This window comes from Grampus griseus, assembly GCF_964374135.1.
Source record: "Grampus griseus genome assembly, chromosome: 20".
NCBI lineage: Eukaryota > Metazoa > Chordata > Mammalia > Artiodactyla > Delphinidae > Grampus > Grampus griseus.
In genome coordinates this window covers 30497870-30631743 of record NC_139014.1, presented here as the reverse complement: position 1 = coordinate 30631743, position 133874 = coordinate 30497870, and the positions used below count along the sequence as shown (strand labels likewise).

General features: G+C 51.1%; 2 protein-coding genes across 4 annotated transcripts; both read right to left on the bottom strand.

Annotated features, from left to right (window-relative positions):
• Positions 1-32658: 32658 nt before the first annotated feature.
• On the bottom strand, positions 32659-38125 carry MRPS23 (mitochondrial ribosomal protein S23). Of its 2 annotated transcripts, none has more exons than XM_082678494.1 (5): positions 37975-38125; positions 36965-37135; positions 34787-34864; positions 34319-34445; positions 32659-33955 (listed from the first exon to the last, which is right to left on the bottom strand). In XM_082678494.1, exons 1-5 carry the CDS (start codon positions 38016-38018, stop codon positions 33809-33811), a joined length of 567 nt encoding a protein of 188 aa, XP_082534620.1. In that variant the 5' UTR covers positions 38019-38125; the 3' UTR covers positions 32659-33808. The 2 variants fall into 2 exon arrangements, with proteins under 2 accessions (XP_082534620.1, XP_082534619.1); XM_082678493.1 differs by having other exon boundaries at positions 32664-33961.
• Positions 38126-46978: 8853 nt separating this feature from the next.
• On the bottom strand, positions 46979-123652 carry CUEDC1 (CUE domain containing 1). Of its 2 annotated transcripts, XM_082678315.1 has the most exons (12): positions 123533-123593; positions 98935-99008; positions 67354-67917; positions 62898-63025; positions 57905-58031; positions 57061-57253; positions 55897-55980; positions 54199-54270; positions 53264-53357; positions 51889-51947; positions 50977-51047; positions 46979-48569 (listed from the first exon to the last, which is right to left on the bottom strand). In XM_082678315.1, the coding sequence occupies exons 3-11, from the start codon at positions 67684-67686 to the stop codon at positions 50980-50982; spliced, it is 1158 nt and encodes a 385-aa protein (XP_082534441.1). In that variant the 5' UTR covers positions 67687-67917; positions 98935-99008; positions 123533-123593; the 3' UTR covers positions 46979-48569; positions 50977-50979. The 2 variants fall into 2 exon arrangements, with proteins under 2 accessions (XP_082534441.1, XP_082534440.1); XM_082678314.1 differs by lacking the exon at positions 98935-99008 and having other exon boundaries at positions 123533-123652.
• Positions 123653-133874: the final 10222 nt, after the last annotated feature.

The following is a 133874-nucleotide window of genomic DNA, read 5'->3' as shown; positions in this document are numbered from 1 at the left end:
ACTCGACACTTTTACTGCCGTGGCCCTAGGTGCAATCCCTGGCTGGGGAACTAAAATCCTGCAAGTTGCACACCGCAGACAAAAAAACCCATACAGTTTATAATATTTTTTTATATAATAGACCTTGTATCCTGAAACCTTCCTAAACTCACTTATTAGTTCTCAGAGCTTTTCTTAGGATTTTCTATATAAAAAATCAGGTCATCTGTGAGCAAAGATGGCTTTATTTCGACCTTTCCATCTGTATGCATGTTTTTCTTTTTGTTTGTTTGGTTCCCCTTATTGCACATGCTAGAACCTCCAGTACAATGTTGAACAGATGTGGTGAGAGAATTCATCCTTGCCTTTTTCCCTATATTAGGGAGAAAGTATTCAATATTTTACCATTAAGTATGATGTTAGCTATAGGTTTTTCTTAGGTTCCCTTTACCAGGTTGAGGAAGTTTCCTTCTGTTCATAGTTTCTTTTTTTTTCTTTCTTTTCTTTTAACGGTATCAATTGTTTATTGCTACAATAATGCTGTGTAACAAGGAACCACAGAACCTCAGTGATATACAACAATGCTCATTGCTCACCTGTGTGGGGTCAGATGGAGGCCAGCTAGGCAACCCTGCTGGTCTTAGTGAAGCTTATTCACACACTTGGGAGTAGTTGCCTGTTGGCTAATCTAGACAGGCCTTGGCTTGTTCTAGACTTTTTTTTTTAATTGAAGTATAGATGATTTACAATGTTGTGTTAGTTTCAGGTGTGCAGCAAAGTGATTCACTTTTATATATATATATATAAACTGTGTATGTGTGTATTCTTTTTCAGTTTCTTTTCCATTATAAGTTATTATAAGATATTGAATATAGTTCCCTGTGCTATACAGTAGGTCCTTTTTATTTTATATACAGCAGCGTGTATTTTTTAATCCCAAACTCTAATTTATCCCTCCTGCCTATTCATAGCTTCTTAAGAATATCTATCATAAATGGGGAATTTTTGTCAAATGCATTTTTCTATTGAGATGATTGTATAGTTTTTCTCCTTTACTCTGTTAATAAGGTTAATTACATTAATTGATTTTAAAATGTTAAACCAACCATGAGTCCCTGGGATAAACCCCAGTAGGTCGTGATGTATTATCCTTTTTATCCTTTTTATATGTTTCTGGGTTTGATTTCTTAACGTTTTTGTTTTGTTAAGAATTTTTGCGTCAATATTCATGAGGGATACTGTTCTATAGTTTTCTTTCCTTGTAATGTCTTTGGTCTGGGTATCAGGTGCTATCTTTATGAGTTATGAAGTCTTCTCTATTTTGGGGGAAAATTGTATAACATTGGTATTATTTCTTCCCTACTGTTTGATATAATTCACCAATTAAGCCATGTGGGCCTTGAGTTTTCTTTATAGAAAGGTTTCTCAAATTATAACTTAAATTTCTTTAATAGAAATAAGGTTATTTGGATTTTCTACTTCTTTTTGAGTCAGTTTTGGTAATTTGCGTCTTTAAAGAAGCTTGTAAATCTTTCTTTTGTTGTTGAATTTCTTGGTGTAAATCTGTTTATATTATTTCCTTTTTATCCTTTACTGTCTCTAGGCTGTATAGTGATGTCCCCTCTTTCATTCTTGGTATCAGTAACTTGTGTCTTCTCAGTTTTTTTCTTGATCATTCTAGCTAGAGGTTTACCACTTTTATTCATTATTTTTTGAAATAGCTTTTATTTCCATTCATTTTCTCTACCATTTATTTTCTATTGCATATTTCTGCACTCATCTTTATAATTTCTTCCTTCCACTTATTTTGAGTTTATTTTGCTTTTCTTTTTCTTCTTCTTAAAGTGGAGACTTAAATCATTCATTTTAAACCTTTCTTCTTTTCAAATATAAGCCTTTAAAGCTCTAAGTTTTTCTCTAAGCTTTGTTACAATTGCATTCCAGATATTCTACATTGCTTTCATTATCATTCACTTCAAAATATATGTGATTTCTTCTTTGACCTAAAAATTATCTAGTTGTTGTTTAATTATCAAATATTGGGGTGATATTTTAGATATCTCTGTATTATTGAAATCTATTTTAATTCCACTGTGGTCAGAGAACACATTCTACATCATGTCAATCCCTTTAAGGTGATTGATTCTTATTTATGGCCCAGTATATGGTCTATCTTGGTGAAGATCCCTGTGCACCTGAAAAGATGATGCATTCTGCCATTGTTCAGGACAGTGTTCTATAAATATGAATTGACAGTGGTTGGCAGTGTTGCTCAAGTTTCTAGAGCGTTACTGATTTCCTATTTTTTCTATCAACTACTTATCATTACTAATTATTAGTTCTGTAAGTCTTTGGTTCGTATATTTTGAAACTGTTATTAGATGCCTTCAGATTTAGAATTGTTAATGTCTTCTGTTTTTAAACTATGTTTTCCCCATACAGCTAAAGCAAAAAACAAAAAACAATAACCAAAAATAGTTGTCACATTTTCATAAATTCCAATTTTTAAATAAATAGTCATAGAACTGAGTAAAAACAGAGAAGAATCAAAATCAAGCATAACCCCACGTCTAGAGAGATAAAGCAACATGATCATTTTAGAACATTTTTCAATACATTTTCCATGAATATGGTAATATCTTTTTATAACCAAATAATCATGAACATTTTTCTATATCATTATTATTCTTCAATGTTATTTTTAGCAGCTGTATAATATTCCATATGGATGACCATAATGAAATTTACTTCACATTACATTTACATTAATCTCTTTGATTTTAATCTTATAGCTATCCATTCATTGGAATGTCCTTTCCAACTCTTTTCCCTTTGTTCTATTGCCTTTCCTCTCAGTTTAGGGTAACCCACAGATTTACTTGGATAAGCTCACCATTTGCCTCTAAAATGTAGATATGTTTCACAGCACAGGCTCCAGGTGGAGCCCTGCGGTCTGCCCCTAGAGCTAGTCCTCCAACTAACAGCCATTCATTCCATACTCTTCTGAAATGTTTCTTCAACCAACACTGCGCCCACCCAAGTATACTATCACCTTGTTTCTCCAACACCATTCTAAATACCTTGTTGTGGGAAGCTAATTCATTTCACTGATTTTTTGTTAAGGTTGTGCCCTGAGAGAGCCATTTGCGAACCATACTTGTTGGCATCTGTTACGGACTCCATTGAAACCAATACCTTTCACCAGGTCTGCATGCCCACAGCCCCCTCTGTGTACTTTGCTGCAAACGGCTTGCACTGATGAATTTCAGAAGATTGACCTTGGGCACTAAAGCAACTTCATTCTGGGAATTTTACATTTTCCCCTGGGCAGCCTCTAGCCAATAGCTAACTGATCAGAGAACATAAAAGTCCAGCTCTTGGGCTTCCCTGGTGGCGCAGTGGTTAAGAATCTGCCTGCCAATGGAGGGGACAACGGGTTCAAGCCCTGCTCCAGGAAGATCCCATACGCCACGGAGCAACTAAGCCCGTGCACCACAACTACTGAGCCTGTGCTCTACAGCCCACAAGCCACAACTACTGAACCCACGTGCCACAGCTACTGAAGCCTGTGCGCCTAGAGCCTGTGCTCCACAACAAGAGAAGCCACTGCAATGAGAAGCCTGTGCACCTCTACAAAGAGTAGCCCCTGCTCGCCGCAACTAGAGAAAAGCCCACGCACAGCCACGAAGACCCAATGCAGCCAAAAATAAATAAATTAAATACATAATTTTTTTTTTTTTTTTTTTGCGGTACGCGGGCCTCTCACTGTTGTGGCCTCTCCCGTTGCGGAGCACAGGCTCCGGACGTGCAGGCTCAGTGGTCATGGCTCACAGGCCTAGCCGCTCCGCGGCATGTGGGATCCTCCCGGACCAGGGCACGAACCCGTGTCCCCTGCATCGGCAGGCGGACTCTCAACCACTGCGCCACCAGGGAAGCCCAATTAAATACATAAATTTTAAAAAAAAATTAAAAAATAAATAAAAGCTCGCTCTTTTGATTCAAGGTGGTAAGCTCTGAGTTCCCCATGGGATCAGGCTGAGTTTGGGACCCGAAATCTGACTTTCACTTGGTTTCCTCCCCTTTCCTATTCTGCTTCTCCTGTTCCCCTACAGATTTCTCCTGAGAGCAGTCCCTTTATAAATCACTTGCACCCGAATCTGTGGCTCAGGGTCTTCTTTTAGTAGAACCCAACCGAAGACAGCATGCAAATGCCACCCAAAGCATTACTCGAAGTAAGTTCCCCCCAACCAGCTCTCACCCACACTACTAACCCCCACCTTACAAAACCCAAAAAACTGGTGTGCTGAACTTCAAAACAACTTGACATCTGACAGCTATGCTTGTACTAAAAGAATCGTAGGGGGTTTTATTCCCTTTATAGAAGAATTCACAGTGGAGTTCTAAATATAGGGAATTCCACTTGTGTGTTTAAAATAAATTACAAAATTTTACCAAAAAATTGACCTAGAGCAACTTTTAGGAAAAAAATGTATCCTATATAAAGCAGTGCCCGGTGTAGCAACCCAATAATTGAGACTCAAATCCCTCTCAGTGAAAGTGGCTTTCTCCTGGGGCCCCCTGGTAAGTTTCTGACTCTTTTCCTTAACCCTCTCAGTGGTACACTGAAGGGAGTTGCCATGGTGACTGTAGGCCAGTGACCTCCGGAGTAGCTCAGATTCACAAGAAAGGGCTTCTGCCGGCTTTACTAAGAAGCAGGGAGCTGAGATGCAAATGGCATTCTCCTTGATCAATTGGGACAGAGATTTAACGAGTTTAGCCTTGGAGACCTGAGGAAAGTGCTCAAACAACTACAGAGGTACCTGAGCTGACGCTGGGCTCTCCCTGCTACCCAGGGGTAGACGAGTTAGCAATACACATTGTCCAGAGCCTACTTCAGACGGATGTGTGCACTCAAAGGAAGGCATCCTCAGGGAAGCGGGGCTGGGACCGAATGGTTCTAATTAATTTATCATTGGAGTTCACTGGTACAAAGAGAGGGTCACTACATATGTAAATGATGCTGTTTTTAATCCCAGGATCTAAACGCACTTAACCAAGGAAATGAAAGCTATCTCACTTCTGTTAAATTAGCTCATTTGAATAGAAGAGAAGCCAAGGAGGAACAAATAGCCCCGCACTCAGGAACCTGCCTGCATGAATCATTCCTCACCCCCTTAACAGAGACCCTGCTGAACTCTCTCCTCAGTACTTAAAAAAAAAATGTTATTAATATTTGCAATTACGAAGAGTATGGGCTCATTGTAAGGAGGCTTCCGTACCTTTCCTGGCGATGATTTAAACAGACACAGCCATTCCCCATTGTCTCCCCAACTCCCCCACAGGCTGTAACACTCACTGTTCCTGCCGCTTAACCTTATATCACGGTATCATGGGGATTCCTCCAGGTCAAATATATGGATCTAATTCATTCTTCACTACCTCCATAATATTCTATACTAGTCTGTCCTATAATTTTCTATAATACTATAATTTATTCAACATTCACCTATTGATGGACAATTCTGATTTTACCCAGGTTTTGTTACTATAAATATAGTAACAATCTTGTACATTTCCCCAACTACAAGTGGAGCATATTTTCAAATGTTTATCAGCCATTGGTGTTCTCTCATCTGTAAAATGCTTGCTCCTGTCCTTTGTCCATTTTTTTTAAGTTTTGTCTTTACCTTATCAGGTATGTATTAAGGATATTATTTATTGTCTGTCATAGGTATTATTATTAGCCTTTTGACTTAGTGAGATGATTATTTTTGTCCCTTCCTTGTCACTTTCACTTGTGAATGTCAGCTTTTTCCATTTTTTCCAAGCTCACGGGCAAAGGTGTGGGACTAGGAAAAAGCATGTCATGACTACAGACCAGATAGGAGACTCAAGTGACCAGAGCAGTGAGCCTGTGCTGGGAGGCTGGGGAAACCAAGCTGGACAACATTTAGCATCTATAATACTCACATCTGGTAGAGACAGAGAGATGAGTAGTTTTTCCAGAATTCAATAAATTTCTGTTCTGCTTTAAATATTCCTCCTTCTCTTAGAATAGGACCCTTTTCCAGATCCCTTTATCTAGCTCACTCCTACTCATCCTTCAAAACTCCACCCAGACATCACCTCCTCTGAAAAGCCTTCCTTGATCCACCCACAAGCTGACCCAGAAGCCCCTCCTATGTGTTCCATTCTGTTCCAGCTCTTGTCGGACCACATCATAACCCGTCAATCTCCCCCGCTAGACTGAGGGCCCCTTTAGAGCAGGACTCCCTTTGGAGCTCATGTCCATCCCCAGGGTCTGGTACCTTTGTGAGTGCTCCATTTGTTCAAAGAATGGCTTGAACAAATTTAGCAAATTTTCTTCGCTACCACCATTCCAGGTGCTATGCGAGTGACAGAAGAATTATAACACATGATCCCTGATCTCAGAGTGACTGAAATCTAGCTGAGACATAAGAACGCACTAAAATTGAGATAATAGCACATGAAAGTGATCACACTTAGGTGGAACATTGTGTCATTGAGACTATAAGTGTTTTAGAAGCCCTGGGCTGGGATGAGAGGGTGCAGGGAAGAGTCAGGGAGGACCTGGCACTTTTCTGGATTTTGACGGTTTGGGGTGATTGGGGTAGGGAGTAAGAAGAAACAAGGGCCACCGGGTAGGGGCAGCCATGGGCAAAGGTGTAAACTGGGAAAGTGCACTTGGTGATTATGAGACAGTGCAGACACTAAAGTGACCAGGGCAGAGAGTTTGTGCTGGGAGGTGGTTTGCAGAATAATGGCCCCCCACCAAAAGATGTCCCTGTCCTAGACCCCAAACCTATGAATATGGTGCATCACCTGGCAAAGGCAAATCGAGGCGGCAGGTGGAATTAAGGCTGCTCATCCGCTGACCTTGAAACAGGGAGAACAGCCTGGATTATCACAGGAGTCCTTAGAAGAGGTCCAGGGAGGCAGGAGAGGAGGGTCAGAAGGAGCTGGGACCACGGAAGAAGGTCAGAGAGACACCAGGTGAGAAGGATTCAGCCCACTGTTGCCGGCTTTGAGGGTGGAGGAAGGAGGGCAGGCTCCCTAAGGTGGAAAAGGAAAGGAAACCAACACTCCCTAGCGCTCCCAGAAAAAAACGCAGCCCTACCGACATCTTGATTCTACTCAGTGAGACCCATCCCAGACTTCCCGCTCCAGAACTGTAAGATAAAAAATACGTATTGCTTAAGCCACTAAGTTGGAGATAATTTGTTGCAGCAGCAATAGGAAACCAACTCGAGAGGGACCATGTCTTATCTGTATTTGCATACACACATAACCTGGCTCTGTTTTCTGTGGTGCCCCAAAAATACTTACTTAATGCAACTGCATAAAGAATTCCTCCTGACGCCTGACTTCTGTCCCTCCCAGAAAACACAAAGCAAACTCTATCAACAACACCCCTGGGCTCACAGCCACTTGCTCTAAGTCCATTTGTTCCTCAGCACAGATTTTGTTTTTGCTATTATAAATAACACCAGAGCAAACATCTCTCTTCTGTTTTGAAATAATTTGCTTATCCTAAGCAGAATTCCTGAGTCAGATGATGGACATTTTTTATGGCTCCTGACCCATTTTTAACCAACTTAATTTCCAGAGAGTTCGAGCTAATTTACACGTCCAATTGTAATTAAACACCACCCTCTACCACAACTGGACCCAGCGGGGCCCTCATGCACAGCCTCCTCCTACCTGCATGTTAAACTTGTTCCTGCTCTGATATCAACTGTATAAGTTCTTGCCCCAGAGACTCAGGGGGGCCTCCCACACTGAGCAGAGATCTTGGCCATTTTGCAACGGTGGCAAGAGTGACTTCTCAGCAGCCATGAGAAACACTCCTTAGGGATAATGCTGGTCCAGGAGGGAGGAACTGGACACATCCTTAGCTTATTTTTAGTCAGCAATGACAACAAAAGATTTTTTTAAGAGTTACAAGAATGATCTGCCTGTGTTTGGAAAGCTGGTAATTTTCCAATGTCCCCAAATAGGTAGCCTGGGAATTACAGCTGACTGACCCAGAGGGAGAAGCTAGTTGATTTAAAGGTCTGGTTCTTTTTTCCCCTTTGCAACCTACTGGGTGTTGTGTTTGGGGTTTGATTTTGTTTTTAACAAGTCTTTTGTTGACCATGCTAATAAAAGCATCGCGGAAGCAAGAACAAGCTTAGTCATTTTTCCACCCACTTCCATCCACATGACAGGGACAGACCTGCAGGCTGCATCTTCCTTTAGGAATGACTATCTCCCAGCTTTAGGGAAAAAAAAACATCCCGTAGACCAAACTTTACTTGCCTCTGCTTCCTCACCCACAAAAGTCTTCCTGGGCTTGGGTGTGGGGATAGCATTCAAGCCTGGGGAGGCCACCAGGGAGGGGTGGGGCCACCAAGGTCTCCTAGAGAGTCTAGAATCAGAGGCTCCCGGGAAGGGGGCCATTCCTGTCTCAGGCTCTGGTGGCTCTCCCCTCCCTTTTCTGTTCGCCCTCTGCTCTTTACACCCCACTCGGCTGCTATCTCTGGTGTGTCCATGTGAAATAGGGCCCTTGAAGCCTGGAGGGCAGATGACTGTCCAACTGCACCAGAGCCACAGGCTGGGACTGTGTCAGGCCCAAAAGTACCTTGGTTTTGCCTGCATGTGCTTGATCCAGAGAATGGGAAAAACCTTTGGAGTCTGGAGATCTCCTTTGTAGTCTCGGCCCCTCCCCAGACTCCCCTCGTGACTTTGGGCCTCAGGTTGCCTCTCTGTGAAATGGCCAGATGATCCTGCTTCCCAGGGAGCAAGCACACGCCCTGGGAGGAAAGAGCAACAAATGTTTATAAATCCATCACTGAAGTGGCTGCTGAAACAGCGGACAGAGCAAAGCCCGGGGTCCCAGACCCTCCCCGGGGCCGCTTCCTCCCACTGCCCCCAACCGGCACCCCAACAGAGCGGCCCATCTCCAGCCTCAGGTGGGCCCCAGGCCACTTCCCAGGCTATGAATTTCCTCTGGCACTTTGAGGCTTCCCCAGGAGGATTCATGAGACCGCAGCAGGAAATGAGGAACATATTTTTAAATCAGAAGGGGAAGCAATGCCTTTGTGTCAGATAAGTGGCCTGGATCCAGGGCTGAGAGACGGTGGCGCATTTCCCCTCGCAGACAGCAGGTGCTCTTCTAGATGTGGTTATGGCAACAAAATAAACGATGGATAATTGCTTTTGTGACAACTTGCCAATTAAATTAGACTCAGCAGAATAACATAATGACAATTTGTTATGCTCCGGTGGGCACTAACATACCAATCATAATTAAATGCTATGACTGAAATAGAATATCGCTCGACGCAGGAATATATAACCCCAATTCCCTCTCCACGAAACATTATAGGTTGAGGCTTGATTTTAATTTCGGGAAGATAATGGCATTAGCGCATATCCGAGTGGGTGTGCGGAGAGGCCTGCGGTGAGGAGAGATGGGCCTTGGTGGGAAGACTGGGCCTGTGAGGAGATGCCCTGGGGGCTGCACTCCAAGGTCAAGGGGAAGAGGGGAGGGGCCCCTGGTTGTGAAAACAGTGCTTCGTGGGCTGGAGCTGTGCCTGGCTCTGTCGGCCCAGCTGGGGAGGCCCCTGCGATGACTCTGCAGTGACAGGGGCTGTGCTGCAGCATCTCCAAGCCCCACTCCAGAATGTTCCAGGGGAGGGTTCTTGAATGAGAAGCCCAAGCTCACAATGCTTCATGATAAAGGGGCGTGGAAGGCGTGCCAGGTATGGACCTGGTCCTCTTCATCCATAAGGCATTTTCTCCTTCACAGCCCTTAACTAAAGTGAGGAGCCAGCCTCAGAGAAGAGGGTTTTACTCAGAATCACAGTTTGTCCATCCAAACCCAGACTGTCTGCCTTCAAAGCCCCTTATTCTATGTCTCCACCATGCTCCCCTCTCCACACACTTGTGGGCTGCACAAGGCAGTTAGGTCAAGAAACGCAAGGGAAAGAAACTTGGAGGAGAAATAGAAAAGCTGGCTGAGTGGAGATGAGATGTCTGCTCAGCCCACCCACCCTGGCATGTATAGCTCCACCCTCCTAGTTACAGCTGATTGGGCCACGAGGGGACAGCTGACCCAACGTGGGCCAATCACAGTCTCCCGCTGGAAATTTTGCAATTGGACCTCTTCAGTTCCATAAAATGGTCATACATGTATACATCTGTCTCACTCCCTTTGAGCACTATAACAGAACACCATAGACCGGTGGCATATAAACAACAGAAATTTATTTCTCACAGTTCTAGAGGCTGGGAAGTCCAAGATCAAGGTGTTGGTAGATTTGGTGTCTGGTGAGACCCGCTTCCTGGTTCACTGCCATCTTCTGCCTCACATGGCAGAAGGGGCAAGGGTGCTCTCTGGGGTCTCTTTTATGAGGGTACTAATCCCATCCAGGAGGTCTCTACCCTCATGACCTAGTCACCTCCCAAACTTCCTGCCTCCAAATAGCACCATTTTGGGGATTAGGATTTCACCGCATGAATCTGGGGGGACACAAACTTTTTTCAGTCTATAGCAACCTTGATTTTTTTTTTTTTTTTTTTGGCTGCCTTGGGTCTTCGTTGATGCATGCAGGATTTCTCTAGTTGTGGTAAGCGGGGGCTACTCTTTGTTGCGGTGCGTGGCCTTCTCATTGCAGTGGCTTCTCTTTGTTGTGGAGTATGGGCTCTAGGCACATGTGCTTCAGTAGTTGTGGCACACGGGTTCTAGAGCACAGGCTCAGTAGTTTCAGCGCACGGGCTAGGTTGCTCTGCGGCATGTGGGATCTTCCCCGGCCAGGGCTTGAACCCATGTCCCCTGCATTGGCAGGCGGATTCTTAACCACTGCGCCACCAGGAAAGTCCCAGCAACCTTGATTTTTATAAGAGCTTCGCTATATTATAATATACATACAGTTCATGCAGCACTTAAAGGCTATAACTCAGCTATCAAAAATTTGACCTAAACTGGATATTCTGATGGTAATAAGTATTAATTATGTATTCCAATTTTAATATCTTTATTGATGTATTAATCCCAAACCATTCCATCAAAGATTGGAGGTGGCTCTTTTAAATCAAGTAACAATGATTTCAGTTGCTTTTTTAACTTTTATAAGGGGGTTTTGTAGAGATAAAAAGGATGGTTGAGGTTTCTCTCTTACTCTCTTAAAAATCTTTACTGAGGTTTCTTTTACCATAATAATGTAAAAACAAATTATACACTACTGAAATGTTAAAAATAAAAATCCACCCCCATGAAGCCTACTCCTCAAGGATGACCACTGACATCAAGTCAGTGTGTCTCCTTTCTTCCCTGCCTGCACCATCCTTTGAATGTGAATGTGGACGTGATGTACTGGGTGGACCAAAAATTTCGTTCGGGTTTAAACCCGAACGAACTTTTTGGCCCACCCAATACTTATGGATACAGTGATAGGATATTTGGGATTTGCTTCAAATAACCCACGGGTTGGGGAGGCAAGTGAATGGGATGGAAAAAGAATAACCAAGAGTTGAAAATTTTTGCAACAATGCTTTGGGACTAGAGGCGTTCATTACACTCTACTTTTTATGTGCTTGAAAATTTCTACAGTAATAGCTTAAATTTTAAACTATTCTTTTACTTTTTAACTATTTTAAAAATGGATTCATACTTTATGTAATAATTTTCAATTTGTTTTTTCCTTTAACTAATAACTTGTTGTGGACATTACTCCAAATCTGTACAACATAGATCAGCCTTATTCTTCTTAGTAGTTTTCCATTGTATGGATATTCCACAATTTATCTAACCTCTCTTACCCTGAAGGGTTATTTGCAGTGTTTTTCTATAACAATTAATGCTAAGTGAACCTACTTAGCCATATATCTTGTCTCTCTTGAAGGAGGGTTTCCTTATGATAAATTTCTAGAAGTGTAGTTTCTGGGTCAAAGGGCAAATGTATTTTATATTTGACTGATATTGCCAAATGCTTCTTTAAAAATGTTACATCAGCAAAAATCGACAAGTAAGACTATATCAAATGTAAACACTCTGCACAGCAAAAGAAATGATCAGCAAAGGGAAAAAGTAACCTACAGAATGTGGGCAAAATTTTGCAAACCAAGTATCAGATAAGGTGTTAATATCCAAAAATCTATAAAGAACTCATACTACTCAATAACACAAAAACAAACAGTCTGGGACTTCCTTGGTGGTCCAGTGGTTAAGAATCTGCCTTCCAATGCAGGAGACGTGGGTTCGATCCCTGGTTGGGGAACTCAGATCCCACATGCCATGGGGCAACTAAGCCCACGTGCTGCAACTACTGTGCCCGCCCACTCTACAGCCTGAGCGCCACAACTAGAGAGAAGCCCACACGTGGCAACAAAGAGCCCATGCGTCACAACAAAAGATTCCACATTCCTAAACTAAGACCTGACACAGCCAAGTAAATAAATACATTAAAAAAAAATCTGGTTTTAAAATGAGCAGAGGAACTAAATAGACATTCTTCTAGAGGAGACATCAAATGGTACAAGAAAAGGTGCTCAACATCACTAATCTTCAGGGAAATACAAATCAAAACTACAATGAGATATCACCTCACATCTGTGAGAATGGTTATCTTCAAGAAGACAAAAAAAATAACAATTGTTGGCAAGGATGTGGAGAAAAGGGAACCTTTGTACACTGTTGGTAGGAATGTAAATTTGTTCAGTCATTATGGAAAACAATAGGGATGTTCCTCAAAAAAATTAAAAATAGAACTAATGTAAGATCTAGGAATCCCACCTCTGGTTATTTATCCAAAGGAAATGAAAATAGGTCATTGAAGAGACATAAGCACTTCCATGTTTATTGTGGGGGGTGGGGGGAAGTTTTAGCAAGTTTCAGTTTCAACTGCCTTTTTATCTGTATCCTGTCTTGCTAGCACAGAGTGTTAGCAATCTCGTTAACTTTTGCCAATTCTGACAGGGAAAATAGACCTTATTTTGCTTTGATTTGTGTTGTTTTCATTGTTTCTTAGGTGGGGCATTTTTTCTTTATGTGCCTCATGTATTCCTTCAGTGAATTGGCAGTTCACAGTGCTAGCTCATTTGTCCATGGTATTTCTCTCTGTTACTGATTTGTAGCAGCTCTTTGTATATGATAGATGTTAACCTTCTGTCTAGCGTATATGTTTAAAATATTTTCTTCCATCCTTTAATGTTTTTTCTTGTTTGTTTGTTTGTTTTGCGGTACGCGGGCCTCTCACTGCTGTGGCTTCTCCCGTTGCGGAGCACAGGCTCCGGACGCGCAGGCTCAGCGGCCATGGCTCACGGGCCCAGCTGCTCCGCGGCATGTGGGATCTTCCCGGACCGGGGCACGAACCCGCGTCCCTGCATCGGCAGGTGGACTCTCAACCACTGCGCCACCAGGGAAGCCCCATCCTTTAACTTTTGTTTGTGGTATTTTTCACCTTATAGAAGTTGTTGTCACTGTTTATTTTATGTAGTCAGAACTGTCACTCTTTCCCTTTTGTCTGCTGAATTTCATGTCATGTTCAAAAAGTCCCTATATTTTCTTCTAGTACTTTTATAGTTTTAATTTTTATTTTTAGATTTTTAATTCGTGTGGGATCATTTTTGGGTATGGTGCCAGATAGACAACTAAATTAAAATTTCCCCTGAAATTCACAACCTATTCCCAACACTGCCTATCTAATAATTCACGCTTTTCTCATTGATGTGAAATGCTTTGTCATATACTTAATACCCATACACAGGGTTTTTTTCTGAACTCTGTTGTACTCCCTTGGTCTAATTGCTTATTTACACCTGTATCATGCTGTTTTAATTATTGTTGCCCTATAATACATTTGATAGTTAGTAGGTTTATCACATTCTTATATTTCAAATTTCATTGGCTATTCTCATGCATTTATCCTTCCTGATGAACTTTATTTTCAAGTTGTTAAGTTAATAATAAAAACTGCAATGGGATCTGATTAGAGTTGCCTTAACTATATGATTGGGAAGGATGCTCTAAGATGCTTTGGGTAAAAAAGAAAAACAAAAACTACCCATCGAGGCCCACACATTCCCAGGATGCCATGGCTGGAATCCAGCAGCTTCCGTATCAGTCCCAGAATGATCCTGCCCCATACCCATGTCCTCTTCCACTCAGCCTGCTCTTGCTTTTTTTCCTGTTGGGCTCCAACTCTGATTTCTACTTGTATATGAGTTATGTGTTTCTCTGGGCTTCCAACCACCTCTTGTTCTCCTAGCATGTTATGGTCGTTCTATAATCTGCATTCTCTTGCAGGTGAGTGGTCCCACCCACTGAAGCTGGCCTGTAGGGTCAGGATTAGACAATGCCATCAATGTCATAATAACAGAGGGAAACTGAAATGTTCAGTTCTTCCTTCCTTTGACTTCGTTTCCATAACGCAGAGATAATGGGGTAATGACCGTGGGCTTAGACAAATAAAGTCATAGAATAATTGGCACGTTGGAAAGGTTCTCTGAATTTTTTAACAGTAATTACAGGTAACACCTTTACCTAGTGTCCACCCTTCCCTGTCCCCTGCCGAGAAGTAGAAAGGAAATATTCTAGAATTATGTTGTCCAGCGTTCCACCAGTTCCAGAAAGAGGCTGACTCCATGGTGACTGGGAATTTTATTCTGATCAACCTGAAATTTTTACCATTTCCTGATATTAGATTTCCATGGGCATTTGACAGGCCAGAACTAGGGTAAGGCAAGCACCAGATCTGCGCTTGTATAATTTTGAGAGTGAGTGACTCAAGTTTGGGCTCCATGTGCCCCACTTGCCTCACCCTAGTGCCAGTCCTGGAATTTGATTCCTGTGGTGGATACTGTGGTCCTCTGCCCAGAACCCCCGTGCTCACATCCCAGCAGTTGGAGCTATCAGGTGATGAGGGCTCACAGCTGTATCCCTCACTGGGAATTCTTCTGGCCACACAGAGCGGCCTTGCTCAAAATTACATCCCAGGGCCTCCCTGGTGGGGCAGTGGTTGACAGTCCGCCTGCCGGTGCAGGGGACACGGGTTTGTGCCCCGGTCCGGGAGGATCCCACATGCCGCGGAGCGGCTGGGCCCGTGGGCCATGGCTGCTAAGCCTGCGCGTCTGGAGCCTGTGCTCCTCAACGGGAGAGGCCACAACAGTGAGAGGCCCGCATACCGCAAAAAAAAAAAAAAAAAAAAAAAAAAAAAAAAAAAATTACATCCCAGGGGATAAATGTATAGCTGATATATATACACATAGCTGATTCACTTTGCTGTACAGTAGAAACTAAGACAATATTGTAAAGCAACTATAGTCCAATAAAAATTAAAAAAAAAAAATTACATCCCTTCCAGGGGGCAGCCTGTGGCCAAGGACCGGCTGAGGCAGGGATGTGAGCACTGCCTCCTTGTTCCTGAAGAACTATCCCAGCTGCGGAGCCTCAGTTCCCACCGCCTAGCAGGGAGCATAAGGCCTGGTAGGCCTCATCAGGTTCTGGAGATACCATAGCCCATGCTTCACCAGGTAACACAGAAGTCTGCCAGCTTAGAGTGGGAACTAGGGCAGGAAATGGCTCTGATCAAGTTCAGGCAACCCTGCCTCTTGCGCTGTACAACCCGGCAGGCTCCATGGAACCAGAGGATCTGCGGTAGGAAAAGATGCCACGTGGAGTTTCTGGCAAGCCCCAGGAAGAGAATAATAGTATATGGGCTTCCCTGGTGGTGCAGTGGTTGAGAGTCCACCTGCCGATGCAGGGGACACGGCTTCGTGCCCCGGTCCGGGAAGATCCCACATGCCGCGGAGCGGCTGGGCCCGTGAGCCATGGCCGCGGAGCCTGCGCGTCCGGAGCCTGTGCCCCGCAACGGGAGAGGCCACAACAGTGAGAGGCCCGCGTACTGAAAAAAAAAAAAAAAGTATAGACGCCTACGGTTCTGAAGCAAGACAGGACATCTGCAGGAAGAACAACACACCAGATGCTACAGAACCTGGGAGAGATGACGTTCCGACCAAGTGACACCAAGTGATCACACGGGCAACCAAAGATGCCCATCGTGGACTCGGTTTTGTCAGATCCACCCAGTCACAGGCAGGCCCAGCAGCAATCCATCATAAGATGGAAGTGGTACGCTCAGGATCAGCGTGAGTGAGCTCCAGGAACAGGTGGCCCAGACCCCATGTCGTGCACCAGTGTTGCCCCAGCTCCAGGCCTAAGGCTGCACGGGGGCCCTGTATGGCCAGCTGACAGAGGAGGAAAAAAGCCGAGCCAAGTGCATACGTGGGTCAGCTCAGTCTATGTCAGTGTGAACCACGGCTGCTGGTCCTCAGTGGAGGCAGAGAAGGGTACGTTTGACACCCAGATCATCCACCAGGGCATTTCTTGGTGTTATACCCAATTGTAATGATAAATGGCAGCCGGCGTGAAATGAGAGCAGTAACCAAAGCCCCTCAGAGTCCTCAGGAACGAGAGTCTGGGTCACCCCACCAAGCAAGCCGCTTAGACCAGCAGAGATGCTGGCCAAGAGTAAGAAGAATCTAGTACAGGTGGTGGAGAAGGGGGCATCTGAGTATCAGTTAGAGTCTTGAGATCAAATGCAGTGTCAGGGGCTGCAGTCTGCCCCCTTAAGCCTTCTCTTGTCAGTTTCCCTATGAAACAACGCACAGTCCTAGAGAAACCATCAGAGATGGGGCAAACTTCCTATGAAAAGCAAGTGGGTCTGAGCAGCTCAATGTATGATCTGTCACGAATACTGTCTGCCTAGATGCCCCTCTTCAGGGCCATCCACCCATCTCCCAGCTGCTGAGAATATGGGCTGCTTATGGCTCGGAGCTTCCTCCATCATTGGAAATGGCTTTACCCAAGGTACATCCTCTCCCTGGGATGGCCCTGGCCAATGACTGGCTGATGGGGGGAAGCAAAGGCCCAGCCCCCTTCCCTAGGGACAACTCTGAAGGACCATCTCATTTGCAGCGCTCCCCATACAATTAGCCGAGGTCTCTAAGGCAACCACAATGGGGGCCTGGTCCTGCCTGCCTTGCCCCCTTATAAGTATATCTCCTGAGAACACGCCTAACTAAAATTTTGCATGCAGCTCTCCATCTCAGAGTCTGCTTACAGGGGACCCAACCTAAGACATCCCGCAAGTGCATGCTGAGATATTGGAAAACTCAAATGATGCTGACTTAGCTCTTTGAAACAAGGAACCCCAACAGTTTCACAGCGGCCTACTGATCAATAGTGAAGCCTTGGATCAATCTTTAGGTTGATTGTTTGCAATCTGTCCCCTCTCGCTGGGATTTAAGGAAATTATCAAAATTAGGGGAATGCAGCCTGAACCCCACTTTATTGGTAACTTCCACTGCTGTGCCCTTCTTCCTCACTTGAAATCATATGACTCGGGAAAAATTTAACTAATAATAGTAAAGCCTTCAACAAGACAAGGACAAACCCAGGGACCTCTGTCAAGGAACACAACCAAGCTTGTCCTTCCAAAGGCAAGGGAAGGGAGATTAGCATTTAGGATGTCTACAGGGGGTTCAGTGCCATACAGGAATATTTTTGGTAAATGACAGAGAAAAAGGTAGAAAACAGGATGATTGATTGACAAACAACTCAATTTTTAATCCGGACATCTTTAATAAATTTCTGCAATGCAGGATTATCAATCTTATCTCACCTGGATTTCTACCCTTCACAAGGAGATGGCCTTGATTTTAGAGGCCAGAATAAGTGTCTTCTTTATCAAAAGGTTCCCTGTAAAGGGCCAAGCCTGAGCAGCCCTGAGCTGGTCCCCAGGAGCCAAGTCTCATCAGCTTTTCATCGTAAGAGAGGTTTTTGTTTGTTTGTTTGTTTCTGCGGTACGCGGGCCCCTCACTGTTGTGGCCTCTCCCGTTGCGGAGCACAGGCTCCAGACGCGCAGGCTCCGTGGCCATGGCTCACGGGCCCAGCTGCTCCGCGGCATGTGGGATCTTCCCGGACCGGGGCACGAACCCATGTCCCCTGCATTGGCAGGCGGACTCTCAACCACTGCGCCACCAGGGAAGCCCCATGGTAAGAGAGTTTTTCTGAGTAGTTACACATATGGAATCAGTCTCTTTATGTAAAGCCTTCCTAGATTTAAATGCAAGCAAAATGCAAATGCCAGCTTCCCCTGGTGTGGTAGTGCTATTCCAGGAAGTTAAAGTCACAATGGCAAGTTTCCTGGGTCAGCAGAGTGCAAAGCTCTTTCCATCCTGGATCTCTTTTGACTCTTTCAACACCTTGAAGCAGATGCAGTGCTATTATTATCCCCATCTTGCAGATGAGCAAACTGAGGCTCTGGGAAATTAACTAATTTGCCCAAGATTACAAAATGCTGTTAATTGTCAGAACTGGAGTTTCAACCCAGTCTGTCTGAGGTGGAGCCCATGTTTTTAACTCTGATTCCTAAGGATTTTTAGCAATGTCATCTATACATCATAGCATCATAGCCACTTACATTTCAGATTTTAACACTTACACATCAAATTTAATAATATATTTTCTATGATGATTTGAAAAGGTGAGGTTGTGTACCCCCCTTTATTGTGGGAGAGGGCTGTGGTATATTGTTGGTTGTCTATTTTCAAGATTTTTCAATCAATTTGTCTGTAAGTATTTCTTACTTCCAAACAAATAAAAATTCAAATTATATTTTTTTAAGTCACAAATAAGAGCCAAATAAGGAAGTTCTATATTTGACATTCTTTATTGAAAATAAACATACTGAGAATAAGACAATGTCCTTCCTAGCTTTCCTGGTACCAAGCTAAGTGAGATTTCCATACTGAATCGTGCTGCCCAGAATTTCTTCCTTCTTTGAGGGACGAGGGTTGAGGGTGGAATGGGAGGGGAGAGCGGTGGATAGACAGCTTCATATTTGTCCTATAACAACCTCTCATTCATTGTCTTCTGTTCTCTAAGAGATCTTCTAGCTCATGTTTTATTTATTTAAACATAATAAGGAAGAAAAGTCATTTATCGTCTGTAGTCTGTTGGTTTCAATAACTAAAGTCTTTATAGACCGGTTTCTATTGCCTGTTTTTGCTGGTTCTCACGGGGTCGAGTTTCCTTGTGTACCTGGTTCTCATCGACCATAGTCCAGTATTTTTAAAATTATTTATAGGAGTGACATGAGGCCAGATGTCCAGAGATCTGCTTCTGTAATGTGCTGGAGCCATGCCAGTCTGGACCCACCTTTTTTTTTTTTTTGATGTGGACCTTTTATTTTTTTTTTGTCTTTATTGAATCTGTTACAATATTACTTCTGTTTTTTATGTTTTTGGTATTTTTTCTTTTGGCCACGAGGCATGTGGGATCTTAGCTCCCCGACCAGGGATTGAACCTGCACCTCCTGCATTGGAAGGTGAAGTCTTAACCCCTGGACATCCAGGGAAGTCCCAAGGGCTCACCTTAAATCACATCCAAGGCTGAGATTTCCTGGACCTGGACAATCTGGGTAATTGGAACCTGGGTTGTAATTCTGCATGAAAGTTGCTCCACTTCCAGGTCGCCTCTCCCAGGGGTATAGCCCTGGGGCTCCCCACATACTGTGGAGAGGGCTGCCTTCCGGCCTCCATCGCCCTCTCTCTTCCGGTAGCTGTAGGGCCATCAGGATCAGTAACCCTCAGGGTGAAGGCAGCCTCTGTGCTCATTCACCTCTCTGGTTCCTATTCTTCCATCCCTGTCAACCTAGTCATTCTTACTTTCCTATCAGCAATTTAATACTATTTAAGAATATTTCAAAAAATATTTTATGCATCTATTGTAGTTGTCTCCCGGGAGAGCTGGGCCAAATAGTTTCACCTACTATTGCTAGAAGTCTCATCCTACAAGCTTTTCAAGAAATAACCAACTCAAACCAAATTTGAGGCCCTACTAATACCGAATGTTTGATTTATGTGTCTTAAAATAAAATAATTACTTTTCCAGGGCTTCCCTGGTGGTGCAGTGGTTGAGAATCTGCCTGCTAATGCAGCGGACACGGGTTCGAGCCCTGGTCTGGGAGGATCCCACATGCCACGGAGCAACTAGGCCCGTGAGCCACAACTACTGAGCCTGCACGTCTGGAGCCTATGCTCCGCAACAAGAGAGGCCGCAACAGTGAGAGACCCGCGCACCGCGATGAAGAGTGGCCCCCGCTTGCCACAACTAGAGAAAGCCCTCGCACAGAAACAAAGACCCAACACAGCAAAATAAATTAATTAACAAACTCCTACCCCAAACATCTAAAAAAAAAAAAATTAATTTTCCAACAAACGCATCCTGAATTGTGCTCACTGAGGTCTGTGGTCCACGGAGCGCTGGTTTAGGGTTCTCAAAGGAAGGGGGGGGATCTAGAGGTGGGAGGGAGATGGTAAGAGTCACCTGCAGCACCAGGCCCACCGGCTCTGCCCCCGAGCAGCTGTGCAACCTTGGCTGGTAACGCCAGCTCTTGGCTGGTTTCCTCATCTGGAAAATGAGAAGAAGAAGAATGCCTGTCTCACAATGTTGTCATATGGATTAAATGAGATCAAATAACACATGCAAAGCCTTTAGCACAATGTTAAGTGTCCGATAAAGATGATTATTATTATTATCCCTGAGGTGCTAATGTTCTCAGACACATGCACGCACATACTCGCCAGACTGCCGTCTTCCCCACACGTGCACACAGACTGAGTCGAGAACCACTGCCTTAGTTAATGATGATTTGAATACATCACTCAGTTCCAACGGTCTGCTTGCTAAGAACGTCATTCTGAAGGCCTTAAAGGCAGGCCTCCTGGATTTTATCTCCCCTTAACTCATTCTGTGGTCTACAAATTGAAAGGACCACAGTAACTCAGATGTGGAAAGGGCCTGGAGATTCCCCCCAATAAAAGGTACCCCTGCAGCCACGTGGTAAGTTGTGCTGTTGTGATAAAGCAGAGGGCTGTTGGAAAATAATCAGAAATTCTCTCAGGAAGCCCAATTATATTTTTACGTCAAGAATCAAAATGCTGGTGCTGTAGACTTCAACCCATCATTCACAAACCTTTTATCCTGTAATTAAGCCAGATCTGCTGCTGGGCTAATTCTTCCCTGAATGACACCACCCTTTGAGCCAGGCCGTATGTCGGCAGAAGACTTCACTCTGATGATCTATTACACCAATACATCACCGCGGTGAGCTGCCTCCTTAATGATTTATCTATAACACATCATCAAAGTGAGGCACGCTCATAATATATTGCTCAATAAGTCTGCAGTGGCCAAGGGGGGAAGCCACAAACAGCGGCCGAGTCCATGCCCTTACATGGTTGGTGTCAGTGCACGGGGCCCACGCTGGGCACTCCCTTCCTAAACAAATGTTTATGTAGGTGGGAGGGCTTCCACACCAATAGGCTTTTAAAACATGAAGAACCATGACCTTAAGAAAGTCCTATAAATCCAAAACAGAAAAGCCCCTCAGTGGGTAGTGAGATCGACCCTCCTAAGCCTGTCAAATAGGTAGAAAGTATTTTCCTTAAGCTCTTACTTAGTAGAAGGCCAGGGCCACTGCACTGCACAACTCCAGGGGGCGCCGTTCACAAGGCAGTCTGTGCAAATGGTGTCCCCTGGGGTTGTGCAACGTGCAGCCTGAGCCACCCCGCGCAGCAGCCCTGTTGGAGGCCTTGGTTAAGAGCAGAGACTCTGGCATCACTGCCTCCTTTGAATCAAGGTTCTGGGAATAATGGTTGTATTTCATGGGGTTGCTATGTGATTGAACAAGATAATGTAACCAGGGCACCTATTATGTCCTGAGCACTGAACATATATTAGCCACGACTGATAGCAACCTTAACAAATCCCGAGAGCCAGGACACCTGCAGGACCAGGGCTGGGGTAGCGGGCAGCCCCTGTGTACTGTGATCTCCATTCTGTGGGGCCCTGTCTAATTCTTATGTATTTAGATCCTGCTTCATTCCAAAGAAAAAAGGAAGGCGGGGGCTTCCCTGGTGGCGCAGTGGTTGAGAGTCCGCCTGCCGATGCAAGGGACACGAGTTCGTGCCCCGGTCCAGGAGGATCCCATATGCCGCGGAGCGGCTGGGCCCCTGAGCCATGGCCGCTGAGCCTGTGCGTCCGGAGCCTGTGCTCCGCAACAGGAGAGGCCACAACAGTGAGAGGCATGCGTACTGCAAAAAAAAAAAAAAAGAAAAAAAGGAGGGCGAATGGACAAAAGAATGCTTACAGAAAGTATACGAGGATAAAAATGAGTAGATGGGGACATCTGGACAAAGGGAAAGAAAGATCAAGCAAAGTTTAAGCAAAAGTAGTACACAAAACACCTCCAAGAATGGGCCAGAGTGGGAGAAATGGGCACACTCGCCTACTCAGCACAGCTGTTCTAGAAGAGCGATTTGGCAAGATGGTTAATGACATTCCTACAGAAAAAAGGGGCGGAGCATCGTACAATTTTGCTAGCATCCCCCAGTGCGTGCCAGTGCTTCATGTCAAAACAGGACTCAGAGGAAGTTGCTCTGTGAGGACCCATCTTCATAGCCGGCGTCTGGAACCTTTCCAGAGGAACAGGTCTGTGATAAGCAAGAGGGAAGCAGACAGACTCTGGGGGCTGGTGCCTGGAGGCACAAGAGATAACATCAACCCTGAGCAGGGCCCTCCCTCACGCTCAGGCTGCCGGCTGGGACCCTCTACAGCCTTCGAGCCGGAGCAGCTATGGCCCTGGATCAGAAGCATCCGCCCTTCGCCTGGCTCAGCTCACGGTCCCTCTGACTTCTCGGACCCTGGGTCCATTCAGCGGTCTGTTGAAACCTTTGGTTCTTATCCGCATTTCACAAAGTAGAGAATCGAGGTAGTTGACGGAACAAGAAATACAGCCATGAGCATTTTATGTAATTGTGATTGTGATTTGTAACAAGAAATATGTATTGGTCTCTGCCCCCGGCTCCTGACACAGGGCTCTTGAAACCCCTGTAATTTCCAGGGTGATAGGAGTGTTTTTTGTTCCAATGAGGTGACTCTAGGTGGGCTCTTAGATAGCTGCTGGATGAGGGCTGGTCAGCAGAAAGCCCAAGCCACGATTAGAAGCTTGGAATTTTTAGCCCCGCCCCCCATTCTCTTGAGGAGGGAGAAGAGCTGAAAATGGAGGCAATGATTGATAATGCCTATATGACGAAGCTTCCGTAAAATCCCAAAAGTATGGTGTTCGGAATGCTTCCAGGTTGGTGAACACGTGGGGGTGCTGGGAGTGTGGCGCCTTGGAAGCTCCACGTCCCTTCCCCATACCTTGTCCTAGGCGTCTCCTGCATCTGGCCGTTCATCTGATCCTTGGTCACGTATAAACTGGTAAACGTTAAGTAAGTGTTGCCCTGAGTTCTGTGAGTCTCCCTAGCAAATGAATGAAACCCAAGGAGGGGGGTCGTTGGAAGCTCTGATCTACATCTGTTTGGTCCGAAGCACAGATGACGACCTGGGCTTGTGACCTGCCGGCATCTGAAGTATGTGTGTGTGTGTATGCGGGGTGAGGGTGGGCAGTCTTATAAGACTGGGAGGCTGGGCTCTTAACCTGTGGGATCTGATGCTATCTCTGGGTTGATAATATCAGAACCGAATTAAATTGTAGGATACTCAGCTGGTGTCTCAGAGAATTGCTTGTTGTAGGGGGAAACCTCCACCTATTTGGTGACCAGAAGTGAAGTGTTTGATGTGAGTAGTGAAGGTAACTGACAAGAAGAAACACCCAGGAGGGAAGAACTGGGTTTTCCCCTACAGAGGAATGTGGAAGACTGAGTTTTTCCCCTACAGTAACGCTCCAAAGATAGAGGAACCATATTAGTTTCCTAGGGCTGCCGTAACTGCCACAAACTGAGTGGCCTAGAACACCAGGAATTGATTCTTTCACAGTTCTGGAGGCCGGAGTCTGAGATCAAGTTGCCTGCAGGCCATGCTCCCTCTGGGGGCTGGAAGGGAGAATCCCTCCTTGCCTCTTCCAGCGCCTGGTGGTTGCCAGCAAAACTCAGCACTCTTTGGCTTGTGGTTGCATCTCTCCAATCTCTGCCTCCATCCTCACATGACTGTCTTCCCTCTTTGTGTGTGTCTGTTTCCAAATATCCCTCTCCTTACAAGGGTGCCAGCCATTGGATTTAGGGCTCCCGCTAACGCAGTATAACCGCATGTGAATTTGATTACATCTGCAAAGACCTTATTGCCAAATAAGGTCACATTCACAGGCACCGGAAATTAGGACTTCAACGTACCTTTTGGGGGGGAACACAATTCAACCCAAAGCAGAACCTTAGTAGGTGTTACTATACAGAAGAACTAGGTGGAAATACACCCCAATGGAAGGAAGAGAGAATCTAAGTTAGCTCAACCCTCATCTATCGTAGCAGGAAGCCCAGACACTGTGACTGCGGTGGGTAAACAAGAAGTGGTGCTATAAACTATGATTTCTGGGAAAGTAATCACCAGAGGCGCTAAAACCAGAAGTATTTAACAGTGGTTGACCCCAGAGACAGACCTGGGGTAGGAGGAGTCTGAGAACCTGTTCAGGGAACTCTGGGGACATCTGAATATGGACTGGGTATTAGGTGATATTAAATTAATTTTTTTGGCTGCACTGCACGGCATGTGGGATCTTAGTTCCCCGACCGGGGATCGAACCCGCACCACCTCCAGTGGAAGCGCAGAGTCTTAACCACTGGACCACCAGGGAAGTCCCTAAATTACTTTTAATTACCATCTTATTAGGTTTAATGATGGTATTGTGTTGATGTAAGAAAAGGTCTTTTTTTTTTCAGAGAAGCAGGCTGAAGCCTTGGGTGAGGGAGGTCATGTCTGGACTTGCTTTAAAATACTTCAGAAAAAATACAGGCGAGCAAATATGGCAAAATATTAATAAGGGTTAAGTCTACACGATGAACGTATGGAGGATCATTACACTATTTTCTCTTCCTTTACGAGGGCTTCCATAATCAAAATTGAAAAAGTGAAAAGATTTTAAATAAGTATTTAGTAAGTCTTGGAACGTGCTCGCTCGCCCCATCTTTGTGGCTCTTCTGGGACCCACAGACCCAAAGAATAGGCCTTCTGAGGTCTTGTAGTTCAACCCCTTATTTTACAAATGGCTGAAAAGGTTTAATGACTTTCCAAAGTCACAGCCAATTCGTGGATGAGCTGGGGCCGGGCCGGGGTCTCCAGGAGCCTCAGCTGGTGCTCCATCTACTGTCTCAAGTCTTCTTCTCCTGCGTCGGTTTTGGGCTTAAGGGAGCTATTTTTAAATGTCAGTAAGAAGGGGCTTCCCTGGTGGCGCAGTGGTTGAGAGTCCGCCTGCCCATGCAGGGGACACGGGTTCGTGCCCTGCTCCGGGAAGATCCCGCATGCCGCGGAGCGGCTGGGCGCGTGAGCCATGGCCGCTGAGCCTGTGCGTCCCGAGCCTGTGCTCCGCAACGGGAGGGGCCACAGCAGTGAGAGGCCCGCGCACCGCAAAAAAAAAAAAAAAAAAGAAGCGGCAGCACACTCAGTTGTTTTTTTGTTTCTTCGTGTGTTGTGTTGTTAAGGCAGATATCACCTATGAGTTCTCATACGTACGAAATTTTGACTATACCCTGAAAGTTTTATTCTCTTCAACGTGACAGTAAAGTACATTCAAGTCCTTTAGATCTTAAAGTAACCCCTTTGGGGGTTGGCAACGCATGCCAGTTGAGCAGTAAGCATCTGTCATCTATCCTTCATTAATATTAATTATAGGTGGCCAGCAGCTCAGGGGAACAAAGTCCTGTGGGTGAGAGTTTCCTAAATTCGACCTTCCTGACTTTACAGGTATTCAAGGTGGTTCTTTTTAGAAGCCAGTCTGAATTTGATTTTGATTACTTCAGCAATCAAAAGGGAAGGAATAAACAGGTCCAACCTTAAGAACATGCTGGATTGGAGGTTAGGTTGCCCAGGCCAGGAGAGACCCGGCTGGAATGCTGTAGGACTGTGGAATGTTCTGGTGCCCTTTATCTGCCTGGAGCTCAGGTTACCAGACCGTTCCTACTCACCTGGCCTGTCTCCCAGGGCCCCTTCCTCTTCTCACACATCCAAAATTGGGAAAGTGAGGGGATGGGGCAATGTTGCCAAAGCAAGTTTGCCTTCTTAGGATTTAATGTGGAATTTTTCTGACATTAAGCCTCTTGTTCTAACCTCAGGGGCCCCATGAGTGTGGCTGGACAGCGAAACCGGGAGCCAGGGCTCAGGCACAGTCACTGAGGTAAGCCAGGCCCTGGGCTTGCACCCTTCCTCTGCCCGGTCTGAACTGGAGACCCTGCCTCGCTGTGAGAGGTGACAGCCCAAGGCTGGCAGCAGTGACAGCACAAGCCCATTGTTCCTTGAATTATACCCTCAGGGGGCTGGAAGGGAGCCAAAGTGACACATAGGCCACGGCAGGGGGATGGATCCCAGCAGGAAGCCAGGCCTTGGGAAGAGGATGCGCTCCAGGAGAGCGAGGAGGCCATGACCCTGCCATGAGCTGGAGCGGGGCCATTTCACCTCACTTGGCAGGAGCCAGGGGAAGCTGGTGCTAAAGCTCAGGGTCCTCCTCTCTCCCCGTGTTTAATATTCTAGAGATAATCCTGAGCATGTCTAGAGTTTCAACTGAGCACGCCGGGAGGGGGTTTGAGGAACAGTGGGCATTTCCTGCAGAATTCTTTAGCAGGAGAGACGGGACCATCATCCTCTCCTGCTGTTCTGCACCCCTCCTGAGGCCACAGTCTCCGGCTCTGCTCTCCTGGAAGAAGCCCAGCCCTGCAGCTCCACACCCATTTCCATCTTCCCACACCTTTATTTCACGTAACTGTAGAAGGCTTGAGAGTTTACGAAGTTCTGCCACACCAGCATCTTGGTGGCATTCTGCCCCCCAAAGCATCCTTGGTGCCAATACGATTATCCCCATGACATAGATGGGGGAGCATTCCTTTGTTCATTCACTGTGTATCAACAAATACACTTTCAAGGACCTATTAGGCTCCAGACCCTGTGCTGGGACTGAGTGTGGCTTAGAAGGGTTAAGTGACCTGCCCAAAGCCACAGTCACACAGGGAGCATCAGGATTTGAACACAATTCTTTTGACTGAGGCCTCGAGAGGAAAGAAGGCAGAGAGCTCTTCCTCCCAACGCACCCGGGTGGCACCCTAAGCCTTGTGCTCCTCTGACCTAGCATCCCGGGTGACCAGAGGCAGAGGGGTCCCACGACCCACCTGCAGACCAGCCAGGGACAAATGGAGGGAGACGGGCACTGGACAGGGGGAAGGACAATGAATAGATCTTTCTGGCTCTCCGGACCGCACTCCCATCCGACCCACCATTTCAGCCCTGGTACCCACGACCTCCTGCCCTTCATTGGGAGGAGGACCAGAGAGAGTTCCAGAAACTCCTGCCCCAACTGCTGAGCAGCCCCGGGTCCCAGAAACAATGTCTCTGAGGTCTTCTTCTGCTGGGCCTCTAGGTTGTGACCCTCTAGTTTCCCTCCACAATCTGGGGTGCAGGGGGGAGAAAGAAAGGAGAAAAGTTTAACATAAGGAGGGCAGGGGAGCAACAATGAGGAAGGAAAGAAGGGACAGAAGGAATGCCATTAAGAAACTGGTTTCTACACACACACACAAACACACACACACGTACACACACACTATCTGCCTAAGCAATAACTAAAGAAAAGCAGTTTTTCAGTGCAACCTACCAGCGATGGGTAAGTTCCAATAGTGGACAAGTTTGCAGGCTGGTGTTTGGTTTCCTCCTTTGTCTTCTTTGATTGATTGATTGACTGATTGATTGATTGGGTGCTAGAAGGCTGGAAGAAGATAAAGGAGATGGTAACTATTAGAGGGGAAGGGTTAAACAAGCGGCTGGTGAAAAGGTACTCGACACCACTGTTTGGTTTCTTCTGCATTTTGATCTAAAGCACATTCGTCTCCACCCAGTGGGAATCAACAGTTGCTGAGGCCTTCAAGCAGGGAGAGCAAAGACACATCTGATTTGTTCACGCTCATTTGCTCACAACTCCAAGAGGTAGATGTGAGTATTCCTGTTTTACAGATAAGGAAATTGAGGCACAAGCTATTCATTCACTCACTCCCCTAACGTCACAAGACAAAGCCATCTATCTGGGTTTCAAACCCAGGTCTGTCTCTGCAAAGGCCCGGGTTTTTTCCACTACTCCGCGTTGCTCCCCTGCCTGCAGCGTTTTCTCCCTCCATCCTCCGGAGCAAATTCGCAGATGTGTCACTGACTGGAGGAGGTTAGAGAACACTGCTCTGGGCAGGGTCCCCAGGGGCTCAGCACCAGTTAGGGTCCTTCCCCTTCTGCTCCTATTATGATGCAGACAGTGCTGGATTCCCCGCCCCCTACCCGGTAAGTCTTTGTCATCTGCCCTGAGGCCCATCCGCTCCCATCTCTACCCTATCCCAGGCACCCCAGGACCTCAGCTTCCTAAATCTCAGGCAGAACACCATTTTACAAGGACACTCTCCAACCTTGAAAGGCAAGGTACCCCGAGGCAAGGAAATAAAAATGATTGTGGCCGATCAGCATGAGAGTGCAGCGCCATCTAGCGGTGCTGGGGCCAAGGTCCCAGGCGGTGACATTTTCAAACAATCGATATCTCATTATTAACCATAATCACAGCCTGATGTTTACTTTTGGAGAAATGTTCAGCAGCAAGGGATGCAAGTGCACTTTTCTGCATGTTTCAAGAGGTCTGCGATCCTAAATGCCACAATGACTATTAAACAGTGTCCTGCCCATGAGCAAACAGGAGGGAGCAGAGATTGATTGTATGTCTTTTCATCTAAGCTGCTCACCAAAAACAAAGCATCCATTGAAGCGACTGACCTTTCACTAACTGCTGGAAAGAAAATGCTTGATAAATAATAAATAGACCACTACTGGCTGTTACTTAGAATCATCTTTTAATTAAAAGAACTGAGCAACTAGAAGGTCAGGTGACTGACATTTAAGTTCCAGTCCAGGAAAAGCATCAATCGAGGGTAAAACTATCCCCCCGATGTAATTTCATTGTCAGCTAACATTTAATGAAAATCCCTTCTCTGTAATCTGCCCCGATGGTGGGGGGTAGGGGGTGAGCCAGGGAGGCGGCATTTGTAGGGAACATAGCACTTAACTTCCGGCCTCCCTTGCCTTCCCCTAGCAACCTTTTCATTTTCATGCTGCAGCAATAAACACTTGTCTGGTTCAGCGTCTCCACAGAAACTGCTCCAGTGCTGGGCTCATCCAATCGGAGACCCACTTGCCACACTGAGCGCTACCCTAGGAGTGACAGGAAAACCATTTCCTGCCTTTTCCACAGGAGGGCAGGTGCCCTTCCTCCATCAGCTAAGGTGACCTCAACCAAGCTGCTCACTGAACATGCTCAGGCATCCATCTCGTCGAGCACCATCAAAGGCTCAAAACACACGGTTAACCCAGCCAGCCGGTCCTCCACCTTTTGGCTGTTCTGGAATAGAACGCAGGAACACAGGGACCAGGAACAAAGTAATAACCTTGCCCCCACCCACCCCCACCCCCCAAACACACACGACTCACCTTTCCTTGTTCCTAGCTCCACGGTGCCAGCCTGCTTCCATTATCGGAGCCACACCATGTCACATGCCCCAGGTCCCAGGTAGTCAGGGAAACAGACCGCCTGGTTCTGAGCAAGGCTTGGTCAGAGCTGAGAGCCTAGAAGGATGGATAAGGCCGCACAAGGCTAGCGTGCCTTAGCTGGGTGCCCAAGAACAGAGGCAGGCACCAGTGCTAGCCTCAGAGAAAATCTCATCATCCCACCTGAATGACTTTGTTTAAAAAAAGAATCTGTTGAATGTTTTCAAGTGGCAAGCCATCATTTATTTAGGGGGAAGGGTATCATTCTAACAAAATCAGGAATCCTTTGGAGGCACAGGTTTTCTGTAATTCCACTTTCACTATCAGGAAAACAGGACATTAAATATTATATAGACAGTCCCCGACTTACGATGGTCTGACTGACAATTTTTACACTTTACAATGGTGCAAAAATACGCATTCAGTAGACACCGCACTTTGATTTTTGAATTTTGATCTTCTCCCAACCTAGCAATATGCACTGTGATACTCTTTTCTTTTCTTTTCTTTTCTTTTCTTTTTGCGGTACACAGGCCCCTCACTGCTGTGGCCTCTCCCGTTGCGGAGCACAGGCTCTGGACGCGCAGGCTCAGCGGCCATGGCTCACAGGCCCAGCCGCTCCGCGGCATGTGGGATCCTCCCGGACCGGGGCACGAACCCGTGTCCCCTGCATCGGCAGGCGGACTCTCAACCACTGCGCCACCAGGGAAGCCCTGCACTGTGATACTCTTTTGTGACGCTGGGCAGGGCAGCTCCCAGTCAACCATGAAATCACGAGGGTAAACAACTGATACACTGACAACCATTCCGTCTTTCACTTTCAGTACAGTACTTAACAAATTACATGAGATATTTGACACTTTATATAAAAATAGGCTTTGTGTTGGATGATTTTGCCCAAGTGTAGGCTAATGGAAGTGTTCTGAGCATGTTTAAGGTAGGTTGGGCTAAGCTCTTATGTTCAGTAGCTTAGGTGTATTAAATGCATTTTTAACTTATGATATTTTCAACTTATGACGTGTTTATTGGGACTTAACCCCATCGTAAGTTGAGGAAGACTACACAAAATTACAAAAGACTTGTGCTTGCCTTTTAAGGACACACAATCAAGGATCGGTTCTACCCAACAAAAGCAAAAGAACTCTGTAAAACCTGGTGAATCTGGGACCACTTAAACAAGCCTCTCTATTTAAATGATGGGTGATGCAGGACCGTTTCATCTGCTGACTTTCTTGTTCCCCCGTCCTGGCTCGGTCCCCACACCCTGTGTCTCTCTACCCTCCCCCTAGAGAGCTCATTCATTCTCCTGGCTCCAACCCTTACCTGTGCTAAGGTTTCCTCCACATCTCCCAGACACCCAACCGATCTCTGTCTGCCACTTGAACATTGAGCCATGACCTCTAACACAGCATGTTGAGAACTGAAGTTCTCTTCCCCACCTTGCTGTCTGTTAGTGATATCGTTATTCTTCTGGTCACTCAGGTTTGCAACCTTGAAATCCCTGCCTTCAAGTGGGATGGCTACAGAGACCAGTCTTTCTGACATGTCTCTTCTTCCCTCCCTCCCTGCCAACTCCCCCAACCCTATTCTTTATGTCACATCTGGGTGAACCTTCCTCTGACCTGTTTTCATTATGCGTTACTTCCTTGCTCAAACTTCCTTATACCCACTCAAGTCCTCTGTGTAGTTCTCGAGGCCACCACGATCTGATCCCATCCTATCTGCTCAAACCTGTTTTCCACTGCTCAAGAGAGTAATAAAGGCACTTGTCACACATGCTACAAGTGAGTTTTGCATTCATTATCTCAAGTAATTCTCACAGTACTAACTGGAAGCCAAAGAGGCAAACGTCATCCCTATTTTGTAGTCAGAGAGATGGTGACAGGCACAAGGTCACACCAGTAAAAACTGGAACAACCAGAACTAGAACCCAGACCTTCAGACTTGTCTGGTGCAAACTTCCCTGTAACCTGGACACGTGCCTTCCTTGGCTTCAGCTCAGCGAACCCACATGGGGGGTCTACTCCTGATTTAATGATGTAGTGCATACAAACAAGAATTTCTGCTGCTGTTCACACTCTCAACAGGGAGAGGATAGTTACCTCTGGCATGGAGGACCAGGGTCAACCAGGCAGGAGTACAAAGAGCAGACCCAGGGTGCGAATGCAGTGAGCGCAGCCTGGAAGTGTCTCGACAGGGACTTGAGACTCAGTTTGGATGTTGGTAAACCTTGCGAGCAGAGATAGCTTTTGAAAGGGCTGTGAAGGTATGGTTTCTAAACACTGCGGTGGCAGGGAGGTGCTCCTGGCAAAAGAAACAGCACACACACTTCACATCCCACCTGCCCTTCAAGGCTCTCCAGGCAGTGGTCCTAGACTAGTCCAGGGCTCATCCCTCTCCCCGACTCTCTACACTTCCGTAATTTAAAACGATTCCTGTTCATCTTGTTTTGAAAGTCACTCTTATTTTCCCAACTAGATTTTAAGCTCCTTAAAGAAGGCCGAGAATGAGGTCATACTTCCATTCTCTCCAAACACTATAGGGACCTGGTGATGGCTTTTGCCCACACTGACCATGGGAAGAGTTCTGAATTCCCCAAGGAAGCTTCACACCTTTGACAATGTTTTGTTTTTTTCTTTTTAAAGATTTCCCATCCTGGCTTTCTCAGAAGCCTAGACTTTGGTCACCCACCCCCCTAGCAGCTGCCAGTGGGGAGAGGGGTGGCTCTTCAGGGATCCTTCTGTTTGGGGCGCTGGGGCTCCTGGGTTCTCTCTCTGGCTCGGGGTGGGGGACAGGGAAGGCGGGAGCACGCTCCCAACCCAGCCCCGCAGCACGAAGACCTCTCCTCATATCGTGCAACCCAACCCGGCTCTGTGGGAACTGGCAGCCGCCACCCAGCCGCTCACAATGACATTCCCTTTGACTGTGTTTTGATCACTGAGGTTCAACCTAAAGGTTTGCTACGCGTCCATACGAAGGATCTCTGAGACATTAAGTGGAAAACAAGGTACAGAACAGCATACGTTGTGTCCCCCTGTACACACTCAAAATTATTTCTGGAAAGAAAGGTGGTAGTGGTGGCCGCAGAGAAGGGAAAATGGGAGGGCCAGGGAACAGGAGTGGAAAGATTGACTTTTCACCTTCAAGTTTTGAACCATGAGCATGTATAACTTTTTGTTTAATTATGCAACAAATAATTTTTTTAAACGTCTTCATTTCTGTGACAAAGAAACCACCTTGGGCTTCCCTGGTGGCGCAGTGGTTGAGAGTCTGCCTGCCGATGCAGGGGACACAGGTTCGTGCCCCGGTCCGGGAGGATCCCACATGCCGCAGAGCGGCTGGGCCCGTGAGCCATGGCCGCTGAGCCTGCGCGTCCGGAGCCTGTGCTCTGCAGCGGGAGAGGCCACAGCAGTGAGAGGTCCGCGTACCGGAAAAAAATAAATAAATAAAAATTTTAAAAAAAGAAACCACCTTTTAAATCCCAGAAAGATAAGGTTTCTGAGCATGAGGGAGCCACGATCGCTCTTCTGAGAACAGAACCAACTGCTCCACCTGCCGCAGTCTTCCTCCCAAGGCCAGGCCCGGTATCTGGCACCCAATGGTTGCCTGATGTCGAATGGATGTAATTTACTTCCCCATCTAAATGTAAAGCATTCCCTAAACAAGAGGAATTGTACAACAGTGATAAAGGCGTGGGGGAGAAGCAGCATGGCTGAGAATGGCTTTTGCCTCATGTACTCATCGACCTTCCATTACCTGAGCACCATGTGCAAGGTGTACAATCTGTGGGAGAGGCCACAGCAGTGAGAGGCCCGCGTACCGCAAAAAAAATTAAAAAAATTAAAAAAAGAGAGAAGGGAAACATACCAGAGAATCAAATGTGAACACAAAACCCCAAGCAAACCTACTGAGTCCCATTCAAACAATACTTACAAAGGTTTCCTCATGCTATTTACAGTTTTAAAGTAAATTTACTTTATAAGCACCGAGGAATTCTTTGTTTAATACGGCCCTAACATAAAAGTTCACATAACTGCTTCTTCAAACCATGATACAGAGCTTTATGACAACCTGGAAGTGGAAACCAAGAGAAGGCAAACGTGATGCCTTAGAGATCGAGAAACATTTACACAGTTCAACTGTTAAAAACAGTACAACATTCACACAGTGAATCCAGTCTGGATGTCAGTGTACACAGCATACAATTCTTCAGGGAGGTGAGAGGCCTGTCGACTGCTCTCCAGGTGCCCCCAAATGCTGGGCCTGTGGATCTTCTTTCAGAGACTGGTTCTCCTCCAACGCAGTCTGGGGCTCGACACCCATGGGTTCAGATTTCCAGGAAATGTGACTACCATCCTGTTGCTTAAAAGACCAGATATAAGTACGTCACACAGATGTTATGACTTTCACTCAATCAGCTGAAGCTATATGACTAGCACATTCTATCACTGACTCAAAAATCTAACATTAATATCTCAGGTCAAATTTGATTACAACGAATAATAAACATGATAAAAGTCTCTACAGAACCACAATTTTAAAAGCCCTCGTGACAACTCACTTGTTCCAAGCCACAGTCCTTACCACAAAAATCTAGTCTATTCAATCTAACGGTATTTGACCTGGAGCCACGGTTGGGGAAGGAAAACCAAGCCTTCCTTTAACCTCTGACAAACAGACAACCAATCCTAGTAACAGTTTTGCTAACAAAATACTCACAGTCCTTGCCTCTCCTACTCGTCTTAAAATGACACCTTCTGCCAATAAAGCCTTCCCTGCTTCCACAAATAACTTCTCTTCATCTGTTTCTCCAAGTTTCTGTAGCTCAATGTACTTCTCCACAAACCTAGAATTCCAAGCAGTCACATCTTCAGTCTGTATGTTGAGAGTCGTCAAGACATGCTATTACACAGTCCTGAGTATTCCCTTAAGAGAACTTCCTAGGGAGTTTGGGATTGACACGTACACACTGCTCTATTTAAAACAGATAACCAAAAAAAAAAAAAAAAAAAAAAAAAACAGATAACCAACAAGGACCTATGGTTTTAAAAAAGAGTTAATTAAAAAAAAAAGGAGATCTTCCTATAGGAACATCTTTTTCCTCAAGTGGAATGCAACAAAACCCCTCAAATTGACAACTAAATCCTAAAAAAAGAAAGGTAACCAAAGACTTATGGAATGGCTTACCGTTGACAGGTAGACTTGAAGTTTGGATTGAACAGATCAAAAGCTTTTGGACCAGATCCATAGGTTGAATAAAATTTCCTAGAAAGTACAAAACAACACAATATAAATCTCCAGTTATAGATCATGACCAAGAATGGAGGAAAGAATAACTGCTGGGCCCTGAGGAACCGAGTATAACATGACCTACAGACCTTTTTTGTTCGTTTTAAATAAGCAATGCAGGCACATGGTAAATACATCAAATGTTACAGAAAGGTATCCAGTGAAAAGTAACACTCCTCCTCACCTCTGCACCCTAAACTCCCAGCTCCCCTCCCCTTAAGCAACGCTAACCCGTTTCTTGTGTATCCACCCAGGAATGTTCTACCACTATACAACCATACATGCATCTATCATTCCCTGTCCCCAGCCACGCTGTTTAACCCCAAGGATAGTAAACACATCTTTCCTTTTTACTTAATATTTCTCAGAGATCATTTCAAATCAGGGCATGTAGATTGTTTCTAGTCCTTTGCTACTTTAGACAGTGTTGCAATGATTACCTTTATCTATATTTCTTAGTGTACTGTGCAAATAAGCCTGTGGAATAATTTCATAAAAATGGTATTGCTGGGTCAAGGTATGTGCCTTTGTAATTTGGCCTTGCAAACTGCCAGAATGCTTGCCAAAGGGGCTGTGCCAACTTATACTCACACCGGGAAGGCAGGAGACCGCCTATTTCTATACACCCGCACCTAATTGTATCTCCTGACGTTTTGACCTTTGTCCATCTGACAGGTGAAATATTATAATTCATTGTAGTTTTGCTTTTCTTATGAAACAGGTTGAACATCTTTTCATGTTTAAAAGCAAATGAATTTCCTTTTCTGTGACCTGTCCACGTTCTTTGCCTATTTTTCCTCTTGGTCTTTCTCTTGACTCATAAGCAAACTTTATAGCAATATAAACAGGAATTAGCCCTCTGTCATACATGTTGCAAAATTTTTTCCCAGTATGTCACCTGACTTTTGATTTTGATTATGGTAGTTTTTGTGTGCAGAAATTTTAATATTTTCATCTATGGCTTCTGGGTTTTTGTATCATGCTTAGGTAGGCTTTTATCACAGAGATTATTTTTTAAATTACCCCATAGTTTCTTCTAGAACTTTTAGGACTTCACTTATTACATTTAAGTTTTGATAAACCTGAAATTTATTTTGTTGTTTTAAGTTCTTAAAAATATCAAAAACACCAAAAAAAAAAAAAAAAAAAGGCCAAAAAGATAAAGGTTCAAAAAACGATTTAAGTATAAGGTGTTATTATTTTGGCCTTAACGGCAATAGAAGAGGAAGCAGTAAAATATTCCACATTCTCCAGTGACCATCACCCAGTTCCACTGCTACGCACACAGAAGCACAAATGATTTTAATATGTAAATGACCTTGAAAGCATCCTGACCGAGAGCATGCAATGGACCTGAGCAGAAAACTACTGAAGAAGTATTTAATGCCCCAAAGATCTCTGAAAATTTACAAGCAGAGCCAGAACATACTTGTTCTCCTACCTCAAAGGAGTGTCATGGGAGAAAAAAAAAAAAAAGATTCGTCAAGTGAAAGGTGCCTGGACCTCAATAGAGAAAATGACTTTATAAATTGTTTTCTTACATCCAGGAATAGGGATAAGAATAAGGTATATGTATTAATTTCAATTAGGCACAATCTCTGATCTTAACATTTAAAGACAAAAGAAACTGTACACACTCTGGATACTAAAAACTGACATCCGTATTTGAGGGAAAGGGCTTTGTCAGTGAACTCCCAGTAAGCTGACCTTGAGCCTCATTGTTCTCATGACTAAAATGGAGACAAGGATACCGACCGACCCTGCAGGGTTGAAGTAAGACCTAAATGAGATAACGCTGGTTAAGGGCTTAACACGGTGCCAGCCACCAAACAGATGTGCAGAAACAGGTAGCTATCATTGCAATGATCAGTCAGTTGTTGGGCTCCAGATTCTACTTCTCTGAACTTCTGCTTCTCTCACATGGGTGAGGGGCTCTGATTCCCTAATCCGGCTAGATAGACAAGACCGGCTCCACAGAGCAAGCCCAGACTCAATTCCTATTTGTCAGACTGCTGGCTAAACCTTTCCTTCTAAAGTTCTGCAGCCTCCTGTCCACCATACGGGCCCGGCACTCACGCTCTAATCCGATCCTCGTGGTAGAAAATGTCCTGGATGTGAGCTTTCGCTTTGCCGTATCGCAAGCGGGGCCTTCGGAAGACCGGCTCCCTCAGTGGCGGGAAGGCATTATATATGTCAAACCAGAGGGGCTTCTCCTTCAACACACCAGCCCGCATCAGGTCCCGCGTCCTGAAGGAAGGGTAAAGAACGAAGATTAGAGGGCTTCCCTGGTGGCACAGTGGTTAAGAATACGCCTACCAATGCAGGGGACACGGGTTCGAGCCCTGGTCCGGGAAGATCCCACATGCTGCGGTGCAGCTGAGCCCTGTGCCACAACTACTGAGGCTGCGCTCTAGAGCCTGCGAGCCACAACTACTGAGCCCACGTGCCACACTACTGAAGCCCGGGCGCCTAGAGCCCATGCTCCGCAACAAGAGAAGCCGCCGCAATGAGAAGCCCGCTTCCCACAACGAAGAGTAGCCCCTGCTCGCCGCAACTAGAAAAAGACCAGCGCACAGCAAGAAGACCCACTGCAGCCAAAAATTAATTAATTAATTTAAAACCAAGGTCAGTCAGTGAATCAGTGTAGCCGCAGCCCGGGACACCGGCGGGGTCACAGAGTCCGGAAGACACCCGGAAGGAGGGCAGAGCAAGAAGTCCCCTACCTACAGGTAAGATGTTTCCATATTCCAAACCAACCTAACAGTGCTCGGGAGTTAATCTTCCACCTTCTTACGTGCGTCCCACCCCCCTCGCCCCATCCCCGTCCCGTCAAGGAAAATGCAAAGACGGTCCCGCCAGGCCCATCAGCCCCTTCCTCCCTTCCTCTTCCTAGAGACCTCCACTCGGGGAGCGGACAGGTGCGATCTTGAACATGAGAGCTAAGAAATTCAAGGGGTGACGTAGTCAAGCACAATTCTTCAGAAACAGGAGAGAGCACAAGAAAGGCCTGGCCGGGCTCAGACCCACCCAAGAAAGGGCGTAAAAAGGGGAGGCGCCCTCGGCCCACCCCGGCTCCGAGCACGCACCGCGAGAAAATGCTCCCCACGGTTTCCAGGCGGCTCCCCGACATGCCCGGCGCCTCGGATCCCGTGCGGTTCCTCGTACCGGAACCGGAAGCGCCCACAGCAGGCAAAGTGACTGTAAGTCGCGGGCCGAGCCGCGGATCGCTGGGCTACCGCCCCGGCCCCAACGGGAGGGCGGAGCCAGGCAGAAGCAAAGGATGGCCGCATCGGCACGCCATCGGCTACACGCCAGGTTCAGACAGGAGCACTCGATAGCCGAGCCGCCAGGGAGGGAGCGAGCCAAAGCCCGGCAGAAGCAATAAATGACCGATCCAGGGGAGTGGTTAATTGTGGTGGTTGCTTTACCCTCCCTGGCCTTATTGAGCCAACTCCGCCCAAGAAGACCGGGCCGTGCGGAGGGAAGACGATGGGGAGGGAGGAGGGAGGCGCAGCCTAGGTCCTGGGAGAGCCAACTAGTCTAGGAATTCGTAAGGCAGAGATAAGAGGTCACCAGCTCTAGGTACGGGCTGCACCTAATTTTGGTTGGAGTCAAAGGCTGCGCGGAAGGAAACCGAGGCCCGGGGAGGAACGTCACCCGCCCAGGGTCACCCTAGAGCCCAAGCCTCCGTCCTCCGTCTCCTACTGTTTAGCGCTCCCCACTAAACCCTTTGGCCCTGGAGCGCCACCTGCGTGCGCTCTAATAGGGATGCTGCGGGCAGCTAGGGTTTTCTCCCCGGGAGGCGTCGCTAGCTAGCTGTTCCTTAGAGCTTGAAAAGTGAAAGTGTCCGGAACAAACAAATTCCGAGAAGGAAACTCAAAAATCTGGGGAAGTATCCTCTCAGGATAACCTTTTGTCCCAGCAGTCATACTTTGGGTAAAGTACCCCATAGGAATTAAAACACAATTTCACGAGGATATTTGTGCAGAGATCGTCATTGCAGCATTGTTTGTAATGCACCCTCCCAACCATCGAATGGGAGATGGCTGAAAATTATGCTTCATATAATCTATGGAGTCCTATGCAGCTATTGAAATGAACGAGCTAGATCCATACGTATTGACCTAGATGAATGCCCACGACTTATTGTTAAATGAAAAAGGAAATTGCAGAGAAGGTCTTTAATCAAAAGAAAAAAGAAATCTTTTAGACGTGTTTGTATGACGATAGAAACTATGTGGAAAGGCACCTATGGCTGTGAACATTGATTATCTCCAGTGAGATTGCAGGAGGGGAAGGGAGAATTTTTTTTCTTTATGTATTCTTCAGAGTTTGACCTGTGAAGAGTTTGTATTCATTTTTGAACTTTTTAATCCAGTGAAATGTTCTGAATCACATACACACACAATATCTCCGGGGAGCCCCATTATCTTTGTCATCAAGAAAGTGTCAAGTCATCCCAGAGTCCTCCCTGCTCTCTGGGAGGCTGGTGAGGTGGAGGGGGATGTCTGATGAGCAGTTAATGCTTGCTTGTGTTCTCTCACCGAATCCACACACCTACCCACAACTGGCTGTTGTTATCCCCATCATAAATGAGAATGTGAGGCCACAGGGAGTTAAGTAACTTGTCTGATAGGTAACTGACAGAGCCAGGCTTCCAGCCCCACCTAGGCACTTTCTAGGACCCCACAATGCCTCCTTAGCCATGCCTCCGGCTGGAGACTAATGGGCTGAGAAGTCAGGCGAAACTGGTGCCAGGGGCAGGGGACAGGGTGATCTGAGGCCGAGGGCCGAGAGGTGGGTTTCACTGCTGCCTCAGGACCTTCTGGAGCAGGGAAGAGAGAGCACAGCTCTGGCCGCTGGGCCAAGCATGGAGTCCTAGGCAGGTCTACAAGACTTTGCTCTAGGGAGAGCAAACATACTCGCAGCTAAATATAGTCTTCCCAGGCTTCAAAACAAGTTTCTAATTCCGTCCAAGTAAGAACTAGCTGCCAGCCCAGACCACAGACACACTTCCCTTCTCATACTCGGGACTGCCCTGTAGGCCACTGCTGTTACCCAGTTACCGCTGCTAAAGAATTAGAACGGCTTATTGCAAGTTCAGGGAGGGGAGCCAAAGACCCAAACGCTCGATGGGGGAGGAATTGCAAGGTGGCAGTTTTCTCTCTAGATCTTCTTGGGGAAGTCCCTTCCTCTTCTGAGCCTTTCACGTTTCCCCTCCAGCATCCTATTTCATGCTTCTGTGACTGAGAACGGAATGTTGGTGGGTAGTGTAAGGAACCATGGAGATGTGGGAGCAAAGATGCATTGGGAACCCTCTGAACCTGCAACAGGAAGTTGCATCCCAGGGAGCATTCATTCATCACGTAGGAGGGAGCTGGGGGCCGGCAGAATGGACAGTAGAGGTTTCTGTCTTCTCACCCGGGCCTCTCAAAGCTGCAAGAAGCTGATGCACTCATGCCATGCACCACACCAGGGACCTGGATTATCTCCTTCAATAGTTCAACTACCTGAGGCCATAGATCATGTCCTGATAATCTTACAGATAAAGGAATAGAGCTTGTAGACTCTCCAGAAGGTCATATTCCTTCCACAATACCGCTTGGCCCCATTTTGTCCCGCTGCATCACACTGTAGATGTGCCCATTAATCCTGTCATCTTGGGCACTTACATAACTTTTCAAGCCTCTCTTTCCCCATGTAACATTTGGCGGTGTCTGCTCATTGCCAGAGTAAAAGCGATCATTCGTGTAAAGCACGCATCACAGTGCCTATACGTAGTAAGTGCTTGTAACAGGCAAGTCTAGTGGCTGTTACAGCATCACTTCTGCTGTTGTGTCCCGTAATCCACTGATTGCCCCCTGAGACTGCAACATTTTGATGATATTCCATAGATTGCCTTAATGTTTGATTTTCTTGTTAAATGATCCATTCATCCCACAAACATTTTGGCGCCCACCTGACCCTGTGCTGAGTCCTGGAGAAGCTGGCTGTCCAGAGGGGGAGACAGAGAGGCAAATGCATAATTGATAAGTTATGTGCTGAATAGCTTATTGACTATTGGGTAGCTAGGGCTGCCATAACAAAATACCACAGACTGAATGGCTTAAACAACAGAAATCTATTGTCTCACAGTTCTGGAGACTGGAAGCCAGACAGAGATCAACGTGTTGGCAGGGCTAGTTTCTTCAGAGGCCCCTCTCCCCGGTTTGTAGATGGCTGTCTTCTCCCTGTGTCTTCACACGGTCTTCCCTCTCTGTGTGTGTCCATGTCCTCTTCTTATGACTCCAGTCATATTGGATTCAGGCCCAAACTAATGACCTCATTTTTACTTAAATACCTCTTTAAAGATGCTATCTCCAAACACAGCCACATCCTGAGGTACTGGGGGTTAGGACCTCAGTGTATGAATTTTGGAGGGACACCATTCAGCCCACAACATTGATCAACAAGGACCGGAACTGAATAGCTTCCATTTGCCTGCCCAGAGCCACACCCACTCTGTGCCCTTCTTCACCCAGCTCTGCTTCCGCCCCCAGAGGCTGACTTCTAGGACTGCATCCTCCAGCCCCTTGCCCTCTGTTTCACCAATGGGAGGCATCAGCCAGGGACTGGGAAGAAGGAGGAGACAGAAGTCATTCCCACCCCTCCTCCCTATACAATCCAGGACCGTAAAGTCTTAGATCCGCAGGGCGGCCTCTTCACACCCAGCTCTCTCCCCAGGTTCCAGTCTCCTCCCTTCTCTTCAGGCCTAGAGACGGCCAACTGTGCCCCTCTGTACCACCCGTAGGGTCTAGGCCATCCCTTGCGGCTTCCCTACAGTCTGCCCACACCTTTGTAATTAGCGCCGAGGAGTTTGTCTGACAAAAAGAACAAGCGCATCTCCAATAGCAGAAGAGCTTTGGCAAGTGAACCCCCCAGCATGCTGATGAAATCATGAATACTGCAGAGAGCCAGGACCAGAGAGCAGTTAGATGTTGCTTTAAAAGGGGAGGAAAGCAGTAATATATATTCAATCCACAGGACAGGGCCCAGGAAGAGGAAGGGCATGGAGGGGGGGGTCTTCAAGGAAGAGGCAGGAGTGCCCCCTCTCACCTCCATGCTGTTTGTCTCCTGGCCCAGACCCTCCCTCCTTGGAGGCCCACACCTCCACTTCCTTTCAACAGTCAGGCGGGAAGGCGCTTCAGCCCCAGCACACACTCAGCCAGACCGCATGGATGTGCCCCTGGGACCTGCTTGCTCCCTCACCTTCTCTCTCTCACTTTGCGGGCCTGGCGTTGTAACTGTCTGCTTGTCTGAGTCTGTCTAGCTGGGCCTCTTTGAGGCAGCAACCAGGACTCTTATCTCTGCCTCCCCACACCCAGCCTGGTGCTTGGCCCAGAGCTGGCTCATAGAAAGAATCTTCCAGTTGAACAGCACGGAGAAATAAAACCAAGTTAGAGCAAATGAGGATGCAGTGACCTCAGCCCTCCTTTGCTGCCCTCCTTCCTGGAGGCCTTCCCTGGATACACCCATAGGGAGAAAGCTGTGGTTGAATGGAAGCAATCCTCCAGCCTATCAGGCCCCTGGTCACTTCCCGTTCTGGCTGTCCTCTGTGCCTCACTGATAGGATAGATCCCTTTTTATAAACCTCTGAGCCTCAGCTTGTCTTCTGTGAAATGGGCATCATCATAGCACCCACCACATAGCCTTGTTAACACCTATAGTTAACCAGTGGGTTAACAAGTGTAGTTATTACCAGTGGGTTAATACTTGTAGAGTGCTCAAAACTGTGCCTGGTGTATAGTAATTGCTCAATAAATAGGAGTAATGATGATAACAATTTCTGACCATTCCATGCCCAAGAGCAACAGATCACAATGTATTCAATCACACCTACAATTAAATCTCATCTAACAATTTTCAAGGCATTTTCTTTCTTTCTTTCTTCCTTCCTTCCCTTTTTTTCTTTCTTTCTTTCTTTTTTCAGGGATTGAACGCAGGCCCTCAGCAGCGAAAATGTGGAGACCTATCCACTGGACCACCAGGGAATTCCCTCAAGGCATTTTCACATGGCTGCCCATTCATTTCTTCAGCAAACAGCAGCCTTGCCCCCAAGGAGAATCCAGTTCAGGCAGAGGAGAGAGAAGCACTTTGTGCCTACCTGCCCTGGGTGGTCTGTATCACTGTGGAAACAGGAGCCAGCTAGGTCTGGCCTTTCGTTATCAGAATTAAAGTCCAGTGGGAACCACGCTGTGGAGTTTTCCCAGCAGAAGATGAGACCCTTGCAGGCACACATTTCGGGGCTGGGGTAGGCCCCTCTTTTCTTGGGGGAGGCAGAGCCCTCCATCTTTAATGTGTACCTGAAGGTCATGGGGTTCTTGGAAAATGCAGATTCTGACCCAGTAGTTCTGGGGTGAGGCCTGAAACTGCATTTCCAAAAAAACTTCCAGGCTGACGCCAATACTGCTGGTCTGCAGATACAGTAATCGACTCACCCAAGTTTGCCACGGACTTTCCTGGTTTTAGCATTGAAAGTTCCACATCCCCACATCCGAGGAAACCACTCAGTCCTGGAAAACCAGAACAGTTGGTTACCGTATCCACAGACCACGCTCTGAATGGCAAGGTCAGAGCAAGACAGGCTCGTGCTGAGTTTGTACTGAGCTTCACAACTCCTCCCTGCAGAGTCCCTGGAATAATCCTCCTGGCCTGATAAAGGACTCTGACTCTTTATAGAAATGACAGGCCAGGTAGATGCTGGTTTTGTGGGGCCTGAAGCTTATGTAATCTCAGTGGCCCTTTTAAGAAAATGGTACAAAAATATCCTTGCTTTGCAAATTTTACCAAACAGAAGACCATGTGAACAGAGTAAACTTCCTCGTCTGGCTTCAGGCCACACAGGTGCTCGGGTCTTCCTTCTGGGAACATGGTGTTTGGGCCCCTCGGTGACCAGCAACTGCCGCTTCTGAGAGATCGCCACCAGGTGGCAGTAGATCTACACAGCCCCCTTCAACACCCCAACCCACCCCCTCACCCCACCATCAACTCCAGAAACTTCCAAATCTTTCTCCAGCTGGTCTAGCCAATTAATCCAATGAATATTAATCTATGCTGTGATAATGGGCAAAAGAGGTTCATGTGTGGCTCTCAGCAGCATATTTGCCATCTAATGGAAATGCTAAGATTGTTTTAAAAATCAGATAAAGAATGCTAATAGGTGACTTCCGGGCATGCTGTTGAAGATGTTTTTAAGCAGATGGACCTTTCCGTGCTCTACAAATTGCATTTATGCAGGGGTTCTAAGTCTTATCACCTGTTCCCGCCACCCCAATATATAGCTTAGTGTTTAGGCACCAGCTCTGGAGTTCAGCTGCCTGGGTTCAAATTCAGGCACTACCACTTACTGACGGTGATACTGAGTAAGGACCTTAACATCTCTGGGGCTCAGTTTCCTGATCTAGGAAATGGGAGTATAAATACTGATTTCATATAATAGTTGTGGAATAAAATAATGTTTGTAAAGCACCCCAGAAAAATGACTGACATACAGTAAGCACTGATAAGCAGCTCTCAGCATCATCGTCCCACACCTTACCTGCCTGCTTCAAACCAAGTTCTCCTGTGTTTCCTCCAACCTCAACCCCTTACCAGTTGCTTCAGGAGAACAGAGGGAGGGTTGAGACCCCAGCATGGTAATAACCAGGCCAGTTCTTCCGGGCACAGCATTCCCCAGCCCCATGAGCTCCTCGCAAGCTGGGACTGAGCCCCGAGGACACCAAAGCATACAAAGGGGGAGGGGCATTGGCTGGACCAGACTCCAGATAGCCCAGCTCAGCATTTTTGCAGAAGATGAATCTACAAGTATCACGTTGTGGATACCAAGAGCCCAGGACTTGCAGATGAGCATGGTGTGAGGCTGGGTGGCTGAGGCAGTCACCTGACCCAGCCCGACTCCTTCCTGGGTCCTCTACACACTGTTCGACTGGGAGGGACTCATCATGGAGCAGGGGCTTCCTCTTCTGTACTCCTGTTGGACCTGGTAAGCTTTCTTTGCCTTCTTTCCCTACAGCCCCCTCTCTGGCTCCAATCACCTTCAGCCTCATCTACACTAATAGGCGTAATAGTGAGTGTGCTCAAACTTTGCCGCACATTAGAATCACACGAGGAGCTTGTACAATCTGATTCCCAGGCTAAATCCCGAATCAATGAAACCAGAATCTCTGGGAATGGGACCAAACAACAGAGATGATTCCAGTGTGCAGCAAGTTTGAGAACCAGTGTTTCTCAAGCCTTACTGGGCACAGAAGACAACTGAGGAGTTTTTTAAAATGCACATTCTGGTTCAGTAGGTCTGGAGCAGAGCTGGGAATTCTGTTTCTAACAAGCTCCTGGATGATAGAGATGCTGCTGGTCTGCAGACCAGACTTTGAGTAGCAAGGTAGTAGAACTGTGGTTCTCAAACGTATCAGAATCATCTGGAAGCCTTGTTCAAATACACCCCAAGTTCAGATTCAGGAGGTCTGGATGGAGGGCGGAGCACAGGTTTTGAAGTCAGGCAGCCCTGGCCCCTTTTCTTACTTCACACCTTGCTAGCTCTTAGGTAAGTTACTTAACCTTTCTGAATTGTCATTGCATCATCTGTAAAGTGGCCATTATTGGGCAAGATTAATTGGGCTAATATGAAACACCTAACAGACTGCTTAGCGTGCTGGTCCGCAAACTTGATTGCAAACTTGAGTGTGAACTTGAGTTACCTGAGGCGCTTTCAAAGAAACCAACCTATAACTGCTGATTTACTTGGTGTAGGGTACTGAGCATCAAGATTTTTTAAACTACTCTGGTAATTCTACTCTGCAGCCAGTACTAGGTACTGACCTAACACCATGGCTCCCAAACTTTAGTGCATATCAGAAGTACAGACTGCTGGGCTGCACCCCCAGAGTTTCTGACTCAGTTTGGGGTGGGGTTGAGAATTGGCATTTCTAACAAGGTCCCAGGCGCTGGTGCTATGCTGGCGGCGGGGGGATTTACACTGATCAACAGCTATCAGTAAAGAATGCACAGAGCAGGGATGAGAGGATAATCTTGGGCTGCTGAGGTCCAGACACCAGGTCTGGAGCATCGCCAGCTGTCCAGGTACGTCAATTTACAAGCCCACCTGGGTCTACCTGGGCTAGGGGCAGGGCAGGCGTGGGGGCAGAACATTTTTGTAGGGGAGGCAGGAAGAACTGCATTGTTTATCCAGGAGAAAGGCCACTGAACTCAAACATGGCATGGGGACGGGGGGACTTCCCTGGCGGTCCAGTGGCTAAGACTCCATGCTCCCAATGCAAGGGGCCCAGCTTCGATCCCCGGTCAGGGAACTAGATCCCACATGCTGCAACTAAGAGTTCACATGCCGCAACTAAAGATCCCTCATGCCACCACGAAGATCCCGCGTGCCGTGACTAAGACCCGGTGCAGCCAAGTAAATGATAAAATAAACAAATAAATACTAAAAACAAACAAAAAATCATGGCATCAGAGGAAAAGCAGTGACTTGGCCTGGGTGACTCGGAGCCCAGAAATAAGTTGTGTGGGTTGAAGCCACAAGGAGGCCCACAGCTCAACACCAGGAAGAACTTTTTAACCTTGAAAACCGCCCTGTCTGAAAAGGGCACCAGCCTCCTCCTCTGGCAGTGAGCTCCCTGGCGCGGGAGGTGGTTCACCGAAGCCTGGGAGTAGGGAAAGCGAGAGGGGTTTGAACTGGAAGATGTCTGCGGGCCCTCTGAAGCCTGACACTACACATCCCCGCAGCTCCAGGCGAGACGTTATTCTGGCAGCTTTCTGTTTATTTAGGAAGGTGACCGGCTGGAGCGCTCGCAACAGACTGCTGTTTCCCTGGCCTGCCAGCAAGCGGTTTACTTTCCCAGGCAAACAGGAAGGCGGGCAGCGCCAGCAGGTGGGCGAGGCTGCGGTGCGGCACAGGGGCCACCTGAGGGGCGCTGCGGGGATGCCGAGCCCCGGGGCCCCGCGGGCACTGCGGGTGGGCCAGGCAGGCGGCCCACGGGCGCGGGGTGCAGGGGGGAGGGGGAGGCGAAGAGGAGGGTCAGCCCACGCGCCGCCACGTCAGAGCACCAAGAGAACACCAAGTCTTTATTACACGAATTCCTATGAAACTGCTCCAAGATAAAACCCACACGCAGGAGAAAAAACAAAAACAAAAAAACTGACAAAGCCACACACACGGACGGGGGGTGGGGGGTGGGGGGCGACTGGCGCTCCCCCTCTTCTGTGCCCGGTCATCAGGAGCCCTTGGGGGGCGGTGGGGATTGGAGGGCGGCAGCACTTCCGCACTCGCTCGGGAGGCTGAGCCGGGCCAGGGTCCCCCTCCGGCACCGCGGGGAGCCCGCCACGCCCTCACTATCTCGAGGTGGCTTAGGGCCACCAAGCCCCGCCAGGCTTGGCGCCCGCCCCCAACGCCCCACCGCCGCGCCGCTGGGCTGGCTCCCCGCTCGGGCCCTAGCCCCGTGCCTGCCCGGCTCCCCGGTTCTCCCGAGGTCGGCGCCTTCCCGCCTCCAGCCGGGCCACGGAAGCCCGGCTGCCCCTCCCTCCCTCCCTCCCTCCCTCACTCCCGTTGGCAGTGGTTGGTGCCGGGTCAGGTTCGTAGGACCCTTGTTTTCCTCCTGGCCATTTGCCTTCTCACTCTTGGCAAGGGGCACCCAGCAAGCCCTTCTGCCCCAGAGGCTCTGGCCCGGCTGGCAGCCTCTCCTTCTTGCCCCTCAGTCCTGCACCTTCTCAGGGTTACTAAAGAACTGGCCGCTGCCCACCCTTAATGACAGCAGAACTTCTAGTCCAACTGGGGAGTCAGAGCCCCTGGAGCCCCCACTGTCGTGGGACTACAGGATCCCATCCAGGACTGACTTTTGTCTTCTGTCAGAGTAAACACTACCCCTGCCTAGCTAGAATCCGCCAGCTCCGGGGTGGCCAGCCTCCCCATCCCTGCTGGGGGCCCTTGCCAGCCCCTAACAGAGGCAGCCCGAGGGGCCCAGGCAGGGTACTCAGCAGATACCTCTCTGTGGTGGCCCATCACTCCTCAGAGCGGGCCTGAGTGACTGCCCAGGGCTTTCTCACCCAGAGCTCCGTGCAGGGGAGTGCCAAGGACCAGCACCCCTGGGGAAAGACTGAGATGCAGAAGGCCATGGGAATAAAGGACCCTAGGTGCCCAGAAGGGAGCTGCGGATGGGGGTATGGGATCAGGCAGTGTCTGTGGCCCGACAGGAGAGACCAGGACAAGAGGGGGGCAGGGGCTCCACCTTCAGGCCAACGAGCCTCTGGTAGGATCATCCTCCCCTTCTGGGTACTCCAACCTTTGCCAGTTTTCTGGGTGGTTTTTTTTTTTTTTTTTAAGAAGAGGGGTTAGATCCTACATTTCCACTCGTTCCCCACAGAACAGCCTGGCTACGAAAGGGACTGTGGTTGGCTGCTGCCTCCACCCTCAGGCCCTTCCTCCAATCACAGCATGCAACTCCGAAGTTCTCAGTCCCTTGGGAAGTGGCAGTGGCAGTGGCTGGGCTGGACTGTGGCTGGAGAACCACTGGGCCTCAGAACTCAAGCACCATCCGTCCGGCTGCAGCTGGGCTCTTCAGCGGAGGGCCGGTTTGCTCTGTGGCTGCCTCTACCGGGTCAGATGGTCTCCGGCGAGGAGAAACTGCTACATCTGGCAGGAAAAAGGGATGAGAGAAGTCTTTTTCAGTGGAGCCCAGGGGTCTTTCCTCACCACTGGTTCCTGGAGAGATGGTTCTGGGCAGAAGCTTCTAAAGACAGGAGGCTTCTCCTTCCCCCAGGGACTCTATGTCAGCCTTGGAACCCTGCCTGCGGTCACACCCAGCAATCCAAGCTCCTAGAAACATTCCAACTTGCAAAACAGCAGGGACTCTGGCAGCTAGAGATGGAGTGGGGCGGGTGGGGTGAAGCAGCTGTCTGTGAAGGGCTGAGAGGTGTGCCTGGGTGCCTGGCCTGTTCTGTGATACAGCGGTAGCCCAGCTGAGCTACACCAAGGGCACCTGTAGGGGCAGAAAAGTAAAATGGGATCAGAATTTGGTGGGACCCCCACACCAAGCTGAGGAGCCTTCGCTCGGAAGACCCGTTCAGAGAGCAAGGGAGAAATGGAACTGTAGTGGTGTCCTGGTGATGGGTAAACAGAGCAGGGGCAGTGAAGAGACCAGCAGCTGTTAACCAGGCGATGAGAGTCTGCCAGGGCAGTGATGCGAGGAATAAGAAGAGAAACGAACCGGGGAAATCGGAAGTGGGACTGTCTAGCTTTCAGTGAGTTGACAGCCAGGGCTAGAAAGACCATCGTGGGCACAGCTGGGGCCGTGGAGTGGATTTGGAGAACTAAGAGGGAGATTCGGATTTGGGAACCAACTGCACAGAAGTATTGCTGATGCTGTAAGAGAGGCTGGCGGCACCGCTAGGGAGAGGGAGTAAGGAGACTTTGAAGAGGGTCAAGCCCAGAGCTACGGGGAGAGCTGGGATTGCGGGAGTGGAAGGAGCCACGGGAGCCCAAAAGCTCACAGAGAATCAAAGGCAGAGAGAAAGGGGATCCAGGATTCCTGGGGCCACAGGAGCCAAGGGAGGGCAGTTTCAGGGGAGACGACGGGCATGGCGTGCAGAGACAGCACCAGAGGATGCAGAACAGGAAAAGGCCCAGGACCTGGCAGGTGACCCTGAGTCAGTCTGGGGGTGGGGGTGGGGGTGCCAGCTGGCAATGGGTGAAGGAGGATGCACGTTTCTGCAAACTGGGTGATGATGGAAAATATTGAGGACTCTTGGTTTTTAAGATGGGACGAGGAGGATGTAGACCTGAGGAAGGAAAGGGAAAAGCTGGAAGATTCAGGAAAGAAAGAAATTATGAGGAAGGTCCTGATAAGGGGTGGCTTTGGGCCAGCACGTTTCCCGGGGGACCAGTGGGAAGGAAGTGGTAGCGACACTGCACGGGAGGCGGGGGTCCTCCCCTCGGCTGGCTTTATTTCAGCATTCCGGATACCTGGGAAGCCTGGGTGCGGCAACATGGGTGAGGAGAGCCTGAGAGAACAGAAGAGGTCTGGAAGGGCCTGGTGGAGGGTGGCGAGTCAACTAGAGGTGACGTGGAGGCCAGCCGCCCAGGCTGAGGGGAGAGGGCGCCTGTACTCTTCCTGGCTGTGTCCTCCCCACCCTGGTTTCTCCCCTCCACTACAGTTACCCTGAGGGTAGCAAGTATTTCTCCATAGCCTGAAACAGGGCCATACCTGCCACACCGTGAGCTCAAGAAAGCCCTGTAGGGCTTCCCTGGTGGCGCAGTGGTTGAGAGTCTGCCTGCCGATGCAGGGGACATGGGTTCATGCCCCAGTCCGGGAAGATCCCACATGCCGCGGAGTGGCTGGGCCCATGAGCCATGGCCGCTGAGCCTGCGCGTCCGGAGCCTGTGCTCCGCAACGGGAGAGGCCACAGCAGTGAGAGGCCCGCGTACCGCAAAAAAAAAAAGCCCTGTAGATAGCTGACCCCTGGGACCAGGACAGCGGCTGGGGGCAGGGTGAGCAGGCAGCTTCCTGATGGGGGAGGGGCTGGAAGAGGGACAGGTTCCCCTGAGCCCTGGAGGAGGTGTTGACACTCCCTGTTTCTTCCCCAGGGAGGAACTGGGATAGAGGAGGAAAAGCAGCCTGGAGGCCCATGGCTCCAGCCAGAAACAGAGCTGTCTTGAGAGGGGCCGTTCCCTCATCTTCCCCACCACCAAAACCCGAGGCAATGGCAGAGTTGTGTGTGGACGTGGCCAGGTGAGGCCATCTCAGTTTTTCTTAAATTAGTGTGCTGTGTGTATCCTGGACTCTCTTCTCAACTGTGTTGTAAACTATTCAAGGTCAAAGCTGGTTTTTCTCTTCCTGTTCCTAGCATCTGGCATAGGTGTGATTATCTTCTGTCAAATGAATAAATAACGCAAAACACTAGTTCCCCCATGCACACGCCCCCCTGCCGTAACGAGGGAAAAAACCCCCGACCTGCGCCATCTAGTTGCCTGAGCCTGATGCCTCTGGACCACGGGGAAGACCACCCTCTGGGGTGTGGGGCAGGGCAGTCCTGCACCTTACCTCTTACTGTCCTTCCCTTAGTGCTTCCTCCACCTTGGGCACCTCCTGTCGCCTTCCCCGGAAGTCTTCGTCTGAAAAGCAGAGGAAAGCACCTCACCCTCCACCCTGCAGGGCCTCACTCAGACACGTCTCCCAGGCTGGGCAAGACAGCTGAGCCAACTCTCTTCACCCTTGTTTGCCGGGGCACACGCTGATCCCCGGGAGCGATGCGCGGGTCTGGTGAGGGGCAACTGGGCACGGTGCGGGGTTAGGACCCCTGGCTGCTGCTCTGTCTCTATCGATGAGCTCTGAGGCCTTGGACAAGTTCTTCCCTCAGTTTCCTCATCTATAAAATGAGATGGGGAAGTTGGACTGTCCAGATGACCTCCAAGGCCCTTCTAGCCCTTGTTTCTGGATGTCTCCTGAGCACCAAAGGGCTCCTCTGCTCTGAGGCCTGAGGATCAGGGTTCAGCTGTGGGCCTTGGAAGGTCTGAGGCAGTGTCTGCTGGCCCACACGCCTTTGGGAGGGACTGAATGAACGCTGGAAGGCCTCTGGGCCCCAGACACTGAAACTGCCCAGCGCGTGGCTCTCAAGGGGAGGCCCTTCCATGTGGGTGGGCCTGTCTGTCCCCTCACACCCCAGAGAATATTCCCCAGAAACAGCACTCGGTGCTTTGTGCTCCAGGTAAAGATTTAGGTGGAGATGTGGCTGGGCCCCTTTTCAGGAGTGGAAGGGAGAGGAGATATGGACCAAGTCACGAGGGGGACCCATTTCCTTGGGTCGCCTGCCCACCAACCCTGATATGTCCCCCAGGTTCGGTGTCCCCTCCTTTACAGTCTGGGTTCACCTGTGAAACACCCAGGCCCTCCTCTTGGAGGACCACCCAACACAGGCAACTCAGAGCCCCGACTTCCCTGCACTCCCCGCCTCACCACAAGTGTGGCCCTCCACGTCGTCCAGGAGATTGGCTGTTGATGCCGCAGCCCCCAGTCTGCCGGGCCATTCAGGAAAACTGTCCCAGGGGTGGGTGGGCACTCCCTGTCCCTGGACTTCTACCCCCGCCCCAAGCTCAGGAGGCCTTCACCGCACCAGCCTTATCCCCCCAAACTCCCCAATACCTCCTGCAGGCTCCTTTTCTTGGGGTCAACTGAGCAGCCAGGCGCTGACTCTCTCCCCCAGCTCCCATCTCTGGGGACAGAGAAGGAACTTCCTCCCTGTTCTCCTTTGGCTGCTCAGCTTCTATAATAATATCCTGGGCCCTGTTTGACAAGCATGGATGGAAGTCTGGGTAAAATTGTGGAAAACCATATTTTTACTGGAGGAACTAAGAGTGAGAAGGCAGGGCCAACACGTGAATTGAGGAGGTGGAAAGGTCTGTGGATCAATTCAACTTAAGAAATTAGGGGGGTTTCCCTGGTGGTGCAGTGGTTAAGAATCCGCCTGCCAAAGCAGGGGACACGGGTTCGGGCCCTGGTCCAGGAAGATCCCACATGCCGTGGGGCAGCTAAGCCCGTGCACCATAACTGCTGAGCCTGCGCTCTGGAGCCCGCGAGCCACAACTACTGAAGCCTGTGCGCCTAGAGCCTGTGCTCTGCAACGAGAGAAGCCACCGCAGTGAGAAGCCCGCACACCACAACGAAGAGTGGCCCCCGCTCTCCACAACTAGAGAAAAACCTGCATGCAGCAACGAAGACCCAACGCAGCCAAAAATGAATAAAATTAATAAATTTATATAAAAAAAAAAAGAAATTAGGAAAAGGTTTGCTGATTTCCATGGAAGGACGAAGTTTTCTCTCAAGACGCAGATTACCCCAGACAAAAAGTTACAAAGTGGTAGGACAGCTTCTGAGCCTACAGGGGCCTACACTGGCCTGTTCCCCATGCCTGGTGATGGGAGTCAACACTGGTGTCAAAGATAGGTCAGGGCTTCCCTGGTGGCACAGTGGTTGAGAGTCCGCCTGCCGATGCAGGGGACATGGGTTCGTGCCCCAGTCCGGGAAGATCCCACATGCCGCGGAGCAGCTGGGCCTGTGAGCCATGGCCGCTGAGCCTGCGCATCCGGAGCCTGTGCTCCACGACGGGAGAGGCCACAACAGTGAGAGGCCAGTGTACCGGAAAAAAAAAAAAAAAAAAAAAAAGAGAGATAGGGCAGCGCCAGGCTGGCAGCAGGGCCCAGGGTGGGAGAGGGGAGAGTCACGTGGCCCGGTCCCACTCCGGGGGAGGGTTCAGCCTCAGGGAGTCCAGCCCAGGGTTTTCAGCACCCTTAGCACCCACCGCTGCCACCCGGTGCCAGGCTGGAAAGGATACGACTGATGCTTCAACAAGTGTTTCCTCTTTGACTTCCTCATCTTGGTCTTCTCCGAGAAGGCCCTGGCCAGTTCAAACAGCTTCCTCCGGGTGGCTAGGGGCAGAGAGACCTGTGAGCCGCAGTGAGAGCAGCAGGTAGCTGCCCCCCAGGACTGGGGCAGGGGGGCAGGCTGGTGGGGGAGGGAAGAGGTGACAGCAATCGCAGACCGGGGTCAGGCTGGTGCCCTGGCGGAGTGAGGCTGCCATCCTGGGTCGGCCGGCAGAGGCAGCACAGGCCACCGAGAGCCTGGCCAGGGACCGCAGCCAGCAGCTGAGATCCGGGTATTCCTCCTTCCCCAGCTGTGACAGACGGCTTCACATCTTGGCTTTCTTCCTGCCACCTCCCCTTCTCCCCTCTCCACCTCCAGGGTTGGTTCTGGGATTTCCATGACTAATCCGAGATTTTCTCTGAAATGGAGCCTGAAAGGATGGCAGCCTCATTCACGCATGGTTGTGTGTCTGGGGGGTGGGGTGGAGGGGAAGGCGGGACCCGGCTGGCAGGACTTCGTGGGAAGGGGCCACTGAGCCGGTGGACCGCCCACCCACGGAACGTGGACTTAGCTTGGGCCTCCCCACTCAGGCCCAGCCTGGCCAAGCCCCCTCAAGCCACAGAGACTGTGAACTCTAAAACGGCGGGGGGCAGGGGGGCGCGGTGTCCAGCACATTATTATTTTTCTGCAGACAGATGGCCCAAGAGGATTTAAAACTTAATTTGTATCCAGACTCAGTTGCACAGGGAAGTGCGGCAGGAAAGCTGAGGGAGCCAGCCCGTGATTAAAATGTCACTTTGGTTCACCAAGAGTCAGCTGCATTAAAATTCCGGGTGGCTCCCTCCCTCCCAGGAGGCCACAGGCCGGTCTTAGAAGAGCCGGGGAGGGGGCGTATGCTGGACTCACATTTTCCCATGTGTTTCAACTTGTCCCTGAATAAGGCATCTTCAGACGCAGCGGGGTTGTTGTCGCTGGTTCCTGGAAGGGGGAAGACACCTCTGAGGGCCAGTGGCTGCCCAAGGCCCGGGGAGGGGGGTCAGGGCTGTCCCCACAGGACAGGGGCTCAGCCCCACCCTTCCACTTGAGGAAGGGAGCAAAGAGCAGGCTTCTGCCCTAACCAGGAGGGAGCTTATAGCAAGGAGGACACCAGGGTTCAAGGAGCATTTCTTTCCCCACCCAAGCCTCACTCTCCCCTTTTCTGTAAAAAGGGTCAGGGGTCTGGTCTGTATGTGTGGAGGGCCGGCTCCCACAGGCTCCCAAGTGTCTGTTCCTCTGACCACGCTGCATTCCGTGAAGGCCCTTTGGTAGCTTGAAATCAGCCACGATGGGAGTGTTTACACCATGGAAGCTACCAGATGCTAAGCACTGGGGCTTCCCCTGCACCCCGACAGGCTGTCACACATTCACCAGCACGTGGCCAGCCTGCCTGCATCCTGACGTGGTGTGCCGAGTCTCCCCGTTCACTCGGCACCCACTTGGGTCCCTCTCTGCCCTTCTAAAGCTCCCACGCTAATCCCGAGTCACCTTGCCTGCTAAGTCCCTGTGAGTCATCCTGATCCACCTCAGCGGTCCCGGTGTCTATGGTTAATTTGGGATCAAGGACAAGAGGCTGCTGTTAAACCCCCAGATGCGTATCTGGTGGGACCTAAGCTCCCAGCCTGTCGCTTATGAATCAGTTCGACAGGATTTTCTCTCTTCAAGCTGGGATCAGCTGAGCTCCCCATCCTTCTGCCCCCCTCCCCCATTCTACCACGCGATGTAAGCTCTGTTTCGGGCAAGAGATGCGGATTCTTCCTCTGAGGCGGGCAGCCTGTGTGTGTGTGTGTGTGGTGGGCACTGGCTGACCAGGGGCCACTGTGCACACACACAGGCAGAGTCCAGATGTCGAGGATGGAACCGGGACCTTCAGAGTGTCCCCAGCTCCAGCCTGACCCTCGTCCGTGCAGCCCAGCAGCCCGCTGTCCACCCCTGGCCCTCCTTCAGCCACTGAGGCAATTCTTGCTTCTCACCACCTTGGACGTGAAGCTTCCAGTTCTATTCCTCCAACACTAAGGCAGAGCCTGGCCTGTGGCAGATACTCCCCAGGTACTGAATGAATGAATGAACGAATGAACTCTTCCCAGATTGATCCTGCCCTTCCGCGCCAACATGTTTTTGCCGTAATTAACAAGCATGTCTTCAGCCTTGCTGCTTCTTCTGCCTGTTTCTCAGACGCATCTCCAGTGTTTGTTCCCAGTAAAACCATAAGCTCCCCCCGGGCAGTGACCCAGTCTCTGAGTCCCTTGCCACCCCAAGCCCGACACCCCGTGGGACATTACGTGGTGTGGTGTGTCCCCTTCTTGCCCGTGCTCCAGGCACCTCCAAGGAGTTCAGCCAGTCCATTGGCCAATCCCGGGTGTGGGTTGCAGCAGCCGCTGGGTTGGTAAGAACCCGGGGCTGCTGAATGGAGGGGCCATCTCCCTCTCGGAGAGCATGGAGAAGAGGGAGAAACCTCCCCACAAGCCTGCTTCCTCAGCCTACCCCCAAACTCCAAATACGCAAACCACAGCTGGGGTGTGAGCCCCCTACACCCTCCAGGCCTCTCTCTTAGGAAGGCAAGGTTACCTGGGACAGGAGCGGGAAAGTCAAAGTCATTTCCCACAGCTACGCTGCTGGATGTAGATTTCTGGGACTCGTATTTCAATCGATCTGGAAAAGGACCACATTCTGGTCGGGGAAGTTAGCTCCCACCCAGGGGCAGCCTGCGCTGAGATGCAGGAGGTTGTTAGAGGCCAAACCCCCAGAATCACACACACACACACATGCACACACGAAATATGTGCACACACGACGCCTACGGGCTCTCAAAGAACCAGAACTCTCAAAGATACAGAAACGGCTGCCCTGACAACCTGCAGTGTCAGAATGTCAAAATGAGAAGGACCCTGGGAAGTCAGACAGTCCAGCCCTTCATTTAAAAGGAAAGACCCCGGGCTTCCCTGGTGGCGCAGTGGTTAAGAGTCCGCCTGCTGATGCAGGGGACGCGGGTTCGTGCCCCGGTCCGGGAGGATCCCGCATGCCGCAGAGCGGCTGGGCCCGTGAGCCACGGCCGCTGAGCCTGCGTGTCCGGAGCCTGTGCTCCGCAATGGGAGAGGCCACAGCAGTGAGAGGTCCGCGTACCGCAAAAAAAAAAGGAAAGACCCCGAGACCCCCAGCACCTTTAATGCAGAGCTGGGTCCAGCCTTGGGCCTCCTCTGTCTCAGGCCAGACTTCTCCCTGCACACCGTGCTCCCTCCCCCAAAACACAGTCAGACACACACACGCGCACACACCCACACCCCTCTCCCACAGGCCCCTCGCTGTACCCCCATCAAACACTCCCACCCTGAAGGGGGAAGGCAGCCAGGCTGGGGCCAGTAGAGTGCTGGGCCCAAGGACAACTCAAACACCCAAAAAACTCAAGAGCCCCTGCTCAAATGTCCTCTGCTCAGGGAGGCACCCACGGACCCAATCACTCTATTCCTGGAGCCCCAGACATATGGTGCCGAAGCCAGTGCCTGGCACAGAGCAGACAGGCAGGGGAGCAAGGGAGGGGCACCCCTCTCTCTCTCCGAGTTCCAGAGGAGGGAAGCGGTGGCTGGTGACTCAGGTCCCTGTTGGCAGACTTCTGGGGCTCCCACCAGGATAACTCAGCAGCACAGAGGCCACCCCGAGCTCCAAGGCTAAAGCCAGCATCAGCCCCTCCTTAGCCGTGGAGCAGCGGCCGCGGCGCCCCACCCGGGGCACCACCTCTCTCCAGGGCAAGGAGGAAGTCGCGGTTGCGCTGCAGCTCCTTCATGAACTCCTCGTTCTGCAGGAAGAGCGCGATCCTCTCGTCCTCCAGGTATTGCTTCCAGCGGTTCTCCTGGTCCCGGGGTCCGGGCCCGGCCGTGAGGGGCCGGCCTCCCTCTGTGATCGCAGGCTTGGAGCCCCCGGAGGTAGCCTGAGGAGGGGAGCGAGCATGTGGACCGCCTACTCACAAGGACGCACGCTGCACAGATATCCACGCGCACCTGGGGGTACACGTGTCCTTCCCAGGATGCTGTGGCCGCACCCTGCGGCCAGCACCTCCTATCTAACTTCACAGGCCAGAGCCCTCTCTGCTGAGGAAGCAGCAAGGGCTTAAAAACTACTCCCCACCTCCTCCACCTTGGACGCCCCCCCCACCTTCCTTCATCAAAACCTGAATAGTCCGGAAGAGTGATCTGCGAACTGCTCAGGGTCCCCAAACTCAAAGCTCTCCCTGTCTAAGCTGTCTCAGGGGAGACCCCTTGCAGAGGGCCAGCCTCTGGGGAGAAGCACCTCTGCCGTTGACAGCTCCCCACCCCCTGCCCCTGCCCACCTCCCTCCAGCCTGGGGTGATGGCCGCAGCCAGGGAGCGTCCCCAGGGCTGTCACCTTCCTGGGCGGAAGAGGAAACTTCCAGGCCCAGACAGGAAATGAGGCTTTTGGTTCAGTGTTCTTTCCCTACAAACCCAGGGCAACAGAAACAGCTCAGCCTGGGCTTAAACAGCAGGGAGTGACACTGGCTGGCATGAACCGTGTGGGCAAGCAGAGCTGCTGCACAGGCCAGGGGCGGGGGAATCCTCCATTACCTGTATGCTGTCCAGCTGCTGGGGTAGGATGCGGAGAAAGTCTTCGGGGAGGTTGCCTAGCAGTGGGGGGTTCCAGTTCCGATAGCGCCTCTGGCCGGAAGGGGGCGCGGAGCCCAGCACGTCGATGCTGCGGGGTGAGAGGTGACGAGGAGGAGGGAAGAGTCAGGCCCAAACACAGGTGTCCTGGCCCATCACACCAAGATCTTGCTCAGACTGGCACTGCTGCTCCAGAGCCTCCCGTGGCCTCCGCTGCCTCTAGCACAAAGGCCCAGCACGCTAGCTCCCCTTCTCAACCAGGCTTCGGCTGACCCCCAGCCTCTGGGCCTGGGCTCCGCTGCACTGGATGTTCCACTGCTCAGCGCCCTCAAGGCCTCTGGGCCTAGAGAGCTCTGTGTTGCCGGCGCACATATCGCGTGTTGTGGATTTTGACATGGATGTGGCAGTCATGGCCCTTCACGCTTCTATCCCTAGCACCTAGCATGACGCGAGCTCCTCCTGGCTGCTGAGTGCCAGGCGTGCTCCGAGTGAACAGACACAGAGCCGCCAGCAGCCCAGCCCGCCCCAGTGCTGGTTTGCTAGGGTCGGGGGACATGAGGACAGCAGGATCCCTAGAAGGTGAGTGGATCTAGGCTCCAGTTCTGGCGCAGCCACAAGCCAGCCACGTGGTCCTGGGTGAGACCCTGTCCCCTCTGGGGCTCAGTCTCCTACAAGCTGCTGTCTCCCTGCCCAAGTGCGTGGGAGCCCCTCGGGAGGCTGTCTCGAACAACGTGCTGAAAAGGCACATGGAGGTGTGGGATTGGAAGGGTCCTTGTTCCAAGTGGCGCTGGGGAACCGCTCCCCTGGGCCAAGGCGGAGGCCAACAGCGAGGCGGAGAGGAGAGGAAGGAGACCCTGGCACGTGGCCTCCCTGACCCCCAGCCTCCCGTCCGTCCTGGCCTGAGGGCGGCCTGGGGCCTGGCCAGGAGCTCCCCACAGCTCCTCGGCAGCCTGCAGCGTGGCAACCGCAGGACACGTGTTCTGCTGAATCAGGGAAATAACACACAGAGAAGGCAGCCGAGGGCCGGGAGCCACTCTCTCTCGGGCCTGGCTCTGATTTGGTCTCGAGCTCCAGGAATCCCGCCCGCCCCCTCACTGGAGGGGAGCTTTTCCGGGCTGCCCCTGACTATGGAAATAACTTCCTTTCTTTTTCTATTTTGGGCGGGTGGCCTGGCGGGCCCAGGGGGAAGGGCGGGGGTGGCAGCAGACGGGATAACAAGCCGCTAAATGCCTGGTGGGAGCTCAGCACTCAGACAGGAGCCAAGGAACCCCGGGCACCCTCTCACTGTACAGATGCGGGGATGGTCCAGAGAAGAGCCTGCCTTACGGCCCGGGACTCCCATTCCTGGGCGCCTTTCCTCCTCCATCGCTCATCCACCTCCTACCACTGTTGGCGGCTTCATTTTTCTCCAAGGGCCAGATAGTCAAGGGGGTGGATACCCCATCCCTCTGGGACTCGAGGACCTTCTTTGGTCGACCCCGGCACCCTTCCTCCAGCTTCGGGGTCTTCATCTGGGACATGGGTGCCCACCCCAACTCAGTCACACCCACAGCTACCCAAGAAAGCCATGGAGAGAGAGCCCCGGAGTTGCAGCTGGACCCCTCTAGCCATTTGTTACTGAGAACCCAAGTCAGGAGGGGGGACGAGGAGTAGAAGGCTGAGTGTCCCTCGCTGCTGGGCTCGCGGTCCTGGAGGAGGGGCAGGCCCAGCCCCCTGCCCTGGCACCGGCTGAGATGAGGTCAGCCCACAGCTGTGAGAGCCAGGGGGACACTGAGTACGGGCGGCCCAGGCAACTCCACTGTGGTCAGAAAGGAATGTCAGAAATGAGCTGAGAGGCAAATAAAAAACTTCCAAGGCTGTAATTTCAATGGAAGAACAGCAGGTGGCCTGTGAGGAGGGGTGCCTCTGGGCTTCAGAGCCTGTCATTCATTCAGGAAAGGACAGGCTGGGCGAGGGGAAGGAGAGAGAAGGCTGGGGGGGACTCTCTGGACCCCAGAACTAGAACTGCATGCCCCATAAGACCCCCAGGCCTACCCAAAGGATATCAGAGCCCAGAAGGATTTCAGCAACAAGCCTTCCAGGCAAGATTTTTGGTACAGACTAGACACTGAGGCCCTGATGGGGTCAGGCCTGTCCTGGAACACACAGATCGTCCTGCTAAAACCTGGGCCCAGGAATCCTGGCATTCCAGGCACGCTCCCCTGGGATCAGCCTGCCCCTCTGTGCCCCAGCAGGGCCAGCTCCCAAACCCTCTTCATCTTCACTCTCAAAGGCACCCCAGAGACTGGAGGTGGCAGAAGGGAGCCAGGCCATTCCTGCCCCCAACCCCCCCACTCAAATCTGATTGGCCCCAGCAGCCAGAGAGAGATTCCTAAAACACTAACCTCACCCCGTCACTCTCCAGCTTAAACCCCTGGCTGGAGGATAAGGTCAAAGCTCCTTGGAGGACCCCCAAGGGCTTCCACGATCTTCTCACCCCTCCAGCCTCACCCAGACATTCCATACTCCCTGGAGTTCCCTCAGATGGTGCCCCCTTTCCTGCCTCCAGGCCCTTGCACGTGGTTTCCTCTGCCTGGAACGCCCTACTGTCCTCCGCTTTACCAGCTAACTGCTGGGACATCAGTTCCTCTAGGCTGCCTTCCCTGTACCCTGCCGCGCGTCTCCGCCTCCCCCAGTCCCTGATCTCCTTGGGAGGTCAAAGCGGGGCTGTATTCATCTCTGTATCAGGTGACTCCATAATGCTGGAAATGCACGTCCTGGATGGAGAGACGGAATGAGGCCCTGGAAATGGGCTGGGGGTGGATCTGGGCCTAGCAGGGCCAACCCGGGGCAAAGGGGCACGTGCTCAGAGGTTGGCCCTGCCTCTTCGGAGCGCTGGCCTCTGAGGGCAGCCTTACCCCTGGTCTCAATGTTCACTGTCAGAGCTGACCTCAGAGGCCCACTGTGCAGCCAGGGGCAGGAGGGAGCAGTAAAGCACTGGTGACAGGTCTGATTCATACCCGGCACTGTGCTAAGGGCCCCCCCCACAATGCCTCATTCAACCCTCACAGGAGTGCTGAGGTGGGGATTAGTATTTCCATTTCACAGATGAGGCAAATGAAGCTCAGAGAAGTTAAGCAGTAGCCAAAGGCACCTCAAGAATCACAGTTAGGCAGCTAAAGGAGGCAGGGTGGGGGAGCACTCTGCCTCTGTCCGACCTCACAACTAAGTTCTCTTCCCTGGATCCACCCCCAGGCCAGCAAAGCCTTCATTTCCGGGTAAGGCCCCTGAACCTGAGGCAAGGGCAGTAACTTGTCCAAAGGTATGAGCAAGACCTCCTGAGCCTTGGTCTAGTGCTGAGGTCATTTTGCCCCCAACTGGGGCTCCCATCACTGGGCTCCACTACCCCTGCCCTACTTCACCCCACCATGCACAGAGGAGGGGAGGGAGGATGCGGCCAGGATATCCATGCCAGGCTTACAATGGGATTCTGTCTCTTATGGGCTCAGTCTTACCTTCTGAAAAATAGGTAGAACTATTCTGCCTAATAGAAACTGAATTTTTTGCAAAAGCATCTTGGGATATTAAAAAAACGTCAAAGGAAAATCATTTAGCCCTGGGCATCATGACCCATCCTGGGCTGCAAGTCCTGCCAAGATCTCACCCAGACCTATCCACTTACCCCCCGCTTTGCCCCATTACAGCCTCTGGTATCACTTGTGATGGAGGACCTCAGCTCTGCTCCCGTCCCTGAGTCGAAACAATGCTTCCTCCTCCCCCCATAACTTTCTAGGCCTCTATCAGCTCCCTGAGCTGCAATCACAGAGGTTTTTCTCATTAGGGGGATGACAGGACACAGCAGGGAAGAGCATTTGTTGGCTTTGGAGTCAGAAATGACCTGGGTTCAAATCCCAGCTCTGTAGTCTTAGGGAAGTTATGAAACCTCTCTGAGGCTCAGTTTCCTCATCTGTAAAATGAGGATGACAACAGTGCCTACCTCACAAATTGTTAGATGGTTTGAATGCGATGGCGCAGGTAAAGAACGTTGTCAGTTTCAGGCATTTGAAGGGCACTTAGTAATGGTAGGTGTTATTATTATCTATACCTGTATGATCACAGAGTTCTCCACCACCACTGTCTGGGGCTCCCAAGACCCCCAGAAGGGAAGATCCACTGGAACAAGTTCCCTGTCCTGTCATGTCCCCACACCCCTCCCCACCCCAGGCCTGAGTTCTTCTCAGGACCAGCAGCTCCAGGACAAAGAGGCACCTGGGCTCCAACGGCCCTCTTCAAACACAGAGCCCAGAAAAACAAGCACTTCAGAGACCCAGGGACCCAGCTGGCAACCAGCTTCATTTTAAACTTCCAAATTACAGAGTCCCTGATCTGGACGAAGTCTCCAGGGACCTAACTCTTCTGCTTCCAATTATCGAATTACCCCAGAAAAAGAGACTTACTTGCTCCCATTGCTTAAAAATCCCCACAACGTCCCTAGAACAGGGATAGCAAATAGATATCCATTCCATCCATTACTGATGACTGTCTGGGAGTGCTGTTTTGAGGAGGATTCTCAGGTTCTGTCTCAACTTAGCAGGAAAGAACACGGTGATCAGTTAGTAATGTTTGCCATGGGCTCAGGAGGGGAAGTGTCAGGACACATTCCATGCGTCTGTCATCCCCAATCTGCATCTCCCAGAAAGCAAAGGCTGAGCATCGTTTATCTCTATGTCCTGTCCAGTGTTCAGCATAGCATCTAGTCTGGAGTAGGAATTTAGTGGATGTCTGCTCTTGCAATCCTTACAGTTTGAAAGTCCTCTTTGGTATCCAGCTAAAATGCCTCTTGCTGCAGTAGAAGCCTGTTCCTGGTGGAACAGTATACCGAAGGGTCCAGTCAAGTTTCCCTCTGTGTTTGTACTCAATCCCAAACCCTGATCCCCTTCCCCATTGCCTTGTGTTCTGAGAGGAGATGGATTCTTACCGGGGAGGTGGAGTGGGGGGAGCCAGAGGGTAAGGCCTGTCGAACATATGCATGTGGTAGGCTGGAGGGGAGTACACAGGCGGGGGTTCCTCGTCAGAGCTATCAGGTTCCAAGGTCCTTTCCAAAATCTGTATCAGAGACGACAAAGAAAGAAATATTAACAATCCTTCCTTGAATTTAAATAACATTTAGACAGAATCAAGTGTGGGCGAGGATGTGTAGTAAGGGAACTCTGCTGCTGATAGTGGGAGTGTAAAGTGATATAACCAGCACTCTGCAAAATCGTTTGGCTTCCTGTACTAACGCTCAGCACATGGGCTACTTCTGAGCCCACGATTCCAACATACACAGCAGACGTGAAAGCTCTTCTCCCCAGAGGGAAGCTCCATGCAGCATTAGCCATACAGGTAAGGTTCAAAACCAGGCAAAACATGGGGCTTCCCTGGTGGCACCGTGGTCAGGACTCCGCGCTCCCAGTGCAGGGGGCCTGGGTTTGATCTAGATCCCACATGCATGCCACAACTAAGAGCTCGCAGGCAACAACTAAGGAGCCGGCGAGCTGCGACTAAGGAGCCGGCGAGCCGCGACTAAGGAGCCGGCGAGCCGCAACTAAGGAGCCTGCCTGTCGTGACTAAGACCCGGCGCAACCAAATAAATAAATAAACACGTGGAGGTAAAAAACGGGCAAAACAAATTTACAGGGATTGCAGTTGGAGCAGTGTGACCTCTGGGGGTGGGGAAGGCTGAGAAGGGTCACAAGGGGGATTCCAGGCTCTGTTGATATTTCTTGATCCAGGTGCTGATGAAACTTCACCGAGCTGCATATTTGTGGCTCGTGGACTCTTCTGTCCCTGTGTTACTTTTGGTAAATAACTTTAACATCATTCCTACCCTCTCTCAAAGTACTTCCACATCGATTATGTCACCTGAAGCTCAAACAACTGGGCAAAGTAGGCTGTGGGTCATTACCCCCATTTTACAGATGAGGAAACTGAGGCCCAGGCTGACCGATTAACATGGCAAGAGCCACACACTGTTTCTACAACTGAGTCTTTAACTTAGATGTGGTCCCTACAGCAAGAGTGCCTCCTTCAGACACAACGCCTGCACACCCAGGTTGGATTCTCAGGGAGATAGCAGCAAAGGGAGAGCCCAGGCTCTTTCTTGGCCTCCTCTCCTCATCCAGGAGCCAAAGAAAGGGGCAGGAGAAGCCAAGGCTGGGCAAGGGCCAGGCTTCCTGCCATATGGACTGACCTGAACCCTTCTGCAAAGGAGTCTGGAGCAGGAAGAAGCCATCAACCTGGAGAGCCCAGGTCACACAACCCCACCCCCGCGCCGTCCTCTCCAGCTCTGTGCCCATCTCCTCCAAGACCAAAGAATGTGGGAAGGGCTCAGAGGCTGTCAATTGGCCCAAAATTTGAACCCCAAGTGAATTTGCAGAAATCACTGCTAAGATGCCTCTGCACATCTCTGCCCGAGCCCAGCCATGCCCAGGCACCCAGTCTCAAAGGGACACCACGGCGGGTGGGCAGGTGGGTGAGTGAGCGCGCACGTACGCGCGCGCACACACACACACACACACACACACACACACTGCCACGCTTTGTACACGTACAGCCAGCCTGACCCAAGGAGGCCTCCTGCTCTGGAATGCACTAACGTTCTTTCCTTTGAGGCAGAAAGTACTTAAACAGATGCTTTTGCAGAGAAAGAAGAATGCAGCTGCTTTTCGGGCCACTGCTCTCCTTACCCCAAATTTCCACAAGAAAAAGAGAGAACACTGTCAACTCCAGCCCTGCTCACTGACACACACTTGCACAACCTCCAGTGCCCGGCACACAAGTGCTCTAAGGGACAGGGTTCCACGCTGGGGCTTGTAGGCCGAGCACCTCCCACTCAGTGGCTGGCTTGGACTGTCCCCCCGAAGCCGGTGAGATGGGCGAGGAGGGGAAGCCTCAGTAGGAATTGCTCCCAGAAGGAAGCCGCTTGGGGTTCCTCTGACTGGGGCCCATAGCAGCCCCCCCTCGGGCTCAGAGAGATCGGGCCTCCACAGCCGCGCAGGGGGGCTTCCTCCCCTCTCAGCCGCTCCTGCCTCAGCGCGGCCTCCTGGGGCTACAAGAGCCAGACGCTCATCAGAGGCTCCTGGAGCAGAATGAGGAAACGCCAAGGAGGCAGACAGCAGGCCAGGCACGCTCCGGAAAGGCTGATCCCCAGTCTCCAGGGAGAAGTAACCCCAGCCATGGCTCTGGACTCCGCCCCCGCCCCGCCCCCGCCCCGCCCCCACCAGCCACCGTGAGGCTGTTCCCCCTCCCCCACCAGCCACCGTGAGGCTGTTCCCCCTCCCCCACCAGCCACCGCGAGGCTGTTCTGGCTCTAAAGGTGCGGAAGGTTTTGGTTCTGTGGCTTCCTGGCTTAACTCCATGTGGGTGATGGGTGCCTGCCAGGTGCTCTGGGGGCCAAGGTCTGGGCCATTTATCTGACAGGAGATACTTCTCTGTGGCAAGGATACCCCTCGGGCCAGCCCACCATCCATCAGCCCCCAGAGAGGGGGCTTTTTCAGTCAGCAGTTATTGTCATCCCAGCTGCTGCTCATAAATTTTCCGCAGCACTTTCCGCTGGCTCAGGAACCGCCTGCCGATGGGCCCACGCAGAGCTCCAAAGATGGGGGGTTGGGGAAACAGCCAAGGAGGGGTGCTGAGAAGGGCTCAATCCGGAAAGCAAGATTCTTGGGAAAACAGAAGCGCACACAGTGCAGGCCCATCTAGGGCATCAGGCAAGCTTTGCGGAGGGTCACGGGGCTGTGGGTGCCATGAACAGAGAAGGAAATATGATCCTACCTGCCAGACTGTCAGAACAAATGAGACTGTGGAAGGGGGTCAGCGTTTGCAGAGAACTTTCCTTCCAGCTCACACTTAAAGGATGTACCTGCACACACATACACACACCTCCCTTTCACAAAGAAGATCTGGTTTTTCCAAAACTCCCTCCACTGGCTAATCCAGGCAGAGCCAGGGAGTGCTCTCCCGGGGAAAGAGACTAAAGAAAGCTGCGCAAAGACAGCAGCAACATTCATTCATTCAACAAACACTCCCCGAGTGCCTGCTATGTGCAGTGACTGTCCCGGGTGCTGCGCGTGACACAGGGATGAGCCAGATGCCGTTGCCCACAGGGCTTCTCCTCCATCCGGAGAGAGAACTCCCAGGCAGCAGCCCTAGAGGAGGAAGAGCAAGCGGGCTTTGCCCTACAGGATGCCTCTGATGAAGGGAGAAGAGCCACCTGCAGGGCTGTGTTGAGAAGGACTCTGAGGCCACATCTGGGTCTAGGTTTCCCACTGTAAACGGGGGTAATAATAACGCCACTTCACAAAGTTTATGAGATTCGAAGAGATGATCACCTAAAGCATGTAGGATGGTGCCTGGCCCAGGCTGGGACTCAGTGAAGAGCAGAGCTGAATCCGATCTGCTGGGTCCTTCCGTCCTATCCATGGCTGCATGTCCCAGATGCCCCTGTGGGCAGTGACCCTCTTGTTGAAAGACTCTGAGTGCCCCTTCTTCACCCAGCACTGCACGTCCTGCTGAGACTAGGGGCTCAGACATCTACTGAGCTCTTGGAGGGGCCGAGGAGGCCTGGTCACACCCAGCAAGTGGGTCTTGATGCAGTGGGGCGGTCCCTTCGCCCTCAGCCACCTTCCTGGAGAGAGGAGGGAACTGCTTGGGTATCGCTCGCGCCTCGGTCAGAGGAACTGAACTTGCAAGCTCTCCTCCACGGGTCCCTACGCTCCAGAACACACCACACTCCTTCTCAACCGCAAGGCCTCCTGGTCTCTGCGCACTCTAGGATCCTCACAGAAGGTCCTGCTGCCAGATCCCTAACATTCCTGCTCTATTTCACCTCCGAGCCTTTGCACAAGCTGTCCCCTCTGCCCACACACCTTTCCCTCACTCTTCACTCTTCCTCTGGGAAGCCATCCCTTCCTCTCTGTTGCTTCCATTTCTCCCATCCTAGCACTCACCCCTCCGGGCTGCCATTGCCTGACACCTGCCTCTAGTCCTCTCTGGACTGTGAACTCTGTGGGGACAGAAACTCTGACTTGGCCTTAGCAGGTACCTGGAGGTTCAAAAAATACAGACCAGACAGCTCCAGCCCGGAAGTGGGGTTCGGGACGTTGGGGTGGGGGCTAGATGTCTACATTTTGAACAGGCTCCTTCATTCTGATGACCCCTGACCCAGGGTCTAGTACCGTGCCTGGCACAGCCCTGGAGTAGTGCTCAGTGTTTGTTTAGTGACCGCATGAATTTTGCCCATAAAATAAGGCCACGGGCTGACTTGGGTACGTTTCCCTGGGAGAAATAAGGCTGCTTGCTAGGTAGAACCCAGACAGGAGTATAACCCAAGTCCTCTAACAGGTTCAAACAGTTGTTGGAGCTCCTGGGAATTATCGGGGCCGTGCCCCTACCTCCGGGGGGATGCTGTCCTCCGAGTCCGAGCTGTCCTCGTAGACGCTGCCGCCACCCGCCTCCAGGTTCATCTGCAGCAGCTGGTCGATGGTGGCGTCCACGGCGCCGCTGTTGGCACGCAGCACGCACTCGATGATGTCGTAATCCATGTTGGGGAACATGGTCTTGAAGTCGTCCATGGCCTGGTTGAACTCGAGGCGGCGCACCTGGCGGGCGGGCCGGCTGTTGTTGAGCTCCTGCGAGGCGGCCGCGCTGCCCCCAGCCCCGCGCGCCGCCGCCGAGCCGCCGCCCCCGCCGCCGCCCCCGCCGCTCCGGCGGAACAGGCTGGTCATCTTGCCGAGCCGCTGGGGGAAAATGTTTCCCGCCGGCGCCGAGCCCCTTCCCCCGGGTCCCTGCGCCGTCGCCGCTCGCTCGGCGGCTTCTGGAAGCTCAGTCCCGCGACGGGCGGGGTCCCCGGGTCAGGAGACAAGGGCGCGGCATCCGGGCCTGGGCCGTGCGGGGCTGGGCGGCTGGTCATCCACACCCCGGGAGCATCCTGGGTCCGGCTCCACGGACCATCCCACCTGAAACCGAGGGAGACAAGAGTCAGGGGCAGAATGCAACGAACTCGGCGACCCCCGCCAAGCCCACGGGAGAACAGCTTCTTTCTGCTTTCTCTCCAGCTGCAGTAAACAGCCACAGCTCTTTACCAGTTAGCAAGGGCTTACATCCTGACACCACTGTGAGGTAGGTGCTATCATCCCCCTTATGCAGAGGCACAGACCTGAGAAAGTGCAGGAGGCGGGGATTTGAACCCAGCACTATGGCCCCTGAGCCACTGGTCTCAACCACTACACACACTGCCAAGGACTCCTAGAGACTTGACTGGGGCAGGAGGGGCTCTGTATAGGCAATGTCCTCTCCCTCTGGTCTCCAGCCCATCCAGTCTCTGCTTTCCTTAGCTCCCTCACCTCAGGGCCCCACCATCATGGCATCCACTTGTGCAGAGCTCCAGTAAATCTGCAACAGAACGCAGTGCAGCCCACTCAGAACCAGGCCTGTAAATCACTTCCAAGGTAGCACTTCTGCTAGTGCAGGTAACTGAGAGTTGAATGTGTCCAAAAACATCAAGTTCTGACTTTCTCTTGCTTATCCCAGCATGTACGGTAATTTTGCTAAGTGTAGAAAAGTGGCAGCTTTATTTTCAGGGACTGTTCCAGCACAGGATATTCTTAAGTCCTTTTCTAGTACTGGGGGTCATCATCTTAACAGATGATAGAGAAGAGCTGGTGTGAGCCAATCAGCACGATCTTCCTTGCCATGATCTCCACAGTTAACTGATGATGAAAGGAAGACCAGACCAGACCAGACCGTGTGGAAGGTGCAGTGGAAGCGCCCTCCCTCACCCTGAGGCCGGAAGACACATCACTACCACTGATTCCTTCTGTCCCTAAAGGTTAGTCCCCTCACAGGTAAAAATGGGGCTTCATACTGTCCCCCACTGCCTTCCAGTGCCACCATGCTGAGATTCTTATCTCCTTCAAACCTCCACCTCCTTCGAGGGACGTGGAAATTGTCCGGGGCTTATGCTCTGGGGCTTGCTGGGTGGGTGTCTGCCTAGTCCCAGGGAGGCGGGCTGTGTTCAAGAGCAGGAAACTAGAAGCACATGGGCCCCATGCAGCCTCCGGACACTGATGTTACAGAACTATAATCCCCTCCCACCGCCAGAGAAAACCTCTTAACACTGGAATATCTACATGCAGATACATTTTTCTATGCACATACTACCATAAGTATGAATTCATTTTACTGAAATGTGATCAGACCATAAATTCTACTATGCAACTTCCTTTTTTCCACTTAATGATTGATTGTAGCCATCTTCTCATGTCAGAACATAGAGATCTCCTTCATGATCTTTAATGCCTGAGTAGTATTCTGATGACTGGGTGAAGTATGACTTGTTATCCAACCTCCTCCACCCCATCGCTTCCCAGACGAGCGAGTCACAGCTCAGAGAGGCCAAAGCCAGTGCACAAGGAAGCCCAGAGGAGAGACCTCAAAGGATCTGTCCAAGAAACGTGTTATGAGGATGAACACAGGAGGGGAGTCAAGTGTGACGTGGCCTCCCACAGCTGGCTTTGGACACCCCAACTCCCCTCACCCACACCTTCCACCCGCCCTGACACACTGTAAGGTCAGAGGATGCTGCCAAAACACCCTCCAAAGTGGGGCTCCACCCTGGTGTCTACCTTTGTCCTGAGTTCTGGAAACTTGCCCTGAGGCTTCTAACAAGGGCCTCAGGGCCAGGAGGCCCCAGAAGCCGGGCCCTGGGCTGCAATCTGCTGTCCTGGTGTCGTCACACACGGGGGTCAGTGCCTTGTGCTAACGCGTCTGGAGTCGGCCACCTTCACCACCTTCGCCCTCCGCCTCGAGTAATTTCATAAGAGAGATTGAGGGACCTGGCTCTCACTTTGCCAAGGGCAGCCCCTTGGAGAAAGAGGCCGGGACCTGATCCCCCCCTGACAGAGGAAGAAGAAAGATGATGGGGTCCACGTTTTCCCCATTAACAGCCCTCTTTACAGGTCCCTTGGGCTCCGGGCCTGAGTGTCGGGAAGCCCCCAAGAAACCTTCTTGCCCTCCTACCATTTAAGTAAGTGCCCTGATTCAGCCCCAGGCGGCAACTCCCGCTCTGCCGCTCCAGCTGTGGGACCTGGTACCCGTCCCCTGTCCTCTCTGTGCCCAATCCCTCACCTACACGAACGGGGCTTCCATGAGAATTAAACAGGATAATCCTCAGCACGGTGCCTGGAACGTGGTTAGCTGCGTGACTGTTGTCGCCGCTGCCCCACAAGGCCAGCAGAGAGCCAGGGGCCGTTGGTATCCAGCCAAGCTGCTCCTGGAGTGGATGGGGCGGGGGATTCTAGGCGATCCTTCCCCAGCATCTGGATATCAACCCCCCGAAATTCTGTCAGCCCTCGGGAAGGAGATACCGATCCTCACAGCCCCAGGGGAGGCTGGGCTGCAGCAGCTGCTTCCATTTACCCCAGGTGCAAAGCCTTGAAAAAGAGCACGTTGTGTGTCTGCCGCGACATGAAAACGGCCGACAACGCTACAGCCTGCTGCACATTACAGATGAAGAGCCGAGACCCAGGACCAGAGGAGCTGCCCAGGACACAGAGCAGGAGCGGTAAAGCCTTGACTTTTCCATCAGAGAGCGTTTCTGTGGATGAGGAGAAAGCGGCTCAGAAACAGTAATGGGAAACAGGATTCAGTGTAGAGAAATGCTATTTTCATAGGACTCTGCAAGGACCCACGGACTCCCAGAGCCAGGCTGCCTACAATTAACACCAGGAGGGGTCGCTGTGAGGGCCCCCACTTCTCAGAGGACCATCTCCCCAGCCCTCGCTGAGCTCAGGTGCAGAGGCTGAGGCCAGGGCTGAGGTTTGGCCAGCGTGGCTGGGAGCATGGAGAAGGACTGTCCTCAGGGTCAGAGTCATCCGTGCCAGGCTGCCTTCTACAACCGGCACAGCTCAAATGAAAAAAAATTTTAAACACATGAAAAAATGAAGTAGGCAGCTTAGGTGTACAAGCTTGTGCCAGGCGCTTTCACATTTAATCTTTTTTTTTTTACAACTCCAGAGACAGATGTTATTGTCCCCACTTTATAGCTGTGGAAACCAGTTCAGAGAAGTTAGGTAACTTGTACAAAGTCACACAGCTAGTGTGTAGAGAAGCCAGAATTAGGAACCCATTTCCTAAGAGGCAAAAATGCCAAGTCAGGCTTGCAGGGCTAGGAGCGGAGGAACCTCAGAAAGGCTCAGGAGACGGCACAGCCTGGCTGACATTCCAGCAGAGGAAATGTGACCCAGACAGCACTGGCGGAGGGAGGGCAGGGAGGGGGTCTGTTGGCTCTGCCCCAGAACTGGCTCTGTGACCTTGGGGAAATCACTCCTCCGCCTCTCTGAACCCTGGCTGCTGGGCACTGGCAGGGAAACAGAGGGAGATAACCCCTGACTTCTGAAAAAGGAAGTGAATCTAACCTGCTGAGCCCATTAGACCTCTTGGAGGCAGACTCAGAGGCTCTCCTGAATTCACAGGTTGTTAGCAACCTGGGGATTGGGAAGCAGAAACCCCATACCTGTCCTCCCCCAGGTCCCAGGGAGCCAGGCCTTCCGCCTCCCCAGAAAGGAATCCAGGCCTGGCAGGGGCGGCAGACAGCCAAGCTTCCCTCCAAGCGTGTGTAGACAGCCAAGGCCTGAGTCACTCCCGGCCTGGCCCAGGGAGGTGGGCCAGCTGCCCAAGTCGGAGAGTCATTCTCCCGACTTTGCCCAAGGTCATCCCAGCCAGTCTCCTGCAGGGCCAGGTAGGGCCCACATAGGGGATGTGAGAGCCCAGGAGCCAGAATGGATTCCCATTCTGCCTGTGCCTGGTAAGGCTGTGTGACTTGGAGAAATTATTTCATTTCTCTGAACCTCAGCTTCCTCATCTGTCAAAGTTGGGATCATACCTACGTGGAAGGGGTGTTGTGATAGAATTTATACGGGTGCCTCAGCATAGGAAGCACCCAACGAGACAGGTTGGTGCGACCTCCGGCCCGGGTCTTGGCCCTTTTCCTGAGCTATACTCAAACCTTGAGTGATCTTATCCAGTCCCACAGCTTTGATACTGTCTACACGCCGAATATTGGCTCCCACATGTCTCTCGCCCTGAGGTCTCCCGGGAACGCGCCCTTGAACTCCACACTTGCACAGCCGACCCGCTGCCTCCACGTGGATGTCCAACAGCAGCTCCAACGTAACTTATCAGGCGGATGAGTAAAGAAGGGAAGGAAAGAAGTTGGAGTGCAGCAACTGTGGGTTCCCTTCCCCTCTCTTCCTTCTCCGGCTCATATCAACGGTGGGGACGGGGTGCTTTCTCCATTTCCAAAGCCCTGTCTTCTCTGCATTCTCATTCAGTCCTCACAACAAACCTATCATTTATACAGGGTGTGCATTATTACCCCACTTCACAGACGAAGCGACCAAGGCCAAGGCTGCTCAGTGACACGGTCAAGGTGCCTGAGCCCTCTGCCGCCTGGCCTGAGGGCCTCCTCCCTGGCACACAAGGCTGGTCTGTTGGTCTTCTTTCCAAGCCAGCGACAGCTCCAGCGGGCAGGAGCTCGACCCCCTCCAACACCTGAATTGATACTCTGCTGCCTCCCAGGAGGACCAGGACTCAACCCCAGAAGGTGGGGATTAGAAGAGGAGGCCTCAGGAGGAGGTATGGGGCTGGGAGGCCAGAGGTCCCAGTTGCCAACACTTTTCTGCACACCCCCCCCATTCTTCTGAAGTGACTACCCGAGGCCAGCTGTGTCGCTGCACACCCCTGGCTCCCTCCTCTAAAAACTCCCAGGGACAGACCGGATCTTGTGATCTATCTGTAACTGCTGTGATCACAGCCTGCAGAGGGACTCGCTGTCCCTTCTTGCATAAGATCTGGGCCCAGCCCAATGGCACTACCATTCCAGGCCACTAGGTGGTGTCCCAGGGCTCAGGCCACAGCTGCTCCCAGGAAAGGGCATACAGATCAGCTTCTCTCCAAGAACTCAAAAATCAGCCCCACCCCCGACTCTCGGGCTGACTAAAAGGAAGAGGAGCCACCCAGCCACTCCAGGGATCTTAGAATCCAAGACTGGAAGAGTTTCAAAATAATTTATTCCCAAGGTGCGAAATACAAGGCGCACACGCCACTTATTTATATCCTGTGTCCTTGGCAGACATCACTAATCCATCTAGGTATTGTCCTATGGAACCCACACAGCCTCAGAAGCCTTTTCAACTCAGCCCTCTGGGCAAGTCACTACCAAGTGATTAGAACTGGCAAGCAAGATACACCCTGCTTGCCAGCCCTTTCATTTCCCGTATGAGAAGACCAGGCCCAGGCTTATTTTGTCTCATTAGGAATCTGGGCTGCAAAAGCCAGCAGGGCCAGAATGAGGTCATATGACCCCTGGGATGCTTGTGTAACCATGGTTAAGTCCTGGGGAAACCTCAAGTGGGTAATGGCAGTGTTAATGGAGAAGCCGCTGGGCCTGGGGCAGCTGCATCCTTGTCCAATTGTCACCTCAGACGTGATGGGGGCAGGGCACAGGGATGTCTGCCTGAGCTTCTTGGCTTATGAGCTAGAGAGGCCCCAAAAGGGGAGAAAGGAGGGCGGGACAAGAGACAGAGAGAGGCTGTCAGGGTCTGTGTGTGTGTGTGTCCGAGTGTGTAAGTGTGTGTGTATGCGCGTGAGCACCCGGCGGGGGAGGGGGGGCGGGGGCAGCCCTGACAGAGGCGCCTTGTCCTCCGGTCCCTGCACAGTCTTGTTTTCTTCCCAAGCTATTAATGTCACTGCAGCTTCAAACGCCCGGTGACCTTTAAATGCTGAGCCTCCTGCTCCAGACCAAGGCGCGGAAAGGGCTTAATGGAAACTCAAACGGCCACAGCTGCTGGGGCCGCAACAAAGCCAGCCTCATTCATTCCCGAGGCACCGGGAGCTGCTGGGCAGCCACACCTGTGCCCACCCCCCGGGGAAGGGGGTGTCAGGAAGGGCAGAGAGGACCCTCGGGCACGGCCATTGGGAAAAGGAGGCCTTATTGGACCTAAGAGAAGAGGAGGAGGAAGAGAGGGAGAGGCAGACTCAGTTCTGCCATGCCCGGCTGTGTGACCTTGAGTTAGCCACTTACCTCTCTGGGCCATCCCCCATCAATTAGTCCAATCTAAGGCTGGGGCAGGAAAGAAATCCACCTACCCCAGTAATATCTTTTAAAAATCTATACGAGAAAAAAAACAAAAAAAGATGTTTTCTTTCCTAATTTTTCTCTCTCTTGCTTCAACTTCTGTGGGCAGGTCTATAGCTGATGGGGGCTGTTGTGTATGGACTAGGGCAAGAGGTTTCAAAGGAAGTTAATAAGGTCCCTACCCTATGAAAGGACTGGCCCCAGAGCTTCAGTTCTAAGGACACCATTGTTCATCTTTGTTCCTGAGGCCCAGACATTGGGCTTGGTTGCTGTAAAAGGGCTGAGAAGTCAGCTCTGCCTTCCAGTTGAAAAGATCCAAGATGAAGCTCCTCAGGCATGAATAACATGTCATTTGTTCGGCTCATCTTGGTAGAATGACGGTAATAATAGCAATAATGATAACATAACACTTATCGCCTGCTTCTTTATGTACCAACCACTATTCCAAGTCCCTTATGCCTGTTAATAACTCTTTTCATCCTCTCTACAGCCCTAAGAGGTACATATTACCAATGCTATTTCCACTTTATAGATAGAAAAATGAGGCACAGAGGAGTCGAGGAATTTGTTCAAGGTCACACAGCTAAGTGGCCAAACTGATCTGACTCCAGACCTGGCACTCTTAATCCGTCAGGCCTGACCCCCTTTCTGCATTCCCGAGGCTGAGCACGGAGTCAGGCACACAGCAAGAACTCAGTAACTGTGAACTGAATTGACTCCTAATGGGGCAGAGTTGCCCCTGGAGAGGCTGGGGGTACCTGGTGCTCATGTCCAGGGAAGAAGGGAGGAGGAAGGAGTCCAGGCAAAGCCTACCAGAAGGAAAGACAGAACCATGGCAGTTTCCTTACAAATCCCTTTTCTCTACTCCACCAAGGTTGTCAGTTGCCTGGGCAACCAACTGTTTTCCATCTCTACCTGAACTGGTTGGGACTATTTCCACAACAATCCGTCTCTCCATCAACAAGCGTTACCAGCTCGGCCAAGACACTCAACCCAGGCGCCTGGGAGGAGATCAGACTTCAGTTGACAGAGGGGAAGCTGCTCCCCGCTGCCCCACCCAGGGACTGCAGCCTTGCGGAGCGCCTCTGGGCTGGCAGGAATGTGTTTGTACCTGGGACCAAGTGCAATGGCCCAAACTGGGAGAAGAGGGCACTGGCAGCTCAGGTGCCAGGCAGTGAAGCTGGGCTGGCTCCAGGCATGAGCTCTTGCTGGCCCAGTTCCAGCTCCTCGGGAAAGAGGGGCCAGCTGCCCCTCCCCGGGCATGTCCTTCAGGCGGTTAAGCTGAAGGCCCCTCCACAGGCTGGGCCTGCATGGTCTGATGCTGAGCCCTGAAGTCTGGGCAGGAGATGTCTCTGGGCCCCTGGGACAGGTGGTCAGTCAGTGATGCCACATAATTCAGTATCTGAGCATGCCCAGGGAGTCCAGGCCAAGGAACCAAGATTAGGGAGGGGTGCTCAGAGCAGAGGAGGGTCCTGGGAACTGAAGTCCCAACTCCTGTCCCCTTACCCCACACTAGCACACACTTTGCACCCACCCACTGATCCATGAATTCCACTTCTATGGAATTCATATAACACATTTGATGGAACACTATACAGTGGTAAACAAAAATAAGGCATCTCTGTATGTCTCTATGCCCAAGACCTATTGCTTAGGGGAACAATGCAAGGCACAGAAAAGTAAGTATAGTCTCTATACTATAGTGCATTAGGGTATGCGTATGTCTACATATGGAGAGGGTGAGGGAAAGGGCTCTGAAAGGATTCATAAGAAACTGATACTATAGGCTTCCACTGGGGAGAATTAGGTCATAAGAGACAGATCAAGAAAACTTTTCTCTGTAAATCCTTTGGTACCTTTTAAATTTTGATTCATGTTCATTAATTTTAAAATTATAAAATAAGCAGATAACCTACAAAGAATATCAAAATGATAGCTCTGCCAGTGATTTTCTGTTCTCTTTGCATATGCATATTATCTACAATTGACATGAATTACTTTTTAATAATAGTCATAGCAAATATCTATGAGCACATACTGTGTGCCACACACTTTCTAAACACGTGGCATGCATCATCTCATCAAAGCCACCCCACAGTAAAGCAATTATACCCATTTTACAGATGAGGAAACTAAGACTCAGAGAGTGTAAAGAGCTTACGTAGGGTCACACAGTCAGTGACAGAGCCAAAATGTGAATGCAAACAATCTGTCCCCAGAGTCCATGCTCTTCTCAACCTCCGTCTTACACTGTTCTCTGATTTTAAAAAAACCAAGTCAAACCAAACCAAGAACAACTGAATGATGACAGAAAGAAATCTTAAAAGCACAGAGCCTCCAGGGCTTTAAAACTTTTGTGATCCTTCGAATCCCAACTCCATCCCTCCTACCCGGACTATCTGGGCAAGCCCTCCCTGGCCAGAGCCTCAGCCTCAGGGCCAGGGCCCCACCTATCTCCTGGGAGGGTTGCAGGGTACACAGAGATTCCCGGTGGGCAAGGTGATGGCTGAGGCCACAGCTGTTTCAGGGGTCAGACCACAGTGTGGAGGGCCCACCGGAGCAGCGCAGTGGGGCGGGGTCTAGCCAGGAAGCTCCCCGTGGAGGGGAAACCACAAGTTGGTTTTTACCGGCGCTGTGTCTGGGGTAGGAGCGCAGCGGTTAAGGATGGGCTTGAGCTCAGGGCTAACCCCGGCTTCCATCCCGATCACTGCTGCTTGGGTGAGTGGAACATCTCTGAGTGCGTTTCCTCATGTGTAGAACAGGGACACCTGTATGTCCTCAGACAGGTTCCTGAGGGGGATCACGTTCTCTCAGTCGGGGCAGCCGTCAGTAAGACTGTCTGTGTCTAGAGCCTGGCCCAGGAGTCAGGCCTGGGGTTATGATCTTTTTTTTTTTTGGCTGCGTTGGGTCTTTGTTGCTGCGCGTGGGCTTTCTCTAGTTGCGGCGAGTGGGGGCTACTCTTTGTTGTGGTGCACTGGCTTCTCATTGGATGGCTTCTCTTGTTGCACGGGCTCTAGAGCACAGGCTCAGTAGTTGTGGTGCACGGGCTTAGTTGCTCCGCGGCATGTGGGATCTTCCTGGACCAGGGCTCGAACCCGTGTCCCCTGCATTGGCAGGTGGATTCTTAACCACTGTGCTACCAGGGAAGCCCCTGGGGTTATGATCTTGAATCCAGCCCTGAGTGGGGAGAGTATGCAGCATTAAGGCTCTTCTCAGGTGCCTCCAGGACCTCAGGCTGGGGTGCTCTGGGACCCCTGCGTGGAGCTGCCGCTGCTGCTGGGGGCTGGGCTGGTTTGACAGGGGCCTGCCCCCAGGGAGGGGTTCCGGGCTGTGCAGCAGGAGCACAGGCACACAGAGGGCCCTTCTCCGAAGTGCTTCCTATAGCAGCTGGGGAATGCAGGTCCCGGGCTGGGGAGCAGGGGCTTGGGGAGGGGCCCAGCTTCAAACAGCAGGAGGCAGCTGCAGCCCGAGGGCCACCACCCCTCGCAGGCAGGCAGCCGGGACACCATCAGAAATTCCGCCCCGCCCAGACAGCAGATGGGACTGTTCAGAGCCACTTACCAGGCCCGCGCTACTCTCCCCAACCGCAGGCTGCTCGCTCCCCCGCGCCCCTCCTCTGCCACCGCTGGGTTAGGTATCCCTCCCCACCTGTGGCCCTCCCTCACCCACACTGCTCAACTCCAGTACCCACGTGCCCACACATGCCCTCAGGAAGAAACCCCATGCTCTCCCTGCCAGATGGTGTGTGTTGCCTGAGGTCAGAGCTCAGTGGCCACAGAGCTGGGATCTGAACCCAGATTGTGGCCTCCCGGGCCAGCGCCCTGTCCCCGTGTGGGCGTGCACCCCAGCGCAGCGACACACAGCTCATGCGTCTGCTTGTGCCACATACACCAGCTCCCTCCAAGCCTTCACTGCACAGGCGGGTGCCACAGATGCCTCAGGCCCTCACAGCCAGGGGCCACGCTCCCTTCCTTTAGATTTTCCTGAACCCTCCCGCCCAGCCCAGGCACTCAGTCCACTCCTCTCTTCACCCAACTTGGAAGCTGTGTTCTTCCGCCAGACTGTCCTACACACACGCTAACGTGCACTAACCGCCCCCTCAGCCTTCCCACGGCCCACCCTGCAACCCCTCCCTTCGCTAGGCTGACAGCAGGGCCAGATGAGGCCCTGGTCCCTCTCTCTCTTCCCCAAATGTGCCCAGAATGGTTTTTACAGCATCAGGTGCATCAGTAGTGAGGGGTGAGGTCAGGCTGACCTGATTTGCAGCAAATCTGGCCAGAACCAGAACCTGGAAGTGGCACACCCTGGCCCAGAAATCAGCTTTCCGGTTCCCTGCAAAACCAACTCCCAGATGGGAGTGAAGGAGGGCTGCAGGCCCGCTGGGGCTGGTAGCCCTGGCCCTCAAATCTGACAGTCAGGGGAAGGGGCAGGAGATCCTGGCGGTCCCAGAACCAGCCTGCTTTGCCTCCAGGGGGCCTCAGTCTCCATCCCTAGAAAATGGAGAGAAAGAGTCCCTGTTCAGTCTGACCTTCCCCATCACTGAAACCTCCCAGAGATGCAAGGACATGAGTTGGGGTGGGGGACGGATCAGAGCCAGAGAAAGGCACCACCAAGCTAGGTACAAACCATGGTGACACCTCTGCAGAAGGGGGTGGCTGCATCCCAGTCCCCCAGGGCTGGAAGGACCTGGACCCTTTCTTTAGCTACAGAACCAGAACCCTTGTCCTCAAATGACATCCTCAGCAGACATCCATTCCATAAAGACATAAAGCAGAGGCCTGCCCTCCCCTCCCTCCCCCAGCAATTAGCGATCAGAGAACGTGCCATTTACTGAGTGCTGGGCTGTGCTTCCCGTGCACTGTGTTAATCCTCACGATAATCTAGTACCGCAGATTATTACCTTCTACCACCATCAGAGCCATTTTACAGATAGGGACAAGGGGTCGTCATGTGTGACCTAAAGGTCGTCCAGGGCTGCACCACATCCAAATTGCATGGCCTCACAGGAAAGAAACCAGTGTGCTGTCAAGTCTTCTGACACACCAGTTTCTTGCAACCTGCTTTAAAGCCTAGGTTTAACCAGAGCTGTTTGCATCTCTGCCTGTTCCCCGCACTGCTACCGGCCTGCTCACGAGGCTCTGGGAAGAGCAAATGTGCTTTTCTATCAGTCTAAAAGCAAATGCCCTTTGCGTTATAGCAATGTATCTGAGAGGATGGTGGAGACCGCCTTCACCAGACTCCTCTGAGGGGTTTGCTAAGGACACACATTCTTCACCCCACTATGAAATCAGAATTTCCGGGGCTACAGCCTGGGAATCTGTATGTTAACAAGTTCCCCAGATCATTCGAATGTGCAGTAAAGTGTGAGGACCACTACCTTACAGAGTGATGCGGTTTGGGGCCCCAGATTCTGACTTTAGCTCCATCACTGACCAGCCAAGGGAACTTCAGCAAGTCATTTCACCGCCTGAGCCTTCAGGTACCCATCTGAAAAATGGGCAAGGAGGACTAAATGATCTTCAAGGTCCCTTTCATTCTTGGCATCCTCTGTGTGTGCCCTGAGTCCCCAGATGGTCCACAGCTGTCTGAGCTGAGTTTTGTGGACTGTTCAGTCACTGGAGCAGCTGAGGTACACTGTAGGCACACATTAAAAAGAATTCCTATCTGGCTGATTTATGGAGATCTGCAAAAATACCTTATCTCTGGCTCCAAGCCCTGAAAAAATGGCTTTTGGATTATCCATGCCACCTCCCTGCTCCCCTGAATAGCCATTTTTTTCATTCCAGCCTGAGCCAATCAGGATTCTGTAAACATTAGGCCCACACACCTGGGCTTAATCCACAGTCATCAAACAAACGCTCTGCCACTTCACCCCACAAGCCCAAACTCGCAGCCGCTCTGTCCCTCCCAGGGAAGCCGCCAGCCAGGGATGTGTGGACCCACTCCCTTCCTTCCAGTGTGGGATGGGCACGAGGGCTGGGTCGGAGAGAGCGTGTAGCTGGAATGGCCCCAGCCTACAAGTGGGTTACAAGTCACCCAGACTTAAGGGGTATGAGGCGACAATGAGGACAGTCCAGCAATTGCTGGGACCTTTCCAAAGCAGCTGGACACTCCTTAGTCCCGTATCTCCTTGAGGAGCACTGTTAAAACACGAGGTATTCAGCTAGTGCTCAAGCACTTCTTGCTGGTGGCAAACACGACTGACTCATCCTTCAAGGTTTATGAATCTTTGACAGAGGAGCTGTAGTGGTTTTCAGGCCCACAGCCCACAGACACGGGGTGAATCCGGATTCATGCTCCCTTTGTGTGGCACAAAGGGGGGAACCCATGTGCGTGTGCCAAATAACCAAAGAGGAAAGACCAACAGGAAAGGCAGGAGTGAAAACCCAGCTTCCACAGTGGGAAACATCTGTGAATTGTAGCCAAGGTCTGCTGATCCCAGCCGTTTAAAAATCCTGAAATAGATCATTCTCTCACTCTGAACGTGATGACTGCCCCCAAATGATTGTGCTTTACATGTGCACTGCACTTTACAGTTTCCAGTGCTGGGGGCGAGTTCCACAAGCCAGGCTCTAGGCTGGGCCTGTTCCCCGAGAGCAGGGGCTCAGCTGGCACCATGCTGGGCACTTCACCTCCATGGAATCCTAGCAACAGCCCTACGAGGTAGGAGGTGTTACCTTGCAGATGGGGAAGCTGAGGCACAGAGGAATTAGATACCAAGCGGCTAAGTCAGGATTCTACCCCCAAGCCCATGTTCCCAACCACTCACTGCACTGTCACCCTACTTATAATGAGGAGCCTCTGATCTCTGTATGGGGCACAGAGGGAAACTGAGGCTCCAGAAGGGTTGGGAACGTGGGGTCACCCTGGGGCAGGAGAGAAGCGGCTGCATGGATTGGCCAGGAGCAGGGAGATAGAAAAGGAGGGGGTGCAGTCCAGCTCAGAGCAGAGCAGGCCGGTCCTGCCATATGCCTCCTCTGCTACAGGGGTCCCAGGGCCAACAGGACCCTGCCAGGCTCCGGCTCCCACCCCCAGCAGGGTCCCCCTGTCCGTCCCTGGGCTCTTCAAGCTGGGTTTCCATCCCAACCACAGCGGGCAGCAGCTGAGTGAGTCGGGCCCAGCAGGAGGAAGTGGCCACACTTGAAAATCATTAACATGCAGGGCTGAGCTCAAGCCTTTGTTCTTGAGCAAGGACTGTAGCATTTCACTTTCAGGAAGGAGCTGGGAGGGTGGGGCAGGATCAGAATTGCACAACCAAATGCACAAGCTCAGACACACAGAGGTCCCACGTGGAAAGTCTGCTTAGACGGCCCCTGCGGAAAAGTACGAGCAGACCCACGGACCCTCACATACGGCGGGTCCACACAGAGAGCACAGGCCAACTCATACCCTCTGCTTTTTAAATCAGAGAGGCCTTTCAACAGGGGTAAATCAGGGTCATGTGGTCAATCGGCTTCTAAGTCAGGGACGCCAAGCAAAGGGAGGATGCAGACAGGCATAGAGGGAGGGTGGGAACTCAGGCCTCCCACCCGCCTGACCACAGCGGGAGCCCCAGGTCGGAGAGGGACAGTTCGCCCCACGTCTGGCTGGCAGGGGCAGCCCCAGCTCTGGGTGACTGTCTTCCTACATGCCCCTCTTCCCGAAACACAGCATCCCTCTTCCAACCATGTGCCCCCCACATCCACCCTGCCCATGTCTCCCAGATGCAAGGAAAGCACAGCAAACAGCCCTCACGGGCACCCCCAGCTGTGAGTGTCCAGGTGAACGTTTCAGGGCTGTAGCTCTTCCCTGAAAGAGTCACATCTCAGCCACCGGCAGTGGTGGGAAAGGCTGTGACGTGAATTAGTTAATTCTGGGACAGGGTGGATGAAGGTTGGGGAGGTGAGAGGAAGGGAAGGGAGAAAAGTCAGTCAACAAGGAGAAACCTGTTTTTAAAAATGTAATACAGGGGATTCCCTGGTGGTGCAGTGGTTGAGAATCCACCTGCCAAGGCAGGGGACACAGGTTCAAGCCCTGGTCCGGGAAGATGCCACATGCCACGGAGCAACTAAGCCCGTGCGCCACAACTACTGAGCCTGAGCTCTAGAGCCCGTGAGCCACAACTACTGAGCCCGCGCGCCTAGAGCCCGTGCTCCACAACAAGAGAAGCCACCGCAATGAGAAGCCCGCGCATCGCAATGAAGAGTAGCCCCCGCTCGCCGCAACTAGAAAAAGCCCGCGCACGGCAACGACGAACCAGCACAGCCAAAAATTAATAAATAAATTTATTTAAAAAAAATGTAATACAGGGAATTCCCTGGTGGGCCAGTGGTTAGGACTCCGAACTCTCACTGCCAACGACGCGGGTTCAGTTCCTGGTTGGGGAACCAAGATCCCACAAGTCGCGCAGCATGGCCAAAAGAAAAAAAAATGTAATACAAACAAGAATAAAACAGCTTTGAGCGAGTCCCACGGCCCTTGGAACAGGACCGTCCCTAGATCCCAGGGAACAGACCCCCTGCTCCCCTCCCCACCTCGAAGGGGTCAGTCAGAGGCTAAGGTTTTACCCTGCTCCCCTACTGCACCTCATTAGAGCTTAACCTCCAGGCCTTCAAGGAAATTGGTAGAAATGAGACCCTTGTCCTTTGTCAATTAGGCCCTCTCACACTCTTGGACAACCCCCTGTTCCCTTTGGGGGTGGCAGAGGGAAGTGGAAAGGAAAGTGGACTTGTTTAGGGAAGCTGCCGGCTCCCAGAGTTGTGGGACGTCTGGCAGGGGCAGGCCACCCACCAGGTCCAGCTCCCCCCCCTCAAAGCCCCTCTGTTTTTAAAGGGCTTTCGGGGACAGGAAGCAATAAACAGAGTCAAGCGTCCAAGATGCAGGGGCTGATTATGCAGTTTGTGGATTTTCCAGGCCTCTTTGTACTCTCCCACCAGCTGCCTGGGGCTCTGCAGAAAAAGGTGCTGGCAAAAGATAGGCTGGTCCTTGGCTTGAAAGGTGGCCTTTTGCCAGGCCTAAGCTGGGTCTGTCCAAGTGTGTGAGGGCACAGCATGCCTTGATGGTCCCACAGCCTCCTCAGAGCCCCAAAGAGAAACCCCGCCCGCCCCATGCTGTGAGAGTCTGGACTCTCTCTCTCTCCAGCTGCAGCTCACCTCTCTGCCCAGCTCTAAGTTACCTCCTCACTTCAAAGGAGGCTGACTCCCAGAATTCCCAGAGGGGAGGGTGTACCACGCCAGGCTGCAGCTGGATAAGGCCAGGTGGGTGGCCCTCCCTCACAAAACACAGCTCAGCTAGTTTAGCTACCCCAAGCGTAGAGCAACTTGGGAAAAGCTGAGACTGATGGGGAAGGTAGTTCTTGGCCACATGGCCTCCCCAGTGCCAAGGTCAGCTCTGGCAGCCGACGTGTGCAAAGCTGTGAGTGCATAGGGTTTGTGAGAATTGTCTCTCACTACCCGGGAACCGATACATGACACAAGTGCATCCACAGAACGGAGAGGCACACAGCCGAGAACTTCAGGTGCAACATGGGATGACATGGAAAAAAACCAAGCGGCAGGGCCAGGTGTCCCACTTTTGTTGAAATGTCTGAGTGTATGCTTGTATATTTGGAGAGGTACAGGGAGGGGTCCAAGTGGATACACACCAAACACTAAGTAGCAGTTGTCTAAAAGGGAGGGTTGCATCGTTACTTCATGTACCTCTGCATCCTTTGAAGTTTTGTTTTCTTTGTTGTTGTTTTTTTTGCGGTACGCGGGCCTCTCACTACTGTGGCCTCTCCCGTTGCAGAGCACAGGCTCTGGACGCGCAGGCTTAGCGGCCATGGCTCATGGGCCCAGCCGCTCCGCGGCACGTGGGATCTTCCCCGACCGGGACACGAACCTGTGTCCCCTGCATCGGCAGGTGGACTCTCAACCACTGCGCCACCAGGGAAGCCCTCCTTTGAAGTTTTTATAACAAACATGCATCGTTTTTCTAGTTGAAAGTTAAGAATTATTTTAAAAGGTACACTGCGACATAAAATGTACCGCTGCTATGGAAAACAGTTTGGTGGCGCCTCGAAAAGTTAAACACAATTACCATACGATCCAGCAGTTCCGCTCCCAGAGATGCAGATATTTGAACACCCGTGTTCATAGCAACATTATCACTATAGCCCAAAGGTAGAAAGCACCCAAGTGTCTGTCACCGGATGAACGGATGAACAAAATGTATCTATACATATAGAACCATGGAATGTTGTTATTCAGCCCCCAAAAGGAATGAAATTCTGATACATGCTATAACATGGATGAACCCTGAAAACACGCTAAGCCGGACACAGAAGGACAGGCACGGTATGATTCCACTTTTATGAGGTACCTAGAATAGGCAAGTTCTTAGAGACAGAAATCAGAGCAGAGTTTCCCAGGGACTGAGGGGATGAGGGGATGGAGAGAGATTGTTTAATGGGCACAGAGTTCCTATTTGGGATGATAGACAAGTTCTGGAGATGGACAGTGGTAATGACTGCAGAACACCGTATGTATACTTAATGTCACTGAATTGCCACTTAAAAGTAGTTAAAATGGTATGTCATGTTCATTTTATCACAATGAAAATAAAAGACAAAATCAGGCAGGATGAGGCACTGGGTTGTAGAAGAGACTGCGACTCACCGGGCAGAAGGGGGCTCTCCTTGGGCTATGCAGAGAGAGGGCCAACAGCACACAGGAAATCCTGCCTGCACAGAGGGGCTCTTTCCCCATCTGCATGGAGTAGGCCAGGGGACAACGACAGCCCTGCTGACGAGGAATGTTCATATGGTCTGCAGAGTCACACATGCCACGGGGATGGCCGTGCAGGGATACTCTGTGGGACATTTGTAACGGCTGAGTTATGATACACTAGGAAACAGCTATTAGAAAAGGTTAGTGTGTCAGAACATGCAGCGTACATCTTGAGAGCCTCGGACGGGAGCCGGGAGAGGAGAGATGGCTGGCCTGCCCTGCAGGGCGAAAGGAAGAGGACGAGAGAGAGAGGAGCAGCAGAGGGCTGTCCTGGAGGCGCTCTGGCAGGCAGAAACCACTTCTTCACTCGTTCATTGAACAAACATCACAGAGCACCCCCCCAGGTGCTAGCCAGTGGGAAAGTGAGGGCGAGAGGGGGATAAGAGGAACTCAGCTGGTGACGACCTTAAGGCACCTTCACCCCACCACCCACCTTGCTCAAAAAATATACCCATATATAAAACAAGAAATTAAAAGCTGTTCCTCGGGCTTCCCTGGTGGCGCAGCGGTTGAGAGTCCGCCTGCAGATGCAGGGGACGCGGGTTCGTGCCCCGGTCCGGGAAGATCCCACATGCCGCGGAGCGGCTGGGCCCGTGAGCCGTGGCTGCTGAGCCTGAGCGTCCGGAGCCTGTGCTCCGCAACGGGAGAGGCCCGCGTACCGCAAAGAAGAAAAAAAAAAAAAAGCTGTTCCTCATCCCCACCTTCTTGAAAAAGGCAAAAATCCCTCTTACTTGAGCTGTTCAATCCAGAACAGGAAATAAGATCAAAACTGCCAGCATGGGCTCCCCCCCAACCCCCCGCCACCCCCGGGGCCTGGGCCTTATTCCCAGGAGAGGGCCTGTCCGCCAGTTACCAGGCATCCACCCTTACGGGATTCTTTCTTCCTAAAGGGCAGGAGCAGAGAGGAGCACGGGCACGCCAGGGCGGGAGACCAGAGTTTGCGTCCTGTGACCGATGAATCCAGACTCACATGCACAGTTTCCTGAGGTCTCACACCCCTTACCTCCACGTGTGCAAGGACGCAGAGAAGCCACATGTGGGAGCACGTTTACGGTCAATGACAGCTCTGCCTCACTCGAGATAAGAATGTTTAAACAGCGAACTTTGTTATAAAAGGACATTGGGACTTCCCTGGTGGCGCAGTGGTTAAGAATCCGCCTGCCGATGCAGGGGACACGGGTTCGAGTCCTGGTCCTGGAAGATCCCACATGCCGCGGAGCTACTAAGCCCGTGTGCCACAACTACTGAGCCTGTGCTCTAGAGCCCATGAGCCACAACTACTGAAGCCCGTGTGCCTAGAGCCCGTGCTCCGCAACAACGGAAGCCACCGCGATAAGAAGCCCGAGCACCACAACAAAGAGTAGCCCCCGCTCGCCGCAACTGGAGAAAGCCTGCACGCAGCAAAGAAGACCCGACGCAGCCAAAAATTAATTAATTAATTAATTTTTTTTTTAAAAAAAGGACATTGTATCCAGGGCCTTCCTGAAACTTGTAATGTGTGTATGTGTGCGCAGAGGCAAGAGGGGAGCAGGCAGTATAGCCTTCTCAGACACCCGCTCCTTCCAGAATTGTACTGCCCAAGAAGGTAGCCACTAGTCACGTGTGGCCAGATAAATTTAAATTTTAATTATTTAAAATTAAATAAAATTTAAAATCGGTTCCTCGGTCATGCAACCACATTTCAAGCGTTTGATGGCCGTCACGTTGAACAGCACGTGTATTAGAACATTTCCAACATCACAGGAAGTTCTATGAGACAGTGCTGTTCCAGAACCTAAGGGGAGCCCTCCTCCTCAGCAGCATGATGTCCCGGTGTACCATCATTGGGGGGCTTCGTTACAATGATCTGGGGGGGGACCAAGGACTGTGGACAATTGATCCCCAACAGAAAAGCCCTTCCACAACCTTCTGGGAAGGGCAGGTAAGTGCAAAGACCCCCTTCTCCTGGGCAGGCAGAGCTAGGGTGAGTAGTAGGCCCACTCCCCACGGGTGTCCTTGGCCTCAACCAAGATCAAAGCTTTGGCCCGGTTCCCATGGTGAAACCTGACACCCAGGCAGGGAGAAGCAGGAATCCAGCTAGGAGCCCGAGTCTGGTTTCAGAAGCTGCAGGGCCCTGGGCTCAAGGACCTGATTCAGAAAAGTGTCTTCCGCTTGCCCTGCCAGGACGAAGGGGGAGCTTAGCATCGGTAGGGCTCATCCATTGTCCCCTCTCCTGGCTGTGCCCCATGGTGGCCCTTGCATTGCCTCCTTGGGCTTCTGGGAAGGAGTCAGAGGAAAAGGGCAGCTGAGGCAGGGTGTGTGCTGACGGGGTATGGGAGGGCTACTGCTTATTAAAGAAAAAAACCATTTGTTTCCAGGAACCCAATGCACCAGGCTAAGGAAATGAATGCAAAGGGAGTCTGAAAGCACACAGAAGCCCGGGTGCTTGAGCCTGTATCTCAAGAAACTGTCAAGGCAGCTCCTGCCCCTGCAGCACACACACCGCACACAATGACAGAATGGCTGAGACAGCTTCACTCCTGACTTAACTGATCCCCTCAAGAATTTCCCCATTTGAGTCAAAGGGGAATCCCTGTTCTCCCTGCGGCCTGTCTCAGCTTGGCCCTGAAAGCCAACCAAAATGAGCTGTAAATCTGAGGTTTTTCCTGCAAGCTGCAGATTGGGGGCTAGGCTGGGAGGTGGGTGGGCAGCAACCCACAAAGGGTGGGAACAGCTGGAAAGGAAGCCCAAGGGAGGACCGGTGAACAGGGCTTCCGGTCCTCACTCTGCCACACAGATCCTTGAGCAAGCTCCTTTTTCCTTTCAACCTTTTTACAAAAATAAAACAGATACAGAAAACTGCACAAAATACATGTAAGTTTAATGAATCATCATAAGGCAAACACCTTTCAACCACTCAAGTCAAGAAATGAAACTCTGCCAGGTGCTCCAAAACCCTCTCCACGTGCCACAAGCTGTTTGCATGGTAATCACTGCCTTGCATTTCTTAACCCTCAAATGTGCATGCCTGAACACTATACTTAAGTCTTGCGCAGTGTCTTTAAAGTCTATTTTAATCTACAGGTTCCCCCTTCAGCCCTTTTGTTCCTTGTAATTTATGAGCTGCACAACCCAGGCTGTTTAACTCCAGACTTCCCTACTATCTGAAGTTCATGGAACAAGTTTCCTTTTCTCCCTGAGTCTTAGTTACTGCTTCCTTACCAGTGCCACCCTGCCCACCTTATGGCGCTCCTGTCAGCAACAAAAAGAGACAGCCTCAAAGCACATCAGGAAATGCTTATGAAATTACGTTAAGCAAAGGATGCAGGATGCAAACGGATACATATGGTGTGCTTTCAACTACATAAAGGAAAGACGCCTAGGAAAATGGAGCAGAAGAAATACTCCAATCTATCAATAGTTGTCCTGGATGTTGGTGGAATTCTGTACCCCCCTTTTTCTTCCTTGTATTTTCCACAATTAGCATATAACAGTGTGATAGGGGACAAATCATTTTTAAACATTTTCAAGAAAAGAGCGCTCTGAAAGCGTGGCGCGAGATCGAACGTGTCACCGGGCTTGTCTGCTCTCCTGTCACAGGACCACCTGGCTTTGCTCTCTGCTCCCACGGCCACCACCAATCCAGCTGGGATCCTCGGCGTCCCGAGCCTGCTTCCCTTGATGCCTCCTGGCTGGTCAGCCCGTCTCCTTCCTGTCTTTGCTCTGTGCCGCCAGCAGAAGAACTCATCTAAACCGTGCCAGGTCGCTTCCCAGCCCCTCAGTCTCTTGTGTAAAGATCAGATCCCTTCCTTTTTCTGCATCAGCCGTCACCACACTCCGTGAGCATCAGGGTCACCTGCAGGGCTTGTCAAACACACACTGCTGGGCTCTACCCCCAAGGCCACTGGTTCAGGGACCACGGAGCACAGCCGTCTGCACCTCTCCTCTGTCCTCATAAACAAGGCCTGTCCAGCTTTCACGCCCCTCTCAGGTTCCCCTTTTCCGAGAGGCAGTCTCTGGAAACTTCGGCCAGTACTGATGCCCCTCTGCTCTTCCAGGTCAGCCACAGCGCTCAAAGCGGTCTGGTGGCCTTGAAGAGGGGAGAGAGTGCTGAGTGGCCGTGATGACGGGCAAGGTGGCACGTCATCCTTTGCTGCCTCCTTCTATCAGACCTCTATCAGACCTCAGGGCAGACTCAGGGAGGGACACTTCTTCAACGCCCCCACGCCACCCAGGGGGTGTTCTGCGTGTACCAGGGAAACTGGGTCTGTTTCATTCACAGACACCCCAGCGACATTCACACACGGGCTTCTAATGGTTCACTCATTCATTCACTGGCAGGCAAAAAACACTTAGGGAGGACCTACTGTATGCCAGGATATACAAGATAAAAATCTCTTTTCACAAAGAACAAGAATGACAATAGCGTGGGTTACAGCAGAAAGGGCTCTGTGAGGAGCCCTTCCAACTGCAGCACGAGAGACAGCTGCGCACACACAACCGTGGCCTGAGAGGCAGGTGTTGGTGCCGCCAGTAAGCACACACAGGTGTGGACGCGCCCTTGTGCAGCCATGGGAAAGGCTTGGCTGCCGGTCACAGGCTTCGTTGTCCCCCAGCTAAGCCACCCTGGAGTCGAGGACAGGATTTATGGGTAGATATTGTTAGGAGAACAGATGTCCAGGCAGGCGGGCAGAGCAACTGGGAACAGTGGTCGTGATTGTGCCAGCCTGGGACCCAGCGGAGGGAGGCAAGAAGACACTGCGGTGTCTGAGGAGCAGACCCCTACCCCGCTTCTTCGAACACCCGGGGCTCGGGACCCTTAGGCTCTCTGCCCAGCAAGACATTCAGCAGGCTGAAGACACCATGGACTCTGTAAGGCAGGTTCTGGCTTCTCCATGACCTTGGACAACGTTTACTTCCTTGTGCCCCAGTTTCACTATCTAGTAATACCTTTTTAAAAAGTAAGTAAAGCCAAAAAACAAGATGCTAGAGATCACCGTCAGAAGAATAAAAGGACAGATTAAAAACAAACAACAATGGACCTCCCTGGTGGCGCAGTGATTGAGAGTCCGCCTGCTGATGCAGGGGACGCAGGTTCGTGCCCCGGTCCGGGAAGATCCCACATGCCGCAGAGCGGCTGGGCCTGTGATCCATGGCCGCTGAGCCGGTGCTCCGCAGCGGGAGAGGCCACAACAGTGAGAGGCCCGCGTACCACAACCACAACCACAACAACAATGCCATTTTGTAAAAGTAAGAGGAAGTACAAGGAGATTGGGCAGGGAAGATCCATCAGCACCTCAGTGTGGAAACCCTAAAGGTACTCGGGCATCCCTGAAGCCAGGATTCTCAGGTGGAGGGATGCAGCAGGATCTCCGGGAGCTTCTGAAAGGCAAAGGTCCAGGGCCCTCTACTGAACCAGAATCTCCTAAGGTGCACACAATCCTTGTCCTCCAAACCCCAAGCAAGTCAAAGAGGCTCAGGGGGGCTTCCCTGGTGGCGCAGTGGTTGAGAGTCCGCCTGCCGATGCAGGGGACACGGGTTCGTGCCCCGGTCCGGGAAGATCCCACATGCCGCGGAGCGGCTGGGCCCGTGAGCCATGGCCGCCGAGCCTGCGCGTCCGGAGCCTGTGCTCCGCAACGGGAGAGGCCGCAACAGTGAGAGGCCCGCGTACCGCAAAAAAAAAAAAAAAAAAAAGAGGCTCAGGGGTATTTTGGGCTGCTCCCAGTGTATCTGGGATAGATATACTAACTCAGAGGTGAATGGCAAATTATTATCTAAAAGAGGGGGAGGGAGGGACAGTGGCTGCAGGGAAAACATCAAGGGAGCTCAGAGACAAGCTGGAGGCGAGAAGGAATGTCAATATTGAGGTGCCCTTCCTTTCTGCTCCCCACTCCAGAAATCTGGTACTGGAGAGGAGATAACTTCCTCTTCGCACAGGTTGACCAGTCCTCCAGGGACCTGCTGCTTCAGCCACGTGTGGCCGAGTCCTGGGCTGCTCCTTCCTCTGGCCACCATCCCATCCCAGCACTTTTCCCTAGTCCCGTGCTCTTAACGCCTCGGCCCTAGCAGCCTCACCCTGACCAACTGCAATTTTACGATTCAGAACACAGACCTCCTCCTCCAGGAAGCCTTCCCAGATGCACTCCTTGGCTCTCCCCTACATGGCCTGGGCCTGTTAGATTCTTGCTGCACCATCAAAATGGCAGCACTAGTCACATGATATCGAAGTTACCAATGTGCCAGCTGGTGGCCCTGACAGAGCAGGCATTTTTTGGTCTCATTCAGCTCTCTGTCCCCAACGCCTAGTTCAGTGCCCAGCATAAAGCAGGTAAGCAATATGTACAGGCAGACCTCGGTTCATTGCCATTCACGTTACTGCACTTCATAGATGCTGAGTTTTTTACAAATTGAAGGTTTGTGACCACCCTGCATCGAGCAAATCTATTGGTGCCATTTTTCCAACAGCGTTTGCTCAGTTTGTGTCTCGGTGTCCCATTTTGGTAATTCTCACCGTATTTCAAACTTTTTCATTATTATTATATTTGAGCTGGTGATCTGTGATCAGTGATCTTTGATGTTACTACTGCGACTGGCTGAAGGCTCAGATGATGGTTGGCATTTTTTTCTCAGTGAAGTATTTTTTAATTAAGGCATGTACATTGTTTTTTTTTTAAGACATAATGCTATTACACACTTAATAGACCACAGTATAGTGTAAACATAATTTTTATATGCACTAGGAAACCAAAAAACGTGTGTGATTCACTTTGCTGCGATATTCACTTTATTGCGGCGGTCTGGAACCGAACCTACAACATTTCTGAGGTCTGCCTGTATATTTATGCTGATCAGGAGAAAGGGAGGGGAGGAAATTTTAAATTAAACAACGGCACACTTTTCAAAACTCTAGGGAAATTATAGCAAATATTTTCTTTAGCGCTGCCTATGTGCCACAGAGAAGCCTGAGACACAGGGAGGGAAGGGCGGCCACGGTGGCAGAGCTGGGTGAGAATCCAGGCAGTTTGGCTCCAGAGTCACTGCTCTCAACCACTCTGCCATGGTACCTGTGGTTCAAAGGGAAAAGAAAAAAGAGTAAAACCTGGAGAAAATAGCTCCCTCTGCAGTCCTTGCTCCTGTGGCTTGGGGGTCACCCTTCAGACAAAGCAGAGATTCAGGCTGCTGCCCACGGGAGCAGAAGCAATTGGTGAAGGCCTCTCTCAGTGAGGTGCCACGGACCCTGCTGCAGCCCCTGGGAGAGCCCGGAAGTTAGCAGTCCCAACTGGGAGCTCCCGGAGGTCAGTTTAGCAACAGGGACAGGGATGATGCCATCCAGGGCCTTTTTGCTCTGGGCCAGTGAGAGGATGTCCCACCAGCCCAGGGGGCTTCATTCAGGAGAGGCTATGAGGAAAAGCAGGGACCCGGGGTGGCATAAAAGTAGGCAGAGAGAAAATGCATTCAGAGTTAACCGGAATGATTGAAAATGGACCATACGCCAGGCACTTGGTGACGTGCGTCCCCACAGGATTTAATTTTCACACCAACCCAGTGAGGCAGCTGCCACTCTCCTCGTCTTACCAACAGGAAACTCGGGCATTGTTCTGCTGGAACAAGAGAGAGCAGGGAGGCAAGGCTCCCAAATCAGGTGTGTTTGGCCAAGGCTGAGTAGAGATGTAAGGGTCTTTGGGTAAAGCGTTAAGGCTACTTGCCCTTTGTTCTCTTTCTTCAAGACAGACCAAATAAAATGGGATTTAGGTGAGACTCCAGAAGAAACTTGCTTGACTGTAAAGAGGTGTTAGAAAGAGCACTTCCCAGGAAAGACCCCTGAACAGTGCATCGCTCCAGCAAGTGCCTGTTCTGCAGCAGGAGACTGGACCGCCTGACCTCTATCACCTGACGCACTCGGAGTTCCCCTCAGACATCTTGACTCCAGCTCCAGTCTCAAGGGAGGCTTTTGGACAACACAAATCTGAGGTCAAACACATCCTTTGCTAAATTTGACAAGCAGATGGGTGGAGAGTTCCGATACTGAAATGAAGCGTGGAGTTGGCGTATTTGATCAACGAGTAAAGCTGGCACGAGCGTGGTACTGAGTGATAAAAGCCTACTGTTTCGCCTGTTGGATAACATAGCTTGTCAAGCCAGTAGCGACCGAGATGACCACAGGAAGCGTGGCAGGCAAGCCGCTCAGGCAGAAAACTGCTCAGGAAGCCCGGTCCTGCATGGACCACCCTCGCGTACTTGCTACTGAGCTGCTGGGGGTCCGTGAGGACACAGAGCAGATCTGCTGTCGCCCTGGGCTGCTCGGGCCAACACTTTTGCCTTGACCTGGAACAGCAGTCTCCCTGCCGTGATCAGCCCGGGAATGCAGGACACCCTGGGCAGGAGGAGGGGGCACCTGGGGGCCTGGATCACATGCAAAAATGCTCAGTCTAGTCTAAAGAGAGGCTCCCAATTCTGAAGTTTCATTTCAAACCAGGCAACTCACTGGTTTGAGTCAAACACAGAATTTACTATTTACCATAGAACAATCATATGACAATGATTTTGCAGTTTACCCAGATGTGGGGCTTCCTTAAGGTAAAAGGGTATCAAAGAGGTTCAAAACCTCTCCACCCTCCCCGGAGCAACCAAGGCCTGGAAAGGTTAAAGGCCTCGTGCAAAGTTCCTGCCGGAGGATCAGCAGGTCCCAGCTCTCCCACCAGCTTCCCGCCCCAAGTGGCCAGCAGCTGCCTCTGTGCTGTGAGTACGGGGCGGCGGGGGGGTGAGGGGGCTGAGTGTCTATAAACCATGGCGCACTCGCTCCACCCATGGCCTCATGACGCACGAGGCTCCACCACACAGGCCAAGCCCAGGCACGGGTCCCCAGCTGGAGGACCGACTATGGCTCCCCCAACCTGGGAGCTCCAGGCCACTGCAAGTCTTCCTGTGCGGTCCCCACCTTCCCCTTTGAATCCCAAAGAGGGGAAGCGGGTGGAGAGCAAAGAAAAATCCCCAGCCGGCAGGCATCAATTTGCCCAAAGCAAAGGCAACGTAAAGGCTGCGCCTGTTTCCATGGAGACGCGATGGGCGAAGCAAAACAGAGCGATAAACACAAACCGTCACCACCTTCTGGGCCAGTGTGACCCATGTTGTCAGGCCAGAGCCCTGACGGGAGGACATCGGAAGGATTACAGGCAATCAGAAGAGCCGCAGACAAACCGGAAGCCCTTTCAGTAGGTAGAGAGCGAGGCAGCACCCCCCACCAGCCCCCAGGCCTACAGATTAGCCTGGCCCCCACTCTTGAGAAAGACCCTGAACAAAAAAAACCAAAGTCCAGAGTGAATCATTATTCACTTTACAAAAGGATTCTTTGCTTGACAAAGGGATTCCTTGAAAGGGCCAGAGCCCAAGGTAGACTGGAGCTTCTCGCTTTGTTTCATTATTTACTTCTGTGGGCCAGAGGAAGAGGGGGAGAAGGGAGTAACTTGCAGCTGAAAGTTTGTTAGAAAAGATGACAAAATTCCTAAGGGGAAGGCGTAGAGGGGTGGAGACAAGACTGTGCTTCTAAAACATTTGCCGGGAGAGGCCCTCGAGAAATCGAGCCAGGGCAGCTTTCAAACAGGAGGCAAGAGAGCCGAGTGCCTGTGGCCCGTCCCCCGGGAAGGGCACAGCACAGGAGGCGGGCAGCAGAGTTTCCAACAGGTCCCCACGGGGTGGACCCCAGAGCCATCAGGCTGCGAGGAAAAGCAGGGAGCAGTAAGGGGCAGCAGGAAGGCAGGAGGCCAGCAGCAGGCTCAGCAGGTGGCAGGGGTGTCACCCTTTATCAGGTGACATTTATTTATGAAGCATCTCTTTGCATGTGCTTGCCATCCTGGGGAGGGATGCCCTGCCCTTGGAGAGTCTCAACCAGGCCTTCACTCCACTCGGTCTTTTTCATAATTCCTACGAGGAACAAGAAACAAGCGTTGCAACAGCAAGAATATTTCCTGAGCGTGCGAACTAGCCATTGTCTCCTGTACCCCCTCAACCACCCCGTGAGGGAGACATTATTCTTATTCCCATTTACCCATGTGGAGACAGGCACAGAGAGGTAAGTAACTTGCCCAAGGTCATGCAGCTAGTAAGTAGCAAAGCCAGGATTCAGATACAAGTCTGCCCAACTTCAAAGCCTGTGAACACTAGGCTAAATGCCTGCCGCATCAGCCCATTTCACAGACAGAGATGCCGAGGAGGAGAGAACGCAAGCGAGTTGCACTGAAGCAGGGGATGGACTCTGAGGACCAGCTCTCCTGACACACCCAAGGCTTGTTTGACTTGTGATACCTCCCCTGGGAAGGGAAGCCAGCTTTCTTGGTGGGGTACGTGGACTGCTCTGTGGCCATTAAGTCACTCACCGGGTCTGGGCCTCAGTTTACCTCTCTGCCATTCATCAGTATAGTGTGAGTCCCCCACTACCTCGCTGAGAGAGAGGAACTGGGAAGAAACGTGGGGCAAGGTCCAGGGCTGTCATCAGGGAGCCCACGGGAGGAACAGGCTCAGTCCCAGCTCCAGAGATTCACAGAGATCCACAGGCTCTGGGTTGAGCAACGTGATGTTCACAGAGCAAAAGCCTAGGCAGCAGCTCCAGGAGGCATCTGGTTCAATGGTCTGCCCACCAAGGTACACCTGGGAAACTCGGGGACTTCCTGACATGGTTGGCCTTCAGGGAATCAATTTCCAAAACCTCCACTTCCCCGTGGTGTCCTTCCACATACCAGTGTGCTGGGAACCATCGGAGCCCACCAGCTCTCTTTCGAGGTGGCCCTCCTCAACGCTTCCCCGAAGAAAGGCCCATTCCCCCAGCCACCCAACTTTACTCTGGTGCTTTGCCCTGGTAAAAGCCACCAAACAAAGGGACAACTCAAGAATGCAGCACTCCTGGGAGGAGTCTCCTGAGGATGGACATTGAGAAGGGAGCTGGCCTTATTTTACCAAGACCTTCTCTAGCTTATCTACCCATCTGTTTATTTTAGAATTAGGAAGGAAGGAAGCTGACACAGGGACACCTGTTTAACACATTTATTGGAATAAAAAAAATGGAGTCAGAGTTTTTCCAACACAAAGCATGATTTGGCTGACGGTCTAACAACGAGGTCCAGCTTTGCCAGTTAGGAATTACGGCAGACATTTTCCATAACTGTGTGGGCGGAGTTTGCCGTTCTAGGCTTTGACAAAATAAGCCTGGAAATACGCTCTGCTTAAAGTTATGAGAAAAGAATTTTATATGTGAAGTTTTAAATGTGTAAGGAGATACAGTTTTTCAAAATTCTTTTGGCAGGTGTGGGAGCAAAAAAAGTTTGAAGCCTGTGTCTTTACTTCCCTGGAGCCACACTCAGAGGCTGTAGCTTCCACACCACCCACTGGGCCATGAGAGTAATAGGTTCTCAAGAGAAGGCAGCCGCAGTGCATATGACAAGCATTCGACCTGGACCCAGGGTGCAAGTTTATTTCTGCTACTTCTTAGCTGTGTGGATCTGGTTAAGTCACCCAAACTCCCTGAGACTCAGCTTCCCCATAAGCAAATGGGAATAATACCATATGAAGCATATTAAAAATCCTGATGTGGGGCTTCCCTGGTGGCGCAGTGGTTAAGAATCCACCTGCCAATGCAGGGGACACGGGTTCGAGCCCTGGTCCGGGAAGATCCCACATGCTGCAGAGCAACTAAGCCCGTGTGCCACACCTACTGAGCCTGCGCCCTACAGCCCGCGAGCCACAACTACTGAAGCCTGCACGCCTAGAGCCCGTGCTCCGCAACAAGAGAAGCCACCGCAATGAGAAGCCCGCGCACCACAACGAAGAGTAGCCCCCGCTCTCCGCAACTAGAGAAAAGCCCGCGCGCAGCAACGAAGACCCAACACAGCCAAAAAAAAAAAAAAAAAAAAAAAATCCTGATTTGATGATGATAACATTAAATGAATAACAGAGAAGTGCACGGCACGAACAGCACCAAATAGTAGCCAACCAGCAAGTGTTTTCTGTTTGGCTTGGACAACCTGATGGCCTCTATCTCCAGATGGTACTAATAACTGATATTTACTGAGCACTTACTATGTGCCAGGCACTGGACTAGGTGCTTCACAGGCCCCAGTTCATTTTGTCTTCACATCCATCCTATCGGCAAGGTGTCATTCTTATTCCTCGATTTATAAGCACAGAAAGCTTACACACTTGCCCAGCTCAGTCGGCTAGAGGTTAAAGGCCCAGGGGGTCTGTTCAGTTCCAGAGCCCGTGCTCTAAACCCTCCCTATTCAAAGTGCGGCCTCCGACTGGCAGCATCTGCACCGACTGGGACCTTATTAGAAATGCAGGATCCCAGGGCCTACTCCATACCTACTGAATCAGAATCTGCATTCTAGCAAAATCTACGGTTGATTCCCATGCACATCCCTGTTGGAGAATCCCTGCTCTAGATCACCAGTCCAGCTGATTTACAACCTGGTTTTATCTTGCTGAAGGCAATATTAGAATGTTTGCTTTCTCCACACGTGCACACACACAGCTGGCAAGTAAAGCAAGCAAGGTGGTTAAGGGTTACAATAATCCATCAGTGACACATGCAAAAGGCGTATTTTAAAAAGGGCTGGGAGGACTCACGTCAAACACTCATCAGTGGTTACCTCTGAGGAGTGGTATGGGATGGGGAGAAGGGGTGGTGGAAGGGGGGGCCATTTGTTTTATTTGTTTATATTTTTCGTTTTTAATATTTATTTATTTATTTGGCGGCACCGGGTCTTAGTTGTGGCATGCAGGATCTTTAGTTACGGCATGCGGACTCTTAGTTGCAGCATGTGGGATCTAGCTCCCTGACCAGGGATCGATCCCGGGCCCCCCGCCTTGGGAGCATGGAGTCTTAGCCTCTGGACCACCAGGGAAGTCTCAGGCCATTTGTATTATGTGAAATTTTTAATAAAAAGAATGGAGTTGTTTATTGGTTACACAATTTTTCATAAAAAGCATGACAGTTCCCCAGAAGGCCAGGAAGGGGGTCCCTAGGGAAGTGTTGGTAGAAGAAAAGGGTTGCTGGGCTTGTAGTCATAAGAACTGGATTCAAGGCCAGGCTCTGCCCCTAATTTGCCTCGGGACAGCAGGGCTCTCACTTGGCATCTGTGGGCCTGTGTTTCCCCCACTATAAAGGGGGGTCGCCCCACGTACCCTTCCAAGCCCCACAGCATGGGTGCAGGGACCAACCGTGCAGCGAAATGCACAAGAGGCCTGTGTGAAGGGCAGGGTGCTGTGTTTCTTGAAAGGAAAAGCGACGAAAGAAAGCAGTGAAACATTCCCCCTCACTCATTCCATTCCCCAAACACAGGCAGTCCATGACTTTATAAGGAAGACACACACAGCAACCTGGATTTAGAGTCCGTGGGAGCCCCAGGCTGATTTTCAAATCCTTATTCGAACTTAAAAGTTAGGTTTGGACGTGGTTCAAAACACAGAGAGAAAGGGCTTTCTCAGCATCTTGCCCATTCTCTTTGCTCCTCGCCGGGTTTCTCTGCAGGCTCAGGACTCGGGGATGCTGTGTTGGGGCACAGATGCTCCCCTCTGCTGTGCCTTCCATGCCTCCCCACACACGGCCCTAGCCCCGGCGCTGCCTCCCAGCTGCTCTGAGGGTCCACAGTTCGGCTCCCTCTGGCCGATGCCTTAGTTTCCCCACTTTTATCTTAGAACCGGAAGGAGCAGCAAGTCCTCCCCTAGCTTGTCTCGGGGGAGGGGTGGAGTCTGGGTCCACAGGGATAAAGGCACTCGCTCCAACCCACAAAGCTAGCTTAAAATAAATAGAGCTGGGTCGGGTTCTCTATGACCTTTGGAAATACCTCCTTTTCCTTAAGATTTTTCCATCATTCCTTTGCAACTTGTCCCCTCATTCTGAGAGATGCACAAATCTGAAGACTAAAAGCTGCTGTGCGTTTCCTCAAACCGAATGATCCTAAAACCACACAGTCTGAAGGTATCATTGAAACTGAGCCAGAAAAGAATCCCGTCAGATTTTCCAGTGAGAACCAGGCCCTTCGAAACCATTACGAGCTTCAGCTACAGTGAAGTAATGGCGAAAGAAGCCTCCACGCAGGCAGTTCCAGCCCCAATATACTTACGTGGCCTTAGGCACCTAACGTCACCTCTCCGAGCCTCAGTTTTCTCATATGCGAGACAGTGAGAGAACCGGCACCTTTCGGGTTTAAAAAGAAGATTCTAGATAAGAATAAAGCCTTTCGTGCAGAGTAGGAGCTCGGTAAATAGCAACTATTACCATCATGATCATCTCACTCAGGACCATCCAACCCAAAGACAGGGGTCTGTCTAAATCAGTTCTCCACTCTTGTCACACATTAGAATCAACTAAGGAAAGTTTTTTCCTTTTAAAAAAATACCAGTGCCCAGACCTTATCCCCAGTGACTCTGATTCAGTCGTGTGGGTTAGGCCCGAGGGAATCAGTACATTTGTTACAGCTCTCCAGGTGATTCTAATGTGCACCTGTGATTGAGAACTGTGCTCTGAATCCTTGCTTCTCAACCTTGAACGTGCACACGAATCTCCTAGGGGCCTTGCTAAAATGCAAGTTCTGACTCAGCAGGGTTAGCGTGAGGCCTGAGAGTCTGCATTTTCAACTAGCCCCCAGGTGACGCCAGTGCTACTGCTTCATGGCCTCAGGAAGAACGGCACCCAAAACTCAAGGTCTTGGGCAGATGGCTGGCAAGTTTATAAGATTCTTCTCTGGAAGTCTCAAAGGCTGGCTCTGTCTAGCCAGGCTAGAGCTCACTGCCTCCTGGAAGTAGACAGCCAACTATATGCCCTCAGACTGGGGCACAAGGACCCAGAACCAGAGCTTGTCCTCAGATGACTCTCTCTTCGGCTTCATGTTGTTTTTTGGCGGTGGTGGGTGAGGCAGGAAGGGGTGGTCTTAGCAAGAGCCTGCAGACACGCGTGGCCACAAAGGCACACTAGCAAGTTAATCATGACACCGCACCCTGCATTCCTGTGGAGTTGCCTTCTCAACACCGTCGAAGACAAAAGCCAGAAGGAAAGGGTCCTAGTTACTTTCGCTCAGATCGGCGGGGTGTAGGAGGGCATGGCCCGACCTGGCACCATGGCCCATCCAGAAGGAGCTGAAAACAACTGCACCTCTGGTCCGCCTGCTTCCTCTGAGCAGCCAAGCAGGAAAGCTTCCTGCCTGGAGCTGGCTAGGTAAGTGCACAGTTGAAGGGACTCCAGGGAAACATGAGGTGGGAAGGGGCTGGACGGGCAAGTCCCTCCGGCTTTGAGGGTGGTGCATTTTGTGACCCTAAACAACATCAACAACCCAACACTGACGGGGCACCTATTACGTGCCAGAGAATTTTACAGAAATACTCTAATTGGATCCTCACGTCAACTTCGCAAGTCAGGCATCACTGCTTTCATTGTACAGGTGAGAAGACTGAGGCTCAGTGGATAAGTAATGGAACCTACAGAGGACAGAGTCAGGATCGGAAGCCAAGCTCAAAACTTAAAATCTCTCGATGCCTCAACTTACCCTTTCACAAGAAAGGGAAAAGCGTATAAATGAACAGAACTGAAAGTGGCTTCGTTATTAATCATTATCCTCATCAGAAGTTAAGAGATACTGGGAGAAACGGTTGGTGTCTGTCCTGACGTTCAGGTGGCTAAGCCCAGACCCCTGCAGTCCCCAGGCCCTTGAGGGGAGGGTGAAATGCACCTGACGACTCCAGGGTGAGTACAGGAGACTTCAGGGGAAGGCCCGGCTGTGGGATACAGCTAGGGTCCAAAAACCCAACAGCTCAAGGAAGGAGACGGAGCTGAGTCACAGCTGCATGTTCCCAGCACCCGGGCCACCATGCCAGGCCCAAGGCTGGAAATGTGCCCATGGGCCCTGAGGGCCAACCTGAACCTGTGCCCCATCGCCTCACCCCTGCATAAGTCATGGAGACTTCCTGAAACAGCCGGGGGCCGTTCAAGGACTACAGCACCAAGGGCCAAAGAGGCCATGCTGGGAGCCTCTGTCCCATTGGCCCCAGGCCCCTCCTCCCAGCACCCTTGCAGCTCTGGATTAATATTACACCCATACAACCCCGACAGTGGCTCCTGACCATCCAGCTCCATGAAGGTCTGAGGCTTAACATACAGACAAGCTGGAGATGGAGGGGAACAACAGGGGATGCACAAGGAGGCAACAGCATAGCCACTGAAAATGTTTTAGAACCACACCATTTCATTAAGAATGCTCATTCTACAGTGTTACATGAAAAAGCTACATGCAGAAGTATGTCATCAGTAAGATAACAACTGACTGTTTAAGAATCTATGCACATTAAGATGAAGAACAGGGCTTCCCTGGTGGCGCAGTGGTTGAGAGTCCGCCTGCCGATGCAGGGGACACGGGTTCGTGCCCCGGTCCGGGAAGATCCCACATGCCGCGGAGCGGCTGGGCGCGAGCCATGGCTGCTGAGCCTGCGCGTCCGGAGCCTGTGCTCCGCAATGGGAGAGGCCACAGCAGTGAGAGGCCCGCGTACCGCAAAAAAAAAAAAAAAAAAAAAAAGATGAAGAACAGAGGGAGACACAATCAAATGTTATTGGTGGCACCATTTAAGTGATCAGAATGATCACTTTTTTTGGAAATTAAGCATTTTCCAGTTTTTCTGGAATGTAATGTAGAAGGTAAACTACACAGGGGTCAAAGGAGCACATTCTTTTTTTTTTTTTTTGATTGAAGGACAGTTGATTTACAAGAGGAGCACATTCTGACTAAAGTCCGTGTGTCTGAGGAGTCAGGATGAAGACTTGCAGAGAGGGCACAGCCCAGGCGAGACAGTTCACAGCAATGAGATGGAACAGGCACATCTGCAGTCCAAGGCCACGGGGCTATGGTGCTCAGACCTGGGCCAGCGGGCCAGTGGGGGACCCTTCCCAAGGGGCTGGAATTCTCCAGGGAATATAACAAAAAGCCCCTTAATCCTTAAAGTGCTCTAAAGGACTCTATTGAAAGGCGCCTACTGAAAGAGTGCAGTCAGGTGCTCTGCCCCACGCTGGGGGCAGCAGACAGCTGCCACTGCAGGCTCCAGCGTCCCTCGAGACTCCCGGCCGAGGAGGATTCCTGCCTGTGCTGCAAAGCCCCACCAGCACAAGGACAGAAGAGAGCTGAGCTTCACCATATGGGGCTCAGGAGCCTCCTGGGAATGCCGGCGGGAGGGGGAATGGCAGGTCCCTAAGCCCTGTGCAAATGTGAAGGAGGGAAGAGGTTTAAAGTGAAGGAACAGCACCAGCTGTCGCCAAAACAACACTAATTACAGGGGCTGTGCCGCCTGCACCAGGCCGGGCTCTGCAAGCAAAGATCCTCCCAGGGGCCCGGCAGTCACCCAGCCGCCTGTGCTTTGCTGCCTTGTGGATGGGCTGCAGGCCTGTCACCCAACTGGGCAGGGAAGCCCAGGCCCAGAAAGCAGCTTCCACAGGTCCTGCTTACTGAGACGTCCCCATCACAGGGTCAGTTGCCTGGGCTGTGGGCCAGGGCCAGGAGACACTGGAATGTGGACAGGACTAGAGAAGCTCCTTCTCTGGAGTTTTTTTTTTTTTTTTTAATTTTTGGCTGCATTGGGTCTTCGTTGCTGCTCGCGGGCTTTCTCTAGTTGCAGCGAGCAGGGGTTACTCTTCATTGCGGTGGGCGGGCTTCTCACTGCGGTGTCCTCTTGTTGCAGAGCACGGGCTCTAGGCGTGCAGGCTTCAGTAGTTGTGGCTCGCGGGCTCAGTAGTTGTGGCTCACGGGCTCTAGAGTGCAGGCTCAGTAGTTGTGGCTCGCGGGCTCTAGAGTGCAGGCTCAGTAGTTGTGGAACGCGGGCTTAGCTGCTCCGTGGCATGTGGGATCTTCCCAGACCAGGGCTCGAACCCATGTCCCCTGCATTGGCAGGAGGATTCTTAACCACTGCACCACCAGGGAAGCCCTCTGGAGCTTTTAAAGACCTAAGTATCTGGAATAGCAACAGTAAAATAGGAAAAAATTGATGTCCTTGTCCCTTGAAGCTGGGGAAGGGGCAGAGTCAAGTGGAGAGACCAGAAATGCCAGTTCTCAGGGGCTCCTCACTCGCAGCTCACAGCTCATCACGGCAAGGAGCTCAAGTTCACCATCACTGACGGGGCGTGGGGGCGGGGGGTGGGCCCTGGACGTCCTCCTGCCCAAGGCGTTTCTGCTGAGACCCTGGGGTGGACTGAAAAAGGCCCACACTCAGGAAGCCAAGGAGGTAGGAAGCGCCCGGGTCCAGACCCGGGTTTTGTCCCTGTTCTGTGGCTTCCTAGCCATGGGGCTGGTGCCAAGCCGCTTCACTCCCCTAAATTAGGTGTAAGCGGTACCCATCCTCGCTACTGCATCAAAACGTGTGCGGATCCACGAGAAATGCATGCGATGGTATTTCTAAGACTATCAGATGCTAAACAAATGGAAGGTGGCATTATGACTAGCGGGGCGTCATTATAAAGCGGGGGCATTTTGCTTCTCTCTCATGACAACATGCAAATTAGAAGCAAAAACAGACACATGCCTTGTTTTTCAAGCCCTTCACCCACACACTCTAAAACAGGACTGGATGGGGCAGCCTCAGGAACATAGGATGGGGCTCCTGAACCGGAGGGGAAAGGGAAAGGGAGAAAGGAGTAAACAAAACCAGCGAGACTAGGGAAGAAGTAAGAAGGTTAGAACCCAGATTCTGGCCTCCTGGAAACGAGCCCCGCGTCCCTGGGAAAGAGGCCGAGATGAAAGAGAGGCGCAGCTGGGGGAAAACAGGCCGTGAGAACAGGATGCGATTGTTCACCAGGACAGGCTGAGCAGCCACCCCGGCTTTGTGCGTTGATGTAATTAAGGCCCGGTAGGTGGGGGCCGAGGTTTGGAATCCTTTAGCTCCTCGCTATTCTCCCGGGACAGCTGAGCCCGAACTTGGGGCTGGAACTGGGGGTGGCTCAGCTAAAAGGGGGCAGCGGCCCAGGCGGCCAGAGGCGAAGCCCTCATTCCTGCCTGAGAGGCACTTCCTTCTCCCCAGTACTTTCCCCGGGAGTTCCCTGAAGGCCGGCCTCTGCCCTGACCCCAGTTAACACTCCCACTAATTGCTGGGGCTGCGAGAGCCCAAAAGCCCAGGGAGCAAAAGAGCCTGAGTTAATTAAGGAGAGAAAAAAAGTCTGCTTCTCTGTTCTTCCTTCCCCTCCTCCCTGCTCCTCTGGGTCGGGCGTCTAGTTTCAGGGAAGCTCCAGAGGCAGGGATCTTCAGCCTGGAGCCAAAACCAACAATGGCACATGGAAATTACTGAACGGGAGCAGCTGGGCCGCGAGGGCTTCTAGAAGCCTTGCTCCAAAGCTGTCCAACTTTCCAAATTTCCCAGAGGTATGTCAGGGGGCCACTCCACACCCATCCAAAGGAAAGCCTCATGGTCTCAGTCCAAATACTGTTTGCTCTCAAATCAGCACAGCACAAGTTCTTGCTACCAAGGTGGGATTCCTCCAGAGGGCAATGGGCATTCTGTAAGCTAAACAGTAATAATGCAACATAGGCATTTGACAGATATTACCTCATCTAATTTCACAACTACCCTATGAGGTAAGTACTATCCTTGTCCCGACTTCATAGATGGGGAAACTGAGGCTTAGAGGAGATAATTAATGTACCCAAGTTCAACAAGCCAGCAAGCAGCAGAGGAACGATTCAGACCCCTGCACTCTGACTCCACAACCTGCCACTTGGATATTCTAGTACACTAGTAACAAGCCTTGTGGAGCTTCTTAGCCAAGGGTGCTTGAGGTTTCGATGAGGTCCAGGGATCTCCCCCCAACGACATCAAATGCACAATTGAATGTGTTTGGGTGTGCATACACCCTTCAGGGTGAAGGAGGGTGTCGAAGTTCTCTTTAGATTATCAGAGGGGTCTGGAACCCAAAAAGAGGTTAACAAACATGGACCAGTGAGGTGACACCCCAATCCATGCCTGCTAAGTTGACTCCAGAACACAGATCTTCTAACTTGAGTCCTCTACTCTTTCACTTCATCTCCTCGTTCTGATGAAACATCCAAGCGGGAAGCTGAATTTCTCCGCAAAGAGATGATGCACTGGCCGTTTAGAATTAGGCAACTTAGCACTGAAAATCCACCACCCGGCGGGTGAAAGGGATTTCCTATCCACTGCTTCTTACTTCTTTCCACCGCTGCAAAACAAGTTCCAACATTGTCCCAATCCTGATCCTTGGTTTTGCTTGGATTCAGACAGAGGAAAATACATTACCTGCAGCCCTAAACTATCAGAAATTCACAGGGGGAAGAAAGTTTCTGTTCCAAACGAATTTTCTACACTTTTAAAGACAGCTGTCTAGCTAAAAGCAATGGTATTCCCTTAACTGCAGCCACTGTCCTCATTTTCAGATGCTCCAAGACAGCAAACAGTAACAGTGCTGCTGCTGCCCACAACTGACAGCCAGTATTATCGAGCACGCATTCTGCGCTCCACCCACGCTTACCTCATTTAACCCTAACTCCAACCCTAGGAGGCAGAGGCGTTATTATCTCTGACTTACAGATGACAATATTAAGACTCAGAGAGGCTAAACAGCTGCCCAAGAACACACAGCAAGTTAAGTGACAGAACCAGGGGTCAAACCCAAGTCTATCTGACCCCAAGATGGGGCCCTAGACCAGGGCCACTTAAAGCAGGTCTGCAGACCATTCAGAAACTGTTAGTCGTGTATCCTTGGCAAGATAAGCACAGGAAAAGAGAGTAAGTAAGGGTTTAGAGATGTTTCTAGCAATTTGATATTGCTACCACATTCAAACATGCGACGGGAGACTTGCCTCTTTGAATAGGGAAAGCATATAGACCAGTTAAGACTTGTGCAGAGGGTCATGCTCGTCGGGCCACATATCCGTCCCCAGAAGAATGAAATAAACCACCCATCCTTCACCTCAGAGTTTGAGAAGCACTGCCCTAAAGCGCTCTGCAAGGACGGGCACCTACGCCCCTCAAATGAGGCCACCCCCGCAGTTGCCCCCCTCAGCGAGCAGTCTTCTAGCAAGGCATTCCTCAGGCTTTTACGTGCCCGCAAACCACCTGGGCCTCTTGTTAAGATGCAGACTGACTTGGGCAGCCCGAGGTGGGGCCCAAGACTCTCCATTTCTCACCAGGTGGCGTGGGTGCTGCTGGTCTGGGGACCCGACTTGAGGAACAAGTTTCTAACGGCACATCACACAGGGGCAGATAAGGCTGGTTCCAGAAACTCCACTGGACAAAGCCAGCCAGAGCCCAGCAAAGGGCCCGAGAACAGGCTCTCCCCCCGGGACTGGCTGTGAGGGGGCAGAAGGCCCTGCATGGGACCGGGTTCCTATCACAGGCAGCCCTAGCAACACACCTTTCCCACCCCAACCTGAGCCTGGGACACCAGGGGCCCTTTTTTCCTGAGTTGCAGAAAAACTGCCTTAAGGGCAGAGAAGAGCGGCTCTGAGGCATTTGCTACCTATAACCAGACCCGAGAAGAGGAGGTATTCTGATTAAACTGTGCCTCCTGCCTCAGCTCTGCTCCTGCCACCCTGCAGCTGGATCTCAGCCAGTGATGCCCAGGGAGGACTACCACACACGTGTTTGGGTCATCCCAGGAGGGCAGAAATGGCTCCTCAGTGGCCACTCCTGTGGCCAGAAAGGGCCACGAGCAGGGAAACTCCAAGGGGAAATGGTTCCCACTTCCTTCAGGTTACCTGTCTTATTCCCTGGAAGTTCTTGACCGTAGAGACTTTCCTCCTTATTACCAGTCTGTCTCTCCTAATTTAACTTATGGCCCAAGGACTGAAGGACTATGTACTTATTAAAGGGGCAATTCACAGTAAAAGGCTCAGATCTCCCACTCATTCAGGGATTCACTGTTTCATTCAAAACTATTTATGGGGTAACTGCCATGTGTCAGGTACCATGATGGACTCGAAAGACGAGGGACACTTCCTCACTCTTCTCTAAGAAGTAGGGAATAAATGACCGAAGGGGCCATGAAGCCAAGCCATTAACTAAGGCAAGGGGCACTGCATCTTCCTGGAGCCAGCAGGAAGGCGAGCTTCTGCACAGTAGCTTTCATATATGCACGGACTTAGGGAAAGTCAGTCCGAGGGTGGGGCTGGGCACTTGAGGCTGATGGTACCTGACAAGGGCTCCTTGACTTGACTCACAACAGGGCGCAGAAAGGCCTGAGGGTTACTGACACACACAGCAAACACAGAGGGGCTTGACGTCCAAACCAAAAGTGTCTGGACAAGACACAGACCCAACTCTGGCGAAAATCAGGCTGAAAAATCAACTCCGGATCTCAGCTGACTCTCATGAAACCACGAGGCTCTTTCTTCTTTGCGAAAGCAAACCACGTTCTCCTACCTCCAAACCCTGCCATGTGCTATTTCCCTACAAGATGCTCTCACCAATGTCAGTAGCACTACCACCCCTAATTGTGATAGCCAAAAACGTCCCCAGACACTGCCAATGTCTCCCGGGGGACAAAATCATCCCCATTTGCAAACACTGCACTGGAGGGATGGCCAGAAACCCTGGCTGTGCATGAGAAACACCTGGGGAGCTTCTAAAACTCACCCATGCCTGGGTCCCACCCCACACACATTCTGATTCTGGTCTAAGATTCTATACGTAAACAAGAATGTCTGTCACTTTACAGGCCCTTAATGTTGCTTTAATGTGCTGGTTGACTCATCCATTAGACTGACTCTCTCCAGAAGCATGAACTACATCTCTTATTTCCCTCTCTCCACAAAGCTCCAGACAGTGCTCCATGCAGTGCCTATTTTATGCTAATCAGAAGAGTCTGGAAAGTTCTTGAGCCCTCTCCACCCTCACTTCAAATGAAGAAGCCACTTCAAATGGCACCATCGCCCCCAGATGACAAGAAGAATCTACAACCTCCAAACCTCAAAAGCAGGAGGGGACAGAGGAGATGGGGGCCGATGAGAATGCAGCCACCTGACTTGGGTCTCAGTGTCCAACCTCTGAATGAGTCCCCCTTCATGCTCTCCTGTGGGTGTGAGGACCATTTGCTAAATGGCCAAGACACCCACCTATGTATACTCAAGTTTATTGACCCCCCACTTTTCTTGACCAGAATGGGGGCAGCAGCAGCAGTAGAAACTCCAGTCTACCTGATTGAACGCTGTTTTCCTCAGGCTGATGGTGACCTGAAAATAAATGCAGGCCCAGAATCAGCTCCTTTCTGAGCTGGAAAGGTTAGGATCTTTCCCAACACCTCGCTCAAGGATCCCCAGGGGGATCTGGAGAGCTGATTGACAGAGGCCTGGCCAGTGTTAACAGTTAACTGAGGTAGTCAAGTTCATGTCCTGCCTCCCCATCTCCCCACACCTGAGGCTGCCCCTGCTGGCCACCCCTTCGGACAAGGCCAAAGAGGGATGGAGTGTCAAGGGAGAAGATCTGGCTATTAACCCCTAGCCGCCCTAAGTGGAAATGCATTCATCATTCACACAGTCGTTAACAAATGTACAGAGACTACCTGAAAAGTGATACACGTGCTTAGAGAGTAGACATGCCATTCTTCCCAATTTTTATACTTGAGTTAAAACGAAGGGAGGGAAATCCAGCGGCCAAGCTCCCCCAAAGACAGCAAAGGCTATTCAAGCTCCCAAGATCAGCTTTCTCACTAAATTTCACTGGCTAATACATAAGAATGTAAATTGCCATTTGGTTACATTACACTGAACGAGTGACTTAGTATTTTCTCTGATATTTTCTCATTTGCTATTCATTGCCCAAAGGATGCGTGAGTCTTAAAGATCTGCTTCAGGTGGCCCTGGCTAGCTTGCTAAAATCCGTCTAGGGCAGGCGTCCGCAACCCCTGGGCCGCGGATCGGTAGCCATCCGCGCGGCCAGTTAGGCACCAGACGGTACAGCAGGAGGTGAGCTGCGGGCGAGTGAGCGGCGGGCGAGACAGCCGAGCTTCATCTGCGCCTCCCCATCGCACGCACAACCGCCTGAACCGTGCCCCAAACCCCCCAACCCTCTGTGGAAAAACTGCCTTCCGCGAAACCGGTCCCTGGTGCCAAAAAGGTTGGGGACCGCTGGTCTAGGACACCGAGGCCTTCCATTCTTGGAGGCCAGCAGGATAGGGATTTTTTTTTTTTTTCCAAGCTTCCTTCCCTCCCCTCAGTTACACACAGACACACACACCCTGTTGCCTGGAGACTGAACACATTCCTCATGCTTACGTTTCTTTTCATTCTCCAGAAGCAGGATCTGTGGAAACTGGGGCCTCCAGGAAACAAGCCTGGGGCGGGGGAGGAGGGGACCCGGAGTGACACTTCCTCACCAACAGGCCACCCCCTCCCCGCTGCCCCCCTTTCCTCCCCGGGTCTGAAAAGCCCGCTGGCTGCAACTGAAGGGCTCCCACAGGGAACAAGGCCCCCTTTGAAAGTCCGTGTTGACCGCAGCCCGGCCGGGGTTGCCATGGCCACGGTCCTCCCGGCAGCCCGGAGCCGGCGCAGCGCCGGGACACCCGTCCTGACCCCCTCCCCGGGGCCCCGCGGGCCCCCGACACCCCTCTCCTGCACCCCGCAGCTGCTGGAAGCGCCGATTTTCCTCAAATCAGAAAACATCCTCCTAAAGGGGACGAAAGAGGATTAAGGCTCCCCCCGGAGCAGGCCGGAGGCGCCTCCCTCCGGGCCCTGCCTCCCCGCCCGGCCGTCCGCTCACGGGGACAAGGACCCGCACGACCTCTTTCTGTCATTCATTCTCGCAGTGCCCAGGGCCCAGCGGCCAGGGAGGTCGGGAGGGGCCGGCTTGGGCTCGGCCTCGGCCTGAAGCCGCGGGCCGCCGGGACCCCGGGCCTGACGGCGGCAGCCGGGCAGCTCCAGCCTCGCCAGGCCCACGTTCCTCCCGGTCCCTCCCCCCGCCCCACCCCCGCCCCCCGCCCCGCTCCGAGAAGCCAGAGGGAGCTGGGCCTCTGAATAATTCAGCCCTCAAATTGCTCTGTGGTCGGAAGGGTTTCTTCATTTATTTTTTAACTCTCCAGGAGCTGCAGTTTCACCACGGGAAGCACTTTAATCCCAAACGTGGATCTGGTTTGAGACCCGGGGCCTCCCAGGACTGCAGGGAAGGGGGTCACTGAACTTCCAGAATCCAGCCAACCGCCCACCCAGCGCCAGGGCTGGGAAGCGGCTGCAGGTCGGGAGGAGGGCGCAGGCCTCCAGGGAGGAACTGAATTACTAGAAAGCCCTGAGTATCAGCCCCCTAGGCTGCCTCTAGTGGGCCATGCCCAGCCCCCGCCCCCCAGCTTCCCACCCTCCCTCCCCACAGTCCTGATGTTCAGTCTGACTCAAGAGGCCTGGAGCACACAGTGTTACCACGCGGCCACAGGTCCCTGGCAGCGGGCAGCCTTGGCTTCCGTTAATCATGTTAGCTGATGTTTTACTGAGCCTTCATGTCATATAACCCTCACAATAACCTAATGAGGTAGGTACTATGAATATCCTCATTTCACAAGTGAGGAAACAGACTGGAGGAGGTTAGGAAATGTCCCCAGGTCATATAGCTAGCAAGTGAAGGAGGATTCACACCCAGCTGTCTCACTGCAGACGGCAAGCCTTAATGCCCATGTTACATGGCCCAAGCATACGCTGCACACAGCATCCTCAGAGAGCAGACCTCAGCCCGAAGAGGTGAAGAGCCTTGCTCGTAGTCACACAGCCCACTGGGGCTGTGTCGGACGAGGACCGAAATGCCATGATCTGGGCTAACATCCTTTCCACAATCACAGTGTCAACTACCGAGGCAGGTGAGAGCACACTCCAAGTATTCCCTCTTTTACAACGTTACGGTCTAACGGCCTATAATCGAAGCTTGACCCCTGGCAATGCCCCCACGCTAGTCCTGTCCACTCCCTCCAGTCTCTGCTCCATGACCTTCCAACAAACAGCTCGCCTGCCTCCACCAAAACTTAAACCCTCTCCCACAGCATTATAATCTCTCCCATCCCCCTCCAGGGCAGTGCGATCTCCAAGACTCCTAACGAGAAACCCCACACCACCCTGCCAGCTCATATTTATGCAGCACTTTATAGTTCTCAAAGCGCTCTTACAGACATCATCCAATCAACTCGACAACCCTTGAACTAGGTAAGCACCAGCACCTTTCTGAGGACTGCCCCCACCCCCATCCACAGTGGACAGCCCCCAAGCCAGGTGCTACTATATGACCATGTGTTCCTGACCATCACTGCTTGGACCAGCAGGAGACAGCTGACACAAAGGAACAATCAGACTCTTTCCTCGGGAATTTGAATCAAGGTTCTGAGATACAATTCAGTCTGATAGTTACTGGAAGGAGGATGGGTATATTTGGGGGCTGAGGACCCATGACATCTGGCACACATCCACAGACGCAGTGGCATCCTCCAGTTCCAGGCACTTGGGAGGCCAGCCGTATTTCCTGCCCTTGATTCCTCCATTCCCCCGTGGCTTCAAATAGCTCAAGCTGGCTTCTGTTACTTGCAGTCAGTAGAGTCTGAACTAACAGATGGGTGGATAATTATCCTCCTTTTGCAGATGAGGAAAGAGGCTCACAAAGGTGGAGTGACCAAATGAATATCACATGACCAAAATGTAGTAAAGGAGAGGTTAAAATCCCTGCGAAGTGACTCTCCTTCAGTGCCATCTCTTGCCTCCTTCCCTGGATTAAAGAAAGTGGCAGGTGCTCCCTTCTTGTTAGTGTTTAAAAAAAAAAAATTATAACTGAGGATAACTGATTAGGCTGGAGGCACTCCAGTGGTTTAAAGCCAGAGACAAGAAATACAAAATCCTCTCCTTTGAAACCATGAAGACAATCCTTTGCTCCTCTACATTTCCCAGCCTCCTTTGCAGTTAGGTTGGAGCCATGTGACCAGTTCTTGACAAATTAAATGCACACAGAAGTAACAGGTGTCAGTTCCTTGCTAAGGCAGTTAAAAGCCAGGGGCTGGGGAACTGTGATGGCCCCATATTCCAGATGGTGTGGCTACAGGTGGGGGAGGGCTGTCTAACCCACGTCAGACTTTCCATGAGCACAAATGAACCCTAGATGGTGTCAAGCCCCTGGGATGTCAGGGTTTGATTATTACTGCAGCACAGCCTAGCTTCTCTCCTGGCTGAAACACACGAATCGTTCAACCGGGGCCCTTCAGCACATTTCTCTGGTCTGCAGGACGCTGTATTTGTTTGTCTAACATTCATTTGTTCAACAAATATTTCTAGAACATCAAGACTAGATGCTGTAACGTGTCCATACAGCCAAGAGCACAGTAGTGAAAAAGACCCAATCCCTCTGCTCAAGATGCGCCCTATCTGGTGACCCACAGGCCCTACATTGGCACTAAAAGGAGCAGTCCTACAGGTGTGAAAGCAGGACCTCCCGCCCAGCCACTGGCTAAACTGAGCCCAAGAAAAGGTAAGCTTCCAGGAGGCAAAGACAGCTTGTCCCAGCAACTCCGGGAAGGTAGCAGCCAAGACTGAGTTCGCACCGGGTTTTCATACCCTGGGCTGTACCAGCTCCCCTCCTGCCAGCCATGCGGCCACACACAAGTGCCTCCCTTGCCCTGGGCACAGAACAGAGGGGAGAGGGCATCCAAGAGGAGTCATCAAGAGAGCAGGTGGCTGGAAGAACACAGGAGCAGCAAAAGACACGGCTCATCTGCCCTCACCCTCTTCTGCAGCAAGAGTTATCTCCTCTGGGAATTACACTCCTGCTTAATTTATTTTAGCCCCCAAAGTCCCCAACAGCTGAGCTTTTTTCCCCTGACCCCATGTAGTTGAGGGCCAACCAGAGAAATCATCACTCTGTCTCTTTCTGCCAAAAGCTAGATGAGGAGACAAGTGAGGCAGGTAGGGCCACCACATAGAGTTGTACGGGCTGTTCACTGCACAAGGTGCCCCTCCAAAGGGGCAAATGGGGCTGGAATCCAACCTATGCTCTGCTTACCAAGCTGCATACCCTGGAGAAAGGGTCCCTTCTTCTAATTCACACAAAGGTGTCTGCTCTATGCCGCGGCCCCAGAAGCACTGGAGCAGGGGCTTCTCCACAAGGAGCGAAGAAGTTTGGTGATGGGTCCGTGGGAATGTACTGTACCAGCCTCTCTCAATTTGGAGTCTATCTGAAAATTTTTACAATAAAGTTTAAAAAAAAAAAACCACATCCCACTCAGTAAGTGGCTGTATTACTTAGGCATGTTACCTTACCCCTTAGCCCTCAGCCTTGGTTCCCACACCTAAAAAGACAATAATCCCTGGCTCATAGTTTGGTACAGGACTAAATTAAAGGACTGAAGTGAAATGCTTGAAACGAGTGAGTCCTCTTACACATGGGAGCTGTTAACAGTGGCTACTGCTGATGGCTGGGGCAAGAAGGAAAACGAGGCGAAATGGGGGCAGCGGGGCCTTGCAGAGAAAAGCAACCGCTCTGGGGAAAGTTCGCCATGAAGCCAGAGGGTGTCTGAAAACGGCCGCCGTATTACCATTCCTCAACTGGGCTTCCAGGGGGGCTGATCTGAGGGAGTTTTCTTGCAATACCTCCCTCCCAGGTGGACTTTGAATTCCTCTGGGGACTCCAGCCTCGGCTCACAATCCAAATGACAGTCCACAGAAAGGTCACAAAGAGTGGCTCAGAAAAGGATGCGCCCCCTAGCTTCCTCGCAAACTCAGAGACACACAGGGCGGCTTCTGGGTGAGGCGGGGCAGGCAGGGAGTACTCACACCTGGAAGGCTCCTATCTGAGTTCTAAAGAGAACCAGAGGGCCCCAAAGATGTCCCAGGGGAGTCAGGCGTTAGCACAGGGAGGGCCCCACCCCCTTCATGGGGTGGAGTCCAAGTGGCCATTCACGTCCCTAAAGGTCAAAAACTATGTTTGCAGTGTCTCTAGTTGTATGTGATGAATTTTTACATTATTATCTTCAAAATTATCACTGCTATGTATGAATTTCACCAGTGGTTTGCCATTTAAAAATGACACACACACCCCAATTTATTTCCCCTTAAGGCCTATTCCTTCCCCAGAGCCTCACAGGGATGGAGAGGGCTGGAGGTGGCAGTGGCACAAAGCTGGGAGCCCTTCCCAAATCCCCTGGGGGTATCTCACCCTTGGCTCGAGCCACCAGGACCCTCTGCGTTGGCCTGGCCTCTACCTTGGGATACCCAAACAGAAGGCCTCTGGTTTCAGTCAAATGCCACCTCACTCACTCGTGCTTTCTTTTCTTTCTTCTTTTCCAAGATGAAAGCTAATAGGATGATTCACTCTCTTAAGTCAACTCATGAGAAGAAAGGAAGTCACCCAGGTTCCCAATTCTCTCTCCTTTGAACACCAGCCACTCCATGGCTCACCCCCATATGCATTTCAGAGAGATGCAATAACAAAGAAGAATTTCCACTCAAAAGCCCATCCTTCACCTTGCCTTTCATGTGTCAAGAATTTGCTATCTGTATCCATAGCAGTTAGTTCTAAGTTTCTGAAGCTGTCACAGCTGAGGGCTGAGTTGGGATGTAAAGACAGGCTTCCAAATAAAATGATAGGAAAGTGATAGGAGATCCCTATCCAAATAAAGTGATAGGAGAGCAAAGAGACACATGGCCCTTAAATCCACAGCGCAGCCCCTCACGGCAGAGAGTAAAAATCCACCCAGAAAATGTCCTTCTCTGTCCCTGTCGGCTCTCTTCAGCTCTGTCCCAAACTTAGAAACAGCTGTTTCCCTATAACTCCAAAAAAAGCTCTCATATGCCCCATCTCCTCATTCTTTCCAACACTGTGATCTGTACACTTAATCTACCTCCAGGCTCAGCTTATCCCTCCCTCAGCTTGTCAAAGAAGAAGAGGAACAGTCAAGGAGTAAGAAGTACAACACGACAACAAAGCCCTCTTGGAAACACCATCTACAGACTCAGCAGCCCGGCTTTCTGAGTTCAGATCCCAGCTCCTCGGTTACCTAACTGTGTGACCTTGGGCACGTTGACTTAACCCTCTGAGCCTCTGTCTCCTCATACGGAAAGTGGTAAATAATACTATACTCATACGGGGCTGAGTAAATAAATATATACTCTTAAAATGCACAGGAAGGTGATTGGCATGCAATAAATACGTAATAAAAATGTTATCATTATTAGACCATCACAACCATCTAGTGCAACAGGGATTATTATTACCAGCTCTAGTTAACAGATGTGTTCAAAAGCCATTTGTTGCCGGGGTACAATAATAGATTAACCTCAAGAAAAGTACAAATTAAGAAATTAAGTGATCTGCTCAGAACAACACAGATGACACAGTCCATACATGGCAGAGCTCAGCCTGGATCTCTCATCTTGGACTCCAAATCGCACACTCAGAAATTTCACACTTTAACACGCTCCCCTCCTCAGGCATGGAAATTTGAGAAGTCCCATGGATAAGCATCAAAAACAGACTTCAATTCTATAAGCCCCAGAGAGTGGCAGTATCTCAAGGGAATGTTGCAGGATTTGCCAAACAAAATTAATTTCCATTTGTTTTCATATTCCAAGAAAATATACCAAAACGGCCTTATACCACCTCACCAAAGGTGTCAAAAGACCCCTCAAGGCCAAGGATCACACCCACCTCAACAATAGTTCAGGCTCCCTCGAGAGGCTCCCAGGCTGTCAGCAATTTGCGAAAAAGGTCAGTGCAAATCATTTGGGAAGGCATTTGTGCAGGCCTGGCCTAAGACATGTAGACTTCCACCAAGCCCGTAGTTTTTAAAACCATGCACTGTCTTCACCCTGGATAAATAGCAGCGAGGCTACAGAAATATTTCCATCACACCCGAAAGCCTGCTTGCCACCACAACGCATTGAAATGGATGTTTCCAATTCGAGGAGAGCTCAACAAAAATATCGAGAAACACCCCAGCCTTTCCAGCAGAGGTAACCATTCTGGCATTTAGGAAACCTCTGAACACGAGTAAAGGATGTTTGTGGACACAGATTATTTGGGAAACATATGCCCTCATGCCCAAAGTCTAACTATATCTAATACATGGATTGAGCCCATTTCTTCCAGCTCTATTATGAATGTTCATTCATTCGAAGATTTCTACACAAGTACTTTCATCAGTGCTCTTTGTGTATTTCAAGACTGTGATGAAATCATCTTATGGCCATGCTGGAGAGAACTAGGAGTAAAAAGAGTTTAGCACTGGAGCCCTGGCTCTACCACTAACTAGCCACGTGATTTCATGAAATGATGATAATAACAATAATAATAACAACAGCAGCAGCAGTAGCAGCAGCTAACGTTTATTGAGAACTTACGATTTGCCAAGCACGTGCTAAGGGCTTAATAAGTGATCCTCATTAGCAACCATTAGGGGATATTACTACTCCCATTGCATGGGTCAGGAAACTAAGACTCCGAGAGCTTGAGTAACTTGCCCCAAGAACACAGCAGCAACTAGCAAGGGTGGATTCAAACACAGGCAGTCTGACTTGCGGTTCTTAACTACATACCATAGTTCTTTTCAAGGTGCTTAATGACCCAGGACCACAAATCCCTCTATAGGAGCCGTCTGGATAATCTTCAAAATCCTTTCTGGCTTTGAAATTCAGTGATTCTTTTAGAAATAAAATGAATTTATGACTTCGAGGAATAAAATGCAATGATGCTCTAGCACTGCTAAGGTGGGATGAAACATCTGTGTCTGCCACACCCACATCCGGTCCCGGGAGGAAAAGTGCTGATTTTCTAGGATAATGATGCCCTGTGAAACCACCAGACTGGCCCCAAACCGTCTCAGGAAGAACGACAGCTTGAAGACAGCGTCTTAGAAGATGCTCCAACTTGCAAAGGTCTGCAAGTCTCAACTATCAGCTCTCAAACCTTCATTTGTCTCTTTTTTTTTTTAAGGAAACTCAAACACAAGAAGATGCAAGTTTTAAGGATACCGGTACAAGGTGGGTGTAGGCCTCGTGGCACACTTACACCTGGCTTTCCTCTCAGCTCTGCACCTGCTCGTGGAAAATCCACCTCATCCAGGTAATCTGTGTTTTACAGCTTCCCTACAACCTCCCAGCTCAGTAGTCCTGTAACTGTGCGGGGTTTTGCCCTGTGCACACCTGCTGCTATCTTCCTTCTTACGCTGCCTCCCAGCCCATAGATACACACATGCTCAATGGCCGCCTTCCCCGACTCCAGCTCTGATTCATCTTCCTCCTCTCCCTGCTCAGCCACAGGAGTTCCCTGCCCACCCACCTTGCCACTAGTGGCAGCCAATGGTGAGACTCTCCCAGCTCACTTCTCTCACTCGCCCTAGCTCCCCGCGCGTGCTCTCTCTCTCTCACTCAGCTCCTGGTACAGCCTGAAACCGAAACTAATATCAGACCTGAACGAAGTGAAATAACGATTTCCTACGCCTGATCATCCTACACGACTACAAAGAATCTTCTCCGCAGAGCTCCAGATCTAGCGTGTTGGTCGCCGGGAAAAACAGAGTTCTGCAGGTGCCTGCTAAAACCCGATGCTTCCTTAATGAACAGGCAGGAGGAAGGAAGAGATCCTCCACAGGGTTTTCTGCTGCTGCTGCTTTTCTTTAATTTGCACAAGTTAATTTAAATTCACCCCAGCAAGTAAAGTTCACCACCCAGTATTTTAAATTCCTTTTCCAGCATCGGTTCGTGTTTGGCTCATTCTTAAGCAGATTCTCTTCTGAGAGCAAGCCTTGCTCCCTTTGGAGATCTCTGCAGCCATCTTGCTTGCTACGCAGCTTAGATGGCTAGACCACATGCTTTTCCTAAATTCGAAAAATGCAGCCTTTACTTTCACGCTGGGAACAAAAACAACAACTACAACAAACGAACAAAGAGAGCAAGTCATCATAAATGAACATAAGGTCTGCCCTTGAAACCCTTTCAAAGAATTATACATTCTGAGAAAAATCCCAAACTGTTCTGTTCATCATTCTTGCCCCCAGCATGCTTTTGGACGCCTTCCTCTGTTGCTGGGGGCATCGTGTAATGATTCAGTTGTCGGCTTGGGCAAAACAGAATTGAAATGGTAAATGTACTGGCCCAACAAGTGTTTGGTAAAAGAGTAATAACTTGTGGATCGTCTGCTAGTCACTCTTCATTCAACAAAGTTTACTGAAGGCCCTGTAGTTATGCCTGAAGCTCATCTAGGTGCTGGGCCAGAAGGGTGAATAAGATGACCGCTGGCTCCGACTGGGCCATTCTCAGAAACATCTCGTGATTAGGAGCTGAAGCTTTTCTCTAGTGCCAGCGGCCAGACAAGCGGTCAACTACTTGCAGGTCTCCTGCAGCCCTCTTCACGAGGCGTGGACTCCACCCAGTAGGGCTGCGGAGTGCCCCCAGAATGCATCCCCTCTGACAGGGATTGACACAGGGCAGCACACGGCTGCTGGGCAGATGTGGTTTGTGTCTTGGCTCATTAACTAATGAATGAGCCACTTACGGTGATGGGCACTCTTCAGCCACTTCAATGGCAAAAGGAGGGGTTAGGCCAGATGTGAGCAACATTCTAGCTCAAAAATTCCAGATCCTTTTCCCCTCCCGTTGCTGAGCTGACACAGATCTCGAGGGGCCTCTACTTCATCTTCCTGTCTCCAGATGAAACCTCTTAAACCACAAAGACAAATGGAACTTGTTCCCATTTCTAAAGACCTTCGGGGATGGCGGTTCCCCTCTGCTCCTGTGTCACTTGTTCTCACATCTCACATCCTATCTGCAACACTGTCCTCAGACCTTACTCGAGCCCTTCCTCTGCAGTTTACATTCATTTGCCTCTGGTTCTGCTTCTAAGTACGGAGAGACAAGAGTGAATCACTGCGCTCTGAGCAACAACTCTTACAAGATTTTTATTTCTTCTTCAGCATGTTCACTGCAGGCAGTATAGGAGGTGACTTTAAAAACCACAAAAGCATCAAGGTAGCCAAATAAGGCAAGGGCGTTGCAGGATCCAGAAAATTCGACCCTCGATTCTACTCAGAATTCACAGAGTGGGAGAGCAATACACTCTGTGGTCAGATCGAAAGCCCATGGGAGGCTTCCCTGGTGGCGCAGTGGTTGAGAATCTGCCTGCCGATGCAGGGGACACGGGTTCGTGCCCCGGTCCGGGAAGATCCCACATGCCGCGGAGCGGCTGGGCCCGTGAGCCATGGCCGCTGAGCCTGCGTGTCCGGAGCCTGTGCTCCGCAACGGGAGAGGCCACAGCAGTGAGAGGCCCGCGTACCGCAAAAAAAAAAAAAAAAAAAAAAAAAAGCCCATGGGGCAGCAGCCACCTTTACCCTCACTCAGCTCAAGTGCCCCCTCCTGCAGGAAGCCCTTCCTGTCCCAGCTCCTCTTCTGGCTGGAAAAGCATCCCCTTCTTCAGCGCTTCACCTCAGTGCAGCATTTGCCATGGCAGCTACAGTTCTAGGCTGACATGTTTATCCCCCCAACTAGACTATAGCCATCTCTCAGACAGGGGTCATGTCTTAGTGACCTTTGTACTCAGGGTCAGGCCCCAGGAGAGTGTCTGGCACTGAGCCAGTGGTTCTCAGTAGGCTGCGCTAGGCTGAACCCTCCAGGCACGTCCCAATGATGCTTGAATGTTGCATTATCAGCCTTTCACCCTGAGCACGTAACCCCTCCAATCCCCCCACCCAGCATCCCCGCCTCCCAGCCCTTGGCTCAGTAGGGGTCTCTCTGAGAATTTCCCTAACGATGTAAGCTCTATAGCCAGGCCTCTTGGGTTCAAATCCTGGCTCTGCCAGTCTCTAGCCATGTCACCTTGGTCAAGTTACTTAACCCCTTTATAGCTCCGTTTCTTCACTGAAAAATAGATATAATATCTCATAGGACCTTGTGAGGATGAAAGGAGCTGATCCACGAGAAGCACTTGGAACAGGGTCTGACCCACAGCAAGTGCTCAGTGAGAGCTGGAATTATTATTTACCAAGCCTATTGCTTCACAGAACCCCTGACCTGCCCCTGGCAGCTTCCACTCCTGACTGACATTGGGCCTGCCCTCCCCCCACTAGATCCCCTTCCTCCAGGACCAATATTAGCATTAACATAGAAAACCATTCAACCCTTTTTACTGATTATCATCCTCCCCCCACCCCACCCCCACCAGCTTAGAGGGCAAATCCTCCAAAGAGAAGGGAGAAGAGTTGGTTCCACAGCAGGGCTACGAACGCCGGGTCATTCTGCCCCCAACTATGTTTCTCTGTCATCTCTTGACATTTCAGCTCGTCATCTCCCCTCTGCTCAAAATTTAAGCCTCATCCTATCCCATCCCACCCCTCCAAAAGCCAGCCTCAGCCTCTAGTTTTTACCAAAGATCTTCCTTAGCAATAAGAAGCCTCAGAACATTAGCACCCAAGTGAAGAAATAATAATAATAGTACCTTCTGTCTGGCATAGATCTCCTTTCATTTTTTCTAAAGCTGGGAAACTGAAGCATCTACAAAGTCATAGAGGAAGATGGAGAGCTGGAAGTGCAACTGGGAATATGTATGTACTTCAGATCCTGCATTCTAAACCACTAAGCTATTATGGAAATGGGCACAGAGTGGCCAGATTGCCTCCTGCGGGTGGAGGTGAGAGGGATTTGGAAAGTTTTCATCCCACCAATCATTCCTCAGTGCATTTCACATTTTATGAAAAGGGAGTTTATGTTGACAGGCATTGTTACTCTATTTATTATTTATGACCTGTTTTAAAGATAAGAGCCATAGCTGCATTATTAGGAGTCCATTATATTACTCTGACACATCAGAGATGCCTACTGGGAGGTTAAAAGCAGAGAGCATCAGAGAAGAACTGAGTGAGCCGACATAACCAGCATTCTAAACTCACCAACCTGTGGCAGCCGGTGTAGCGGCCGACAGACAAGTCCTGGCCACCGATGAATGCGAATCTCTAGTCACCACAACGGGACCCTTACATCCCACCAACACAACTTCCAAGTTCCAAGTCAGGGACCACTGGACCACAGTGTCTCCAAAGCCCTTTATGGTTCTCACTTCCTGTAAGTCTAAGAGCCAACAAAACGGAGACATCACCTCCTCCAGGCCACCTTGTATAGTCAGAGGTGATCCCTGTCTGACTCCCAGCTTCTTGCCCCCCAAGGCTCCAGAATACACCTGCCTATGTTGCTTATTGCCAGGATCGGGGAAATCCATAAGGGCAAAGTAAATGTAGGAAGCTCTGAAGGAACAGACTAGTCTGAGTGCTACCACATGCTCAACACTGCTTGCTAGGCAAAGAAAAGTCTCCATGGACTACCATTGTCTGGGGGCACCTGAACCTAAGAAGGGCTTCTCAGTACCAAGCAGAGAAGTCACAGACAGCAGACCCTACTAAAGCCTCTTCCAGATCCCCAAGTATAAATGCCACCAACACCTGAGCAGCAGCCCAGGGCCCAGTGAGCTTTGGCTAAGAAAGAAAAGGCAGGCCAGGTCTCCTTGGGGGTGCACTGGGGATGGTGACAGCCATTCCCTCTGGCCCCGACTTGCCTAGTCCAGAAGGATCTAAGGAACCTAAAATACCTCGATCCTGGCCTTGAACAACTCTGCCCAAAGACCTCCTCAAAAGGAGGACTGTCTTTCATGCTTACACTCTCCACTGAAGCACCTTCTCCCACCTCAACCCCGTGGCCCCAGGAATGAGCTGGGGCTATTAAAGTACCTCGCTCCTATTCTGTTGAAACACCAGAATATCCATCCCTCACCCTGTCCCTGTATTTACCTCTAATTCAACAGTTCTGTGGCCCTGGCCCAGTTAGTGCCCAGAGCCTTCTCACCACATAGACAGCAAAATCAGCCCCTGGAGAAGGGCCACCACATCAGCCCCCATCCTCTGGCTAGCTGTAGGGAGCTGGGATCTGGTCCAGGGTTTCCAGGTCTCTATGGCCACGGCCCAAAGTCGCATCGGAAGGTCATGAGAAAAGCCCTCTTGAGAGGTCTGCTCTCCGCACCCTGGGACTATTCACTGACCCGACACAAAGGAGAGAACTGCTCTGAATGGCCTAGGCTGGACCAGACTCTAGATCAGCGGTCTCAACAGGGGCCCCAGTTCCAAGGGGCACAGTGACCTTCTGATACTACATACAAAATGTGTCCTCACACACATGCACGTGTCAGAGGGAGGGAGGGGGGAGTTAGAGTTGTCACCGGATTCTCAAAGGGACACATAACCCCAACTCTGGCCCCAAGTCCCTCCCCCCCGCCCCATCATATCATCATCCCTAGACCATCCTAGCTGCCCAAGGTCTCTCTCCTATTTAAGGATGTGCCCAGGCCCGAGTCCCCACTCCTGATCCCCTGTCTCCTGTCCTTCCAGCTGCAGAACGTGAGCTGGGGTGGGGTCCCTCACACACCCTCCAGCTTCCTGGTGACCTGAGCCAGGTTTCTCTCTCCAGCCCAGGGATGCCATCCTCCATTCAAACTGAGGTTCCAAAGGCCTCGACTGCCAACAACAGAGAGGAACCCATTTCACACTTGATCCCAAGGGGGCCAAATCTCATGGTGAGACAACTTCCTTCATGAGAGAATTCCTGGTGTCCCTCACCTCCTTCAGGCACACCTGGCCAGCTCCACCCAGGCTGTAAAGATGAGCATGCCTGGCAAAGAAAAGGAATGAGAGGCCCAAGCACCTCCCTGAGTCCCTTCTCCCGAGCAGGGCGGCTCGGGGTACTGCAGGGTAACTAACAGGAAGGCACCCTCCCCGTGCTCAGCGATGCTCCTGCCGGAGGGTCAGGTGGGGAGTGAGAAGGTCTTGTATCCTCTATCACCTCTAGGACAACTTAATAAATTCCCAGTCACCCTCCACTCTAACCACAAAAAGGAAAATCTAAAACCTCCCTCCGCTTAAATCAAATTCCTCTCCCGGAATTTCATTTCTTGGAACTAAAACTTCTTTTAACGGGAAAAGAAACGGGCAAGCCCGTGCTAGGTGTAAGACAACAATGCAACCAGAAAATGAAGAGGAAAGAAAGAATTAGCGCCGACACCAACCCCCTGGAGCTTAGAGCCCTGGGCACTTAGGGCCGGACGGGGTGGGGTGGGGGGGAAGCAGGGGCGGGGACAGTGCCTGGTGAACTTTCCCTGGCCGAGCCACGAGAGATGCAGCTCCCAGGGGACCGGGTGGAACCAGAAAAAGCTGAGCCGACCTGTGACATCCGCGGGGACAGGAAGCGAACCTCCCCTTTTCCTAAAAGGAGCTCTGGCCCCGGCAGGCGCCCCCCGCCCCGCCCCCCCGCCAGCCGTCGCCAAGCAGCCAGCGCCCCCCCCAACCCGGCCCGGGCCAAGCGGGGAGGGGCGCCCACACACACAAGGGGGAGCAGCCGGGGAAGGGGCTCCGGGCGGCGCCGGCTCGCCGAGGCCTCGCTCGCTTTCCCCGCGCTGCCCGCCCGCGACCACCCCTCTCCCCGCGCGACCCGCTCCCAGCCCCCAGGTGCCCACTCGCCCCGCGCGCCCGCGGCCCGGGAGGAGGCGGCGGCTCGGGAAGGATGCGGGGCCGAACCGCCGCACGAGGCTGAGGCGGCGCGGGCTCCCGGCAGCAGCGGCGGCCGCCCAGGGAATCAAACTCGCGCCCGCCCGGCCCTCCCGGCGGCGCCTCGGAGACCGGGCCCGGGAAGGTGGGGCCTGGCCGGGTCGGGGCCGCGCGCGGGCCGGGCGGCGCCGGCGGGGAGCGAAGGGAGGTCTTACCGAGCAGCCGCGCGCGCGTCCGCTCCCCGCGGGCCTGAGAGGCCGGGGGCTGGGGGAGGGGCGCGATCCCGCGGCGGCGGCGGCGGCGGCGGCGGCGGCGGGCCGGGTGCGGCGGCGCGGCTGGGGCGCGGGAGGCGGGGAAAGCGAGGCGCGGCCGGCTTCCTAGCGGCGGGCGGCGCGAAATGCAGCTGTCCCTGCGCGGCCGCCGCGGGGCCACAAGTGGGGCTGCGCGGGGAGGAGCGGGACTGCGGGCCGAGCGCGGGCCGGGCAGCGGCCCCCAGACCCTCTCCGATGCAGACCCCTCGGAGGGAGGAGGGAAGCGGTATCGGGGTCCGCTAGTAACGCAGTCGCGGGGGCCGGGGGCTGCCAGGCCAAGACGAGGCGGATCCCCGCCGGACCCCCGCAGCAGCCGCGGGGACTCCCGGCTGGCGGGCCGGAGGGCGTGAGCGGGGAGTCTCGGTCCCGGGCAGAGTGGGTGCGGGGCGTCCTGCCCCACCCTGCTCGGGGAGCGACGCCGGGAGGGAGACCAGAGACCTCGGCTGGGGGCGGGGGAGACCTAAGAGCCGGACTGCCCGAGAGGGTGCAGAATGTGGACACGCATCTGGGACCTGGGACACCTGTGGTGGAGGGGAGGGAGGCCCCCCGGGAGTAAGGGCTCAGGAAAGTAAACAAAATAAAAGGCTGAGGTCAAAGGAGATGGTGGGGAGGAGGTCAAGAAATCAAAGTAGTACCCAATCACACCATCAGATGTCACCTGCCATCTCCCCATCTCCTCTCAAACATACCAGGTCACTTCAGGGGCGTCTGAGCCCTGAGATCTCCCACAGAAGAACTTGTTTAATAAATGGGAAATCAACTTTGGCTCTTCTTTTCCACATGGTTTAGTTTCAGACTCCAACTGGGGGGTGGGTAGGGTGGGGCAGGTGGTGGGTGACCTGCCAAGCATCCAGCTTTGAAGAGCAGCTACCTAAGGAAGGGATCTGAGGCTGACAATGGCCAGAATGCAGGTCCAGCACTGCCCCCAGACAGCTTGCCAAGGCCTGCACCCTCCTCCTGGATAAGCGTGCCTTAGAGACCCACTTGCCCATCTGGGTACAGATCTTAGGGAACAGCTCCCTCTCCCCTCCTCCCCTGAGGGCTTGCAGTCCCCTAGCCAGCTGAGACAAATCAACGTGCTCAGCCACAGAGACATCTGAAGGTAAAAACCACAAACCAGAGTGCCCCAGACACCCGTGTGTTTCCATCATTTGCGTGTCGAGGGTAAGTTTCTTCAGCAGGTTGGGAACCTGGGAGAGGGAGAAACCTCAGAACCACACCCTCTGGGGAGGCCCAGCAGTAACTAGCGTGTGGAGTTGAGCTCCAGGGCCAGTTTCCCAACCCCCTCCCAGGGATCTCCTCTCTCCCACCCACCTGTCCCCAGGCCCCCTCACTTGGTGGTACATTCAGTTTTGGGGGCCCTTGAAACTCCAGGAGGTGGTCCCTAGACCCCAGGTTAAAGACCCTTAATCTGGAGGGACTGACCCATGCCTCCGTGCTGACTCCTGTCTCCTTTCCCAAAGTGGTAACCGAGAGCTCACTCACTAGATTATGTTACACTTGCCCACAGTGCAGTTCATGTCACTTTTCTGCTTACTTGCAATATCCCTCTGCAGTTCCTCTCCCTGTCACCTTGGCATTTTGGAGCTGGGAAAATGCACCTGCAAACTTGGAGATTTTGCTGTTTACACTGGGAGGCCAGTGCTCACAAAATCTTTTCATGTATTACTCATATAGTCATCAAATGAAACCGATCACCGTAATGCACGCTCTTCCTTGAAGAACACTTCTTAGGCGTTGGTAACATACTCTTCCTCTCCGGGCTGTCTTCCTGGAAGCTTTTCCTCAGACTCCTTCCCTGCCTCTCACACCCCACTGGGTAACCTCGCTTGCTCCCACCACTGCATCTGAGCTGAATGTTCCCCAGGACCCCAGGCCAGCCCACCCTCCTGGGCTCCAGCCCATCACACCCAGCTGCCTGCAGAGGCTTTCCACCTGCAGGTCCCTTGGACACCCCAAATGCAAGGAGGCGAGAGGTCCAGAGCATTTCCTTCCCAAGCCCCCCCGACCCCAACCCTGGCTTCACAGCTGGAAACCTCAGTCCGAAGTGTCCCTTCCCCTGCAGTCTATTGGTTATGGAGGCCTGTTCCTTCCTCCTCACTCTCCCCATCCTTTGTTTCCCTGGCTTTACCCTGGTTTGGGCCCCTCTTGTCTCTGCTCATCTCAGAGCTTGAGATGTCCCTTTGCTTTCAGTTCTTTCTCTCCTCCCCCCACAGCCCGCCCCGCTTCATACCCACAAACACTACAGAATGTGCCCTGGTAAGACACCTGTACCCCAACCCTGCCCTACCCTCAGGCCATTGCCCTATTTCTCTCTTGCCCACTCATCAGGAGACTTAACATCCTCTCTCTGCTTCCTCAGTCCCCATTCAATCCTCGAAATCCAGCTTTCTTCCCCATCATAACCTTTCCATAGGAGGCACCAGCGGCTCCCAGTCATTTCAACCCACTGGCCTCCTCCCCACCTCACCCTTGGGCCCGCTTGTCACCTGGGATGCCGTTAACTCCTCCTTGAGGGGACTCTCACCCCCAAGGCCTCCTATCCTCTTGATTTTTCTACAGACTCCTTCATTTTTTTCTCCTTTTGGCCACGCCACACGGCTTGTGGGATTTTAGTTCCCTGACCAGGGATTGAACCCAGGCCCTCGGCAGTGAGAGCGCAGAATCCTAACCACTGGACCGCCAGGGAATTCCAACCAACTCCTTCATTACTTCAGCTCTGCCTGCCTCAGAGGCTTTGCCAGGGCACAGTCCTCTTCACTTTTCCATAAATCCTGCAATTCCCAGGGTGCTCTCACGGAGGGAAGAGAGCAGAGTGGGTACCAAGCCCTGACCGTGCCACCTGCTGCCGCATGACTCTGGGCAGGTTACTTAACTCCCTCTGTGCCTGTTTCCTGATTTGTATTTGGGGCTCACTACAGTGCCTACCTCAAAAGATTGTACTGAGAATTAAACAAATTCACACGTGAAGTGCCCAGAACAGTGCCTTGCACCTTAAATGTTCAATGAGTGCTGGTATTGGTATAATAAAGAGTGTGTTGATGGCCCATTCCTACACCTGCCCCCTCTCCTGAACTCCTGATTGGACAGGCTGCACCACAACTGCCTCACCTTCAGCATGGCTGGTCCGGAACCCTTCATCTCTGCATCTCCTGTGCCAGAATTCTCTGTCCTGGGAGAAGGCACATCCCATTCACTCAAGCCACCAACTTCACACACTGCCTTTCTCCTCTCCCACGTTCACACCCCTAAGTAAACTTGGGCTTACTACTTCCTGAATTTCTCTGGACTCTTTCCCCTCTGCATTCCCACTGCTCAGGCCACCAGGTCCCCTGCCTTTCAATCCGTCGTCCTCAATGCTTGCAATTATTTTCTAAAGCATAGACTGGTGATGTCTCTGCTTTGTTGAAAAGATGTGGGTGAGTCCCCAGGGCTGGGAGAATGAAATTTAAATGCCTTAGGGAGGCCCTTCCCCCAACAGGATGTTTCCCTTGGGGAGTTCCCCAGCCCAGGACAAATGGCAGGCCTGAATGGTGACAAGAGCGTGTGGCTGAGGTTTTGGAAGCAACCACATGGTCCCAGCCATCAGGGGACTCCCTCCCCTCCTCGAACCACCAAAGGTAGCTTAACAAGGCCCAAAGTGGGAAAGAAAGTGGGGTAAACAGCCAGATGATCTGCGTCATCCTATCCCTTTCTCCATCTTCACTGATTTGACTAAGAAACTCAGAGGAAACTTTTAAAGAATTGGTAATTTCACTTCGGGGTTTTGAAAGAACACATGGGTGAAACGTGGAAACAGTGGCCCCCCAAAGTGAGTAAATGACCCCCTTCTCGGACAATAACTAAATGGATGCCTGTGGGATTGCCAGTCTGGCTCCCACCTGAGAGAAGGATTCCCTGGGACGCTTACCCTTTCCCAGAGCGCCCCAGCCAATGTCACGCCTGTGGCACCTCCTTTGAACCCTCTTGCCCTTGTGTAACAAACTGTTCCCATGCCGTCCCTTTGTCCATCCTGCCAGCCTCTATAAAGCACATGGTATTGTAGCTGGTCTCTGAACGAGCTCCTGGGAGGTAGGGGGTGTCTTCTGTCTCAGTGCCCACACCTCCCAGCCCAAGGCCTGGCTGGCCCCATGAGTGAGTAAATATTTGCCAAAGAACTGACTTCTGACAGGTGGTGAGACATGCCTGGTTTGTCCTTACAAAAACCATGTGTCTTCCCTTCGTTGGTAACTGACTGTAAGGCTCCAGGTGTCCTGCCTTTCTGTTCAGAGGCTGTCAGCTTGTCCTGTACAAGGTGGTGGGGTGGAGATTAGGTGTAGATAAATGGAACTCTGTGCAACCATTAAAGTTGTTTTTAAAGAATATTAAATGTCTGTTAAAATATCCAAAATATGTTACGGGAAAGGAAGGCTACAAAACAGCATATGCAATGTGAGGCTATTTAGTAATTTTTATTTAGTTAGTTATAAACATAGAAAAAACCATGCCAACATGTTAACAACTGTTGGATGAGGGTTTTATAGATAACTTTTACTGTTAGTGTTTTTCATATTTTCCTAGATTTTCCAAACTTCCTACACCGAACATACATTCCTTTATAATCATACACACACACACACACACACACACACACACACACACACACACACACACACACACATATATATATATATATATATATATATATATATATATATATATATATATAGCTTTCAAGATCATTATGTATGGGGACCTCCCTGGCAGTCCAGTGGTTAAGACTCCACGCTTCCAACTGCAGCGGGCACAGGTTCAATCCCTGGTGAGGGAACTCAGATCTCATGTGCTGCGCAGTGTGCCCCCCCACCAAAAAAATCATTATATATGACTGCAAAGAGGAAAGTGAAATATAAGTAACTTTCCTCCATAATTTTGTCTAACTTCGACTATTTCAATCCAGTTGCATGACCATTTTTGTTGACTTCCCGTGTACTCATACTGAGACCCCAAAGATGAACAGTATGTAGCCCCTCTTCACCCCCACTCCAGATCTAAGGGCAAGGTGGATATGGAGCAGCTAGCAAAATAATACAAGGCAGAGTGTGACACTTACTAAAATCAAGGTGTAAGCAGAGGGCTCTGGGGCTGCTCAGGAAGGAAAAGGTTAATTCTCATGAAGGACCAGTCAGAGAGAGCACCTTTGAACAGTTGGCTTTTTCGCTGTGCAAAAGAGGCAGGAGATGAAAAAGATTTTAGCTGGGGATAAGGGCATTCCCATCTGTGGGCACAGCATAAGCAAAGGCACGGAGGAGGGAATGTTGAGGCGTATTTGGATGTGGGTAAATATCCACTGTGGCCAGACTGCAGGGTGGGTGGTGGGTAACGTAGCAAAATGAAGTTGGAAAGGTGAGGAGGGTGTGACAGTGGATGGCCCGGAACACCACACTAAAGAATCTGCGGAGAAGGCACAAGCTGGAATTTAAAAATAGAATATTAACATTTATTTTTATTTTCTTGACAATACCAAGAGTTTGAGGCAGTGAGGTCCCCTGGTCCTGCACCAGACCAGCTCCTGGGGAAAGCCAGCCTGGAGTTAAACATTCACAGAGGTTAAATGTTCAATCCCAGCTTGAAGCAGCAGATTCCTTCTTCCTCCTAAACTCCCTCTAACCTCCTAAGTATAGCGTAGTGGCTAAGCGCCCAGACCTTTGTGCCAGTCAGACCAGGGTACAAATAAATCTCAGCTGTATCCGTTTACAAGCTGGGTGACCTTGGGCGAATTACTTAACCTCTGAGTCCCTCATCTCTAAAATGATGATAAGAATATCACCTTTCTCCCCACTAGGTTAAAAATAATAATAATAAATGATAAATTTTCTTGAACGTTTACAATGTCTAGCCCTGTTTTAAGTATTTTTGCACATTTTAGCTCATTTGGCCTTCAGAAAAACACCAAGGGGCAGGCGTTATTACCATTTCTATTTTACAGATGTGGAAACTGAGACACAGGGAGGTCAAAAGTGTTCCCAAGGTCCAGCAATAAGTGATAGAACCAAGACACAGACCCAGCCTGTGACTCCAGAGCCCATGCACTTCACTATACTCCTGGAGATAGCAATTATAATAATTATAACTTAAACCCATAATACCAGTTAACATTTACATTGTTAACTCATTTACTCCTCAACGGCCCTGTGCTAGGTACTACCATTAGGCCCTGTTTACAGACTAGGAAACTGAGGCACAGAGAGATTAAGTAACTTGCCCAAGTTTCTTCGCCGAGGCAGGAGAGGAACTCAGGTGGTCTGGCTGCAAATTCTGTTCCTCGTCACTCTAATACACTTAATGAATGATGCCTGTTTTACTTATTGTCATTCTTTTAATTCCAAGGAGGTCTGCCTGCGATCAGTTTCATCCAGATGTTCAGATCTGATTCTCTCCGGTGATGAAGATCCATGGAAGAGGTTGGGGGTGGGGCAGGATGCATATTCCTGGGGGACTTGGGAAGCAGGGCCACGGGTGGAGAAGGAGCCTTCGGACCTTGCAGTTCTGGGGAGGGCTCCTTCGTGCTTCGGGCGAGGGAACCTCTGTTGCACCAGTAAATGGCCAGGAAAGGAAAGAGAGGGAGCTGGCACTACTTCCTCAGCCCCTGAGCCGAGCTCTGGGCACTAGGAGAAATGGCAAAAATGTCTTATTCTTTGGCGGAAGAGCATCCCTGGGGTTATACCACAGCTAGTTCCAGGGTGGTGGGTGGAGGACCCTAAAGGGCTGAGTGACATCTTTGAGGGAGAGTTCACTCACCAGGTGTCTCTTTAAAAAGGAAGATAGAAACCTCTCCCCAAGGGGCAGGACTGAGCCCCTCGGGGCAAGACAACCCTGACAGGACTGGGTTCCTAGGGTCCAGACCTTCAGCCCAGGTCCCACACTTGAGGCTGCAGGGCCTGCTCCCTTTGGGGTAGGGGGAGGTAGAGCCAGGGCTCAGTTCGGCTCCATTCCCTAGTCAGGGAACTGTCACCTGATGGTGGCTGGTCAAAGGAGCAGCACAGCTGGTGTGACAGCATAAAGGGGCACAGCTGCCACTGCAGGGTTGCTTCCCCAGAAAGCGGAACTGAGAATTAAAGGAGCAGCAGGATACACTAATTCATTTACTTATGTCTTCATGAATTCTTCCTTTCCTTCAAGAGCTTATAGTTTTTTTTTTTGGCTGCGCTGCACAGCTTGCAGGATCTTAGTTCCTGGACCAGGGGTTGAACCCGGGCCATGGCAGTGAAAGCGCCAAGTCCTAGCCACTGGACCACCAGGGAATTCCCAAGAGCTTATAATTTATTATTATCATTAATTTTTTTTATTTTTTATTTTTTTATTTTTTGTGGTACACGGGCCTCTCACTGTTGTGGCCTCTCCCATTGCAGAGCACAGGCTCCGGACGCACAGGCTCAGCGGCCATGGCTCACGGGGCCCAGCCGCTCCGCGGCATGTGGGATCCTCCCAGTCCGGGGCACGAACCCTGCATCGGCAGGCGGACTCTCAACCACTGCGCCACCAGGGAAGCCCATATCATTATTTATTTTGATGCTTAGATTGTTCCGGATTTGGCCATTTGCTGGCCCTGTGTTCTTTTGATACATTCCCATCCTGCCTTTCTTGTGCAGAGATGTTTCCACCATCATCATAAAGACTGCATCAGACCTTCAATAGATGCTAAATCTAGAGGGAAATTTTGATGAGGAGGAGGATATTTGAATGGTCTTAATGTGTTTCCCCACAGACTTCTTATTAGTTGCAAGGGGGAAAACAGTAATTATATGATGGAGAAACTAGGCAATGTCTTGACTGACTGATCTAAAGTAACATCACCCAGGGAGATCAGCTCGGTGCTTTGTGACCACCTAGAGGGGTGGGATAGGGAGGGTGGGACAGGGAGGGTGGGAGGGAGAGAGACGCAAGAGGGAAGAGATATGGGAACATATGTATATGTATAACTGATTCACTTTGTTATAAAGCAGAAACTAACACACCATTGTAAAGTAATTATACTCCAATAAAGATGTAAAAAAAATTAAAAATAAAGTAACATCACCTATGAGGCACAGAGGGCTGTCATGTGCCTCTAGATATGATATCCTGAGGACACATTACCTCAGCAGTATTCCAGCTAAGAATGAATAATCTCAATTTAATCACAGAGAACATCAGACAAACATAAAATGAAGAATGTTATATTAAAAAAAAAAAAGCAGGGGTGTGTAATTTTTTTTTTAAAAAGCCAGCTATACAAATGGTCCAAATTTAGGGAGACTAAAGAAACACAGCAACTAAACGCAACACCTGACCCTAGACTAGGCCTTGTCCTGGGAGTGAAGATGCTCTCAAGGACATAATCTGATCATAATTGGAATGTAAGTTAACTAAAAGTATTATATAAGTGTAAATGTAGAAAGTTAATAACTCGACTGTGGTGTAAGAGCTTATCTTTATTTTTAGGAAATATACACAGGAGTACTTAGGGGTAAGGTCCATGATGTATAAAACCATGGAATGGTTCGGAAAAATATATATATATATAGAAATAGAGAGCCCATATGTGATTAAGCAAGGGATAAAACGTTAGCAATAGGTGAATGTGCGTAAAGAGTATACGGGTGTCTCTTGCACTATTTTCATTTTTGCAACTTTTTGTAAGTTTGAAATTATTTCCAAATAAAAAGTTTTTCAGAACTCTTCCAGGTTCACTTTGTGTTCTCCCTGCCCAAGCCCTGCAATCAGCTTTTTCTCCAGAGGAGCTAGTGAGCAGGAATATTTAACCACATTAAAAAAAAAAAAAAAAGTGAATGAGAAGGAAAAGCATTCCTACCATATGGAACAGCATGGCAAGGAAATGTGAAATATAAGTGTAGATGATAGAAAGGATCGGTGCTGGGAAAATGGCTCTTCTGAAAAGCTAACGCAGCAAATGGCATCCCGGGATAAGCCCTAGCCTCACCCCAGAAAGGCAAAACACAGCCCTCCTGCAGCTTCTGTCCATTCACCGGCACATGTGCGATTTGGAAATGGAATACAATAAACTGACAGATTCGGCCATCCTTCAGTGGGCCAACACTATATTGCGAAGCACATCATAGAACTTAATTTTATCTATTTACATAGAATGTGCACAACTATTGTGCAGACTGTAGAAAGTGAAGCAGCATTGGAGTAAACTTCAGCGGGAGTGGAGCAATGCTCCCTGTGAATGAGCACCCTCACCCGACCAATCAGAACGCAGGAGACATCAACCAATCCCGGCTCCTCAATGCTCTAGTCGGGGAGGGGCTGACACGCCCAGAGTTGTTTGTTTGCCTCCGCTCTAACCGTAGTCTACCCTGGGCGGGGTCGGGGGCGCGGACCGCGGAGACGAGGCAGGCGAAGTAGATTTGGCCAAACGGTGGAGGGCATCGGATGTTAGGCCTGGCAGTTTGGGCACCGTAGTAGGTTGACTGACTCATCCCTGACAAAACCCACATTTGCCGCGCGCTCTGCGGGGCTCCTCTCTCAGAGCGCCGAGTCCAGGACGCCTTCGGGAAAACAGGTTGGAGCTGATGAGGGCTGATTTAGGAGCGAGCAGGTCTGAGAAGTATGTCAGGCTTCTCTCCCACATCCTGCCTGGGTAGGTGGTGGCGCTCCCTTTCCTCTTGGGAAGGAAGGAGGTCAGGCCCGTGCCAGGCTAGCGGCAAGCTATAAGAACTAACTCTGTCAGGATGGTGACATTGCAGAGGGAAACTGTACAGGCGACTTCTCTAGATATTAGTGCATCTTGGTGAATGACGTGAGATGGAACGACTTCTCTGATAGGCACATATCCTGACATTTTCCATGTCTCCCAACCTGGTGACTATTCCCTCGGTGTAACTTGAGCCCTCCCTGCCACATATTGGGCAGCCTTCAATTAGCTGCTGGTCAGATGTGTCTCCCATCTAAATTTCTCCTTCCCGAGATGAGGTTCTGGCTCCCATGCTGGATGCCAATCCTCAAAATCTCAGCGTCTGAGATGGGGAAGCCATGAAGGAAGGCAATCAGCTCCTTTGCTCTTTTGGAGAACGCAGTTGGTGCCTCTGAGGGAACTGATGTTGCTGTTACTACATAGGGTATAGGAAGACCAGGTGGGGGGAGTATATTGAATCTGAGGTTCCTTCCTCTATATCAGGCTCTGTACTAAGCACTTTACATGAATTAGATCTTCAAAAACTTTACTAGGTTGGAACTATTATCATCCTTGCTTTACGGCTGA

Coding starts and splice junctions, on each gene's coding strand:
- MRPS23 (XM_082678493.1), bottom strand. CDS start 38,018: ATGTCGGGGAGCCGCCTGGAAACCGTGGGGAGCATTTTCTCGCG. Junction 34,446..34,786: donor TTCAAGTCTACCTGTCAACG/GTAAGCCATTCC, acceptor TTGGAATTCTAG/GTTTGTGGAGAAGTACATTG. Junction 33,962..34,318: donor GAGTAGGAGAGGCAAGGACT/GTGAGTATTTTG, acceptor TGGTCTTTTAAG/CAACAGGATGGTAGTCACAT.
- CUEDC1 (XM_082678314.1), bottom strand. CDS start 67,686: ATGACCAGCCTGTTCCGCCGGAGCGGCGGGGGCGGCGGCGGGGGCGGC. Junction 63,026..67,353: donor AGGACAGCATCCCCCCGGAG/GTAGGGGCACGG, acceptor TCTCTGATACAG/ATTTTGGAAAGGACCTTGGA. Junction 55,981..57,060: donor CCTCCTTGCCCTGGAGAGAG/GTGGTGCCCCGG, acceptor GTCCTTTTCCAG/ATCGATTGAAATACGAGTCC.